Below are 101,444 nucleotides of genomic sequence, written 5' to 3'. Positions count from 1 at the left end.
ATATGTGAGACACTTAAGATTAACATTTCACTACGCTTTTGAGTCTAATGCTCACATGCCACAACGGTACCACTCTATCAACATTGACTTTGTGATAACTTTTTTTTTTTAGCAGTTTTTTTATTGACTTATTATTATGTGCTCTTACATGATATTAAGGCATCTTAATTCACCCTATACGTCGTTTCTATTGTGTTTTGAGCCCATAACATAGTTTTTGCTCTTATTTTAATTATAACAAATCTTAGGTGGAACTTATATTTAAAAACCGACTTGCAAATAGAAGATGCCCAACAACTCGCATACACATGCGGTCAAAAGTTTGCCCTTAACCAATTTAGCACACTTTAAACCGTAACAAGAAAACATAAAACATACATTAAACAAGTAATATCCTAAAGGCCATTGCCAGTAGAGGCGTTTGATGCAACTCTTCTGGCATGAATTTGGACATAGCACAAGAACTTGAAACATTTTCTGTTCTTGGCCAGAAAAAAAGAAAAGAAAAAGAAAAAAGCACATCCACTTGTTAACCCCATTTGATCTTGTACCAACTACCAACCCTCTATTATTTGAGCCGAAATGACCAAAAATTGGCTGCACATTACCATATTTGATCCATTTTGGACAAGTTTTATCCACATGGCAGAGATAGATAGTCCACAGGCATCACACACGCGCGCCGTAGGAGCCAAAAACATCACATCAAGAAGAAGCTGGATGCCAATCGATCAAACACGGAGAATTCTAGAAACAAAAAAGTATGAGAGCGAAAGAGAAGGACGAACACAGTAGTCCAATCCAATACAATTCCAACGGCTAACGATATTATCCACACGACACCAATATTTTTTCATTATCCCAACAATCAAACAGTATTTGTACTATTCATACAAACCACGATATTTAAAAAACGAACAAAAAAAAGGAGAGTAATTTGATTCACCCATATGGTGGCATGTTGCTTCTTGTGCCAAGTGGCCGACGCCGTCGTCGAGATGAGCAGCTCCTCTCCGGTCACCCGAATATCATCGTCATCAGCATCTATAGCTTCCCAGTTTTGCCCCTCTAAGCCATCCCAGTTCTTGGGTGGTACTACCAAGCTCTACGGGTTCGGGTTCGAGTTACAGAGGAAGAAGAACTGGTTGAAGAGGCGGCTTAAGTTCGTTGTCAGTGCGGAGCTCTCGAAGGCGTTCTCCATCAGCTTTGGGTTGGACTCTCAGGTCAAGTGTTCTCACTGCCACTCATCCAGATTTTCTTTTTGGATATTTTTAATTTCTTTTTTCTTCGAGCTCGTTTTTTTTTTTTTTTTTTGTTTTGTTTTGTTGAGGTAATGGGTGTTTGATGAATTGACTGAGAGAGGTGAGGATAGTATTGAGTAAAACAAGTTGGTTGAAGATCAGAGTTTTGTGAAATTGTAATCGGTTTGATCAAGCTTCATTGTGGGCGGAGAAACCGTAGGCCAATAGGTCTGATCAGTTTTCGACATCGTTTTCCGCAAGAAATGCTAGAGTTCTGGTTGTTTTCACATATTGGTTTGAATGAGAAAGACCCATTTGTTAGTTGGGGACTTATGCAGTAGGGGTTCTTTGATTGATTGTCTTTACATTGTGAATTGTGGTAGTACATCAGCTAATTTTCTGAATTTAAATGTTTGACAGCCTAATACGAGCTCATCACAAACTAGCAATTTTGTTATCCATTCATTGCAATCAATAGTACGGAACCTTCTAAATTCTAATGGGTCCTCTACTTCTGATATAAATACAATCTCCATTTGGACTTGCAAGGTTGTTTGATATGCCACATCCCTGCCTTATAATGCTGTTGTTGCTCATTTTATCTAGGTTTTAGCACTTATTTCCTGCCCTTCCTGGATAGTATATTGTTTTCCTAATTTTCCTGGTTTTATAATTGATCACTGCTTTGTTGAATGGATTTAATGAAGTTTTCAATGAATTTATGGCCCTAAGATAAGTTTCATGTCATAGACTGACAGTGCTTTATTTGGATGTGAAGACCTTCCACTCTCATGACCTCTCACAGGTGCCTTGGTTTGGTCCAGTTCCTGGGGATATTGCAGAGGTTGAGGCTTATTGTAGAATCTTCAGAACTGCTGAGCGGCTTCATGGTGCACTAATGGACACATTGTGCAATCCGTTGACTGGCGAATGTAGCGTGTCATATGATTTCTCATCTGAGGAAAAACCAGTATTGGAAGATAAAATAGTCTCTGTGCTTGGTTGCATGCTCTCCCTCCTTAACAAAGGGAGAGAGGATGTCCTTTCTGGAAGATCTACGAATGAAAATTTCTTTCAGATTGGAGATGTAAGCTCAGTGGAAGATAAGGTTCCTCCACTTGCCATTTTCAGGAGTGAGATGAAGAGGTGTTGTGAGAGCTTGCACATTGCTCTTGAAAACTATTTGACGCCCAATGATGATCGAAGCCTGAATGTATGGAGGAAACTTCAGAGAATGAAGAATGTCTGCTATGATTCTGGCTTTCCTCGTGGGGAGGATTACCCATGCCATACACTGCTTGCAAATTGGAATGCTGTTTATTTTTCCACTTCTAAAGAAGAGATAGGGTCCAAAGATTCTGAGGTAGCTTTTTGGAGGGGTGGCCAAGTAACAGAAGAAGGTCTGAAGTGGCTGGTGAAGAAAGGATATAAAACTATTGTAGATCTTAGAGCAGAGACTGTAAAGGATAACTTTTATCTAGCAGCCATAAATGATGCTGTTTTGTCTGAGAAAATTGAACTGGTCAAAATTCCTGTTGAAGTTGGCACTGCACCTTCAATGGAGCAGGTTGAGAAGTTTGCATCTCTAGTTTCAGATGGCAGCAAAAAGCCCATATATCTTCACAGTAAGGAAGGAGTATGGAGAACTTCTGCCATGGTCTCTAGATGGAGGCAGTATATGACTCGCTGTGTCTCTAGTCAATCAGGTGCTCCCAATGACAGGTTCTTACGAGATGCAAATGAAATGGGAAAAATGAAGGAGTCTTCCATTATTGAAGAAAGCTCCCTCCTGGAAAAGGAGAATGAGTCACTACAAGAGTCTTTGGGTACGTTTCATAGTTTAAATGGAGTATCCCATGAAAAGCTCTCTCCATACAAGGGTAAGAAAAATCAAAGCAGTAATGGGGCCCACAACAACTTTGTTTCTGCCCAAGGTATGACATCAGTAGAATTAGTTGATAATGGAGTAGGATCTCTGGCAAACTTCAGCATGGAAACTGACCCTCTGAAGGCCCAGGTTCCTTCATGCGATGTTTTCTCAAAAAAAGAAATGTCTAGGTTTCTCAAGAGTAGAAAGATCTCACCTTCTATTTATTTCAATTATCAATTGAAAAGGTTGGAAATATTGCCAGTTTCTAGAGACATGCATACTAGGACAATGCGTAAAGCTGATGGAGTTGGTACTGATGCTGTACCACTGCCTCTGGAGTCAGGAAGTTCCGGTGGGTTACTTAATGGGAAAAATCTATCCCCAGAGATCCAGAAATCACCTGCTGAATATGGGAAGTATTTGAATAGTGATATTTTGGATTCTGTTGGTCCAGTTGTGAATGGACTGGGCCAAGGGGAAAGGTCTTCTGTGATGACAGAAACGAATGCATCTACGATTTTGACTAATGAGTTCAATGGGCATATGCAATCCAAATCTGTTCTGGAGGATCATAAGAGCAGTGGTGGAGCTGCCTTAGTTTCTGCTAAAGATGACGTGGAGCCCATTGACGGTAATATGTGTGCTTCTGCCACTGGTGTTGTAAGGGTGCAGTCAAGAAGGAAAGCAGAGATGTTTTTAGTTCGGACTGATGGATTCTCTTGTACCAGAGAAAAGGTGACAGAATCCTCCTTGGCCTTCACTCATCCTAGTACACAGCAGCAGATGCTTATGTGGAAATCGACACCAAAGACTGTATTGTTGTTGAAGAAACTAGGGCAAGAGCTCATGGAACAAGCTAAAGAGGTATCATTATAAATCCCTAAATATTGATTGTTGGACATCAGTCGGTTTAGTGACAAAACTTGGTTTCTGCTTTTTTCTTTTTCTTTTCTGTTTATGTTTGTAGCTTGTTGATGTTTTTCCCTGTACAAAAATTTCTATTCTCTGCATAGTAAGTTTTTCTTTATGTATATATTTGTAGCTCTAGTGCTAGCTAAAATATAATCCCTTCATTATTGATGGGAGTTTGCCAAAGCCACTCATTTTAGTGAAATAAACAAATAAATATAACAATTTTCCTAAAATAGGTGGGCCAATAAAGGTATGTTTAAACCCAAGCACATATGAAGTATACAAGAGAAATCCCTATTAGGGAGAAAAAGAACAAAAGTCCAAAAATTCAAAAAAACTAGAAAAATGTGGACTATCTTACGTTGTTGTCCATGTATAAATGGATTTAAACATAATGTTCTTTAGCTCGACCATCGGAATCTCATGACCTTCAAATCTCTTTGCATTTTGCTTTCTCCAAATGCACCACATTAAGCACAAATGTGCTATCCTCCAAACTTCTAAGATGTTATGACCTTCTAGTTGACATTTCCAACTTGCCAAACCCAATTACCTTTCTAGACATGACCTATTCTAGACCAAAAACACGGAAAATTGAAACCCATAATTCTCTTGCCAATTCACAATGAAGAAGAAGACGATCTATAAACTCCCCACTCTTCTTGCACAAACAATACGAATTTACCACTAACATTCCTCTTCCTCAGATTATCCAATGTCAAGATCTTCTCAAGTGCCGCTGTACGCCCGAAGAATGCCACTCTTGAAGGGACCATCACTCTCCAAATACTCTTCCAAGGAAATGAGGAACCACCAATAACGGATAACGCATAATAAAAGGACCTTACTTCAAACTTCCACTTCTTGGGTGAGATCCAACATATTTTATCCCCGCCACCTTATCTCAATCTGATAGAGTACAAAAGATCAAAGTAAGAAGTAACCAAGTCCACCTTCCAATCATGTATTGGTTTGGTAAAAGATATATTCTGCTGATTATTTCCATTAAAGGATTGTATATGATTTGCCACCCACACCTCACATCATGCAATACTAAACAGTTCCAGAAAAATTGTCTTCAGGGGCTGGTCCCCACACCACAAATCATGCCAAAACTTTATCTTGGATCCATTTCGCACCTCATATTTAACTGAACTCGAAAAACTCCCCAAACCCTCCTTATGCATATTTTCACACTCCCACTCTAAAAGGCCCCACTACCTCCTTAGTACACCAATCTCCCATCTTGCTATTATAATTGGTTTCCACCACCAGGCTTCACAAAGCTTCTCTCTCTTTCTCCGTAGCATAACACCATAACCACTTCCTCAGGAGAGCTCAGTTAAACTGAATCAAATTTCTTACCCCCAAATTGTCTTATGAGATTGGGGAACAAATCTTTCGACCAGTTGCCTAAATGTAACTTAAACTCGTCACCAATTCCACCCCACAAAAGGTTCTTCTAAAGTTTTTCAATCCTTTAGTCACTCCTACGAATGGACAAGTAATAAGTAGGAAAATTGGAAATGGTGCTTTTAATTAAAGTCAACCTACCTTCCTTCGACAGATAAAGCCTCTTCCAACCAGCCAAATGAGTTCCATTTTTCAACAATGCTATTCCATATAGATGTAGTCTTATATGAAGCTTCCAAAGGAAGACCCAAATACTTCATTGGTAAGGATGCCACCCTACAACAAAGATACTAGCCAAACCTTCTACGTCAACCACATCTCCAACGGGAACTAACTGATTTAGATAAATTAACCTTCAACCCCAAAACCGTTTCATAACATAAGAATAGACAACACAGATAACGAAGCTGTTCATGACTTGCCTCACAAAAAATCAAAGTGTCATCCGCAAACAAGAGATGGACACCAGAAGCTCGTCATTATCCTACCTAAAGCCTCCATGATAACCACAAACAATCGAGGAGATAAAGGATTACTAAATAATCAAAAGGGAGAATCAATAACAATAATGGAGAAACGCCCGGTAGTAGAAATGAGCTATCCAAGTTCTCCATTTCTCCCCAAATCCACATCTATTCAACAAATCAAAAACTCCCAAAATACAATGAGCTATCCAAGCTCTCCATTTCTCCTCAAATCCACATCTCTTTAGTAAATACAACAAAAAATCCCAATTAACATGATTGTATGCCTTTTCTAAGTCCAATTTACACAGCACACCACACTAGGTTCCCATGATCTAATTCAACTATCAAGACATTTATTAGCTACCATAACTGAATCCAAAATCTATCTCCCCTGATGAATGCATTTTGAAAACTAAAAATAATCTTCTCCAACACTGTTTTTAGCCTGTTTGCTAGAACATTAGAGATGATCTTATAAACACCACCCACTAGACTAATAGGATGAAAGTCCTTAATATTCACAGCTCCGACTTTCTTGGGGATAAGGGAAGTGGAAGTTGCATTGAAACTCTTTTCAAACTTTCCTCGGGAATGAAAATCCTTGACAACTTCCATGGTATCCTCTTTAATGACCGCTTTATGATGTTATTGAGAATAGATTGTGATGTAATTTTATTTGTGAACTTGAAATTAGAGACTAAATTAATCAACACATGTTCTTAATTGAACTTCTCTCAGGTAAGGGTTGTCTTGCCTAGCAATTTGGTATTCAATAGGATACCCTATTATCCTATACCATGGGTATACTGAAGGAGATCTGTATTAAATAGGAGTGGTTACATGTATCTCAGTAGTCACTCATTTAATCTTTGCATGGCTATTTTTAACTGCATTTGTTGCATCTGATTTTCAGGTGGCCTCTTTCTTGTATTACCAAGAGCAAATGAACGTTCTTGTGGAACCTGATGTGCATGACATATTTGCTAGAATCCCAGGGTTTGGATTTGTTCAGACCTTTTATATTCAGGACACCAGGTGTGGAAATCCTTATTTTAAGAACAACATTGATGTAATTGTTAATATTACATTACTTCGGGGGGTTTGCTGACCTGTTGGATGTCCTTAATGCAGTGATCTGCATGAGAGGGTTGATTTAGTGGCATGCTTGGGGGGAGATGGGGTTATACTCCATGCATCGAATTTATTTAGAGGTGCTGTGCCCCCTGTTGTGTCATTTAATCTTGGATCTCTTGGGTTTCTGACTTCCCATACTGTAAGCTTCTTAACACAACTTTTATGTTTGGTTACTGCCCCAATCCCTCCTACCCCCCCCCCCCCCCCCCCCCCCCCCCTTTTTTTTTCTTTCTTCCAAAATAGCTATTTGTTTGACTCCTGTTATTTCATTTGATATAGTTTGAAGGCTATAAGCAAGACTTAAGACAGGTCATCCATGGAAACAACACTCTGGATGGTGTCTATATAACTCTTAGAATGCGTCTTCGATGTGAGATTTTTCGAAATGGTAAAGCAGTGCCTGGGAAAGTATTTGATGTTTTAAATGAGGTTGTTGTTGATCGGGGTTCTAATCCATACCTTTCTAAAATTGAATGCTACGAACATGACCGGCTCATAACCAAGGTGAGGTTAGTGTATTCATTTCTTAAATAGAAAAAAACATACTACTCTAAATTTAGATGTTCATGCCCTTAAGTCTTCTATGAGCTGAGTTGTTACTTGCTCTCTTCAATCACAAGAAGTCCAACATTTAATTAATCTAAAGCAGTGGCCACCATTTATGCTAGATCCCTTGTTTGAAACTTTGATCTTTTTAGAAAAGATAAGTTCATGATATTGCCATGCTTTTAATGACAAAGTACCGTTTCTTTAGGTGCAAGGTGATGGAGTCATTGTAGCCACACCTACAGGAAGCACTGCTTACTCCACAGCTGCGGGAGGTTCCATGGTAAGCTGTGCTTCGTATTCAAGTCATAGTTATATAATTTTTGGTAGCTGGATATTATATGATTCTAGGGCATGGTTATTTCGTTTCCACTAGACTTGAGCTCTCGTAGAATTGATTTCTTAGTTTTATTTATTTTTTATTTGTTTTATATCTCTACAAGATCCTTCTTTTTCTTTTTGGCCTGAAGAGGATCAGAATAGCCATTTGTGGTAGAAGAAGCTATCACAAGTTTGGTGTCTAATTTGAAGACAAAGTGCACACCCTTTCATCTGGGAGCCATCTGTTTAGTTTGGCCAGTAGTAATCAACACTCAATTGATAATGAGACTGATGTGGCGATTGGTGAATGGAACGACTGTTTTGGCTTAAGCTTGCTTTGAGTCTCATTTGGCGTCAATGAATTACTGCAGTCACATTTCCTTGATGGCATCAAAGATATCTGACCATTATCAGAACTCCAATCACGTCTCTGAAAAAAATGCTTAGTAGATAAATTTCTCTTCTAGGGCAATTGCAATATGCTAAGTGTACCAGGAATAAGAAAAATCACTTTAAAAACTGAATTCTCATGACATCGTGACAATACTAGAAACATATATCAGAATATTAGATATTTTAAAAAACTATGTTGTAAAAGATATTAGGTACAATGTCCTCTACTGACTCATAAAATGTTATGTTTTCTGAGTTTCCATGTTGGACACTTCCACTTGTTTATTTTTTAACGTATTGAATCACCTTTTTCTTAAAATCCTTCATCTGAAGTACTTATATTCGATTCAAAGTAGAAGGAAGAAAAGATTTCCCTTCAGCAAACAGCATATTTACTCTATTAAGTAGTCTCTGGCTCTAATTGCAATATATGAAATTGTCAGAATGATTTAGGTAATTCGGTAAATGAAATTCAAATTGTTATGTGTCTATTAATTTAGCGCTCTAATTTTACAAACTCATTGCAGTGTTAAAAAAAGACTTATTAAAAAATATGAAAATTCAATTCTTTCAATCACAAAGATGATAGCCGGTTCTTGATGTTTGCTGTTGCTCTTTATTACTACTATTAAAGCCATTATGCAAATTCAATGCAGGTGCATCCAAATGTTCCTTGCATGCTGTTCACACCAATCTGCCCACACTCCCTTTCATTTAGACCAGTTATACTTCCGGATTCTGCAAGGCTGGAATTGAAGGTGATGTTGTTAATGTATCTAGCCTCGAGTTACTATTAATTTGGATCTTTAGCTCACACTTTGGTAGATATGTTATCAGTTTTGCTTGCCTAAAAATTTTGGTTTTGAGGCGTGTGCCAGCTGCTCTATTTCTCCTAAAAGAGAATTGCCAAATGTTAGAAGAAGCCAGAAGGAATATACATATTTTACTTTCTTAACTTCTAGGGTATATTGCTATTTCTTTTGGCATGTTTACAGAGCTATGTCAAGTGCTTGGGTGTGGGTGTTAGCAATTGTCTGTTGGAGTCGCACTTTCCATGTCCACTCAACATTCAATCATGTGTTTAAAGGACCTGATATTGTCCAATCTCTGGAGCAATAGGATTCTAATTTTCCTTTAATTCCATATTCAATGGCATATCGGGAATCTGTTAAATGTTGGAGTACTGTTTTCCGCCATCCAATCTCTAAGTTTAAATTTCTGTATCGGCATAATCATACATAATAATATAACAATAACAAATGCAATCTCAAAAGCTCAGCTTGCAAGGTGGTGAGCTTTGTGAGTTAGCTAGATAGTAGGTGTGGATTTTCTGGCTACTTCAAAATAAAATATATCCTACTGTTAAGTCGTTTATCAGATTTGGTTTTCCCTTTATTCTAATTTTGGGAATTTCATGAAAATATGGTCTTATTAGTTACTTTCATTGTCTGTTTAGATATTCAGTAGCCAAATTGGAACATATTCAGTGATTTGAGGTTTTTTCTTATTTTGCTGCTGTGTGGTAAAAAGTTTACATTGAGAATGGGAAAAGCAGTTGTGACTTGTTAGGTTCTTTTTCTCCCCGAGAACTGGGGGGTGGGGGGATATTGTATTTTGTGAATTCCTGTTATATTACTTCAAAATAGTATCTCGGAAAAGTACTATTTTTTTATGTCAAATTCTCTTTCTACTATATTAATCTAGTATAAAACCGTTTCTTCATCACATGAAGCTGCTTTAAATATGATACCAAAATTCTGTTTTATTGATCATAGTTCTTGTCAGCTGTGTTCTTTGTTAGGAGGACTAATACGTTGTAGTTGACAGATTCCAGAGGATGCTAGAAGCAATGCATGGGTTTCTTTTGATGGGAAGAGAAGGCAGCAACTCTCAAGAGGAGATTCTGTACGAATATATATGAGCCAACACCCACTTCCAACAGTCAACAAGTCTGACCAGACAGGTGATTGGTTTCGCAGCTTGATTCGCTGTCTAAATTGGAATGAGAGGCTAGATCAAAAGGCCCTTTGAAGCCTTTGAAACTTCCATCCAAGATTGAGGTTCATGAAAATTACTGTACATATTATAAATTGAATTACAGAAAATTTTAAGACACAAATTGTAAATACGGTTCATTTGCATATTGGCTCCTACATGAAGATAAGAGCTTGCCAATTTTCCCCCATTTTATTTCTTCTTCTCAATATGACAAGATATAATTGTATACTGTCGTCTATTACACAGCAATAAAGATATAATCTTATAGCTCACTATACATCTGAAAGTCGAGCGACTTCCTGTTGTCTTTCATACTAGTTCTGTTTCTTTTTCATATATTAGTTGAATTTCAGGTGAGAATGTCGCATTAAAACAATATTACTTTAAGAATCTGTGGTGTACTACACGCCAGGGAAACTGATTTTCACATTGATTTTTTTATTTTTATTTTTTTGGTTGCGAATTTCATTTTGATCAGTGCTGCCATTATTATTTCTGTGTCACACTTTCTATTTGCACCTTAGAGAATTTTGTTGACTGCTGAATATATACAGTGGAATCTTGTCCCTTTAAATTTCCTTCAATTCAAGCAGTTTTCATTAGATTATCATATCCAGTTTTTATGCAAACTGAACAGCTGATTTATTTTGTATTCATGTACCTTTTTCTATTTCACTAGAAATTTTGCTTAGGCACAAGCTGAGCTACTTGGATGAAACCTCAATTGGTTCAAAAAGTGGTAGGTCTGGTATCAGATTTTGACAATGTCTTCCTTTAGAGAGAATCAATTAACTTTATAAGAACATATTATGGAATCGTTCAAGATTAACATACTGGAAAGAAGTATATCTTTTAGGGACACCCTTTACATATTATTGCTGCTAATGAAAGAAAAAACGACCTTAAGATGATCATCTGAGCATTTCATCTTCTCATACAATTCGGAGGTGCAATTTATATAATTATATTGTATAGCAGGTGCATTTAAGCATCCCCCACCTTTTATTTATTTTTTTTCCTGATCAGTACGAAGGTAAAGGCTAAAGGTGGGGAAGGGGGGGAGCATTTAGGCACCCTTGATTAAATATATAAAAAAAGGAAAACGGCAATCTAAGACAAAACACACTAATACCCACGTTAGCTTTCTTTCTTCCCCTATATATAGTTAAGAGAAGAGACAAGCCAGTGGTATCCTTTGCCAGTGGCAAATCCTTATCACTAAAGCCATAATAAAGAAAGAAAAAAGAAAAGGAAACACCATGCATGTGCATGTGCATGTCATATTCTTTCTGCTTCTTACACTGCCTTCACAGCTCGGAACCTGGGTTCCTTGGGGAGGAACTTCTGCTCAGCATAAATAGACATGTAATCACCAAACACAAACTTAGGGTAAGCTTGATCCTCCTCTGGCTTAAAATTCTCCACCAGCTGAGGTGCCGGGGATATGGTGGCCTTCATTGAGGGGTTGTAGAATGAAGCAATTGATCTCCTGTTCCCATCAGGAGTGGCCAAAACCTGGTGCCAAACGCTCTTGTATCGGCCATTGCTTAAGACCTCAATCTGATCGCCAGTGTTGATGACAATGGCGTTTGGCAACGGCTGGACATCGATCCACTGGCCGTCTTTCAGGATTTGAAGGCCACCAACACTGTCGTCTTGGTAGAGTAAGATGACACCGCCAGCATCTGTGTGAGCTCGGAGACCATTCACGAGCTCTGGATGTGGACAAGGGGGGTAGTGGCTCACTTTAGTACCAAAAAAGGCACTGTCTTTTGATTCTCCACCATCAAATGCCTTCTTGATGTATCCCTTTGGTAAACCCAAGTTTTCGTCCATTACTTCCATGACCTTCACGGCCAATTTCTTCAGTTCTGCTCGGTATTCAGCCATGGTTTCCCTGTCATCAGCAATATCATAAGTTCATTGAGTATTGAGTTTCATAAATTTACAGGTTTAAATGGTAGGCATAATAAAGCATGGATTTTACGCAAAGATGAGACCCACATGGTGCCAGGAGATGGAATCCGGCCAGGAAGCCATTAATGAGTACTGTGTTAGATTTGTATATTGCTTATACAAATCTAAAGCTTCTTAAATATAATTTTCTATTGCTTATAAAAATCTAAGCATAGATTTGTATATTGCTTGGTTCGAGCATAACTGGATTATGATTGTTAATTTGAATATCTTACTTGAATCCTGGGGTTTGAGATGGCCACTCGTTGTCGTCTAGGAGAGTAATGACATCTTCCCAGTCCACATTCTCCAACTTGTCTCCCTTCTTCTTCTCCACTAACTCATTCAACAGCTTCTCTGGTGTTGACCTCTGGAAATTTTCTTCTCTTTCCAGCCTATAGTACTCGGAGCAGACCTTCTTCACCCTCTCAAGGAGCTCCTCCGAAATTCCATGGTTCACCAGCTGCAGCAATATAATCAAACATTATAAAAACTGTGGACATAATTTTATATATATATATATATGCTCATTTCTTCTATCATACAATCAGAATGATCATTATAGGTTAACTAGAGTTAACCTATATAGTCTTATGCTTTGAAACGATTCGAATCCGGGAAACGACAATATTCATGATGATCAGTACCAACCCAAACCCACCATTCTTCCTAGACACACTTTCTTTACGTCACCAAGTTAAAGAATATTGCTAAGGAAGTGATAAAATTGTACCTGGAAGAATCCCCATTCCTCACATCCATTAGTGATCTGAGCCATTGTCCTGGCCCTCTCCTCCCCATTGAGCTTGGAAAAATCAATCACTGGGATCGCCATTGAAGAGGGAATAGAAGATCAACAAAGTATATGAGAGAGAGAGATCGAGAGAGAGAGAGAGAGAGTATAGTAGTGTATATATGTGGTGAGCTTAGGTTGGTCCTTAAGCCTATTTATAGTAAAGAAGCCTTCCCGCCATGTTGGATGTCAAACCACATAAGTTTTTTGAAAGATGGTCGTTAGGTTAAGGTGTGGGACGGTGACACATAATATTATATTATAAATAAATGATATATAAAAAGATTAGAAGGTCAATGCTTTTAGAGGTACTACTGGTAATCCACAACAGAAGCATTCTGTTTTCGGTGGGTGCAGCTCATTTTCTATATTATTTACTCATAGATTACATTAATTTATAAGCCACTTTGGTTTAACTTCCACATGGAGATATCATGGGGGGAGAGCAAAATTCATGCAAGGTGGCCGGCACTCCTCTAAATTCTAATGGAGTTGTTACATCAATTCGATTTTGGGCTTTCCTTTTTGGTCATTAATATAATTGGGTATTATCTATATATATATATATATATACAGATTTCACAATTAAGGTGATTATTCTCTTATTCATGGTGACATGCATATATACCATATAGTTAAAGAATTTCATAATTTTAATTAAATTCATTCTTTATTGTTAATCTAAGTTTTGGAGAGAAGTATTAATTAATAATCTAACACATAAAACAAACGGCTCAATGTACTTATCTGTCCACTAAAAATAAAGAGTCTGAATCTATGGAAAGTGACAAGGTACCCATCATTTCTTTTGTGTCTCGTTATCATTAACATATGTTTTTAAAAGAGTAGCATTAGAAATTATATTTTTATCTCACAATGTTGCCATAATAGTCCTGACCAATCATAGGATAAGTTCTAGTTAAAAAAAAAATTCAAGAGTTGATTGGGATTGTCATGTCAATATTTTGGAATAAAAAAAATGGTTTCTAGCATTACATTTTTTTAAAATGTCATTAATTTTACTAATAAAAATGCTATATTCTATATTTTTATCGCACTTTACTTGTAACACTTGATCCAAGTGGTATGATATTGTCTGCTTTGGGCCAAGCCCATATAAGTTTTATTATTGGGTTTACCCTCAAAAAGCCCCATACCATATAGAGAAAGTATATTCCATATAAACACATGGATCAGTACCCCCTCTTAGGACCCAGCGTCCTCGTTGACGACTCTCATGTGGGCTTGTGCACGCTCCCTCTATCTCAGGCTGGGCTATGTCTCTGATATCATATGTAACACTCCTGCTCAAAGCGGTATGATATTGTCCGCTTTGGGCCAAGCTCACACAGTTTTATTATTAGGTTTACCCCAAAAAGGCCTCATATCATTTAGAGAAAGTATATTTCATATAAACACATCATCTTTTTCATGTCCAAATAATGTGGAATGTCACATTACTGAAGTGACATTGTCAATCAACTCTTGAATCAACTCTAATTTAAAAAAAAGAAAAAGAAAAAAGTAGTGTATAGCACTAATCTTTTACTTACATTTCAAATCTCTGCCGACAAGTATTAATGGGATTGACTAGTTACATTATCTTGTAAGGTAATCCCACTCTTTGACTTTTACACATGTACATGCTTTTGATGACAAGTGGTTGCATCCCATTAAACTAATCTACCCCTTTGCAGCCATAGTTTGAGGGTTAAGCCAAATGTGAAGACTTTTATAAACAAAGCTATCCTCATGCCCTCATCTAATACTTTGTCAACTTCATCATTGCATTATATATATATAAAGATTTTTTTTAATCTTTTTTTTTTTTTTTTTTTGGTGGGATAGAATGAAATAATTTACTAGAAAATGATCTGTAATTGAACCATATATGTATGGTTGGCCATCTGATTTTATTCGGGTTTGTCCGAATGTAAGGGTACAAGTCTGAGAAAACAGACAATACTGGCCGTCCGATCAAGAACCAGTTCAGAAAATTAACAAATTGTTGATGTACTTGCAGTACTTCAAAACCCTAGTTCAAAGTTGCATTAGTGGTGAGGCATTATGGATCCTATTATTTGCATTGATTGGTGTAGCTTGCGCCACGTTGCATGCATATGCTGAGATTGGAATAACACAACGAATTACTCCAATTAATTTATGTAGTAGTGCTCTGGCTGTATTTTGGTCTGTGCATGACTTCAATCATTGTAATTTATATTCATGGATGAACTCAATCAGAAGTTCATAGGCTCATCTATACAACCCCACAAAAATTAACCAATTTGGAGGTCTCACACGCTCACTGCTCACACGTGCCACTACAAATTTTTTCCAGTTATGCAATGACCCTATTTTTTGCCAAATTTGACACAATATTTTGGCGCATTCGGCCCAAAGTTGTCCCGATTATTTGGACATTTTCTGCCTATTTATTGGCTCAATTCTTTAACCTATAGTTGGCACTCTATTTCAACTTTTGGCCCATAGTTGGCCCATCTCCAGCCACCGTCCGACCGCCACCATATTTAGCCACCACTGTCTATGACTACTAATCTACTACTGTCTCTATCACCCATCGGCACCATCTCTGACAACAATTTGCCACTGCCGTACACAACGATGACTCGCATGATCTCCTGCCGGCTTCACTAGATCGAGCTCACACTCAAATTTGGATGTGTGTCACACCTAATTAATTAGTACACTTGCCGAGCTCATGCACATTCCACCATTTTGTTGCTGCCGCATATGACTATTATCACCTTCATCTAGGAATTAAGGATTCATCAACGGCTTTGAAGGTCGAACTCATGTTCATAATGTAGTCCTTGCCGCACTAGATCCGTGCATGAAACAAATGACAAATGGATTAATGGGGATGGATGGTCAAAAGAAGAAAGCCAAAAAGATTAAAAAAAGAAAAGAAAAGATGTGATATCACTCTGAAAAAAAAATACACTCATTATGTTCTTTGAATGGAAGAGTTATCTACTTACACCATAAGCTTTTCTTTTCTTTCAAACGTGTTCTGCCATCAATGATTGAGTCTCCTTGTTCAATGTATGGGTTTTCGTTATAACATTGACTAATTGATGACGATGGATCCCAAACAATATTCAAGCAATGAAATTTTTAGAGTAGAAAGTCAAGAGAAGCAACTTCTTTCCTTATTCTTTTTTTTTAAAGGAAAATTAAGATAATATTTCAACGACCTGATTCAAATAACTAATCGTCATACCATCACCATTTTTTGCCTGCTGGTTTAACACACATCTCATTGAAGTGCCAAGAACTATATTCTAGAAATGGATAGTATTTAATTATTTCATTTATAGAAATGGAACTTTTTCATATGTATTTTAGTTTCAATTTGGTAATGTTTTATCATAATTATATTTATAAAATAATTTAATCCTCTATACCACACGACCAAGACAGCAACCTAGCAACAAAGTTTTTACCAAAATTTCTCAACTTTTCATTTTATTAAACTTTTAGTTTCAATGAAATTATGCATTGTTTTTGTAAGTTTATATATTATATATGCTGTGTTGCATGAACTCATGATTATATGATTATCGTCCCCAAGGCTTAAGGGGTAGCTCAATTGGTTAGAAACCACGCCTTATAAAACGAAGGTCATTAGATCGAATTCTCATTCTTCATTTCCCTCACCTTGTGCAGACACGTTAAAAAAAAAAAAAAAAAAAAAATTATATGATTATCATGTACATGAAATATATAACTCATTATGAAGTTATGTTTAGACCTTTAGGTTTCCACAACTATTATCAATAAAGGTTTTTTATACATTTTAATATCATGCATTTAATGTTAATTGATAGTCTATGTTATGACCTTTAATTTGTGCCTCTAAAATGCTTTACTATACATCTTAGAGGATTAATCTTTGAATAATATATTAGATATTATATTTGTATCTTACAATTATCCAGCAATATTGATGTGGTATTCTAAATCAACCACATTAGATCTTTTTTTTTTTTTAATTTTTTTTTATATAACAAAGATTAATCTAAGGGCCGGGGTAGTTGAGAGTCCAACGTTAGCCTTATTGAATAAATGTTTGATACAATTATATCTAGCATTTCTCATAATGTTTTAGTACTTACCACTTGTGCATGACTAAGTTGCTATCTTGGGAAAGGACAAATTAAGTTTTCCTCCAAACTGGGTTGGAGGAATTTTCTTCAACCTAGTCTATAAAAGTGACATGTGTCTCATAAATATGTAAGATGCACATGTTTTTTTAATAGTAAGGACACAGTTGGAATAAATTTTATTAAAAACTCATGTGCATCTCATATATTAATAAAATGGACACATGTCACTTTTATAGACTAGGTTGAAGGAAATTCCTATAACCCAATTTGAAGAAAAACTAAGTGTTCTCCTGATCCTAATTAAGTAGATATTATTTTATAAAAATCAAGTGAGAAATAAGGACAATTTTTTTTTTTAGAAAATAATATCCACTTAGGACCATAAGAACATCAAAACACAAGGAGAACATTTAACATTCCCTTGTATGATTGTTTATTTTATTTATTTATTTATTTTTTTGACATGTCTACACAAGGAGAGAGAAATGAGAGAGGGGGATTCGATCTAGAAAGTACTCCAGCCGATTAAGATACCTGCTGTGGGCGTATGATTGTTTTCAAACTAATGACAAGTTGATGCGTATATACCAAGTTCTCATGAGGTCTAGAACAGTGATTGATCAATTGTTTCAAAAAAACACTTTGAACCGTGCCATAGTCTATAATAATATGTTCTGCATATCGTCACAATTTTTTTCTTAGTATATATGTACTGTCCCAATTGACTAATAGTTGGAGCATCTATTTCATTGAACCAATTGTGTGAACACTAGCTAAAGGTACAGATAACATATCCATAAGGTTGATTCTGACCGTTAATAATAATAAAAAAATTAACCTAAATACTGTTGAGTAATATCATCATGGGTCATATATATATATATATATATATGACCCTTTAGTGTTCACTTAACAATATTACCCTTTAGCACCCTTTAGCGTTCACTTAACAATATAAATTTATATATATATATATCAAGGCAACTAAATTAATTGATCAATCCCAATAATGAAACGTAATTTAAACAAAAGAAAAGAGATCAAAGAGAAGAGAGCATAATCCAGTTTATGTTACTATCTAATATATATATAGTTTCATGTATAATTATGCATTCCAAGGTTGAATCCCACAATGAAAAGCAGTTGGAGTTATTGGCTTGTACATTGGCCTAGGTGTTGTTAGGATCTTTGATAGAGTTGATGTTAAGCTATATATATATATATGATCCTTTCAGTTGTGAGAGAGTGTCTGCACATGGTTTCCACTATTTAGGCCTTTTCTGAACGTTGCCTAAGAGACATGCATGCATGTACCAATACCATGCATGATCACGTATGCATAGGTAGAGTAGTCACTTTGATTACCCGTCCTACCGTTTTAATTAAAAAAAAAAAAAAAGAATTATGCATAGTAGGGCCTGTTTATCAAGACACGTGCTCGATCAACATCAACAACGAAAATGCAGGGTGGTCTTATGCGCAAAATTTTTGGCGCAAATGCAGTAGTGGCATGAACAAACTCACGATGGAGTGAACATCTAGAGTTTTTTAATGAAAATTTTAACCTTACATGGTGCGCTTTATCTTGACAGAGTCTGTGCTGATCATGTGTATTTAATGATATGTAGCCAGACCAAAACAATAATTATTTATATAGTGTAAGCTACGTATAAATTTGGAAACCCTAGGCTATATAAACGGTAACTTCTTTTAACTAACAACATAAAATATATGTAGGTTTTGCAATCACGTTTCCTATGGAAAATAGTAAAAATTATTCTTAATTTCTTGTTGAAAGGCCGTGGACCACGCTATATTTTCAAGGAAACACGCTTCCTTCTTATAATCGCGATACATTCCCCCAAGACATTGTCCCTAAAATACCCAGGTGATGCCTTTGGAAGAAGTGAGAGATTGACTAATATATATATGCATAAACATATATGTATGTATGTATATGATATGCATGGTAGTTTATATTTTAATATATAGTGATTCCCTCCCTTACATCCAAAGGACACTCTCTCTCTCTCTCTCTCTCACATACACGTACACAGATACATACACATGGTGCTGAGTAATTGTGTCTCTCAGAAGGATCCATGGGCAAGACAGAATTTGGTCTAGGGTGCCTGTACATAGATTTGGTTGATGGTCTTTGTCATTCACTATTTTTTTATTTTTTTATTTAATAATGATTGTTAATATTTTAACAAAAGATTAACCTGTAGATTAACTAAAAATAGTATATTAAGCTGGCAAAGTCATGGCCATGGTCGGTGTGTTTTTAATTTCTATATATATATATATATATATATATATATTTGCTCAATTTCATTGGGAAGTCAAAGAATGTGAAGGGCTTGCCATTGGGTAAATTATTAAGCAAAAAAGAAAAGAAATAAGAAATAAGATATATAGTACATTAATTATTGTTTGAAAATTAATAAATTCAACACCTAATTAGAAAAAATAAATAAAAATAAACACCAGACAGTTTTAAATGATTAAAAAGGAAGCTCCCTATAACAATCTATGAAATGACTCAATCTTAATAGTTTGACAATTTCTTAATTTGATTAAAAAATTAATTTGAAGCATCATATCGTTGTTTACTTACATTAATTATAACTACCTGATATAACCGTAAACCATATTTGGTTATAATTAATTAATTGAATTTAATACTACTCTCTAGCTTCCTGCAAGCAGGACTTTTCTAGAATCTCTTTTCCATTAATTTTTCCTATTAGGATGGATTTTCATCAACCATTAGAGAGAAGAAAATTGTCCCCAAGAGATAGCTCAATCAGCTGAGACCACGCTTAATAAAACGGAGGTCACTAGTTCGAATCTCCTTCCCCCTTTCTTGTGTGAACATGTCAAAAGAGACACAGAGAGAGAGAGAGAGAGAGAGAGAGAGAGAGAGGAAAAAAAGTCTGAATTGTCTGATTATCATTCAACAAAACCTAATAAAAACTCATAATGGTTCGATCGACATTATCATGATATGTATTAAGACATTTTATAAAGACAACCTAACAAAACGCATCAAAATTAATCTGCATATTATTGCATGCTGATCTTGCAATATATATATATGCATATAACAAAACACACATAATTATTTTTTTCAAAATAAAAAATTCTATCCACCTTATGGAACTTAAATACTTTGTCTTGACATTGATAGTAATCTATTCAAAAAGACTTGCAAAGACAAACGAAAAACAGATACAAGTGACTTGTTGAAGGCTACTATCGGGGGACACTCTTATGTCTAAGTCAGTAGAATAATTTTTACACGAGGTAAAAGATTAATAGAGAAAAGGATGAATAGTATATATACCTTAAACTTAGGTCTTTGATTTTTTTTATACGATTGCCCCAAATAAGACCAGTATGCAAGATGTGAAAATTAATATTGGAGGTCAAGAGTGTCATATAGAAAGTTGTGGATCATCATAGAGATATTCATATGTTCCCTTCGTTAATCCCCATTGTTATTGGGCTGATCTTTCCTTCAAGGATGCCATATCTAAAATAGGCAAGGTTGTTAAAGGGAAAAATGCTTTCCTTTATAAAGTCAGCAATCAGCATCCCATGTGTTTACTATGTCGGTCAGGCCGTCAGGGTGACTGTCGGTTACAACACCTTGGGTTATGACACCTTCAGATAGGAGTATAGGACACCCTCAGATAGGGCCTTCAATTAGTGAGGCTATCCAAGGGGTGGCTCCTCGGTCCGAGGGCCATCATCTTTGGGGCTCATATTGATGGGCCGTAGGGTCCCTACTGAGGGCAAGGGGGCGTCCACAGGCCTTGGGCTTGAGGGCTAGCGGGCCTTGGTTGACTTGTGGTATTTTATATCACCAGAATTCTCCAATTTTAACTGTGAATTGGGCTGAAACCCATTTTAAGATTCAAAATTAATGCGCATGTGTGCAAAAGTAAGGTATTGAAGACCCAACATAGTCGTAGGCCCAAAAAATCTGCTGCAGGTGGGCTTCTCATCAAGCTACTTTACTGTTGAACGAAGAGGGAATCCTATTTTTAGGGGCTATTTCGCTCACTCTTTTCACAAACCCTACCTAATTCATACAATCAGCACACATTAATTAATGAGAACAATTTGACTTCATAGAGTCATAGAGATAAAAAAATAGTCATTATGGAATTAATGTCATGTTGTTATTATTATTTTCCATTTTGATCTGAAAAGTCTTGTATCCAGATCCTATCTTTTCAAAAAAGCAAAAAGTGAAATAAGGGAAGATAAAGAGGAGGCCACTCATTGCATATGCTTTCACTTGAATATGTATAAAGCCATTAGAAACTTAAGTAAAATCATATCAATTATCCACAATCTTATGTCATTGCGATTTGAAGATCCTAGTTTTCAATTTTATAATTTTTAGAGTTATTTAAAAGCTCAATGACCCAACATCCGACCCCTCATTGACTGGCTTTTGACTCATTTAGGTTCGCTTCCGACGGTGGGCAGGCCGAATGTCAGAATAATTTTTATTTCCAGCCAAACTTAGGTTGGAGGTCACACCATAAGTAGGATTTCCGATCTACTTTTGACATAACCTAACAATCATATAAACGTACATATAGATAACCTCCGGCCACGCAGAGGAATAGGATTCTTCATTTCATTTGAAATGGAGAAGAGCCGGTTAGGCAAAAAATTGGGACATTATTTCATTTCCAATTCAAATTATATTGATTAGAAAATAATTTAGATAGATAAAGCCCAAACATCCGAAAAAACATTTCACTTCGAAATAAATATTGAAACGTCATTGGTAGTATTTGGACCAGTTGAAATTCAACGCTACAATGGCCTTAATTTTCTTCATGGCGACCAAGAGAGTTCTGGTAGAACAAGTAAAGACAAAGTGATTTCCAAAGTTTGAAGTATAGATCAGAGTCTACACGATATTCCTAGTAAAAGTCTTCATCTTACGCTTGCTAGCTATACATGACTAATTCATCTACTTTCTTAGTCAAATAAGCTACAAACATTATTTTATCCTAATATATGCAAGAGAAAAGGAAAAAAAAAAAAAAAGGCTAGAAAAATAAATAAATATGCTTTGAGAGAGAAAAATTAAAGTCGCCACTAATGACCCCTCAATAGTAGTGACTTTGGGGTCGCCGCTATTTTTTTTCATCGCTAAAGATCGACCATATTGCTTATAGTGAAACTGTTGTTTATATATATAGATGTGTGTGTGGGCGTGAGCGCGTGTGTGTGCGCGTGTTTGATCATGCAAGCGCATGCTTAATGCATTAGTATTAACCAGATTTATAGCTAAAAGTAAGTTTGATTTTATTTATGTCCAGATCCAATCTAGTTGACTTTGATTACACTTCGTTGAATTGTCGGCTCCAATTTGTTTTTTTCTATAGATTTCTTCTACAATATATTTAGTGGGTTTATTAAAATGCAAACAATGAAAAAGGGTAGCGAGCTACCACTAAATTCTGACGAAATAACAATAATCTGAATAAAAAAATAAAAAAAGAACAAATTACTCTAAGAAAAACGGCCGGCATACCTCAATAATAGATAATTTAACAATAATATATAAGAAAAACGGCCGGCGTAGAATTGAGAAACTTTTTAGTATCTTTTTCTATGTCCCTGTCCAAGTTAATGCAAGATTAAGGTTGTAATAGAAAATTAGTCTCACCATGTGACTTACTATAAATTTGGAGAAATAATCGGAAAAGAATTATATGCTTCACAGACTACTTCTCCCTTCTTGGCATGCAGTTTAGTTACACTATTTACTATTGATCATACACATATGGCTTCCAGAGAGGTTCATCCAATCGCCATGGAAATGGATTCTGGAGAAAAGCGTCTCAATGAGCTTGGATACAAGCAAGAACTCAGAAGAGAAATGGTATATATATGTATTTAATTGTGTTCATCTTTGATATGTTTTAAGGATTACTATATATATCTATATATATCCAGATCGAACTTGTTGATTTGTTTACAGTTTTGTTGGCTTTCTCAATGACATCTGGGAATTAAATTGCAGAGTTTGTTTAAGACATTCGCAATAACTTTCTCGACCATGGCATTTTTTGTTGGAACTCCACTGTACGGCCCTAGCCTACTTTATGCTGGCCCTGCAAGCTTGATATGGGGTTATGTCGCCGTTACATTCTTCACCTGGTTTGTTGGGTGCGCCATGGCTGAGATATGCTCCTCGTTTCCAGTATGCTTTCTTCTTCCTCTTCTTCTTCTTCTTCTTCTTCTTCATGTTTTTGCTTTTTGTTTTTTCCTCTAATTAATGATACCCAGAGAATTAATTCACTTTTTTGGATATGCACTCTTTAATTTATATATAACATGTTTTCTCTTACAAAAATGAAAGTAATATAGTGTGGTGAAAGAATTGTATTAGTTTTTAGTTTTTAGAAAGTGGACAGTTTCACTGAAAGAAAGATATTTGGGATGAGATCGAAGAACACTTGTGTAATTATGCTAATATCTAGGGTGGGAATTGAAAACTTCTTTTGACTTTGTAAACACACACACACACACACACACACATATATATATATATATATATATATATATATATATATATATTGCATAGTACTCTTCTTCCCATGCATGACAACAATATAAAATTTTCTTAATTTCCTTTACTTATGTAATTAACACGCTTGACTTGGCTGTGGAAACATTACAATACAGACTACTGGCTCCCTTTATTTTTGGGCTGCCCATTTGGCTGGACCCCGGTGGGGGCCATTTGCATCCTGGTGCTGTGCTTGGCTAGAAATCATTGGTCTCGTTTCTGGAATTGGCATACAAGTACTGCAACTATTTTTTCTTTCTTTTTTCCCAGAGAATGTTTGCACCATTAGCCACTAAACTTGTCTAATTAATGATGATGTTATGATAACTACTTCTTATTAATTAAAAAGTTTGTATTTTTTTTTTTTTTTAATTACTGTTATTAGGCATACTCAGGAGCACAAGCATTGCAGATGATAATTCTTTTGTCCACTGGGACAAACAAGGGTGGAGGCTACTTTGCCCCACAGAGTGTATTTTTGTTGATATATATTTGCCTAACCATCATATGGGCAGTGCTCAACTCCTTTGCATTACAAGTCGTAGCATTCCTCAACATAATTTCTGTATGGTGGCAGGTGTGTTTTTTAATAACTGCTTCTCTGAATTTATATACTGTATATGTTAGACTAAGAAATCTTATGCTCAATCTAATGCCCTGCATGCAACTCAAAGTAATTGCAAGCTGATTATATATATATTTCCAAGAGTAACTTATCCTGTTTTAGAGAGCTTCACCTCCTTAATCTATTGTGCCATATATGTCTTAATTCTCAAGTGAAAAGTGGAAAATTTTGGTTTAAGTACTAGCTTACATGATTGATTATTGCTTTCCAAAAACTAATTATGTTCCCTAAAATAGAAACATAGTGAATTAAAACATCTTCATCTTTGTGCACACTCTCTACTTGTTTGGGATTACGTTGAAAAATAGACGTTTTTTGTATAGAAAAAGTATCATTTTCAAGTTTGTTGTGTTTTTGGCTTGTTTGGAGCAAAAAATTATAGACCCAATTTTGCTTGGTATTTGTATACCAAAAATATTTTTTAAACTCCTTAACACAATCCCAAACAATTTATAAATTTGAAAAATAAAAACATTAATGACTAATTAATGACCAATAATTCATCACTTGAACTAGCTAGCTTCTCAGCCAGGGATGAAACTACCCCTTGGCTTGGGGGGTCCCGACTCCCAACCCCTCCAAGCCATAGGGTGGTCCCCAAATTTATATATATATATATATATATATATAATTTTAAAAATTAACTTTTGGCCCCTAAGAATTTTTTTTCTTCAAATTTTGCCCCCTCCAAACTAAATGTTCTAGTTCCGCCCTGTTGTCAGCTGATATGTCATGAAAAGCATGCAGGTGATCGGCGGACTCATTGTAATTATAGGTCTTCCTCTGATAGCAAGCCCGACGCAATCAGCATCCTATGTGTTCACTCACTTTGAAACATCTCCCGAGTCAACTGGCATACACAGTAAACCTTATGCAGTAATTCTGTCAGTACTTCTAAGCCAATACTGTTTGTATGGCTACGACACTGCAGCCCATCTAACTGAGGAAACGAAAGGCGCAGACAGAACTGGTCCGCTGGCAATTCTTTCCAGTATAGGAATCATTTCAGCCTTTGGATGGGCTTATCTTTTAGCTCTTACGTTCAGCATCCAGGTATATATGCTTGATTTTGAAGTATTTGGTTCATTTTTGTTTCAGAATTTCTTTCAATAGAGCATTGAGTTTGGTGTTAAGCAATAATTGATAATGTAGGATCCAGCATATTTATATGACCCAAACAATGAGACAGCCGGTGCACTCGTGCCAGCACAGATAATTTATGATGCATTTTATCGAAGGTATCACAGTGGCACTGGAGCCATCATTTTCCTCTGCATCATTTGGGGAACCTTCTTTTTTTGTGGACTCGCAGTCGTAACTAGTGCTGCCAGAGTGGTAAGCAAACTAAATCTCTTGCTCTCTCCCCATGTGGAGTTCGAACTTTGTCTCTATCGACAAAGATGAGGGAGAAGTCCTTAAATGATTAAATTTATCATTTCCTATAATTTTAAGTTTATAGAATAAATGGTGATATATGTAACAGTTTTTAGTGCATGTCAACTATAATTGTATACAATATATAACAATGTTATACATAGTGATCCAATTACAATCAAATCTCTTAAATCAATATATACAATCAAATCCCATAACATCGGATAATCAAATATACTCTAAAATGCATTATTTCCGCAACCTATATATGACAGTAGATATCAATAATAATGCATGTTTGTTTTCCACTCCATAGGTTTATGCTCTGTCAAGGGATGGGGGAGTTCCATTTTCACGTATCTGGATAAAAATACATCCAAAGCACAAGGTTCCAATAAATGCAGTGTGGTTGTGTGCTGTCATTACCATTATCATGGGACTTCCCATCTTGAAACTCAATGTGGTTTACACCGCCATCATTTCAATTAGCACCATTGGATGGGTGGGGGGCTATGCTGTCCCAATTTTCGCAAGGCTGGTGATGGATGAGAAGAAATTTAAGCCAGGTCCCTTCTATTTGGGTAGAGCAAGCAGGCCAGTTTGCTTGATAGCTTTCCTGTATATATGTTATACATGCTCTGTCTTCTTATTGCCAACTTTTTATCCTCTCAAATGGGATACTTTCAACTATGCACCTGTAGCCGTTTCTGCAGCATTGACACTGATAATGCTCTGGTGGGTCTTGGATGCAAGGAAATGGTTCAAGGGACCAGTAAAGAATATTGACGTTTAGAATTGTTCTATCTTTGTCTCTTCAAAGCATATAAAGACAAAGAAAAAACAAGAAAGTTGTAATAAAAGAGAAGCATATTCATCATCTTAAATAACTTTCTTACAATTAGTTTGCTCTTTGCAATATATGTTGAATAGAGCAATAAAAGTGAGCTTTATACTCAGCTGCATGTACATATGATTTGTGTCAAGACTCGAGATGTAGAAGTTGCAGGATAGGAAGAAGACTCAAGATCTAACTCACTTAGAGACAAATGTAATGTCAGCTTAACATCATTCATGCTGCCTTTTTTGTGTTGTTTGGGTTACCTTCTCCTAGCCTTTTTGTACATGGACGGATCTGAAAGCAGAGACTTTTGTAACCGGTGTTTGTTCCTTGTCAATAGATCTCGTTCGGTTTTTGGCAATGCTTCCCCCTGCGACAACTACTTAACAGTGGCAATTGCCTGTACTGTATATATAGGGCTTTTAATGAAGTCATTTTGTCCTTGTATAACGCTTCATGTGGCCCATAGAAAGGCCTAGATCCTTTTTTGTTCTATTGCCTACTGTTTGTTTCTATTACCACTTTTGTATTGCCTTTCCCGTTTGAATTTTGTTGTTGAGGAGTCTATCTCGTTTCTTTTGTGTTCTTCCCTGAAAAAAAAAAAAAAAAAAAAATCATGTAGTGATAAGGCTAGAGAGTAGTGTTTGCAATTAATCGAAATCAACATCAACTAAAGTATACGTACATATTAATACATGTTTGATATCTAAGTCTCCAAACATATCCTAATTTATACATAAAAACATACAAAATATTAAAGTCTGGGGCCTCTCCAAACATATTCTAATTCAAACATAAGAACATACACAATATCAAAGTCAACCCCCTTTTTTCTGTGTAAAAGAAAAAAAAAGGGTTGACTTTTCATGGAACTTAGCTCTTTCCCATATATATATATATATATATAGTGCATTAACCAAGTCTAGTACGTACTAGCTAAAATCAAGTTTTATGTCCAGACAAAATCTAGTTGACTTTGCATACCCTTCTTTGGCTCCAATTTGTTTTTCCAAATAAGTAAATTTGGACAAGTAATTGGCACTTCTACTTCTACTTCTCCCTCCCTTCTCAACATATATATTTTGGTAGTTAACACCATCTACTATTGATCTACACATATGGCTTTTAGACAGGTGTATCCAACAGCCATGGAAATGGATTCTGGAGAAAAGCGTCTCAATGAGCTTGGATACAAGCAAGAACTCAGAAGAGAAATGGTATATATATATATATATATAATTGTGTCAATCTTTGATATGTTTTAAGGATTAGTACTATATATATATATCCAGAACTTGTTCATTTGTTTACACATTTGTTTCCTCTCGCTTTCTGGGAATTAAATTGCAGAGTTTGTTTAAGACATTCGCAATAACTTTTTCGACCATGTCATTTTTTTCTGGAACTCCACTGTACGGCCCTAGCCTACTTTATGCTGGCCCTGCAAGCTTGATATGGGGTTATATTGCCGTTACATTCTTCACCTGGTTTGTTGGTTTCGCCATGGCTGAGATATGCTCCTCGTTTCCAGTATGCTTTCTTCTTCATCTTCATGTTCTTGTTCTTGTTCTTGTTCTTCTTAATGTTTTTGCTTTCTCCTTTAATGTTTTGTATAATTGTATATACACTCTTTATCCTAACTTAGATGTTTTGTTTGAAAATATCATGTCCATTTATAAATAACAACTAATAATGTTCTTAAATACCCTTAATTTTTATTGAACATGGACAAACGAAGTCAATATGAAAGGTTTTTAGGATGTTTATGGGACAGTACATATGTAGAACAATGTTTCAAGAAAAAAAAAAATAGAAACTTGAGTACTACTTCAGGTAAGATGATATCTGACTAAAAGATATTTTAGAATGCTTTGGAATCTGATAATTTGGCAAATGATAAAAGAAATTTAGGTTGCTTTTGGGAAAGGCTATAGTTGGAACCAATATTAGCCTGTTCATATTATAGTAGGTTTGTTTCGATGTAAAATATTTTGGACAAAGTTTTCCTATAAACTCGGTTGGAGGAATTTCTTTCAACCTAGTTTATAAAAGTGACACGTGTTCATTTTTTTTAATAACATGTGAGATGCACATAAGTTTTTAATAAAATTTATTCCAACTTTGTCTCTGCTATTAAAAGAACATATGCATCTCACATGTTCAAGACACATGTCATTTTTATAGACTAGGTTGAAGGAAAACATAATGAACCAACATTAAACATAACCATTTTTTTTTTTTTTTGTAGAGTTATTATTTATGTTAACGGCTAATTGCTTTTGAATGCAGTTAGAAAAAACCGCTAGCTGCTTAGGCGGTTTTTTAGGTTTTAAAAAAAAAATCGTTAACCGCCTTTTATCTATATTATATAATATATTATATTTATATATAAAAATACATTTTTAAATTTTTTATTTAAAAAAAGGGTTAGCGGTTAATAACCTATTAACTGGTTAACCGTCTAAACGATTAGTAGATTTTACTAACCGCTTTTTCAACCCTATTTTATGTAACACTCTTGATTTGACTGTGGAAACATTTACAATACAGACTACTGGCTCCCTTTATTTTTGGGCTGCCCATTTGGCTGGACCCCAGTGGGGGCCATTTGCATCGTGGTGCTGCGCTTGGTTAGAAACCATTGGCGTCGTTTCTGGAATTGGCACACAGGTACTGCAACTATTTTCGAGCCCATTTTTTCTTTCTTGTTTCCAGAAAATGTTTGCTTCACCAGAAAGTTTCATTTTCTTTGTTTCATTTTGATTGTTATTAGCTAGGCATACGCAGGAGCACAGGCATTGCAGATGATAATTCTTTTGTCCACTGGGACAAACAAGGGTGGAGGCTACTTCGTACCACGGAGTGTATTTGTTTCTATATATATTTGCCTAACCCTCATATGGGCAGTGCTCAATTCCTTTGCATTACAAGTCGTAGCATTTCTCGACGTAATTTCTGTATGGTGGCAGGTGTGTTTTTTTAACCAAGTACATAAATTAAATTGTTAAAAATGAAAAACCATTTGTTTGTAAATAGGACCTCTCTGGAATTTATGTCTAGACACATCTTCTGGGTGTCTAGACATGTCGTCTGAAATGAAGTCTCTTAAAATCCTGTCCAGACAGATCCTCTGGCTGTTTGGACATGTCTTCTGAAATGAAGTCCTTGGAAACGGTGTCCAGACATGCTCACACCCTATCCAGACACATCAGTCATTGTGGATTGCTCCTAGAATTACTGTCCGGACCTGTCTTCTGGGTGTTCGGACACACTAGACTGAAACTTCAATTCTTCATGTGAAACCTCATTTTCAAATGATTACAAACATAACACCAAATGAGCCAAGCTAAACTAACAAAAAAAAAAAAAAAAAAAACATCCTTCATCTTTGTGAACACTCTAAAATGTGTTTTTTTCCTTATAAATTTGGAAAAAATAAATAAATAAATGATCAAGATTTCATCAGCTGACATGTCATGAAAAGCATGCAGGTGATGGGTGGATTCGTTGTAATTATAGGTCTTCCTCTGATAGCAAGCTCGACACAATCAGCATCCTATGTGTTCACTCATTTTGAAACGTCTCCCGAGTCAACTGGAATACACAGTAAACCTTATGCAATGATCCTGTCAGTACTTCTAAGCCAATACTGTTTGTATGGCTATGACTCTGCAGCCCATCTAACTGAGGAAACAAAAGGTGCAGACCGAACTGGTCCACTGGCCATTCTTTCTAGTATAGGAATCACTTCAGCCTTTGGATGGGCCTATCTTTTAGCTCTTACTTTCAGCATCCAGGTATATATATATATATATATAAAAGTATTTGGTTTTTGTTTCAATAGAGCATTAAGTTTGATGCTAAGCAATAATTGATAATGCAGGATCCAGCCTATTTATATGACCCAAACAATGAGACAGCCGGTGCATTCGTGCCAGCACAGATAATTTATGACGCATTTTATCGAAGGTATCACAGTGGCACTGGAGCCATCATTTTCCTCTGCATCATTTGGGGAGCTTTCTTCTTTTGTGGTCTCTCCAACCTAACTAGTGCTGCTAGAGTAGTAAGCAAACTGAAAAATCTGTCTCTCCCTCTCTATGACATTATATTAACAATAATAATGCAAATATATTTTCCACCCCATAGGTTTATGCTCTGTCAAGGGATGGAGGAGTTCCATTTTCACGTATCTGGATAAAAATACATCCAAAGCACAAGGTTCCAACAAATGCAGTGTGGTTGTGTGCGGCCATTACCATTATCATTGGACTTCCCATTTTGAAACTCAATGTGGTTTACACCGCCATCATTTCAATTAGCACCATTGGATGGGTGGGAGGCTATGCTGTCCCAATTTTCGCAAGGCTGGTGATGGATGAGAAGAATTTTAAGCCAGGTCCCTTCTATTTGGGTAGAGCAAGCAGGCCAGTTTGCTTGATAGCTTTCCTATATATATGTTATACATGCTCTGTCTTTTTGTTGCCAAATCTTTATCCTCTCCGATGGGATACTTTCAACTATGCACCTGTAGCCGTTTCTGCAGTATTGACACTGATAATGCTCTGGTGGGTCTTGGATGCAAGGAAATGGTTCAAGGGACCAGTAAAGAATATTGACGTACAGAATGGAGACATTTAAAACTGCTCTATCTTTGTCTCTTCAATGCATATAAGAAACAAGAAAGTTGTGATAGAAGAGCAATATATCCATCATCAATACATATGATTTATGTCAAGACTCAAGATGTAGAAGCTGCACCAGTCAACAACTCTTCGAAGGATAGGAGGAAGACTCAAGATCCTACTCAAATCATGTAGTGATAAGGCTAAAGAGTAGTGTTATAATTAAACAGTAGTTGTACAACTCAGTCTATAAAACAATGATCAAATGTATCAACCAAAGCAAGTAAAAACAATTATGCAGAATTATGTGTTACTTATTATGGTATCAGAGCCCCCAATCTCTGTCTAAATCTCCTATGGCCTCTCAAATCTCTCACGACAGTGGCAGTGAAACTACTGCCTCTGGTTCTTCCTGATCGGATCGGATTCCAAGTCCGAGCACAAAACACACAATTATGAGATCAAATATGGAAGATAAAATCAATGAATATCAAAACGCATGCACATCCCATATTCATTGTAAAAAAAAAAATAGTGTCATCACATGGGTGTAAATGTATCAATATTACATCCCCAAGAAAATAGATGTCAATATCCAATCTAATAAAGAACCTAAGATAGTACAATTTAATTAAAAGAAATTGTATGTTAAGCAAGGCAAGTCATTCTTGGGGGTGTGGGGGGTTTGTTCTGAACATCAACTTCTAGTCAACAAACAAGATCAATTCTGTACAGGCAATTGGTAGAAGCTGATCAAATTTCAAAGATAATAAAATGTATATACAAGAAAAACTATGACAGTCATCAATGGCAGTCCACCTACGTGAGACAGTGGCTTTTGTCATAAAAGTCTGACACCCAAATCTGTAGTATGCCAACGGAAAAGGGATCTTACATGCATTTGATTTTTACACCTGTTTTTGGCCGAAACATAATTACATAGGCAAAGAATGTATCAAGGAGATGATGTGGTCTATTTGTTGGTTCAATGTGGAGCCAGTCATGCACTGCTGCTGCTAAACGTCTTTATAGCGAGACCCTTATGGAATCCCCATTTCTCTGAATTAACTAAGTTATTTGGCCCAAATCTCTGATCATCTGGATCAACATTATCCTGAACTCCCTTAGGTTCCTGCCGGCTGCCAGCCAAAAAAAAGAGTAATTCTCACTGCAATGTCCTAACTCTAAATCCACAAAAGGGTTTAAAGGAACAAAAACAAAAAAAGAGACAAGTTTTATTACCCCAATATCCGGGAGCAACAAAATTCCCCAAGAGTGTGGGATAAAACTTGGTTTGAACATTAGTTCAAAAGACAGACAAGCAACTGCAAGCACAAACAATGTTATCTTGTAAGTGAACTTTAACCAATACAATGTAGAAGTTACGTGACCATAGAACAACATCATCTGAACTCCCCATAATATCCTGCCAAGTCACACCACTGCAGGAAGAAGATCATCCTGAACTCCCCAAATCATCCTGCCGACCAATAAAGAATACTTCTTAATCTAGATCACGATATGAAACATTAATATGACCAATTCCACAGAGAAAAAGAAAATGAAGAAGGGTTGCCACTGTTTAGTTCATACTTCGTTTAATAAGGAAACCAACTGATACTATTTTGAGACACCCTAACAGAAATAGTGAGTTCACAAGATCTTATGATAATTGCTATTTGAAAAAAGAACGGAAACTAGGACAAAAGCAGAAGCTCATACATACAGCGTGAAATTTATTCTGCTTTTATGATACAAATAGTTCTTGGGACTCCATTGGGGATGACCAATAGCGCAAGAGCGACTCTACAGTTAGCCTTCGAGTTGCACCGAGCATCGAAATAAAAAATCGACACCCATCAATTTTGTATTCTTCAAGAGGATTCCTGTGCCCAAAACTCCTTATATTTACCTGGCAGAAAACTTACGTAAGCCCATGCTTACAGGAAAGTCAAAGAGATCAAATGAACAAGAACATATACATTACCGCTGAGCTAAGCCTGTTCATGTTTACAAGATGATCCCTCCAAAAAAGATCTAGAGTCTTAACAAGAACGGCTCTCTGTGATTCAAATTTAAAAAATAAAAATAAGGAAATGAAAAAGAAGAATAAATTTATAAACTTTCTTGAAGCAGGTAAAACAACAATCAGCAGCACTTTCAAGGACCTTGTTGGTTTGGATCAATTTTCACTAAGTAAACCAAGCTTTTATTCCATCAGAAAGAGAGCATTAAAAAAAGAAAGGACCTACCTCAATTTCTTTTACATATGCATCAGTATAACCTGATTCTTGAACAGCAGTTAAATATGAAGCAATTAGAACATCTCCAAGGTACTTGCGAAGAAGATTTATAATGGGCCGGTACCCTCCATTCCTACATTATACATACCGGTGAGACCTTGAACTTGAGAAATTTTAAGAACAACAAAAACGAAAAGAAAAGTTTCAATTATATATAGACTATCAAAACTACTCACGTAGTCAAATCATCAGAGGATATAGCGAGCCAACGTTTTAATGAAGAGCTCTTCCTGCGTACTCCTCTAAAGGAATTTGGAGGTTTTGGCAATTTTGGAAGGTAAAAGTTGTCAATATCAATTGAACTGAAGTCATGCAGTTGTCCAATAGAATCAAGCAATGCCTCCTCAGTGATCCCTGAAAATGAGTCTTCAAAAGTTCCATCTGCTGCGGATATATTTTAACAAAGCATACCATCATTTTAATTTGAAAATTGAAAAAGAAGTGCAAAGAAATCCAAGACCAAGTAATTGTTACATATCAGCTCACCATCCAACAGCGGCCCCGCAATTGAGATGAACTCCCTCAAGAGCTTACCCAAGCTCCAGCTCCTGGGATGCTATCAAACAGAGGAAAACAAAAAAGGCTATGTAAGCGCATGCAGTACATCCAACATCCTACAGGGAGATCTCAATTACCTTCAGCGGATCAACATTCCCACAAACAATTTCATCCACCACAGCTTGCATGTACCTATAAGCAACTTTTTCAGAGAACTCAAAGGAGCAAAAATAATGGAAACAAAAATTCAACGTTTTAAATTCAGTACTGAGAACTAAAAGGCACTCACTGGAGAATGTGTTGGGAACAACTTTCACTATCACCCGTTAAAATTAATTGCCTAAGGTCGTAGACATGCTTTCGTTGCACCTGATATGAGAAAACCAAACAATTTAGTGAGCTACTGATAGATAACTAAAAGATTTTTCTAGTTCAATTTAATAAGTCGATTAAAGATCATAATATCTGTTTTTTTTTTTTTTTTTTTTAATTTAGAAAGATATTTACATGAAATAAACTATTCACACTTTTGCAATGCAAAAGTAATTGATAAAAAAGAGATGTGCAAATATCGAGAAAAGGCATTGCCATGCAGACCTCTAATACTTCATCAAACTCAACCAGGCTCTTTCTTATGCCAAAGAAGAACTTCTCCACGTTGATTTGCAAGGCCAAGAGCTATAAGATTTTGATAATTCATGTTAAGAGCAAAAGGATGATAAATCAACCAGAAAACATACTGAAAAATAAATAGAGAAATTTCCCCGAAAGTCCCCGAGAACAAATAAGCGGCTACGTTTCTAATTTGAAAATTAAATTAAGTTTTTAGCCTTGTGACAAATAAGTCCTTCCATCATATTTTCCATCTAGCCTTTAACAAGCCTCGTTCTCATCTTCTCTTCATCAATTATGCCCAATTTTTTTTTTTTTTCTTTTTAAAGGTGGAGATGGCTTTGGGGGGGGGGGGGGGTTGGGGTTGTTGTTGGTTTAAAGGTGGAGATGGCTTTGGGTGCAGGGGGGGGTTTAAAGGTGGACATGGCTTTGGGGGGGGCTCCACCCCTACTGCCCATCTCCACCCTCCCATCCTTGTGGAGGGGGGCAGTAGAGGTTGGGATCTATACCCCCTGTGTGGGGGAGCAGATCTCCATCCCCACCTCTGCAGGGCAGGAGATCCAACCCCGTAAAAAGGGCAGTTGTGGGTGGCTTCACCTTCACCCACATTTGTGGGCAGAGGGGCGGGGATAGATCTCCACCCCCACAAAGAGGCGGGGGACGAGCCACCCCTCACCCTTTATGGGGTGATCTACCACTGCCTCCTTGTGGAGATGGATCTCCACTCCTATAGAGGTGGGCAGAGGTGGAGCCACCCCCACTGCTCCCTTTATAGTGGTGGATCTCCACCCCCACAAAGGTGCGGGAGTGGAGATATCTTTGCATCACCACAGAGGCGTGGAGATCTGCCCCCATCTGCAGGGTGGAGTTCCAGCCTCCACCACCCACCACTATAGGGGTGCAGGGTGTAAAGAGTGGTGGTGACAGCAGAACTCCATCCGCTACCACCCATCTCAACTCTTTGTTTTCTTTTTTTTTCAGTTCCTTTTTTTTTTCTTTGTGCATAACTGCATACGTGTTATGATGACGTGGATCTGGATACACATGGCACGTTTTTATTGGTCTAGCATGGAGAAAAAAACAGCTGGCAATTCTTCCATTCACAAAGTCAAAATTCGAACCTATAATTGTTAAAATTAGAAACTCGAGCTACTTGTCACACGGGAAAAACTGAGAAACTTTTGGAACAATTTCCCAAATAAATAAGCAAATAATTCAAGGAAAAAGTATTCAAGAATGAGTGAGTGAAAATATCATCAGGGACAAGTTGAACCATGACCTGCTTTACAATTGCTTGGCCCTCAATTGGTATATCCTCGTCATTTGTAATCTTAGATATAATCCTCACTGCCCATTCAGTATCAAAATTAAACTTCTGAAACATTTCATCCTGCAAGCTGTCATATGAATACAATTGTATGAAACTTTAGCTAAGGCACCTTTGTAAAAATAAGAATAACAAAAAGTAGATTATCAAACTTACATATCTCTCTCTCTCTCTCTCTCTCTCTCTCTCTCTCTATATATATATATATATATATATATATATAAATGCACGTGCACACAGAAAAAAGTGTAGAAAGATGAAAAGGTCCATTTATAGTTCTACATTCTTTGGGAATCTATGCCGTACACAGAGTCACAAATTCAAATGTTAGAAGTCCACCCTTCTTGAACAACATTACAATAAAATATCACATATTGAAGGGTCAGCGTCTTTCCTGGTTCACCCTCGGGTCCTTCACCAGCACAGGCTGAATATCACTCAATCCCTTCAATGTTGAACCACCATACACCTGCCGGGAGACCATACCGCTACTCCCAACGTCTACAATCGAATTAAACAGGTTACCACCTTTCTAAACTAGGCAGCAAATATGCTCTACCCTCTGCCTTCTTGGCCCTCCGGAAGAACGATGAAGCCACACCATCCTCCTCCATATTCTGCCAATGCCATGTACCAGCCATGGCTATTCGTGTGCCTCTGCACAAAGTAAGCCCTGCTTCCAACCCTTACAGTCCTATAAAAATCCCTTAACTTCGGGTTTATCACCTCCTCCAACCGTAGCCAACAACCATACCACACTACTCTTGCGGCCTTGCCAGAGCCACCGGTCGGGTAACCCCTCTACCTCTCTCAATAATACGTAAACTCAATGACCCCTCTTTTATCGACAACTCGAAAGTTTTCATATCAGCATAGATATCACTCACATAACTCATTGCAATCGAACGAAACTTAAAGCTGAACTAATACCTAAATTGGATCACCCCACAGACGTCGCGATGCTCTTACACGCGCTGACAATATGGACTCATAAAACATACCTGTTGACTACACTAACCTAAGAACTTGATGATTTCATCATAGAACTGAGCAGACCAAAATTTAGCCACCTTTTCAGCTATGTGTTAGTAGTGTATATTAGGAACCTCAGTTCATTATTATGGCTAACCATAGTCATTTATATTTACAGATAGATAAAGACCATTACCTCACCATAAACCGTGTTGATCCAGGATCCCCTTGCCTTCCTGCTCTTCCACGAAGCTGTAAAAAAATCCTATCATTAATGGATCAAAACCATGTCTAAAAGAAATACATAGCAAAAACCAGAAAATTCTCTTCTTTTTTTTTAATGAGTGGATAATTCATTGAAAAACAGCTAAGGGGGCACAACAGAAGCGCATGGGGAGTAGCCTTAGATCTATAATATTTGTTTTCACTGAAACCTCAGTGCAGTTAAGGACTTACCTGGTTATCTATTCTCCGAGATTCATGCAAGGATGTCCCGATCACATGAAGCCCCCCTAGTTTTTTCACCTCAGACCCTTCGTGGGAACAGTGTACTTCACAATCCTTCAGAACTGACAGATAAGCTAGGGCTATAGTAGGGCCCAGAGGGTACATCTCAGACTCTTCATCAGCAAGCTTTTCTATTTCTTTCAAATTAATTGATTGACTCATTTCCACAGCCTCTGAGATCAAAGATTTTGCCTTCTGGTAGGTCCAGCTCTTACCCTCACTTTTACATACATATTTAGCTGGGTGATTCAATTGAAATGAACAGAATACATCAAATTATAGAGACACGCATATCAAAGAGTAATATGAAAACAAATTTCATCCAAAATGAGTTTGGAGTAATATATATTTCAAGTGTAGAGTCACCAACCCATTAGGGCTGTCTTAGCTAGCAGTGCAGCTGATGATGATCCAACCTTTATCTTTGACAATACCTACACTAAAAGATTGATTAGATACGGAATTTATTGTTTAGCACCACTTAGAGACAACAATGAATCACCTTTTGTGAAATTGTCTCGCCATCAACTTCAATGTTAGGAGGTTCTCGTGTCAAAGATGAAAGTAAGCTATCCTCTATAACTTCTTTTGCAAGCATCTTTATAAATCACAACCAGAAAGACAGCAAAGTTAATTCCTGCTCATTGTCAAAGTTACACTCCAAACAACAAAATATCAAACTAAAATAGATATATAAGCATAAAATGTTCATCATATTTAACCAAGACATTGGCCATAATTTATCTAACAAGCACACCTACTTTTGGATTTCCTCCTAGGATTATATCAGTGCCTCTACCAGCCATATTTGTGGAGATGGTGATGGCATATTTTCGCCCTGCCTGGGCAACAATTTCAGCCTCCTTTCCAGCATACTGACGAAAAGCAAAGAAACAGAAGGGTAATGAGAGTGTACATAAAGATAAAAGAAATGCCATCTAATGAGCACTGGAGCCAAAAATGAAAAGTGTGCATTCAACAAACCTTGGGTCGTGCATTCAAGACATTGTGAGGGATATTCCATTCCTTCAGCAGATCAGACAAATGTTCAGAATTCTCGACACTGCATCAAGAAGATGAGAATTCTAAGTCATAAATCAGCTGCCTTCTATAGTATTCCAAAGATGATAATTAACCAACAATTCCAACCTTATCAACATTGTAGCTTACATGTAGGGAAGAGACATCCTTATTCAAACTAAACCCAAGTAGCATCTAACAGCAAAACGCATCACCTATGTTGCTTGATGGGAATAAAGGAAAGAACTAATAGCATTAAATTACTATACATGACAAGTAGGATCAACAATTCGAATTCACATGTTGGGTTTGGGTTGTTTTGAGTCATGATATAAGATTATATAGGTCAATCCTAACTCAAGTCATTTAATTAAACGGGTCATACCCATCAACCTTACCCCACTAATTGCGTGTTGGGTTCACAGGTCATGTCAAAAATTGTCAGCCTTAAATGTCGTATATTAAGTTCAGGTTGTGTTGAAGCATGAATAGAAGACTATATAGGTCAACCTTAAGCCAACTTATTTAATTAAACGGGCTAGTTCCTTCAATAGCTTTTAAGCTGAAAATGAAGAACATGAATCTAAGAATTCAGCAAGCGTTGAAGCTTGCGATGAATGCCACATTACTCTCCATGAGTAAAGTGTTTGGAGCACCCTTTTCTTCAACTTTATGAGTCCAAATTCACGGTCCTCAAAACTCCGTGCATTCCTTTCTGTCCATAGACACCACATTACACACAAAGGAGCCATTCTCCAAATTTGCCGAACTGTACGCTTACCCCTTTGTCCTTTCCAACTTCCCAAGCATTCCTTCATCCTACCCGGCATTACCCACGTAACCCTCTAATGTTGTGTTGGGTTAATATCAGATTGGCAGATCATATCAAAAATTGTCAGTCCTAATGACAAGGGCATATTATTTCCTTCAAAAATCATAGTTCAAAAACCAATAATCTGGAAAGGAATGCATTCATATTCCAGAACATGTTTATCATGTCAAAATACGGCATGGAATGCCATGCTTTTCCTTCCTCCTTTCCCTTCAGTCAATTCTATCTTAACGAACAGAAGATAAATTCCTGAAAGAAATAAGTTCTACTACAGGGGAAGGATCCACTCATGTACTTTTTCTTTCTCTTGATCAGTTTATTATTTAAAACAAACCCTTTCAAGATTAAACTTCATAGGATCACATGAATATCAACCTTATCCTACTTGGGATTGGTGGAAGACCTCATGAGGATATGGATAATCTTATTGTTTCGACCAAGTTTTTATGTCATTGAATGTTGACTCCCATTATGTGTAGAAGGGCTGCCTTTCCACAAAGTTAAGGTTCTTGTTTAAGGGGCAGAGGCCATCAATATATCTTAGAACTTCTTTAGCCCCCTCCCACTTTGTTCAGCACATATAGTGCAGGCAGCATGAAACATCCAATATATTGTACCAAAGTCAAGATATAAACATTGAAATACTAGGATATAAATCATGGAGGCAGATTAAACTAGCCATACAAAGCCTAGTGACAGCTTGTTAAATAGGACATATTGACAGGCAAACCAGAGATTCACCTAGTGGTTCCAACTAAAACAGGACGGCCCAATCTAAACATGTATGCAACCTCTTGACGAACATGTTCCCATTTTCCACGAGCAGTCTAAAATAGCATACAACCCAGAGCATTAGTCAAGTTGAAATAAAGCAAACATAAAAAAAAATAAAGTATAAAAGTTAAATGCCCTACAGCAAAAGCTTGGATGGGTAAATCTTTACGAATATTTGGAAGGTTTGTGGGCACTTCAATAACAGGAATCTGGAACATTTTCAAGAACTCTTTCTCCTGGAATGATTAAAATGGAAATCTTTTCAGGAGAACAGCATTAGAAAAAACTAGCAAAGAAATAATTCACAATAATGGTCAAATACAAGGTTAGAATCCATATTAACGTCCATACTTCCGTTTTTGCAGTCCCAGTCATCCCTGACAGCTTTGGGTAAAGCTTAAAGAGTGACTGATACGTGATTTGTGCCACAATAACTGAATCGGCCTAACAAGTGCACAAATATTACACTTAGAATCACATAAGGTCAATATAAATCATGATAGTGTGCAGAAAAAACTTCGTAATCAAACATTATAGATCAAGATATACCTGAATCTTCAGACCTTCTTTAGCCTCAACAGCCTGATGAATCCCATCAGACCATCTCCTCTTGTCTTCAACTCTGCCTGTCAGCTGCAGATATTTTTTGAAAATTTCAATTTAATTGAACAATGAGATTCCTTCAAAACCTATTTGCCAATGAAATATGCCATCAACATCATCATGATCACCATTTTGTCAAAGCTTTTAAGCCAGCAAACTAGGTAAGAACATGATTTATACCCACAAAGTATATGTATACACATACATACATACATACATACATAATGCATTTGATGTTTCTATTTTCCTGTTTCAGATACTTGTCACCTAATTGTTCATTAAATATTAGTAAGCTTATTGATTGTAGTGTAGTTAATTTGGATATTTTCCTTGCCCTAATGTAAATTTCTAAGGACAATAGAATATACTATGTAGATTTCAGTTAGGGGGCATTTAGGCGTGGATTTGGATTCTCAATCATTCTTCTTTGTAATTTTCTTCCTACTGCTGTAAAATCGTCTCAGATCAGTATGTGCCAGAGCAAAATCCAGCATAATCTGAGAATAAAATTTGTGATCTTTTATTGTAGAAGAGTGACAACAACCAAAAGCTAAACACAAAGGACAAAAACAAATAAGAAAAGTTAGAACAAAAACAATACAAGCTGATTATCTGATAAATGAACATACTCAGAGAATTAAAATGCATAAAATGCCAAGCAATACCTCATTGATTATGAGAGCCTTCCCATCTCTGACAATGTATTGGACATCTCGCCGGTAGAATTCTTTAGCCTTCAAAGCATTCATCACAAACCTGTGATAATTCAATGTTAACTACAAAGTTGAAATTTAAAAGAAAACAACTCATAATTGCTAATGGATAAAGCAGCTGACGTGCTATACGCATCAAGTTCACTTCAATCACTGAAGGATTCTGAATCAAACAAAATAAGAGTTGTTTGAAACTTCCCAGGAAAAACAGAAAAAGGTGGTTTGTAATTACTTGAAAGAGCTAGTTAAAAAGGGAACAATAAAGAATGGTATGAGAAAAAGACAGCAGGTAATATTGATATTTCACACACTATTTGTCAAACACAGTAATAACATTACAGTGACGATACTTATCAAAAAAACATTACAGTGACGACAAAACCAAAAGAAATCCATGTTCACCTAGCCCAGGGATCATTTTCATCCCATAGGTCATTTGTTTCGAGAGCCGTCTCAGCAAGCGCAATCCCTTCCTCAGTCAACTCCACTGAATTATCTTTAAGCTCCACGTTGTAATGCTATCAAGAAAATTGTATTAGAGGGCAGTTTAGTTTACATATAACATGATGGAACCAAACCATAAGTCTGCTGAACTGCTCAAGAACAATAATATAGTGGTTTAACCAAACATAAGAAAAGAAAAAGACTAGACTCACAAGGCCCTGCACAAGCAGCTCGGCTACTTTAGCAGCAACTGGATATCTTGCAGCATCTTTACTAGCCTGAAATAAAGAAAAGGAAGGATAGTCTGTTAATAACATACTTCTATATATTGTTGTAAAATTTTACCATGCAAGACTATACTTCTTAATTTTTAAAGAGCTGCCACTTATAAAAGCAGGCCAGCATTACCTGCCCACTGATTAACAAAGGATTTCTTCCTTCATCTATAAGGACTGAATCGACTTCGTCAACTATTGCAAAATGAAATGGCTTCGGCCTGCTTTGCAGTGAATACTCCTAGTAGTCCAATAACAAAAATAAAGATGAACTTCAATTAATTATGAAATATACCATCTCATCACAAGTTGTCCACTATTTCCAGCAAGATTATCTCGCAGATAATCAAACCCAAGCTCCTGACAACATTCAGAAAAACAACAAATCAGAAACGAGGAAAATAAATAAAGGGTGTACAGGTCAATAATCAACTGCATGAAAAAAAAATTCAACAAGATTGTTAATAAACTACTGTAAAGCCATAAAACACCTGCAATAAGCATCAGAGCACTACATAAACATGGAAACTACTTACTGAATTATTGGTGTATGTTATATCACATCCATAGTTGGATCTTCGCTGTTCGGCTGTCATCCCCCTCTATATATGCAAGCAACAAAGATCAAAGCTATATAAGTTGCAATATAGATGTCCATTTTAATAGTGATTTATAGAAGTCTTTATCGTATACAAAATAGCTTTACTGGTAGTCTGGGCCAGCCCTTATGTCCCAAACAGTATATCAGTAGGACCCAGGTTGTAGCCTAGCTTACCCCTGCACTTGCTTGAAAAGTTTGCATTTACTTATGGTCAATCACCTTTTCTTTCTTTTTTATATCTTTTTCCTTCTTCTTTTTGCTGGATTCACGGGAAATTACCTGAATTAGACCCACAGAAAGACCTAGGAAACGATGAACACGACCCATCCACTCAGCATCACGTTGAGCTAAATAATCATTAACGGTTACCACTGTTGAGAGAGAGAGAGAGAGAGAAAACATCATTAGCATGACCTCAAGGCAACCGACACCCTCATCAGCTTTAACAAAAGAATCCAATGCATTATCTGTCCTTTTAAAACCTTGAAGCAATCATAAGTGCAAACAAATCATTTCAGCAATACTTTAGTAGAAATAATTTCAAACAATCTACCAACAAGTTTAGTTCCTATAGAGAAAGAGACATTGATGTAATGACCCAAAGAAAAGTGCTAGCTATATCTGCAATAACATACCAAAATGACTAGTCAATTTAGAGTTTTCCTAGAATTCCTTATAAAGCCTAGTTTCACCTAGTAACTAGACAATGTGGAACTTAACACTCATAACTATCTTTATAAACCACCCACTTTATATGGGCTACTTCTCATCTCCCCAATATAGGACAAAGGTGTTAGAACCTCACCCTCTTAAACTCCGACGTCCTTGTTAGGGGCACGTCATATAGTGTTCTAGTATCACATGGCCTAGCATTACTAGATAGCTCTAATACTATTTATAATGGCCTAGAAAAAAGCGCTAGTCACATCTACGCTATCACCCCAAAATAACTAGTCAATTTGAAGCTTCCTTAAAATTCATTATAAAGTTCAGTTTCACCTAGTAACTAGGCAATGTGGCACTTAGCACTCATGACTATTTTTATAAATTACCCATTCTATGTGGGGTACTCCCCATCTTCCATGTATGGGACCGAGATGTTACAACTGACCACCTATTCTGTCATTGGATGTTGTTCGCTTTCATATTATATGCATTTGATTATTATATTCATACATGTTTAAAAAAATAAATAAAATAAAATAAAATTTGAACTCACATGCACATGTTTTTATTGGTCTCGACTTAAAATATACCGATATATAGGACTTCAAGTATTTCTCACAGATTCTCCTATCTTCCCAAATCTACCTATAAATTATATACAATGGTCATTCAGGAGCCTGATATCAGTGAGGTTAGGAATGCCAATACAATCAACTGTCTGCATATGCCAAAGTGAAGTTCTTATAAATTATATTGGGCTGGCAACTTTCAATTTTTTCTGTGAAAATAAAATAAAAGTTAATTCAGACAAGATACATGATCTTACATTAAATATTTGGCAAAAATAAAGGCTACAAAAGAGGTCTATCTAGTGCTTCTAGTGGAAACATATTATATGATATTACATACCTACAAACTAAATGCTCACCCTGATACTTAGGCTTTTGTGTTTAAAATATTATTCTTAAAGAAAAAAAATATATGATAGCAGCTTCAAACAATGGCAAGAAGGGAAAATGCACGTTTCTCTTCTCATTGAACAGCATGGAAGGAACAAGTCCATCCGACTTCTTAAAAAATTTCTTTCAAAACAAAAAATTCTTTAGGTGGATTTTTATTACTATAGTGATGAAAGGTATTTCCTGGCAGACAAACTCATGCTTTTATGTGGTAGCACTTGGAAAAGCTAATGTTAAGTTACCTAATAACAAATACTTGTTAAAAGGAAGCTTATCTAAATTCAACTACTCCACATTAACATTGAAAAGAAAAATCCCATAAAATTGATTTGACGTCATTTTTACCATATTTTTCCGGCATGAGAAGGACCACATGAATCATTACAACCACAGTTATTTAAAGCTACTCTGGTGTTATCTTGTTTTTTAGGAAAGTGTTTCTATTGCAAGAAACAAAGCATGTGAAATAATCTTCAGATGCAGTTAGGCAGAAACATATGACCAATTGGTTTAAAGAGAAACAAACTTAATCATGAGTTCTTATCTGGAAATAGCTTCTTGCAAAACAAATGGAGCCTCAAAAGGTAGATGACTGAGAGTAGAAACTCTTCCCATATTGAATTGTTTTCCCCATTATCATTATTATTATTGTTGCCAGTCGTTGTTGTTTTTGTTATACCAATATCCCTTTGGCTTTCCCAAGCACATAAATTCAAAAATTTGCACAAAAAAGTATATCAACCTAGTTCTAAAATTATGCTTTATTACCAGCATGTAGTAACTTCCCGTAACATACTCTAATTTCTCAAAGAAAGTTAAACAATCGAACAAACAGGTTATAATAAACCACGTACCATGAACACCCTCACCAGTCAGGGCATTAAGATATGCTGCTAATGTGGACACCAGTGTCTTTCCTTCTCCCGTTTTCATCTCGGCAATAGACCCATCATGAAGCACCGCTCCACCAATCACCTATCATTGAAATTGGAAACATATATAAGCTTATTGACACGTTTAAGAGAATAAAAACGTGGCAAAATGTGTCTCTGGGTGGTTGTGTGAGTATAAGACAGAGACCTGCACATCAAAATGCCGCATTCCAAGTTTCCTTATTGCTGCTTCACGAACAACAGCAAATGCCTCTGCAAAGATTACAATTAAACAAACATTGTCCATATTAATAAATTCATTTGTCCGCAATTTGAAACTCAAATAGAAAAGCAGGTTATTTAACCAGCTTGAATATCGGCAAGCGTCTCCCCATGCCTTATTCGACGACGAAACTCAACGGTTTTCGCAGCAAGCTATAACAACAAACACAAACCCGTAATACAAAAATACACCAACAAAAGAAAATGCAGCTAAGCGAAAACCAATTTGAACCCAGAAACCTGCTCATCCGAGAGCCTCTGAATCTGCGGCTCGAAGGCGTTCACGGAGTTCACTAGACGGTAATAGTCGCGCACAACCCATTGGTTTAAGCTCGTGTAATCACTCCACGTCTTACTCAGAAGACCCAAATGGTCCTAAACGGGAGGAAAAAAAAAAGTAGTTGTGAAAGATATAACATAAACATATTGTCAAACATATGGTGGTCGTCGAGCAGAGTAGAACCTTCACGGACGCTGCAACGGGTGAATGGGCCACACGACGTCGTCGCAGCCGATACAAAGAAGAAGCGGAAGGAGGAGGAGGAGGTAGAGTGATAAAAGGTTTCGTAAGAGATAAAGAGGTTGTTCGTTTGGGAGGATTTGCGGGGAGGAAAGAGGGGTTTAGGAGAGCAGGCACAGTGGCCATGAGTGTGGAGTTGCTTTCTTGTTTGTGTGCGTGTGTTTCTCTTCTTTCCTTCAGAGGGTTTAAAGAAAGAAAATTTGAAGTTTAGGCTACCAAGTAATGAGACATATTAGACTATAAGTCATTTAAAAAAAATTAAAAAAAAACCACTTAAAATTATATCACAGGTGTGAGTGTGAAATGAAATTAATAAATGAGCATTTCTCTATAATAAATAAGTGTAAGTATTACTTTGAAAAATATATTCTAATTCGAGAACTCAAAGTAGATAGAAAGCACCTTAAGTTTCAGCTCGACTCATTTTATTAAGCAAGCTTTTGAGTTTGACCTTGAGCTTAAGCTTCAGCTAGATTTCTAATTTACTTATACTAGGCAAATTAACATGATATACAGTTATTAAGCTAAACAAATAATGGTCTCTCATGTCAATTTTCATGTCATTCCAATTGTGGTTAAGCTTTAACTGCTCATATGGTTATGTCTTTGGCTTTTTTCTTTGACATAAATTCGTTTATTCTTGAATGCGACTCTCTGGTTGTTATTCTAGCTATTAAGCATCCTAGAATATCACAAGACGCGCATCGATTATGTTATTTATGATACTCTCGACTCTATCACAACTTCTTCTATTTGGAAAATTAAAAAAGTCAACAGAAGTGCAAACTTTTGCGCCCATTCTATGGCAAATTGGGCCGCAACCATAGATTTTTATGCCATCATTCTCATTTCTCCTCTCCCTTCTCTTTATTTCCCTCGTTAGAGGAAATGATCCACTTCCCTCTGCTTGGCCTAGTTAGGGTTTTTATGTTACTTTTCTATTTGTTGTTGTAATGTACATAAAATAAAATAAAAAAATCATCCCAAGTGTGAAAAGAACATAATGGACGTAGGGAGAAAGATCACAAGCGAACTCTACCACTTTCAGGTGAATGCTGGCCTGAACAGAAGGCATGGCACTAATAATATTATTTGGAAAGATTTTACGATTCATTGTTTTACTTATTTATTTATTTATTTTTCATTTCCCCCCAATTAATTTGTAGAGGAGTGGATAAATCCCATTAAATTCAAAGTTTAATTTCATTGTCTCATTGATCATATTCAAGGTTGTCTTTTTAAACCCTCTCACACAACTAACCGAGCAATTTGACCATAAATGGGATGTAGAGTGTTTTCCATGTGTTCTTTGTGCTTGTCATGTTATCTTTTGTCCGTGGTTGCACAACAATGTCTAATGGAAAAGCAGGATAGAGAAAGAAAAGAACTACAAAGATGCCCAAACATTTGTAATTGCAATTTAGTATGATTTATATCAGTTTATATATACACGCACCAGGATCTTCACTACCACTTGTTACATTGAACAGTAATTTGTGTTGTATAAACAGTAATTTTCAATCTATCTCCTATTTGCAATATGAGATTTTGTTCATGAATGTATCTTGTTGTGGAATTTCAACATCTGGTACTATGCCAAAACTACCAGATCTATCAATCAGCTTTCAGGAACATCTTTGAAGTGAGACTTTGATCACAAAAAGCAAAGCAACAACAGCATACCAGGTGACACTAGCATCACTTCCCATAATAATACACCTGGTGCAATCAAATCAAGATCCACTGATTGAGCATTTAATATATTATGAAAACAAAAATGCAAGGACAATAGAGAATGGCTATGGATGCTTACCGTTCAACAAATTATTGAAATTAAATGGTTCAAACAAATTAAATGCCAGCTAGAATGAAGAATGCCTTAAAGAAAACAAAATCTAGGCTTCATTTTCATGCAAATGTCAAAGCATCAACCTACAAAATGATTGAAAAACAAAGACTATAGTGTGAGTCTCTCGTGAACTTTATAGCATAAAATGTGTCATACCTTGATAGACCTATCAGCAAATCCGACTATAAGCTTTCCTTGCCAGCATAACAAAGCTGTTATGACAGAACCACAAGGGATGGATCCAGTTGGTATGACGTCTATTTGAAACTCATCACCTGATAATTCCTACAAGTCAATAGCAATGTTAATCAGTCGGCAAAAACTGAAAAAGAACTCAAGTGCAGGGAAAAAAAAATCAACCGAAAACAATAGATCATCTATTCACCAATTTAAATTAGATTCAGAGCTGAAAGAAATTCCAGATGCCACCAAGTATTACAGAATGAACTCTCAAATGGGTTAACATGGCAAATTTGCTAAATTTCATTATATACATAGAAACATATTCTGTATTTTGCATGTGTACCTGTACTTTGACAATTTTGTCCCAACCTCCCGTAAATAGCCATTTACCCTCCAAACCAGTAGTAAAAATGGAACCACTGTGTAATTGTGTAGATTTCATTAATACATCGTTCCTCCAGACCTGAAGGAAGCAGCAAAAGCATATGATTACTTAGCAATGAAGTCCATAGGTTAAAAAACAACAAACAGCAAATCCTTATTGGCTTTGAAACTTGATGGTGCAGGGAATGCTTAGTGCTTTATCGTTATGACCAGTCAACAAAAATGCCAGTTTTTGTTTGTTGTGTGCTAGAAAGTTCATATCCGCTCATTCCAAGTTCATAGAAGAAGAAAGTTTCCACTTTGTCTCACAAGTCAGCCGACATGAGTTTGAGGATCTTATAGCACTGCGAGTCTGCCTTTCTTTGAATATATGCAAGGAAACTTTAAGATGTGATAAATGGAATGTTTTCTGCTTTTCATTCTCATTATGATAATATACTCAACCTACCATGACAAAATCATTTCAGGCAGGCTATTGAATTAATAACTTGAGAGTTTAATAAAATCATTTCATATCCAAGTGGTGTCAAAATACCCCTCAACTAATATAACCCAGCTCAAGCAAGTGGAGAATATAAAACCTTGATACATCCATTTTCATGAGCTGCAATGAGCATATGCTTGTCAGCAGCAAGGGACAAGACAGAGGCCACATTTCCACGCGTGTCTTCCCCCAATACTGCCAATGGACTATGATCATCAAGACTCCATAATCGGATCGTTCCATCCCAACTGCCACTGTAAAGAACCCCATCACATGCAGCAAGTGATGAAACAGTTGATTTATGTCCATTCATTGTGCATGACAGAATGCCATCCTGGAAAAGAAAATCTAGCTCATGTATCTTCACATAACACTGGAAATATATTCGTAAAAATAACACAGCACATGATAATACAATAAATTACCTGCAATGACCATGCTTTTATTGATTTATCTCCACTGCCAGAATAGAGATAGCCATTTCCCGAAATGGTTAGGGCATGAATACCACTATAGCGCCAATCTTTCTCCTCGTACCATTTCTTTAAAGGATCTTGCACAAGCGGGACACTACTGCCCCAGACAAATATGCCACCACCACTATCACCACTTATGCAAAGTTGTTCTTCATCCACATAAAGTAGAGCCATGACTCTATGCTCATGACCTCTAAATGTGTGTACATGAGAGAAGTCCTACATTATATATGCACCAAAGGAACTTATTAGAATTGAAGAGAAATAATACAATCCCCAAAACTAAGAAAATAAAAATAAAAAAGCTAAATAAATCAAATGATAGTAAATCCCTATTCCTTCACATTTATCTCCAAGGACAACTTTACGACATCATACAATCAGTTTCTATCTTATATCTTCCAAGGGTTCTAATCATGCTGATGCAGAATTACAAATACAGTAGTGAAACAATGTGTACTATAGAAGAGCAAACAGGTAGACTAGACAAGACTTGCTAATACATTTCAGGGAAGATAATTAAGAATGTATGAAAATCAGGAATACGAATCGTTGTTTTAATTTATCACTACTAGCAACCTTTCAAATGTCTTAAGGCATTTGAAAATTTTACTTGATAGAAATGTAACTGGAAACTACTAATATTACTGCACTTCAGCTTTTTGAAACTATCATCACCAATGATGGAAGCAATATATTTGTCAAAAAACAATTAAATTAATTAACATGATTCTCTACATATTGAACTAGTAGTAAAACTTGGAACTTCAAAAATTGTGCCTTTAGAGTCTGTACCTGCAAAGACCATACGTGAATAGTTTTATCAAATGAGGAGCTAAACAGAAAACCCCCTACAAGATAAAAGAAAAGTTGTCATTTGAAAGCAATATACTCGGACAGAATAAAATTTGCCAAGGCACCAGGGTGCCCCAACAACATCTTATTTTATTCATTTTCGTTTTTCTTGGAGAGCATAAAAGTTTAGCAAACTGTTAAGTCACAGTTTGTACACTTTAATCAAAATGATTGTATGGGTTTGAAGAAGAATATGCTGACTATGCTTAAACATCAAGTTCACAGCTTGCATTTGCAACCATTGAAGTTTCAAAGCTCTGAATGCACACTAAAGAATGGAGGTAATCCCCAACTTGCAAGCCTCAGGTTCATCATGTTCCAATTAACGGGAGCCATCACAGTAAGGCCTACCTAGCTTTCCCCGCTCTTTCACCGTAATTACAGACATGCCACTATGTTCCACCACTTGGCACATATAGACATAGTACTGGGAACTAAATAAACCTCAGACTCACGACCCCTTGCCCTTTGGGAGATATCTTAATTCTCAAGTTTCAGCATTCTGACAGCAGTCTTAATACCCAAATAACTGAATCCCTGTCCATGGATTACTATGTACTATGTAGTATAAAAATTAACTTTTGAGATACCATTATACTTGGAATTAAAAAAAAAAAAAAAAAAAAAAAAAAAAAAAACCCGTATATAATTCATACCTCCAACTGCTAACCCTGTAATACAATCAAGATGACCCTGAAGATCTTTAAATTTGATAACTCCCTCAGAGAGGCCATCAACGAAGTTTTTGTCGACCCTCTCGTCAACTTGATCAAGTTCTGCTCCACCATCTTCTTCCCGTATTCCTGCTTTTTCGGTGGTCAAATGACACAGTTTCCCAAAAATCAAGCAATGCCATTTGTTGTCCTCGTTAATTGCACACTCAAAACCACCCAAGACATCAAATTGAGGTTTGATTAGCAATTCCCTTAAGCATTTTCTTACATCAGTTGTAAGTGGGCGACTATCTGGATCAAAATTCAAACATTTACAGAGAATCTGACTCAATGAAGCATATGCTGAACCTAAATTGGTTTCCAACAAAGAACTAACTTTCTCCACCCAACTCACGTACAGAGTAGAATAATCAGAGCCTTCTACGCTTATTTCCGAAATCTCGTCAGTGAATGATTGTCCAATAATAAGCCTGATTAGCACACAGGCTAATGACCAAACATCTGAACTACAGCTAACTGAAAATCTTGAGCTTCCACATTCTACTGCAACGCCCTCTTTCTGCAACAACTCAAGCAACAGCTCGGGGCTCAAAAAAGCCCCTTTTTTCAATAAACCACTGAAAATCACTCCCAACTCGTCGTTATCAATTCTTGACCTACCAGAAACAGCTTCCACAACACTCTTACGAACCTTCCTTCCCGCCACCAACACCTCACTCAAATCCACATAAACATGACCAAAATCATCGAAAGTAAAGCATGAAAGACCCAAACAACCGATTACTAAACTTTCCAAATGCAGAGCAATCACTGCCTCACAAGTTCCCACACCGATCATTGCAAAACCAGACATATCATCTTTATTTGAACCCTCCTCATCTCCATCACCCCCACCCCCACCAAACCCACTTCTCAAATCACCCAACTTCTCCAAGAAACTTCCTCTTAGTCTCTCACACACTAAATCTAAAAACCCACTTTCCAAATCACCCCACAAGCCATAAACTTTACACATCCCACTCTGTTGCGCCAAAGAAGCTCTCAGAACCAAACCCAGTTCATCTCTCTCCTCCTCTTCCATTACACTCAAGCATCTCATAATCCGCGCAACGTAGCTATAATCAAACACAGAAGAGTCACTCACGGTAGACAACGAAACAAGCCGCACAAGGCTCAACCTTTGGTTCTCCCTGAACCCCCCACGAAGTGGCAACGAAGAAACAGAACCCGTTCTTCCACCTAACACAGCACACAGACCTTCTCCTCCTCCTCCTTCTTCTTCTTCAGCTTTTGGTTCAACGAAAACAGCGTCGTTCTGGAGGACCCAGTCCTTCCAGAGAGAATAGAACTCGTCAGACCAAAATCGAGGCAAGAATCGATGGCGATCGTCGTAATTTGGGGAATGTTCACGGGGTTTTTGGGATACATGGGGATTAGGATCAGGGTTTTGAGAAAGACAGAGGCGGAGGAGGTCGATGTTCTTGGGCAGAGCGGAGGGACCTTGGGCAGGGCACTTCACCAATTGGGTACACTCCGGGCAGCGAACGGTCCCTGGGTACCGCTCGGGCAGGTTACCAAGGCAGGCCTCACAGACAGTGTGCCCACAAGCAAGCACCCGCGGGATCGCGCACGCTCCGTCGTAGTTCTGGAGACACACCGGGCACTCCGGCAAATCCATCGCCACCACTTCGCCAAAAATCGCGGGGAGAGAGGCAAAAAATGGAAACTTTGTAAATACGACGCCGTTTGGTCGCGAGATTATTTAGTCATGAAACGACTTCGAGTGGAAAAACGACGCCGTCCATTTAGGTTGTATATATGGACGTCTTTGTCCCTCAACATTTACCTTAATGTCGAAACAGCCTTCTTATTGTAATGTGTAGGCATTTCAGTGATTTCACTGGAACGAAGACTTGACCTTGTCCCTTGAGGAGAAGAGTAGAGAAGGGGATCTAAATTCTACGGGAAAAGCTACGGGTCTGAGGTATGATCTCTCGCACTCTCTTAACACTCTGTTTGGTTGCCGCGAAAATCTATTCATTAGGATTAGAAAAAAAAAAATTAAAACAAGTTTGTCCAATCTCAGATCTCTTACTGCTTCAGGCCCCGAGAAAAGAGAACCAAAAAAAAAGAAAAACTCTTGCAATCAAACAGCTAGATAGGGTTTTCTCAATCGGGTGCCTTTGTCAATGCATATGAGAAAGAATTTGGGTTCGTTTGCTCTTTTTAAATGTGAAGATATGCGTACATTTTATTTGACGTTCGGACGAGGAAATGATTTGCTTTTTCTGTTTGTAGGGTTGTTTATGGGCTTGTGGATTTGAGAGTTGGCTGTCATCGTTGTTATGTTTATTGAATAATATTGCTGATTGTTCTTCTTAATTGTCTTTGCTACTTGGAAGTCCATGGCAGGGGCAGGGAGTTCCATGCTCTATTCTTTCCTTCTATTCATGGTCATTCTCTCACTTCAAGAAGTTTACAGAGGGAAGTTAGCGTCGTCTGAGCTGTTTACCATACTCGGGGGGTTCACCAGTTCTCTTGTATTTCTTGTGCTGCTGACTGTGAGTTCTAGAGCTCCTCTAAACTATAAATTTTTGCAATCAACAATTTAATTCAATTTTAATTTGCAATGTCCATTCTACTTTCAAAATCAGTGTCAAAATTAACTAATTAGTGGATTGGGGTGAGAAGGAAATTACAAATTAACGTGCACAACTATGCTAAGTCTGACAGATTAGTGCACAGCACCTCCCCACTAATCTAACACTAATTTGGAGCATCTTGTACATGCTTTCTTACTTAAGAGTTACTCTGTGAAGTTAGCAGTGTTTTTGAAATTTTGACCTTCAGCTTTTTTCTTTCATGAATAATAACAATGTCTGAAGATGGGGGAAGGAGGGGGATGGGGGGACCCCATGGACAAAAAATGTTTACCAATAGAAGCTGTTACTCTATGGGACTGTTGGTAAGAGGGATTCTGCTCCATGGTTAGACAATTTGAATGAAATATTTAAAAACAAAAGCAAATGAAGTAATCATCGCAGCACTATAGATAAGTACATGCATACGTGCATGCATAACTATACATGTTATGAAGATGTACGTGCTTCATCATGCATGCACTTCTTTGTACATGTATATGTGCATGCTTAATTGTTCATTATTTCTTTATGCTCTAGAATAAATTGGCAACTGATTTATTCAAAAGCATGCATGACCATACATGTTGTGATGTAGATGTACGTGATTGATCATGCATGCACTTCTTTGAACAAATCAAAAGCTGAGCTCGCATATGATGTAGTCATTTCTAATGTATGAACTCATACAATTGATTGAACATATCAATTTAAATTGATTGATTCTCTTCTTGCAGTTCATTGGAAATTTCCAGGAAACATGTGGCATGAGGACTGGGTGGGGTGCTGGTGAGTGTGCTTTAGCTTCATATATTGTTTGCTTAATGAGACATTATGTGTTGAAGTCCATCTGAATGATATAGATTGGATCCTTTTCAGTTTTCCTACCCATTACACTATATTTTACCCAGTCAAAGACATTTTGTCCGCATGGCATTAATCAAGTAGGATCTTACTTTACTAGTCTTTGGGCATCATAGTCTGCAAGCATGGTGCATGTATTTACCATGTCTGTCAAGTCCACTGCTTGCCCATGCCCATTTAGTGCTCATGTGTATACATCTGAGCCACCATCCATAAGCCTGGTTTTATGTGACTGTGTGTGCATATGTCTCTGCTTATCTGCCAATAGTACCAAGCTCACCCCCCATGTTTGTGCTTAACATGGGCATGGGTGTCTGCCAGTTTTGGACAACATCGTGCATGACTTGGGTTTTCCCCCCGAATCCTACTAGCTTTTGTGAGCGCTTGCATTATAGCTAAACTAGAGCCTTCGTGATAGTATAGACTTGTAGAGTATTGGAACTTTATATATCATTAATTGTCAAATTTGCATTCCCCCCCCCCCCCCCCCCCCCCCACACCCCCATTTTAAGATTGAATTACTTATAATTTTTTTATTTATTTCAAGTTTAGCCCATTTGAAAGAAAGGAAAAGCAAATAGAGGATCTTTACTTGATGAAATTTTGTCCAAAAATTCCAAAGGCCAATAATCAATTCAGGCATTGCCTTTTCGAAATTAATTTTGTAATTAATGCTCTCTTTACTAATATGGATTTCACAATTACATTCAAAGGCAGCCAGAGGTCCACCGAAAATGAACATGAAAAGTTAGGGACTCCATCATCCAAAGTGCTGTTTTTTTTCTTCCTAAGCATCATCCCAAGTGCTGTTTTTTCTTCTTAATAGCTTCTGAAACTTGTAGCACCTTGGGCTTTTAACAATTTTAATAATCACGTGAAGATTCAACAGCAAATTGGAACTCTAGGCTTCCTTTTTAAGTGTCACTGTGTACCAACAATCATTACTTGCAGGCTTCTGATAAGTTGCTATATCATTCTTACAATAATAACTGAAGCAATTCTGTTTACCTCTCTTTTGCAGTCATAATAGCAGAAGCAGTTGCTCTGATTGCTGCTAGCACAGTCCATCGAGTTTGTATCACAACATGGTATGCATTAATTATGAAATAGGGTTCACTACTTTTTCTTGGGATATTCATATGAATGTATACATCAGGGAATATATTTGAAAGCATTCTCAACACTAGTTCGTTTGATATGATTTATGTATTTATCAGGGTTTTGCCTCTCTACCCTTTTTTTGAAATTTATTTACTTATAAAAAAAAAAAAAAAGGTGTATTTTTGATAGAATGCAACTAAATAAAGGAAAAATAATTAATCTAAGTGGGAGAGACATTATTTTGAGTTAAAGGGGCAATGTCTTTTTATTCATGTAAAATATATTTTTTGAGGAGCCAGGGTGGGCAATTCCCCCCACCCTTGGCTCTGCCAGGGAAAAGAAAGATTCATTTTGTCTTGCTGGTCTGTGAAAAGAAAAAAGAAAGGCTCATTTTGGATGCCTTGGCTTCAGAGATAATACAGATAATTGTAGATCCTAGGATCCTCATTGAATTGAATTTAGAACAATTGCAATGGATATCTAGAAATGTTTAGACTGGCAGATTAAGTAGAATTTCAACAATAGGAAAGTGATAATTTTTTACCCAATCAATATTATAGATTGCCATTCTGTTTCAAATATCTTGAGAATTTCATATTGACGACATTTTTTATGTCTCATATTTCCGTGCAGTTTCTTGTTCTCAGCTGGATTTCTGTATGAGGTCAACAAGCTTTCTGGGATGGTGCTCACCAAAAGTGAATCAAAATCAAAAAGGATCTGAGATTGGAAATGAGTTTATGATGATCTGCCATTTTGATTTTTTTTTACTGTTTCTCATGGTTTTCAAGTATCATATGGACATTTTATCTAAGAAGACGGAAGCGTATCATTTAAGATGTATCAGGTATTTTGACAACACTGGCCATTTTTGCCCATAGGTGCCTATTTATTGGACAAAACTCTATCCAGTCCTGCTACAAGGTTGCCGTTTGGTAGCATTGTGAGAACTTGTACTCAAGAAGGGTTATTCTTCTACTTTTAATCAGGACTTATACATGAGAAAGAGAAATGTTAGGAATACTAACTTTTTTACTGACAAATAGATACTAATATGATGTGGAACTTATTTCTTGATATTCGTAGCATTTTTCTGTGATTGTTTTGATCATCAACAATAAATAAACTCCACATCATGTTAGTACTCATTTGTTAGTAAAAAGGTTAGTACCTCTAGCATTTCTTCACGAGAAAACATGATAATGCTCTGTTAGTATTAAATGTGCCTTTTTAGACTAGTATTAATATATGATCATGAACTAGAAATTCGCATATTTATATTTCACTATGTAATTTTCTCAAAAAAAATCAAAGAGTAAGCAACATAAATTAGTGGTAACAACATCAAGCCTAGAAACCAACAACTAGCATTTGCAGCGAAGAAATGTCTATAAATGTTTGGTGGGGTTTCAACCTTTGGTGGGTTTGGCACCGATGATGGAGGTAGTTTAGCTGTTGGCATTGACAGCACATTGGCACTAATACTAGATGCTATGCTCTGGCTTCGGCTCTAGCAGGGTAGACTTAGGCGGCAATGGATTTTTGGTGTTTACGCCTTAGGGCCTGTTTGAGTATGTGTTTGACAGGCTTAAAAATCCGTTTTAACATTCAATAAGTTTGTTTGAAAAAAGAAAAGAAAAGAGTATCCGTTTGGTAAAAAAAGAAAAAACGCTTCTAATGATCCAAAAAACTTTAAAATTATCAAAACGTACTTTTGACAAAAGTTTAAAAATGAAATTTATGCCGAAAAACGTTTTTTTGACTTAAAAGCTCTATTTTTCAAATATAATCCTAAAAATCTAGTACAAATATTTATGTGCGATTTGCCTCATTGCTACAAGTTCATTTTCCTCATATTAACACGTTCCTTGTTGAAGGACAGTTCCCTCATTCATATGTATTAGGCAACTAATATCAATTGGCAATGTAGGCGGCAAATATGAAAAATCAATTACATTTGTTTGATCACATATGGTTAATAATACTTAAAAGACAAATCTATATAGTTCATACAAACACATTCCGAGTTTGTGCGAGTTACCGGTCACTTTTTTCCTTTTAATCTGGAAACTTGGAAATCATTTTTACTCTTTCCCACTTCGTTATCTTTCATCAAGTCACCTCATCAAATGTATAACTTCCTGATCCTTTCAATTGATTTACATACTCTGTAATGTCCTCTATGGTGCCATCAACAATGATCTGCTAGAGGAAGAATCAATTGTCAGTAAGGATGATTTCACTAGTAAAAACATATTGATTGCTCAAAAACGAATTTTAAATCAGGTTTTGAATGGAAAACATTAAACTAGGCAATCCAATCAAATGCTAAAAAAATCCAGAGTGATGGAGGGAAGAGCACAGACCTGCAAACCACTTGCACGCTGGATCAACAATATAAGCAGCTCTAGTTTTAATATGTTGCTAGCCATGGCTTCTCAATCACATAAAGGCTCCTTGACCAGAAGGTTCATTTTCTCCTGAAGAAATTTGAGTACATCTTCTCTTCCTTCCTTTATAAGCAATTGTCTCAACCTCCCAAATGTCCCACCTGCTGGTCGGATTCCCTTCTCTGTCATCCCTTCCAATAACACAAAAGACTTAGTAACATCCCCCTTCTTGCACAATCCATTTATAAGAACCGAAAATGTATGCATGCTTGGGACAAATCGCTTCAACTTCATGTACTTCCACACTTTAAGAGCCATATCCAGCTCATCGCTTTCACAAGACAGCTTTGTCATCATTGTATATGTGTCTGCATCTGGTTCACATACCTTGATCATCCGGCGAAAGATTCTAGATGCCTCATCAGCCTCTCCCCGGACTATCAAACTACGTATAATAATGTTGAAAGTCCTTGAATTGGGAGTAACTCCCTTGCATTTCATATCATTTAAGACCCTATACACTTTCTTTAACTTGTTTACTTTACAGAAAGCACTAATCAAGGCATTGTACGCTGCCACATCAGGCTGAATTCCATGTCTTTTCATCTCTAAGAACATACCTACAGCATCTTCAATCCGGTTTTCTATCCCATATGTATGAACCAAAACACTATAAATGAAAGATGTTGGCTTGCAAGTCCCAGTAGCCATCTTCTTAACGATTTCAATGGCTTCATCAACTCTTCCTGCCTTGCAAAGAACGTCAACCATGATGCCAAAGGTCACTATATCAGGGTCGCAACCCATGTCAACCATTTCCTGGAAAATCTCCCTTGCCTTGGGCAGATTTGGAGACCTTCCCCACCCCTCAAGCAATATACTGTAAGTCTTTGAGTCAGGAACAAATCGATCTTTCATACTGTCAAAGATCTCCTGAGCCTTCCTCACATTCTTGGACTTGCACAAGGCACTTAGAAGGCCATTGAATGCTGCAAGATTTGGGGGGATATCATATTTCTCCATGACATTGAATGTGTAAACTACCTCCTCCACCTTCTGAGCGGAGGCATACTTTCTCATTATAATGCAAAATGTCTCAACATTTAGCATGCTCTTGTTCCTCATAGAATTCACAAGATCCCACATGATCTGATACTGCCTTATCTTGGCCAGGGACTGGATCATGGTGTGGTAAGCCCTGACACTGTGCACATAATTTCGTTGTCTCTCAGCCCATTCAAAGAACCGATATGCCAACATACCAGCATTCTCGAATCTCTTGAGGACATCCTCAACTATATCTGGAGAAACTCTAATTCCACTTTGATTAAGTGCAGTATCAAGAGCTAATGCCGGGCAAGACATCATAGTTTCACAAATTCTTTTCATTGGATCTGAAACCTCTCTTGTTAGTTCACTTGAACTGAACATTCTACCTAACATCATCCCTCTCAAAAATAGATTCTTGCGGCAGTTGCAAATTTTAATCATATTGTCGAACAGAACTGAGAATCACAGTTCACCTGAAGCACTGAAAATAAAATGAGTGACATTAATATCATGGTTGAATATTCAAAGAAAATTACCCTCACCCTCTTGGGCGGTTTCTTCCTGATCATCTGCACCACAAGGGGAGTGTGGAAATATCTTAACATTAGTCATTACAAACTGACACATTGATATTTGATATCGCAGCGTATTTGTAGAAAAAAGACTGACAACATTAGTCATTACAAATTAATATATTGACTACTCTACAGACGGATAGGTTCATTTAAACTCTGAAGAGGCAACTGCACTCTATCATTATCGAACTGAATAAAGAACAAGGTAGCATCCATTCGCTAGGCCATTTGAACATGCTAGCAAACGATCCAGAGACGTCCGTTCGCTAGTCTGTCCGAATGGGCTTTCAAACTGAGAATAAAAGTCACGTTTTCTTTAAGAGCGGGTAAAGAAAACGCTTTTTCGGGTGGGTTCATGTTAAAAACAAAAAAATTCACTGAGGTAACATTTATCAACAAGAACCTATGCACATTTTAGATGGTTACAAATATGATCATCTTCTATCTAACATTACAGTCGGTGTGATTTCAGAGTTGAATTAATTCCATAAAATTGGAAAAACTAAATTCCAGACTTTCCAGTACATATCAATAGCCATGCACCTTTGAAGATCTGGGTTTTCCAGTCTACTCTGTTATCGTACTGGAGCTCATAAACTCTAGTGCAGAGAAGATCTAAATGACTCGTGACTAGGCGGCAATGGCCTGTCTGTTAATCTAGGAATCTCAATGTCACCCTCCAACATCTTAAGCGCCACAGCAATGGTAGGCCTAAAAGCCATCATAACATGAGCACAAAGCATCCCCACAAGAACAAACCTCTCCATCACAGCTTTTGGCCCTTCTTTTCTTATCCCCTCATCGAATATTTCTTCCACTTTTCCTGATTTTGCAAGCATCCAAGCCCAGTCCGTGATCAACAGCACTGCAGAATTTGATGTGTCCAGCACTTTCCTCCCACTCATAATCTCCAGAATCACAACCCCAAAGCTGTAAACATCGCTCTTCTCTGTTAGTTGCCCGTACAGAGCATACTCTGGCGCCAAGTAACCGTGCGTGCCGGCAACTCTGGTGGTGAGATGAGACTCGCCTTCGTTGCTTTGCTTGGCCAGGCCGAAATCTGCCAGTTTGGCCTTCATTTCCGAGTCAAGAAGTATGTTGGTGGGCTTTATGTCTCGGTGATAAATCGCCGGTTTTATTCCATAATGCAAGTAAGCAAGCCCTTTGGCGACATCAAGAACTATGTTCTTGCGCTGAGGCCATGTCAATTGCTTTCTGCTCTGTTCATACAATTGATCACCAAGGCTGCCGTTTGACATGAAATTGTAGACCAAAAACCTCCTCTTTCCTTTCAGATTGTCGCTCGTAACGCAGCAGCCTCGTAGGGAGAGAAGGCTTCTGTGTCTTATTTTGCTAATGATCTCAATCTCATTGCAAAAATCTTCGTCCCCTTTGGAATCCAAATCAAGAAGTTGTTTCACCGCAACCAAATTCCCATCTGCAAGAGTTCCTCTGTAAACAACCCCATGTGCGCCTTGACCGATCAAATTCCTCTGACAAAACCTGTTCGTGGCTCGCTCCAGCTCCGACACGTGAAACCATTTTGCGCCCGTGTTGGGTAATACGCTGGCTCTGAAATTGCTCACATATTCTTCATGCAAAGCCTGTTGCATTTCTTTCTTGCGCCGTTTTCTATACAGGATGATCACTCCGACAGCAAGCAGAACGCCGACAAGAGAACCCGACAATCCAATAATCATGTTCCTGCTCAAATGGTTCGATGACTTGTCTGTCGCTGAGGCTGACAATGGCAAGCCTAGAACGCAGGAAGCAGTGCTGGCGTTCTTCGGGCCGTACTCGTTAACAATTCCTGCAGCGTATAAGATTGTGAAGTAGAAGCATTTTGTGCCGTTCCGGTCTAAACTGGTCAGCTGGGAAGCCACCTTCACGCGAGCTTCCAAGCAGGAGCTACACCGAATGAAACCTGTCAGAAATATAAATTAAACTTTTTAATCAAAAATTTTGAGTTCTTCTCTGTTTAGATTCTGAATTATCATGCGATTTGAGAAGACTTTCTAATATTCAAATTCTTTTAATTTGGACACCGAATTTTCAATTTCTGTTAATTTGAATCATTTTGTCAAATTTAAGACGTTAAAAATAAGACAATGACATTAATACCCCTATTTTTTTTATAAATTCCAGTTAAAAGTTAACAAACCCTGCATTATATGTAAATGGGCTCACCGGTTAACTCTCCCTTGCAGAAATCTTCCAATGGAGTCATTGAACCGATCTTTTGATTCCAATCTTGGGCTGTTATGATTCCAGCACAACTAGAACGGTTAGCGACGAACTGGGTTGAGTTTTGGAAGCAGCGAGGGACGACAGAGGGCTGGATCGACAAGGCGGCGAGCTTGGTTTGGAGATCGGCGAGGCAAGAAGATGAAGAAGCTGCGTCTGGGAGTTGGAACATGGAGGTTTCTTTGAGGTGTTGAGCAAGCCCCATGTCGATGAGGCTGAGAAGGGTCTGGCAGCAGTATTTCCCGTTGGGGTCCAGGCAGGATGAAGTGTCCCATGGGAATGTTTCCACATAGCTGAGATCTATGGGGCACGATGGAGCAGCTGAATCAATTGATAAAATGATGAAGAACAAGAAGAACAAGAGAAGGAAAGAGGAGGAGGAGGACATCCCCATGTTCTCTTGACTTGGTGTGATTCAAAAACATTCAACCACTAAATGTGACTTTGAACATTAAACTATTTAATGGCGGCTGAAGTCAAAAAGGTTTGTGGGTCAAACTCCAGTACTATAAACTAAAGGTATATATATATATATATGGGGATTAAGATCCCTTGCGATTTAAAAAATCAATAAATAAATAAATTATGTAATTTTGCTTATTTTTATGTATGAAAACGCTCATCTATTAAAAATGTGATATGTTACCGTTGAGAATTTAATATATTTTCATCAGCTTCTTATTTATCGTTGAGAACTTAGTGTATATATATATATATATATATATATATATATATATATGTTGCAAATGAAGTAATCATCGCAGCACTATAGATAAGTACATGCATGCATACGTGCATCCATAACTATACATGTTATGAAGATGTACGTGCTTCATCATGCATGCACTTCTTTGTACATGTATGCGTGCATGCTTAATTGTTCATTATTTCTTTATGCTCTAGAAGAAATTGGCAACTGCTTTATTCAAAAGCATGCATAACCATACATGTTGTGATGTAGATGTACGTGCTTGATCATGCATGCACTTCTTTGAACAAATCAAAAGCTGAGCTCGCATATGATGTAGTCATTTCTAATGTATGAACTCATACAATTGATTGAACAAATCAATTTAAATTGATTGATTCTAATCTTGCAGTTCATTGGAAATTTCCAGGAAACATGTGGCATGAGGACTGGGTGTGGTGCTGGTGAGTGTGCTTTAGCTTCATATATTGTTTGCTTAATGAGACATTATGTGTTGAAGTCCATCTGAATGATATAGATTGGGTTGAATTGCATTTATACTACAGATTCATTACAATACATATACATAGACTATAGAGATTTTTCGAAGCATGGAAGGCCTTGATATTTAACATCATCAAGCATATATACAAGTTAGTTTATATTTTCTTCTTCTCCCTAATTGGGTGTCGTTCTTCTATACTCACCGTGTACTTGAATTGTGTTCCTTTGCGCTTTCTAATAAGATTGAATTATATATATATATATATATATATATATATATATATATATATATTTCAAGTTTCGCCCATTTGAAAGAAAGGGAAAACCAAATAGAGGATCTTTACTTGATGAAATTTTGTCCAAAAATTCCAAAGGCCGATAATCAATTTCGCATTGCCTTTTCGAAATTAATTTTGTAATTAATGCTCTCCTTACTAATATGGATTTCACAATTACATTCAAAGGCAGCCAGAGGTCCACCGAAAATGAACATGAAAAGTTAGGGACTCCATCATCCAAACTGCTGTTTTTTTTTTCCTAAGCATCATCCCAAGTGCTGTTTTTTCTTCTTAATAGCTTCTGAAACTTGTAGCACCTTGGGCTTTTAACAATTTTAATAATCACGTGAAGATTCAACAGCAAATTGGAACTCTAGGCTTCCTTTTTAAGTGTCACTGTGTGCCAACAATCATTACTTGCAGGCTTCTGATAAGTTGCTGTATCATTCTTACAATAATAACTGAAGCAATTCTGTTTACCTCTCTTTTGCAGTCATAATAGAAGAAGCAGTTGCTCTGATTGCTGCTAGCACAGTCCATCGAGTTTGTATCACAACATGGTATGCAATAATTATGAAATAGGGTTCACTACTTTTTCCTGGGATATTCATATGAATGTATACATCAGGGAATATATTTGAAAGCATTCTCAACACTAGAAAGATTCATTTTTATTCATCTAAAATATATTTTTTTGAGGAGCCAGGGTGGGCAATTCCCCCAACCCTTGGCTCTGCCAGGGAAAAGAAAGATTCATTTTGTCTTGCTGGTCTGTGAAAAGAAAAAAGAAAGGCTCATTTTGGATGCCTTAGCTTTAGAGATAATACAGATACTTGTAGATCCTAGGATCCTCATTGAATTGAATTTAGAACAGTTGCAATGGATATCTAGAAATGTTTAGACTGGCAGATTAAGACGAATTTCAACAATAGGAAAGTGATAATTTTCTGCCCAATCAATATTATAGATTGCAATTCTGTTTCAAATATCTTGAGAATTTCATATTGACGACATTTTTTATGTTCTCATATTCCGGTGCAGTTTCTTGTTCTCAGCTGGATTTCTGTATGAGGTCAACAAGCTTTCTGGGATGGTGCTCACCAAAAGTGAATCAAAATCAAAAAGGATCTGAGATTGGAAATAAGTTTATGATGATCTGCCGTTTTGAATTTTTTTAGCTGTTTCTCATTGTTTTTAAGTATTATATGGACATTTTACCTAAGAAGACGGAAGAGTATCATTTAAGATGTATCAGGTATTTGACAACAATGGCCATTTTCGCCCATAGGTGCCTATACATTATTGGACAAAACTCTTATCAGTCTTACTACAAGGTTGTCGTTTGGTAGCATTGTGAGAACTTGTACTCAAGAAGGGTTATTCTTCTGCTTTTAATCAGGACGTATACACGAGAAAGAGAAATGTTAGGGGTACTAATTTTTTTACTAACAAATGGATACTACCATGATGTGAAGTTTATTTATTGGTATTCGTAGCATTTTTCTTTATTAATTGTTTTGATCATCACCAATAAATAAGCTTCACATAATGTTAGTATTCATTTGTTAGTAAAAAAGTTAGTACTCTTAACTTTTCTCCCTAAGAAAACATGATAATGCTTTGTTAGTATTAAATGTGCTTTTTCATACTAGTATTAATATATGATCATGAACTAGAAATTCGCATACTTATATTTCATTATGAAAATAAAAAAATCAAAGAGTAACCAACATAAATCAGTGGTAACAACATCAAGCCTAGAAACCAACAACTAGCATTTGCAGAGAAGAAATGTCCATAAACGTTTGGTGGGTTTGGCACTGGTTAGGGAGGTAGTTTAGCCTTTCATTGACGGCATGTTGGCACTTATTCTGGATGCTATGCTCTGGCTTCGGCTCTACCAGGGTAGACCTAGGCAGCAATGGATGTTTTGGTGTTTACGCCTTAGGGCTTGTTTGGGTGTGTCTATGAAAGGCCTAAAAATGTGTTTAACACTCGAAAAATTCATTTGAAGAAAAAAGTACCTGTTTGATTAAAAAAAAAAACATTTTTAATAGTCCAAAAAACTTTAAAATTACCAAAATGCACTTTTGACAAAAGCTTAAAAATGAAGCTTATGCCAAAAAGACGTTTTTTTGACTTAAAAGCTCCATTTTTCAAACACAATCCCAAAAATATAGTACAAATATTTATGTGCGATTTGCCTCATTGCTATAAGTTCATTTTCCTCATATTAACACGTTCCTTGTTTAACGACAGTTCCCCCCTCATTCGTATGGAGATTAGGCACCTAATATCAATTGGCAATGTAGGCGGCAAATATGAAAAACCAATTACATTTGTTTGATCACATATGGTTAATAATACTTGAAAGACAAATCTACATGGTTCATACAAACACATTCCGAGTTTGTGCGAGTTACCGGTCACTTTTTTCCTTCTAGTCTTGAAACTTTGAAATCATTTTTACTCTTTCCCACTTCGTTATCTTTCGTCAAGTCACCTCATCAAATGTATAACTTCCTGATCATTTACATACTCTGTAATGTCCTATATGGTGCCATCAACAATGATCTGCTAGAAGAAGAATCAATTGTCAGTAAGGATGATTTCATTAGTCAAAACATATTGATTGCTCAAAAACGAATTTTAAATCCGGTTTTGAATGAAAAGCATTAAACTAGGCAAACCAATCAAATGGTAAAAAAATCCAGAGTGAAGGAGGGAAGAGCACAGACCTGCAAACCACTTGCACGCTGGATCAACAATATAAGCAGCTCTTGTTTTAATATGTTGCTAGCCATCGCTTCTCAATCACATAAAGGCTCCTTGACCAGAAGGTTCATTTTCTCCTGAAGAAATTTGAGTACATCTTCTCTTCCTTCCTTTATAAGCAATTGTCTCAACCTTCCAAATGTCCCACCTGCTGGTCGGATTCCCTTCTCTATCATCTCTTCCAATAACACACAAGCCTTAGTAACATCCCCCTTCTTGCACAATCCATTTATAAGAACCGAAAATGTATGCATGCTTGGGACAAATCGCTTCAACTTCATGTACTTCCACACTTTAAGAGCCATATCCAGCTCATCGCTTTCACAAGACAGCTTTATCATCATTGTATATGTGTCTGCATCTGGTTCACATACCTTGATCATCCGGCGAAAGATTCTAGATGCCTCATCAGCCTCTCCGCGGACTATCAAACTACGTATAATAATGTTGAAAGTCCTTGAATTGGGAGTAACTCCCTTGCATTTCATATCATTTAAGACCCTATACACATTCTTTAACTTGTTTACTTTACAGAAAGCACTAATCAAGGAATTGTACGCTGCCACATCAGGCTGAATTCCATGTCTTTTCATCTCTAAGAACATACCTACAGCATCTTCAATCCGGTTTTCTATCCCATATGTATGAACCAAAACACTATAAATGAAAGATGTTGGCTTGCAAGTCCCAGTATCCATCTTCTTAACTATTTCAATGGCTTCATCAACTCTTCCTGCCTTGCAAAGAACGTCAACCATGATGCCAAAGGTCACTATATCAGGGTCGCAACCCATGTCAACCATTTCCTGGAAAATCTCCCTTGCCTTGGGCAGATTTGGAGACCTTCCCCACCCCTCAAGCAATATACTGTAAGTCTTTGAGTCAGGAACAAATCGATCTTTCATACTGTCAAAGATCTCCTGAGCCTTCCTCACATTCTTGGACTTGCACAAGGCACTTAGAAGGCCATTGAATGCTGCAAGATTTGGGGGGATATCATATTTCTCCATGACATTGAATGTGTAAACTACCTCCTCCACCTTCTGAGCGGAGGCATACTTTCTCATTATAATGCAAAATGTCTCAACATTTAGCATGCTCTTGTTCCTCATAGAATTCACAAGATCCCACATGATCTGATACTGCCTTATCTTGGCCAGAGACTGGATCATGGTGTGGTAAGCCCTGACACTGTGCACATAATTTCGTTGTCTCTCAGCCCATTCAAAGAACCGATATGCCAACATACCAGCATTCTCGAATCTCTTGAGGACATCCTCAACTATATCTGGAGAAACTCTAATTCCACTTTGATTAAGTGCAGTATCAAGAGCTAATGCCGGGCAAGACATCATAGTTTCACAAATTCTTTTCATTGGATCTGAAACCTCTCTTGTTAGTTCACTTGAACTGAACATTCTACCTAACATCATCCCTTTCAAAAATAGATTCTTGCGGCAGTTGCAAATTTTAATCATATTGTCGAACAGAACTGAGAATCACAGTTCACCTGAAGCACTGAAAATAAAATGAGTGACATTAATATCATGGTTGAATATTCAAAGAAAATTACCCTCACCCTCTTGGGCGGTTTCTTCCTGATCATCTGCACCACAAGGGGAGTGTGGAAATATCTTAACATTAGTCATTACAAACTGACACATTGATATTTGATATCGCAGCGTATTTGTAGAAAAAAGACTGACAACATTAGTTATTACAAATTAATATATTGACTACTCTACAGACGGATAGGGTTCATTTAAACTCTGAAGAGGCAATTGCACTCTATCATTATCGAACTGAATAAAGAACAAGGTATACTTAGGAAATATGAAAGCTACTTCTTAGCATTATATTCTGGACCTTTAAAAGAGGCAAGAAAGTTATTCTGAAAATTCATAAACCAAACAAAATTCTGACAAAAGAGGCAACCGTGCTTCATTGTGATTTTCATAAAATCAACAGAACAACAAAAACAGAAAGTGTTCAATGGAAATCAAAGCTACCCTTTTCATTTCTTGTAAACTTGATTCCCAATGGGATGGGATACAGGGTAATGACCCAGAATGCGCAATCCCATCGTTTGAATTGGACGTCTATGAGATTGAAGATGCGCTGGTGTTACTGAGACGCATTTCAGTGACAAAGAGAAATTTCATCAAACACCTGGTCTACCACACTCGTATGCGTACAAAATAAAGCCCATATGCAATTATTCCAAGCTGGTAAAGCTTGGAGACATACTACAAATGACGAAGAATAAATTGAACATTTGCTGACCCGCTGATCCGATAATACCAAGTTTCAAAAGAAAGCAGTGGAATTACCGATTAGCTTCGGACCTTCGGTGGAGCTCAGAGATGTGGTGGACTTCCAGAGAGACGTTGCGGACCTGCGGTCATCAAATAATCGCATCCTTCTCTACAAGTTGCAAATCTGCAGGTGTCGGCCCAAGCTTTCCAAATTGTTTGGATCGGGGTCCGAGTTTAGTTTGAAGAAAGCCCAAATCAAGCCCAAGAAACCAGGCCTGCTTTTCTTTTCTTGTTCTAAGCAATTCACAGGTTGCAGCCACAGGCCCACAAGCCCTCATCATTTTATGAGACGGAGAGATATCATTTTATAATCGAGATCTAAGATTGTATTTAACGGTGTAAATGATACAATGTGATAAATATGTTGGCACATTATTTAAAAATATTAAATGGAGTGAAATTATTTACACCGATAAATACATCAATATTAAATCTTGGGGTAATGCTAAGACGGAGAAATGTCATTCACTTGCACTCCTTGAAGTATAAATAGTTTTGCAATCATAACTTTAAAGTTTAAAAATTAGGAGTTAAAACAGGAAGACATTTTATTAAATCATGGGTCATCAGAATTTTATTAAATCATGTTTTAACTCCTATATATATAGGAGTTAAAACATGAGATATTGACATTGTAAAATTTTAAACTCCAAAATTATGATTATAAAACCGCTTATACTGGGAGTGAAGTTTTTCCTTTTTTTTTTTTTTTTTTGTGTTCTTACGAATGCTAATCCAAAAATTACTTTTCACAATTACATCACCAAATTATACATAAATAGAATAACATTATGTTAAATAGCATCACTAACCTTAAACTATGAAATAGCTTGTCCTCACAAGCGACAAGGCAAAAGGTTGGTCAATAAGGTCGGCTGGCCGTGAAGAGGATGCATTGGCTTTGACTGGGACTAGGTGAATAAATTATAAAAACCAAAACATGTTTTTATCAACCCGTTTAACTTATCTGACTTATAAATATCCAACTACTTATCTTTAAGGGTGGGCAAATTAACCGTTACCGTTTAACCGGCCGTCTACCGGCTTCGACCGAACCGATATAAACCGTAGCCGATATGCCGATATCCTTATCGGTTAAAAAAAGTATACCGGAATTCGGTCCGGTCCGGTCCGGTCCGGTTAAGCGGTTCTTATCGGTTAACCGGTTAACCGATAAGAAACCGGATTTTTTTTTTTTTTTTTTTTTTTTAATATGGTGTTGCCCATGACTTATTTTCCTTTTGCTAAGTGACTTTAATTAGTTAATACTTTGTTTATTATTCATTAATGAATTTTATTTTAATTTGGGTTTGGGTAGGTTTGATGTTTTTTTTTTAAGTGATGGCATTTGATGAGATTTCTTTGTCTTTGGTAAAAGCATTTTTCATTAACTAGTTTTGCTAGTCTAATTAGCATTCATTGTGTTAATTAGTCCATTTGCTTTGGAAAAATGTATTTTATAATATAAAAAAAAAAAAAAAAAAAAAAAAAAAAAAAAAAAGTTGAAGTGGATCAATATAAAAAAGCTTCAATTTTTAGCTCAAAAAACAAATATTTGGGTCCTAACAAAAAGTATTTGGTCCCTAAAACAACTCATTTTTAATAAATTATTTTAGCCAAACAAAAAGTATTTGGGCTCTCAAAAGTCAAAAAAACTCATTTTTTGTTTTTGACCCAACAAAATAAATCAATATAAAGCTATCGGTTAAATCGATTAACCGGTTTAACCAGACCGTTTAACCGTGTACCGTTTTAACCGAAATTATCGGTTAAAATTCTTATTGGTTCGGTATCGGTTAATAAACCGTTTAACCAAAAATTATCGGTTAATAACCGATAAGGTCCTTAACCGGACCGTTTTGACCGATACCCAGGCCTACTTATCTTGCACATTTTACATGAACTCGTAAGGAGTACTTTATAACGAACTTTCTAGTAGCATTCTTAATTTCTTCTGCTTTTTCTTTGTTAAATATCTTCATTTGGTGGCAAATTGATTGCTTGACCATCTTTACTAAAGAGGTTGTGTCTTGAATTTCATCGGATTGGAGCAAGCTTCCTGTGACGTGGGATTGTTAATTCCAATGCTTACCAGGTCAAATGAGTTATTAAGAAATAGTCATAGAAGCCTCCGTTTGCTAGCCCATTCAAATGGGATTGCAAACGGAGCATTCTAGCGGAGTTACAGTAGTATCTGTTCGCTAGGCCATTCAAACATGCTAGCAAACGAGATATTCCAGAGACGTCTGTTCGCTAGTCCGTCCGAATGGGCTTGCAAACTGAGAATAAAAGTCACGTATTCTTTAGTTATGTTTTATTCCCGGATTCGGAGTTTATCCTTTTAAGAGTGGGTAAAGGAAAAGCTTTTGTTAAGAACAAAAAATTCACTGAGGTAACATTTACCAACAAGAAACCTATGCACATTTTGATGGTTACAAATATGATCATCTTCTATCTAACATTACATTCAGTGTGATTTCAGAGTTGAATTAATTCTATAAAATTGGATAACTAAATTAATAGCCATGTACCTTTGAAGATCTGGGTTTTCCCGCCTACACTGTATTCGTACTGGGCAGCTCAACAACTCCAGTGCAGAGAAGATCTAAATGACTCGTGACTAAGCGGTATTGGCCTGTCTGGTAATCTAGGAATCTCAATGTCACCCTCCAACATCTTAAGCGCCACATCAATGGTGGGCCTAAAAGCCACCATAACATGAGCACAAAGCATCCCCACGAGAACAAACCTCTCCATCACAGGTTTTGGCCCTTCTTTTCTTATCCCCTCATCGAATATTTCTTCCACTTTTCCTGATTTTGCAAGCATCCAAGCCCAGTCCGTGATCAACAGCACTGCAGAATTTGATGTGTCCAGCACTTTCCTCCCACTCATAATCTCCAGAATCACAACCCCAAAGCTGTAAACATCGCTCTTCTCTGTTAGTTGCCCGTACAGAGCATACTCTGGCGCCAAGTAACCATGCGTGCCGGCAACCCTGGTGGTGAGATGAGACTCGCCTTCGTTGCTTTGCTTGGCCAGGCCGAAATCCGCCACTCTGGCCTTCATTTCCGAGTCAAGAAGTATGTTGTTGGCCTTTATGTCTCGGTGATAAATCGCCGGTTTTATTCCATAATGCAAGTAAGCGAGCCCTTTGGCGACATCAAGAATTATGCTCTTGCGCTGAGGCCATGTCATCAATTGCTTTCTGCTCTGTTCATACAATTGATCACCAAGGCTGCCGTTCGACATGAAATCGTAGACCAAAAACCTCCTCTTTCCTTCCAGATTGTCGCTCGTAACGCAGCAGCCTCGCAGGGAGAGAAGATTTCTGTGTCTAATTTTGCTAATGATCTCAACCTCATTGCAAAAGTCTTCGTCCCCTTCGGAATCCAAATCAAGAAGTTGTTTCACGGCAACCAAAGTTCCATCCGCAAGAGCTCCTCTGTAAACAACCCCATGTGCGCCTTGACCGATCAAATTCCTCTGACAAAACCTGTTCGTGGCTCGCTCCAGCTCCGACACGTGAAACCATTTTGCGCCCGTGTTGGGTAATACGCTGGCTCTGAAACTGCTCACATATTCTTCATGCAAAGCCTGTTGCATATCTTTCTTGCGCCGTTTTCTGTACAGGATGATCACTCCGACAGCAAGCAGAACGCCGACAAGAGCACCCGACAATCCAATAATCATGTTCCTGCTCAAATGGTTCGATGACTTGTCTGTCGTCGCTGAGGCTGACAATGGCAAGCCTAGAATGCAGGAAGCAGTGCTGGCGTTCTTCGGGCCGTACTCGTTAACAATTCCTGCAGCGTATAAGACTGTGAAGTAGAAGCATTTTGTGCCATTCGGGTCTAAACTGGTCAGCTGGGAATCCACCATCATGCCAGCTTCAAGGCAGGAGCTACAACGAATTAAACCTGTCAGAAATATAAATTAAATGATTAAACCTTTTAATCAAGAATTTTGAGTTCAATCTATGCATCAATTGTTTAATGATTAAATTCAGAAGTTCTGAAATTCAAACTCAGTCCCGGTTTAGACTTCTGAATTATCATGTAATGTTCAAAACCTCTCCTGAACTTTTAATTGCAGTTAAATTTAAAAGTAAAGAAAATCACTCAATTGCAGTTAATTTAAAAGTAAAGAAAATTAAGAATATTTCGATATTTTTAAGTATTGCAGTTAAAAATTAACGGCTAAATAACCCTGCATTATATTTAAATGGGCTCACTGGTTAAGTCTCCCTTGCAGAATTCTTCCAATGAAGTCATTGAAAGCATCTTTTCATTCCAATCTTGGGTTGTTATGATTCCAGCACATCTAGAACGATTAGCGACGAACTGGGTTGAGTTTTGGAAGCAGCGAGGGACGACAGAGGGCTGGATCGACAAGGCGGCGAGCTTGGATTGGAGATCGGAGAGGCAAGAAGAGGAAGAAGCTTCGTCTGGGAGTTGGAACATGGAGGTTTCTTTGAGGTGTTGCGCAAGCCCGATGCCGATGAGGCTGAGAAGGGTCTGGCAGCAGTGTTTCCCGTTGGGGTCCAGGCAGGATGAAGTGTCCCATGGGAATGTTTCCACATAGCTGAGATCTATGGGGCACGATGGAGCAGCTGAATCAATTGATAAAATGATGAAGAAGAAGAAGAAGAAGAAGAAGAAGAGAAGGAAAGATGAGGAGGAGGACATCCCCATGTTTTCTTGTCTTGGTGTGATTCAAAAACATGTAACATTAAATGTGTGGTTTTGATTAAAACTATCAACAATGTCGGCTGGCTGGAAGTCAAAAAGGTTTGTGGTAAACTAAATGTGTATATATATATATATATATATATATATGGGAATAGGATCCTTATGATTTTATAAAAAAAAAATAGTAGATTTTTAAATTGCTTAATTTTGCTTATTTTTATGCATGGAAACGCTCATCTATTAAAAATATGATATGTTACCGTTAATAATTTAGTATATTTTCATCAGTTTCTTGTTTTCTATATGGTAAAAAACCTTTGAACAAAATATTGTCTTTTTTATTTTATAAAGAAAATGTGTCTCTACAAAAGTTAAAAAGAAACATTTTGATTTTTGAGAGAAAAATTATTTTTGGTTACTTGTTCAATTTGACCTCTGTTTAGGACCACGTTCGTGTCAAGAAAAGACGAAAGCGTTTAAAAATTGGCTAAGAAAGATTGAATTTTCCAATTAGAGATTCAAATAGTTTACGGTGATCCGTGAAAATCAAGCAAAAAAATAAAAATAAAAATTGAAAGCTTTTTAATGAGTTATATCCTGCCACCTGTTTCCAAAAACAAAAGGGTAAAGTCTACTTAACCCTCTTAAACTATCACTTCAATTACAATCTGCCCCCCAAATAATACAATTTACTACCCAAACTGTCAAAACAATGATAATGTACCCCTAATTTTAACAAAATGACAAAATTACCCTTACTAAAATAGAAACAAAAATACTAAAATTTAATTTTTTTTTTTTCAAAATTATAAGGGTATTTTTGTCTTATTTAAAATTTTATAGGGGCAATTTCATCATTTTGCAATTTCATCATTTTGCTAGTATTTGGGGGTACATTATCATTGTTTTGGTAGTTTGGAGGGTAAATTATCGCAATTGATAGTTTGGGGGGTAGATTGTCATTGAGGTGGTAGTTTGAGAAGATTAAGTAAACTTTACCAAAAACAAAACAAAAAAAACAAATTTAGTCCTAACATTTTCGTATCATTTCAATTTAATCTTATGGCCTGTGTACGATTGTGTTTGAGGAGTCTAAAAGTGCTTTTAACACTTAAAAAGTCCGTTTGAAGAAAAAAAATACTCATTTGGTAAAAAAATTAAAAACGTTTTTAATGGTTCAAAAAGTCTAAAAATAGCCAAAAAAAAAATGCACTTTTGGCAAAAGCTTGAAAATGTAACTTTTGCTCAAAATCTCTTTTAGACTTAAAATCTCTATTTCTTAAACGCAATCCCAAACAAACTCTTAAATTTTCAATTTAAACTATTTATATTTTGGGGAAAGTCCACATATCTTTCTCAAACTACCATTCAATTAACAACGTTGTCCATAAACTTTCAATTGTGACAATGTCTCCTACAAACTACTAAAATTTGTCAATGTTTCCCCATTGACGAAACTACCTTAGTAAAATAAAAACAAAAAATACGAAAACTTCTAGAAAAAAACTTAAAACTAAAAAAATAAAATAAAATCAGAGGGTAGCAGATTAAAATTTTTTTTTAAAAAAAAAAAATCTTTTTATTTGAAAAAAAATTAAAAATTTTCGATTTTTTTTGTTATAAAAATTGATTTTTTTTTTTATAACTTTTTAAAATAAAAATTTCCATTTAAAAAAAATTAACAATTTCCATTTAAGAAAATAAAAATTTTCGTTTTCTAAAACAATTTTTTTTTTTAAATAAACATTTCCATTTTTTTTTTTAAAAAAAAAAATCGTTTTTTTTTTAAAATTAAAAATTAAAAATTTTCATTTAAAAAATATTTCTTTTTAAATTAGTTTTTTTTTAAAATAATTTTTTTTTTTTTTTTTTCAATTTATAGGAGTATTTTTGTCTTATTGAGAAATATATAGGGGTATTTTTATCTTTTTTCTAACCTTAAGGGGACATTGACAATGTTTTGGTAAATTTAGGATAGACATTATCACAATTGAAAATTTAAAGAATATTGTTAATTGGGTGATAATTTGAGGGGTATAACTTTACCCTTATATTTTTCTCATATTCCAAATAAGACAATAATCGTCATGCATTTATATATATCTCCCTCTTTTTCTTTTTGTTGTCTCTTTTAATCTAATTGTACATGTTACTAGTCTTAAAAATAGACCACGTAACTCATCCTTGAAGTAGAAAGTTGGCAGGATTGGTCATCCGTAACTTTCCTATGGTTACCATAAAGAACAAAGATAAAGGCTTTAGAGAAACCTCAAGCCTCACAACACAGAAGGTTATTTGTTTGCAATGTATTTTCTCTGCCAGTTTCATTCATGACTCGTTACAACAACACTTACGAGATGAGACTCTTCCACACGAGTAAGGCTAAAAGAAATATTCATGTTCTTTTTGTATCATTTCAAAATTGATGTAGTTTTTAAAATCACACCAATTTTAAAAAAACACAAAGAAGACACGAGTCTTCCTTCTAACATTACACCTGAGATATCTTTCTAACATTAGACATTTCTTATTATAAAACTTTGAAATAATGCTAATTGACTCAACAACAAAGGACTCAACAAATAAGGACCATACACGACACTCAATGAGAATTTCTTACATAGAAGATTCCAAATTAAACTGACACACAACAAGCAGAGATGGTCTTCAAGCCTTTAGGGTTTCTGACTTTTCGAGAATACGCAGTAGCAGTCCAAAAAGATGCATACTCCAGTTTCCGCGCTTTCCGATTTACAATCAGTTGTACACTCGTCCACCTTCTCCTGCGTCGCACATATTCCCTTGAATGTTTTGCTTTTTTCAGTACGTGCAACGCCATCGTCTACAGTAAGAGAGAGTTTTGAAGCCAATTAAGTCGAGAAAGAGCGGATGCTATTTGCTCAAAATATTAATATTCTCTTGGCTATCAAACTGACATATATTGTGAGTTATTAAATCATGTTAATTTTATAAATAGAATTTCTAAAAACATCGATACATATAGTAGGGCGAGGCTTACATGCAGTACTTTAAAAGTACTGCAATCTGCGGTAATATGGGTTGGAAGGCTGAGATCTTCCAAGGGGATTTTAACCCCAAAACGGTAGTAGGAAAGGCTTTTTTTTTAAAAAAAAAATTGACGGAAGGGATGTCCGTTAACTCTCCCATCCAAACGTCCTCTCTCTCTCTGTTGTCTTTTTCAACTTTGTTCTCTCTGCCCCTCTGGTGCGCTATGGGTAGAAAAACCCAAAATTGACAAAATCTTAGACTCTTGGTGCTTGTCGACGCCGGCAGTCCTAAAACGACGGTGACCTCAGACCTCATCTAAAAGCCATTGAAAAAAAAAAAGGATTTTCCTTTCTAGCTTTTCCTATTTCCCTCTGGGAATATCCGACGACACCCACCAGCCCCGCCGATGACAGGAGCGGCACCGGCACAGGCACCGGTTTGGCTAGAACAGAATTATAGAAACATAAATCTATCACGATGTGCAGTTTTCATTGGTAAACTGAGGCCATTACAAAACATAGCAAAAATCATGTGCAAAATTTGACCAATTCCCATCACTAGCTTCCCAATTCAGTTCACGCCTGATCTTTAATAAATCTTGATGCTGACTAGTGACTCCTGTAGCCTTCTTACATTCCTCCACAAACTCCTCCACAGATCTACCTAAAAAGCGATCCAAGGAGAAGCCTCAGATTTCTGTTGGGAGTACTAAATCCCCCATGACAATAGAATATGCTGGAGAAAAAAACTCATACCTAAGAAGACTCAGAAAGGGAGTCGATTACAAAATCTCCAAGCAACAACAATGGTTTCTCCGGAGATGTGGAGGAGAGAGAAAGCGGAGGAGAGAGAAGGAGGTGGGGTTGAGGCCGGGAGGATGGAGGAGAGTGATTGAATGGCTGATTGGGGCTTTGGAGAGGGAATTAGACGGTGGAGATGTGGAGGGTGTGGGTTCTGAAGTGTCGGTGCCCGTGCCGATGGACGCGGGAGAGGTAGATGCCAGCGATGATGGGGAGGAAGCGAAGAGCGACGAGCTGGAGGAATTAGTTGTCGGATTGGAAGGTGCCGTAGAACCAGCGGCAGAGGTTGTAGACGCCGGCGCTGGAGTTGGGGTGGCAGACGAGGGAGGAGATTTGGACGGCGGATGAGAGAAAATGAGGTGGAGAGATGTGAAAGGAAAAGATTCTACCCATAAAACAGAGTTGAAAAAGAGTTAAAAGGCATCCAAATTTTTTTTTTAAAAAAAAACCTTTCCTACTGCCGTTTTGGGGTTAAAATCCCCTTGAAAGATCTCAGTCTTCCAACCCAAATTACCGCAGATTGCGGTACTTCTAAAGTACCACATGTAAGCCTCACCCCATATAGTATTATTTTTTTTGTATAATAACTTTTAGAGAAAGTTTTCTTGATCGATCTTACAGTGGTTTGAGCAAAATTTGCCTCGAAATCACTAAAGGTTTAAAGTTGCTCAAATTTCGATGTTGTAGGTGAAATATCAAAGAGTGAAAATTTAAGAACGAGAAGGATTGAAATAGGAATTATCTAGATTTTTAAATTATAAGTAAAACCCAACACGTGGAATATTTAATTAAAATTGGTGAAACTCTATTATGATACCATGTTGAATCATCAGCTATCTCAGAAGGATTAAGTTGATAAGAAAAAGCTAATTTAATAATTTAATTTGTATTATAAGTTTATAATGTACACTGTCCAACAAGAGGAATAATTAATTTAAATTGAATATAAATCACCATTTATCCCTTCTGCTTTTATATCGTATTAAATTACCATTTATCCCTAAAGTTTAATCTTAAAAAAAAATTTTATTTTATTATTTAGTTCTAAAAATAATTAGAAAAAAAAAAAAACAACAACAACATGCCTGATAATGATACGAACTACTTTTGGCTCCACAAATTTGAAGCTAAAGGCTATATTAGATGCTAAATACGAGCATAATAAAGAAAATTAAAATACTTGCCTCCGTTCATAGGAAAGACAGAGATGAGGAGGATAAGAAAGATAAAATCGAATATTCTAATTTTAGCCATATGTCTTCTCCCTTGTTTCAAATACAATGGGGAAAATGGGTATTTATAGCAAAAGTCACTGCGTTTCAAACTTGAATTATAGTAATGCTACGTCAAGCTGTAAATGGGGGGCCATGATCAATGGTTAGATATTTCAAAGGGTTGTTAGATTTGAACCAAAATAAATAAATAATTAAATAATTAAATAAACAACAACAAATGCCTTATTAACCTTTAGTACTACCACATCGACAATTAGAGATTTTAAAATATTTATTCCTTTTAGCTTTTGAAATTAAAAATTAGTCTATGTCCACCAAAGGCAGATTTAAACACGAACTGGGGTAGGCCATGGCCACCCCAGTTTTGAAATTTTTTATTAATTCTAGTTTAAATTGTGGGAAAAGTATATATATGGGCAATATCGCCCTTAAAATATCATACCATAGTTAATGTCCCCCTTAAACTATCAATTACGTCAGTGTGCCATCTAAACTACCAACAAAGGTCAATGTTCTCCTCACGCCCTAAGGATAGCAAAAAGATAAAAGCGATCATAAAAAAATTTTAATAAGAAAAAATATCCTTATAAATTAAAAAAATAATAATAAATTAAATTAAATTAAATTTAAAAAAATTAATTTTTAAAAAATATTGTTATAAATTGATTTTTTTTTGTTTCAAAAATATATATATATATATTTTTAAAAATTAAAAAAATTTCTAAAAATTTTTTTAAAAAATTATCCTTATAAATTGATTTTTGTTTTTTTCTTTCGTTCTTTTTAGTTTTTTTCTATATTTTTATAAAAAAAATTTAAAATTAATTTTTTTAAAAATATCCTTACAAATTAGATTTTCTTTCGTTTTTAATTTTTTTTTTTATATTTTCTATTTTTTTTTAAACATATCCCTATAAATTGGTTTTTATATATTTTTTCGTTTTTTTTTTTTTTTTTATCTATTTCTTTGTAAAAAAAATTAATTTTTGAAAAAATTTTTTAAAAAATATATCCTTATAAATTAGATTTTTTTTTTTCATTTTTTTTATCTTTTCTATATTTTTTTTTCTAAAAAATTAATATCCTTATAAATTGGATTTTTTTTCGTCTTTTTTTTTAAAAAAAATAAATAAATAAATAATAATAATAATAATAATAATTTGAGGATTTTTTTAATTTTATGAAGCGTATTTTTTGTCAATATCAGAGGGAATATTGACATTTTGTTGGTGGTTTAGAGGAGACATTGACACTATTTGTAGTTTATGTGAGATACTAACAATAAAATGGTAGTTTGAGGAGGTATCTATAATTTTCTCATAAATTTTTTTATTTAAACAAAACTTTTTAGTTTGGCCAATTGGCCCCGGCCTGTAAGAGAGCAGTCCGTGGGCAGTCCAATAGTTTTTTTCACCAAAAATAAAAAATAAAAAAAAGTTGAAAAATTTTAAGTTTATATTATTTTAACTTTTAGTCCAACTTATTTAATATGTGATGTGTTTCACCGATCACATTTATTCATTGAATAAAAAATTTGTTTATTAGTCAATAGCCATTAAACATGAAATAATGTTGAAATAATGTGGTGCTTTAGTTGGGTTAAGTATAAGATCAATTATAAAATATATTATTTCTTCATTATTAAATATAATAATTTTATTTATTTTTTGCTAAATTTTTGTTATGGAAAACACTTTTTCAGTTATGAATATTGTCAAAATTAAGTTTCACAACAAAATTGAAGATGAATTTCTCACTGATTATTTGATGTTGTACATCGAATGATAAATTACTGGGAACTTTAGTACAAATTTTATCATAACTGATTTTCAAGATATAAGAGAACCCCGAGTTCCGTTTTAATAGGTGATTGAGTTGAAATTTGAAATATTTTTTGTTACACATAAACCCATCACTTGAACACATGGGTCAAAGGCCCAACGTCTCGGGAAAGCCCGATACATTCGAATAGGCTTTATGAATGTGACCCAGCATAAAACAACAGATGCGGCGTCGTTTCTTACGCTCATGGTCGACTTGTGTTAAACCGAAGACCGGCTACATGGACAGCTCACATATGGCAAGATCATCGGAACAATTATGATCTGCTCTTAAAAGATTCTTGACAGTTATGCGCCATCCTCGAAATCCTATTAATGTCAATAACGGCCTCTTACTGATCATAATGACAGGAGACACGAATGTTAACTTTGCCGGCCATTACACCCAAATCCTAGATCCACCGCTCGATCATCATAGCTACATCCGTATGATCAACTATAAAAGACCTCACTTCAGAGGTACGCAGGGAGACAATATGAAGCTCTATACTGAATTTGCACAAACACTGACTTAAGCATCGGAGGAGGAACTGCAGGGCACCACACCGCGCATCCTCTTAATGTGTGCTCTGGTTTTTGTAGGTTTGAAAGGAAGCGCGAAAAAGAAATGAGTGGTTTGGATTTCCCTCGAGTCCACCGTACCGGAAACTGTAACAACATTTTTAAAAGCAATTATTTTGCTTATATTTTCCAAACATTGAATGCATACTAATTTTATTTTGTATACATTGATTTAATCTTTAATTTTAATATATTTTGCATCCATTCTATGGCCCCCTCTTGTAATATTTCTTTCATTTATACTTTGACCCATGTCGATACAAATTTCTAGTTCCGTCCCTGATATCAACCTTAGTCTATTGTACCATAAAATGGACGTAACCAAAAACATACCTTTATAAGTACATCATAATACATTTTCAAAAAAAAAAAAAAACCTCCAAAATACATTAACAAACAAACTCGCACCATTTTGCCTTCAAGGATTAAGTGTTTGCATTGTTGGATTGGTTAGTTAGTTCCTCAAGGGCAAAGGTTCAAGTATTGGTGGGTACAACGAATTAAAAAAGTAGAGTAGTAAAATGCTACATAAGATTTCTAGATTTCTAAGAAGCATCGCCACCTATTATATTAATGAGTAATTCTCACAAGCTATTGTTACAAATCAAAACCCAACTCCGTGTACTATTTATTTTAATATAAGACAATAATCTTTTTTTTTTTTTTTTTTTTTCAATCTCATTCTATCTTTTACGAGCCTTATAAATGATTAATTTTAGAAGTCTTTTTTTTGTGTCACTAAAAAAATGAGGTGACTTTTAAAATTACTATTTGATCAAAATCTAATAGTAATTGATTACAAAGCTAATGGTGATTTTAAAAGCAACATCATCGATCTTTAGAGGGACACAAGAGCAATACAAAAAAGACTTATAACATTACTACTTAGAAATAGACCACGTCATTGGTCCTTAGATGGGAAAGTTGGCGTTTTATTGATGACTCGATTTAAATAGGGTTTACAGCAAGACTTACATATTAAGGCTCCGCAACACACCTCAGACATCTCTTACTATAAAAACTTGACCCAAACTTGGACTTTTCCTATGTGAGTTATCTTATGGAGCAGATATCGAGTAATAATATAATTAAGGAAGATTAAAGTTTTTCCAAATGTGATGTGACATTTAAAATTACCAATAGATCAAAATTTAATAATGATCATTTTAAATTTAATTATGATTTTAAAAGTCACAATACATTTATAAAGACTCTAGAATGATTTTAATTCTTCTTATATCATAACTCATAGATATCTCTTTGATAATTATTGACTCAGTCACAACAATGAATCAACAAAATAAGGAGTCTAACACAACACTCAAGGAAAGAATGCTCTCTTTATGAGAATTTATTACATAGAAGACTCCAAATTAAACTGTTCAAACACAGCAGGCAAAGATGAGGATCTCTCTCTACCAGACTTAATCCCTTGGCCTTTGGGGTTTGTGGCGTTGCAGGTATATGCAGTAGCAGTTGAAGCTCATGCATACTCCGCTATGTGCGCCCTCCAATATGCAGTCACCTCTACACCTGGCCGTCTCCGGCGTGCCCGTCTTACACCGTCCCTTGAATCTTTTGCTCAGTTCAATGCGTGCATGTCCACCTTCTACAATGGGAGAAAATTCAGATAAGAGAAAAGAAAACAAATGTCATTTGCTCAATATTCTCGTGGCTATTAAAGTGATCGACATCGTGAGTTATTAAATCATTTTACTTTTTGTTGTTTGGTGCCTTGAACATTTCAAGTCCTTCACGTGGGGGCCATCAAGTTTTGTCTTGTTTGTTTTGGCCTTTTGAAGTTGTGGCCGACTCTTTCTTTTTTCCTTCTTTGAGTTGGTTTTGGATTTGCAATACTTCTCATTTTAGGAGAAGTAAACCAACTTTGCTAACTATGCATAGTGACTTGGGAGAAAAATTTAGAAGCCGCATCTCATTAGGGTTTTTTCATTTTGTTGTGCCCTATGGCACTTAGAGAATAAGAGTTTTCAATGTCAATCTTCTCTCTTTTGTATTTTTCTCTTTTATGTGAGAGTGAGATTTTAGTGTATTGGAGCTTTGAATTTGGAGTGATTTTCTCCCTATTATCTTTGTACTCCATCTTTTGTTAATGATTTTCCTTCGGGTCGTCTCCGCCAGTGGATGTAGGCTTGTTAAGCCGAACCACTTAAATCTTGGTGTTGTGTGTGATTGATTTATTTTCTATTCCGTTCTTTTCTACTTCGTTGAGATCCTGTATTTTAATTTTGTGCACAACAAGTGGTATCAGAGTCTAGGTTCTTTATTTTGCAAGATGGCTTCTGCAAAATTTGAAGTAGAAAAGTTTGATGGTCAGAATAGTTTCAGTTTTTAGCGTATCAAGATGCGTTCTTTAATGGGACAACAAGGTTTGACGAAGATTTTGGATGGCAAGGTGTCATCATCAAGGGAGGAGTGTTTCATGTCGCATCTATATTATTTTAGTGCGTTTAGGAGCATCATGTATGCTATGGAGTGCATTCGTCCAAATATTTTACATGCAGTCAGTGTTGTTAATCCTAGCATGGTTTACTGGCCGGTAGTGAATTTGATATTCCGTTATTTACGGGGTGTTACAGATGTTGGCTCAGTCTTTGACAGAGATAGTAGTATTGGTTCCAGTGTCATTGGGTATGTCGATTCAGATTATGCTGCTAATCTGGTTGTGACACAAGGAGATATCATATTGAAGAAAATTGCCTCTGAGGAAAATCCAGTGAATATGTTAACTAAGCCAATTTCGGTTCTCAAGTTCAAGAGTTGCTTGGACTTGATTGTTGTTTGTAACTTGTGATTGCTCGTGTGGGTGTTGGAGGAGACGTCATGTGGAGATTTGCATTGGAGACTTGATGGAATTCAAGTCAAGGTGGAGTTTGTTGTTTGGTGCCTTGAATATCTCAAGTCCTTCATGTGGGGCCCATCAAGTTTTGTCTTGTTTGTTTTGGCCTTTTGAAGTTGTAGCCGACTCTTTCTTTTTTCCTTCTTTGAGTTGGTTTTGGATGTGCAATACTTCTCCTTTTAGGAGAAGTAAACCAACTTTGCTAACTATAAAAGAGAGGCTTTCCAACAGAGTGACTTGGGAGAAAAATTTAGAAACCGCATCTCATTAGGGATTTCTCATTTTGTTGTGCCTTATGGCACTTAGAGAAGAATAGAGTTTTCTTTGTCAATTTTCTCTCTTTTGTGTGAGAGTGAGATTTTGGTGTATTGGGGCTTTGAGTTTTGAGTGATTTTCTCTCCATTATCTTTGTACTTCATCTTTTGTTAGTGAATTTCTTCCGGGTCGTCTCTACCAGTGGATGTAGGCTTGTTAAGCCGAACCACTGAAATCTTGGTGTAGTGTGTGACCGATTTATTTTTTATTCTGTTCTTTTCTGCTTCTTTGGGATCCTGTATTTTAATTCCGTGCACAACAGTTTTATAAATAAAAATTCTAAAACATAGATACATATGGCGTTATTTTCTTGCGTATAACAGTTTTTAGAGAAAATTTTTATAATCTTACTACAGTTTATGCAAAATCCACCTCGACATAGCCGAAGCTTTAAAGTTGCCCAAAATTCGATGTTGTGAGTGAAAGATTTAAGAATGAGCAGGATTGAAAGAGAAATCATCTAGATTTTTAAATCACAAGTAAGACCCAATACATTAAATATTTAATTGAAATGGAATGTAAATTATATAATTAAGTTTGAAATCAAAAACTCTACTTTAATACCATGTTACATGCCAAATGATCATACAAACTACTTTTGGCTCCACAGATTCGAAGGTAAAGGCTCTATTGGATACTAAATATATATATATGGGCACAATAATGAAAATTAAAACTACTTGCCTCCGTTCGTAGGAAAGGTGGAGATGGAGAGGATAATAAAGATAAAAACGAATATTCTAATTTTAGCCATATGTGTTCTCCCTTGTGCCAAATACAATGGGGGAAGAAAGGTATTTATAGCAAAAGTTACTTTTTTTAAAGTTTGGATTATGCTAATATTGCATCAAGTTGTGAATGGGCCATCAACCGTTAGATATTTCAAAAGGTTGTTAGACTTGAGCAAAGGAAAAAAAATTAAGAACATTATTAACCTTTTGTGCTACTACATCGACAATATATATATATATTGTCGATGTAGTAGCACAAAAGTTACTTTTTTTAAAGTTTGGATTATGCTAATATTGCATCAAGTTGTGAATGGGCCATCAACCGTTAGACATTTCAAAGGGTTGTTAGACTTGAGCAAAGGAAAAAAAATTAAGAACATTATTAACCTTTTGTGCTACTACATCGACAATATATATATATATCAACCGTTGGAAATTTCAAAGAGTAGTTTGATTAGCTAAGGAAAAAAAAATATAATAATAACAAACGCCTTATTAACCTTTTGTGGTACTACATCAACAATTAGAGATTTTAAAATCTATTGTACCCATTGGCGGAGCCACGTTAACCTTTAGGGGTGCCGTGATTTAAATTTATTTTTCCCCTACCTACGACACCCCCAAAATAATAAAAAATAATAATAATAATTAAAAATTCTTTTTACCTACTCAGCACCCCAAAAGTTACTCTCTCTCTCTCTTTCGTTCATTCTATCTCACTATCTTAGAGACTCAGACAGAGACGCTCCATAGTCCATCCTCCAATCTCCATTACTCCATACCCCGTCTCTAGGAGCTTCTGGAGGGGTAGTGGGATCAGCAAGTTCGCCATTACGCATCGCCTTGTGAGGGGGCACAGCCTTGCTAGTCTTGCCGTCAAGTACTTTGTTCAGGTATGGATTTGACTACTTTTTTTTGCCGAGAAATGACAACAAAATTAACCTTTTTATTTTATTTTCTGTTTTGTTGTCTCTCTAGTGTTCTAGTTATGGTGGTTAAATATGATTATGCTTCAAAATTGTCAGCAAGTAAATAAGAAGAAAAAAAAAATGTTTACACACTTTGTTTGGTTTCTTAGAAGATTGAGGAAATACAAAGAAATTATAGAATTGTATTGTTGTCTGATTGTCTCCTTTTCATAGTCCTCTCGAGAGACATGTTCTAAGTAAGCGAAATTATCTGATAGACAGGTAGCGTGTGATTTTTTTTTTTTTTTTTCGTAAAGCCACAAAATGAAGAGAAATTCAAGGACCAAAGTCGATATTTGGTCTGAGAATTCTGGGATAAAATATATATAATCACCAATTGTTTGGTTGACATTTTTGGCACTAGGTGCTGTAAAGCCATGTGATCACCTTTTTTTTGTAGTGAAGTTTCCCACTTTCTTTTCCTGTTGTTTAATTGCTGAAAGGGCTTGTTGTTTCTGTTTGGGTGTTGGAAAGCTTGGTATGGTTTAAATTAGATCTTTTGGTGTATATTGATTTATTCTTGGAGAAACTTGAATTAGATCTTTTGGTGTATATTGCCTTATTCTTACATAAACTTGTGGTGAAATTTCCTCCGAATGATGTTAATGTCAAAAGGGTGGCCTCTAGTGTTTCTAATCTAAAATCAAATTATTATTTCATTATATATATATATATATATTATTTTTATTTATGTCTTTTTGATATATATAGTGCCGACATGTTACATTTATCATATATTAATTTGAACAAATATTTATGAACTTTTATAGAATTTTTTTTTTTGTGATATATATATACTGTGTGAATTACCAAATTTTTAGGCTGGAGAAAATTTTTAGGATGCCAAAAAAATTTTAGCGATACCCCCAATATAAATTGTCTGGCTCCGCCACGGATTGTACCCTAAGCTAAATGTAACCAAAAACAATACATTGAATAAAATCAAGTTGAGAGCAAACTGATCACTTGAACCACGTATGCAATTAATTATTACTGTTTGTGAATTTAATTTATGGTTTTTGTAAATTGTTCCTCTTGCTCTGGTCAATATGAATGCAATGAATTTTGAAATTGTTACTGCATGTGAAACTTACTCCAACATGGAAGATGATTTTAAACATTTACAAATTTTACATATATATATTTTTACAACATTTGTGGTGATGGTACTCGTATCTTCATTTATTTAACCTTCGTTTAATGTAAAAGATATGCAGAGATAATTCAATGAAGAGATAATTTGTTAAAAAAAAAAAAAATTGTAAAAGATATGCAAGCATTCAAATGAAATGAACTATATATACTTAAGTAATTTTTTATCTTCTCTTCTCAAAAAGAAAGTGAAGGGAAGTGGACTAGGGGTGGCAAAATGGGTTAACAGGTCATAGGGTGGCAAAAAGGGGAGTGGACATAGGGTAAACCCAAACCCTATAACTTTGTGTTATGTTCGTGTTGGATTCGCAGGTCGTGTCAAAATTGCGAGCCCTAAGTGGACACCAAGTTAAAGGACAAACACCACAAAATATGTTGAGTTCCGATCAATCTAGTATATTCTCTAATTGAAGCAAATTGGCAAGCTAAATAATAGGCCATGATGCTTGTGATTTCTTTTGAGTTTAATAATCGAGTTTAGTTTTGTATTCACAAATGACACACTTAGTAAGTGACTCGAGCTTAATCGAGTAGCTTTATTCATTTACAACTTTGGATATGACGACTGTGCCAACCAACCTGATCAATCCTTATTAAAAATAAAAGAACTCAAGAGTTAGTTGGTACTATCATTTCGAAATTAATGTTGAATAGTTGCGCCAAAAAAAAAAAAAAGAAGTCATTTTTAACATTACTCTTTAGCAAAACCGTTATCCCATATTTCCTATGAAAATTTTATTATTATTATTTAAAGATAAAATAAATTATATCATACCTATTTTAATTTTAATTTTTTTTGAACAAATGAAAAAAGGGTTATCTTGAAGCAAAAAACTGTGGACCCATCAACAACAAAGTCAAAAAGAAAATACAATGTAGAAAATACAAACTATAAATTGGAAATGAGCACCACAATATATACGATGTTTAAAAGGTAAGAATGTTAAGAAGTAACCTCAGCGCTCAACATGCTCCAATTACACTCCTCACTACATTTGATATAAATATAGCAAATAAATATAAAACAATGGTGAAAGCTTTTAAGAAGACTGAAAAAAAATTATAGAAAATAATTTGGATGGTGAATACAAATTCAAGGACTTGATTGCAGTTCTGGAATTTGCAATGGAGGTGGGCCAGGTGGCAATGGAAAGTTCCAGGGAAGTTCGCTATCTCTTTTTATAATTGTGAAAATAATTGCACCCATTTGATCTGCTGTCCACTCCCTGCTGTCTGATTATCATTATTAAGATGAGCTGTCACAACTATGATGGCCTTTGATTTTTGAACAACATTTTTTTTTTCTTTTTTAATAAGATGGCCAAGTATTGTATTAATCCTCCAATCCCAAGGGCCAAAGTAATTATTGGGCCAAATCTACGGAATGGCCACAAAAATAACTTCTTACCAAAAAAAATCCTATATTTTATTAGATTTTTTTTTTCTTAATTGGATTAGAGAAAATTCTTTTAATTTATGGTCCATTTAAGATTGCAATTTTAATAAGTACGATTTTAAAAATTGTGTTTTTAAAATCGCTACGGCGTTTGGTAAAACATGTTAAAAAATATTTTCTTATTAAATATTTGTTATGAGAAATTGTAATTTTGGTTTAAATTCACGTTTTTTCAAACAGTTTGCTTATAGAAATTATAGATTTTTTTCTTATTTTAAATTAAGTGCTTTTTAAATCGCAATGCCAAACGTCTGATGTTTTGCGATATCTTTTAAAAACGCAGATTATTCTTGCGAAATCGCATTTTCAAACGTATCATAATCAATTAAAATAATGATACGTGTTCAAAGTACATGTGAGAATCACATATATTTTGAATACATGCTAACTTAATAGATTGAATTTGAGAAATTTATTATTTTCTTTAGAGGAAAACTTTGTCCAATTTGAAAGAAAAATTTGTCTCACCTTCTTTCTATTTTCTTTAAATTGATTCAGCTAACAAAATCATGGATTGAGGATTCAAATTATTTTACTACTAAAAACTCTTTTTCTTTTTCTTTTTCTGGGCTACCAAAAACCAAATGTTGATGTGTATAGAATTCAAAACTCCAACTTTTCATTTGCCAAAAAGCCTCAAAATTGTGGGGATTGTAATAATTGTGAAGAGTTTGCTTGATGCTTCAAAGAGCCTCATGCACATATTCTGTTTTGCTTTGTGCTTGCTTGGATTAATGATTCAATTCTTATCCTCAATGAAAAGGAAGAAACATTTTCCTGCTCATTCTTCATATATATATATATATATATATATAAGAAAATGTTTCTTCCTTTTCATTGAGGATAAGAATTGAATATATATATATATATATATATATATATATATATATTAACACCCAAATAAAAGAATACAACACCCTCTACCAGGAAACCTCCTAGAACTCTAGATTCCACCAGAGTCCAATACAGACACCAAAAGTACAACAAACAACTGACAATCAGCCTACAAAAAAGCAAACTCCAGCATGATACAACTGTACACCCAATTTTCAAAGCATACAACTGAGAGTAAACCAACTGCCAACAAAACCAAAGACAGCAACTAATCTGCCCATCAACCAACCAAACTGCACAAAAGCACAAACTGCTGCAACTGCACAACTTAGCCAAGCTGCAATTCTGTACAATCTTCTGCAGCCACTTGAATCTCCAGACAGAGACCAACAAGAAGGATCTAACAATCAGAACAGGAAAGGTAGCTTATTAAAAGAAAGCAGCAGCAGCATGCAAGTTCAAGAAACCAGCTCAAGTACTACAATGACAATTGATTCTGGATTGAAAAGGAATAGTTTGCCATGTGCTAGAAGAAATAATGGATGAAAGAGTGCCCATCTTCATCAATGTACCATATTCCACTCACATAGCCTCTTAACCCCCATATTGCAGCTTATGAGACTCCCACTCTCCAACCTGCCCAAACCCGAACCCAATTCACGTATAATTCAAAGCATAAAACACTTAAAATTATTTTTATCTTCATGTCACCTAAAAATGCTTATTTAAACAAAAAGTAAAAAATTAAAAAAAAAAACACTCTAAAAAAACATTAACAAACATAAAAATGAAAATTTTATGCTGTTTTTGTTTGGACTATTACTTACACAATCAATCAATCATCTCTGACAGCACATAATTCACCTCATTGAGTTGCATTCGTAGCTTTCCATTACCTTTTCTTCAAGATGTGGATTTCTTTAGCTTCACAATTGACATTTTCTTTAAATGCAATCTCACTATAATCCCACCCAACCCCACCCCTTTCCACTTTGTGTTCACCCATTCATTATAGAATCAACAACGTGCCACCCTTTACATTTTGGGGTATGACTAGGCATTTTATCACTGACCAATGATTTGTAAATAGTTTTTAGATATGAGGGTCCCTTCTATCATATCCATTCTGATAACACTCATTTTATAGCTTTCAATTACCATGTGACACATCATCAATTTAAAAAAAATACAAAAAATAAAAGTAAGAATAATCACACTAAATTAGAGAAAAAAAATCTCGAAACCCGTTTTTAATGCCTCAAAATCCGTGTTTGAATTTAAAACTAAAACTTAAAGGTGGAAGGTTAACCTTTAGGGATTTTATCATCCTAAAATCTAGTGTATTTTGGTTCAAGTTATTTTTGTGCACTTTTTATGTTTTTGCTTATATGTCAATTATTAATTGAAGGCTGTAAAACGGGTGTTACGAGGACGGTCATGATTAAAGGTTTTTTCTTTAGATATATTTATTTATTTATTTTATGGAGTTTTTATTTTTTGTGTTTTAGTCTTTTGGAATATCAGAAAAAGGGAAAGGGAGAAGATTCTCAGGACCGACAAGGAAAATAATGGGAAAAAATATAGAGATGCAAGAAAAAGAAAACGAAGCGAACTGAAGGCGTGCCACATATTGTGGCGAACCACCCATCGTTGTAGAGTAGGCTCCACGTTTCCCACCTTTGCCTTCCCTCTCACAGATCCATTTTTCTCCTGAAACTCTTCTCTCTGTCTCTGTCTTTCTTCCTCACCCAAATCTTTTCTCTTTGGAAATTCATCGAAAAAATTACGAAATTCGGTCAGATTCTCTGCGCTTTAGATCACTCACACCCATAATTCAACTTCTTTTCGTAGTTCAATCCAACTTTCAAATTTCTCTTTTATACATGCGTATAGGTACGCATACACGACCCGTTTGTCAAACGTTTGTAAATACACCTCCGTCTGTCGGAGTTTAGCCTCAATTTACAATCCAATTCTCGAGAATTTGATTCCCAGAAACAAAAATGGACGAGTTTGGCGTCCTAACCGAGCGGTTCGGCTTGAAGCCACAAGGGAAAGCTGCTCCAATGGGCGCGTCGAAACGACCCACCAGCTCAAGCAATGCCCAACCCCTCAATTCCGGATTCGATTCGAGTCTAAACTCCAAACCGTCCTCCTACTCGTCCAGATCTCTTCCGCATTCAAATACAAGAACCCAGAATTTTGGAGGTTTTGATGATTACAGTGATTTATTATTTGGGGGACCCAATAAGCCCACGAAGCAATCCGATAGTTCATTCGATTACGATTCGATATTCTCGAATAGTTCGAGTAAGAAGCCTTCGTCGTTGCCTATTTATGATGACGATGATGTATTTGGTGGATTGCCCGGGCTGAAAAGCTATGCGACTGCGAACAATGACGATGTGTTTGCCTCTTTTGCTTCGCCGCCGAAACAGAGTGCTCCAATTGATGATCTTTTGGGTAATTTGGGTGGAGTGGAGGCAAAACCGAAGAGTCCGAGCCGGAATGGATCGGTGAAGAGTGGGAGTGATTTCGATGATTTGATACCTGGGTTTGGTGGAAGCGGTCCACCGAATAATGGGTATGTAGATATTAGAAAAGAATTTGGATTGCTTAGCTTTTTCAATTTTGTTAGTAGAATCCCAATGCTCTAAGCAATAGTTAAGCTCTTTATCTTAAAGGAAAAATAAAATTAAAATAAAAACAGAGTTAGTAGTAGTTTTAGTATGAGGCCATGAAGTGATTTTGGTTCTTCGAAAAGTTGTTGAATTTACCATATATGTTGGGAAAATGTGGCCCTGTCTGTTATTTTTCCAAAACGTTGGAGATAGTTTGCAATGGGTTTGAAATGTTTATGTTTAGTGAATGTGTTGTTTACTGAGTGCCCAACATTCCATGTCATAAAGCAGGGATAGTTTCATAACTGTAATAAAAGTTCCCTCTATTTTGGTAGATAGATATTAATCATGTAGAAGTCAATCAGCAGTCATCACTTCATTTTCCCTGCTTTAATTCTGTTTAGTGGATATTAGGATAATAATAGGAACTCTTTAACTCATTCGAATGCATATAGTAATTTTTTGTTTATCAAGCATTGATATATGGAGTTACGCACTGACTTGAATCTGAACATCTACATGCTTAGGCCTTTTTTTTTTTTTTTTTTTTATTTTTTTTTATTTTATTTTATTTTATTTTCCTATAGATTGGTGCATATAAACCCTCCATTCAATTTGATTACTTCGCAGAGTGTGGAAGATAGCAGTGTACACAAGTGAGGTGACTTGACTTATAGAATAATTGTTAGCGAATAGGTAACAATAATCTAACACAATTATTTTTGGGTCGTGTTTGTCTTGCTAATCACGTGGTAATAAAAACCAATTATTGCTTTGTGTTTGTCACCAACAGATGCTAGATGTTTACCTTGTTTGCTTCTTTTCTTCCTGATGAAATATATTTTCTTTAAACATCGAAAAGAAAATCAGGGTTTCTGTACAGCGTACTAAGTGGTGATAGCTGAATACTGGAAGCAATAGATGATGAGGTTATGGCATTAGCAGATTTTGGAGGTGACAGTAGACAGCCAAAGTTGCTGGAATTGGATTTGAATTCAGACTATTTTTGTTTCTCTGGTTTTTGATGTTTTTGTCGGATCAAGTTCAATTCTACGAGATTGACAAAACAGTAACTAATCATTTGTATAAAAAAGTGTTTAAAAAATTAAGAGTACTATGATCAAGAGAAGTTTTAATAACTGAAAAATTCAGTTGAAGCATCTTGTCTTAAAGTGATGTATTTTTGTGGTTGAAACTAGAAAGGCAGAGCACTCGCTTTCAAGTTTTACTTGTCACATTCGCATGAGTTATGTTAAATGGTTAGTTAATTGTCTGAAACTTGAATTTGGTGTTCTTGCTTTCTACGTGACTTCATGAGTGGTTTGTTATTATTGTTACTACTGTAACCATTGCTGTTACTATTTTATTTACTTAAACCAGTTAACTAGGTCTCAATCTTTTTATGAAGCTTATTTGTGAGTTGGTTCCTCACCTTGCATCTCATTAGAAAGATGCATACTTTATGTGACCATATTCTGGTATAAACTTTTATTACATAGCTGACCTATTTGCATTGCTAATTATTAGACAAATCTCTTTATTCTCATTTTCATAATTCTTTCACTGGACAAATGCTAGGAGTCGGACTAGTCAGCCTTGGGAATCACCTTTTCATTCAACTAAAGTGGCCTTCACTTCTTCAGATGACCCATTTGTGGTATTAGAATCAACTTCAAACCCTGCATATACCTCCTCAGAACTTTTCTCAGATCCACTGGAACAAATCGGTAAGCTGAATAATTCTGGAGGCACAAGACCTGGCATTTCATCAAATGCTATTCCATCTTTGAGGCCCCCTCCAAAGCCAACACAAGTTTCAAATGCATATAAAGGTTCTTATTGTTTCCTCAAACTTATCAAAAAAAAAAAATCCCCCTTCTGTCCTCTCATAACCTTAATAGTTGGGATATTGTTTGTGTGATGCAGTTAAGAGTTCGCATGTGTCTTCAATTGACGAACTTGAGGACTTTGCCATGGGAAGGGTGCGAAATAATTCTGCGGAACGATCAGATGTACGCACTAGTAAAAAAGAGGTAAAGACCTCAGCCACGAAATCTAGTAGGTATAAAGAAGCTGAAGATGCTTCACGCCGCAATATGCAAAAGGGTGGAGATGATCTAGAGTCCTTTTTCAGTATAGGTTCTAGATCAAGCAGTGTACCAAGATCAAGGGCTACAAATTTGGTGAGAACATAGATGTGATAATTATGACCACTTTCTTAGCATCAATTAGATTATCTTATTGACTTTCTCATGCACTTTTTAGGACCCTGTATTTGATGCACCAGTTCACAAGAGAGGTCCTGAAGTGCTCCAGAGGACGCCTTCTGAGACCTCAGCTGGCATAAAGAAGTCTCCTTCCACTTCATTCATAGTTGATGACCTTTCTTCGATTTTTGGTGGTAATATTTTGTTGAAATGTGATTCTCATTTCCAGTGTGGCAATTATTCTTTTGTTATGTCTTCTAAAGCTAGTTTCTTTAATGATGTTTCTTTGCAAAAGCTGCTCCATTATTTGGAGAATTTCAGGAAGTTGAAGGGGAAAGTGAAGAAAGACGAAGAGCCAGATTGGGACGTCAACAAAGGACTCAGGAGCGTGCGGTGTGTTTTCACCCCCTAGTGTAACTATATTTATATTCTTGGATGGATGAATTTAATCTCTCTCTCTACTCTTTATTTTTCATGAATGCTGAAAGTTTGTTTGATATAAAGGTCAAGGGGAGTTTGCAAGTGAAATGACAGAGGACAGTCACAAGGAAGTAATAAGACCCAAAGTGAACAATTATGATAATCTCTTATACCCTATATATTTAGTAACCATTATTTCCACAAGTTAGTCTGAAAAAAATAAAGTGAAACTTTGTGGGGCTTTGTTACCATTCTATCCCCTCTTATCACTTTGGCCTTCAAATCTTGAAAAATTCACCAGCATCTGTTAATTTATAGGCAGTCCAATTAACTAGCCTTTGAGCTTCCAGACTAAGCTGCATTGCCTTGATGTTAGATTTATGGCACATAGCCAATTTTCCTTGCAGATTGACTGTGACTCTATCTAATATTGAGTTTAGGTTATATTTGTAAACACCTTTGTTGGGGTGGTTTGACAGTTTGCGGTGGTTGTATTTTCAGGCACAAGCAGTGGCTGATATGAACCAGCGTGATCTCCTAACTCAGCGGGAGCAAGAAGAAAGGCGTGTGAGTGATTACTGTATTGGGTCATACTTCTGATGCATTGATTTAGAACCTATTATACAATGGTTTTCTAAATTATTCATTTATATCTTTTGTCATCCATCTTAGATATATATGCTTTTCTTCATGTCTTTACATTTTTCTTTATGGCTTAGGGTGGGGTGGCTTATAATTTACAAACAATTCTGATCTATTTTGGTACTTTTTCCGCTGTTAATATCATTATTTTTATTCTCTGATATAGCTACTTAGTATTTTTAATCATTATGTGGGCAGAGGATTGCTGACACCGTGGATATTGAAATAAAGCGCTGGGCAGCGGGGAAGGAAGGCAATATGCGTGCACTGTTATCATCATTGCAATATGTGCGTTCTAATTTATTAACATTGGTTTTCTTACTTGTCAAATAAGTAAATAGATAAATCAATAAAGTTTGATTTCTCCTCTTCACTTTTCATAATTTAGCGTAGATCGTGTTAACTACTTACATAGTTGGTTTTCCACATCCTAGTGATTTTCTAGGGAAAGAAAGTAAGAATTAGAACTTATGAAAGTGAAGTCATGATATCAATTTTCATTAGTGGAATTGAATTTCAGAAGGCTAGGTTAAAAACCATCATATTAATCAAAGCTCAGAAAAGAGGTCTCTCAGAGTTCCTGCATAGAACGTATCTATTCTCTTCGGAGAAAACCAGTAGTTATTTTTGTTAGAATGATGGTGACCTCTTTAATTCCGGAATCCTGACTAGTTTAGTATTCCATGCTTCGACTACAATTGCCAAAAAAAAAAAAAAACACTATTTTCTGTAGATAACTGAATCCTTCGCCTTTGTAATGATAAACAGGTGCTTTGGCCTGAATGTGGTTGGCAGCCAGTGTTACTGACAGATATAATTACGTCTACCTCCGTTAAAAAGGTTTATAGAAAGGCAACATTATGCATCCATCCTGATAAGGTTCAACAGAAAGGTGCCAGTCTCAAGCATAAATATACTGCAGAGAAGGTTTTCGATATCCTAAAGGTACCTTACTATTTCGTATATATTTAAAAGACATATCAGGCCTTTGCAATTAATTCATTCATCAAAGAGGCATTTGTCTTAATGCTTAATGTAGTTTAGAAAAAATAAAAATTAAAGGAGAAATCTCAGTGAAACTAATGTTTGGTAAAGCAGTGTACATATATGAGGTGGACTTTTTACCCCGAATATGTGTGTGTTTCCTTTTTTAAGCATATGGTGGTCTTCTTATTCTGGCTTAGAACTTGCAACCAATATTGTTCACACTAATCACCTAAATGTGTTATTTAACAACTAAAAATTATTCAACAATTGTGGTTCCTTTTAGATGTTCCTAATTCATCATTATAGTGGAAACTAATTTCATTCATCATTTCTAATGGAAACCAATTATGTTAATTATTCTTAAAGTAATAATATTCTTCACACCGGCTGACGTAGCGTGTTTTAAGTGACTTCCCATGTTAGACACTTAAATAAAAAAAAAAAAAAAAACTTCTTATACGTGAGCCGATGTGAAATAGATGTGAAGAGTAGCACTACTCTTATTCTTAATGATCATTAACATTTCCATGTCCATCCTAGTCCTAGCAAAATAGGTACCTGCTAAGTACCTGTTTATTCTATACATACTTTTTTATAATAAGATTTTAAATTAGATGCATGAATTATCTAAAACTTTATTATAAAAAAATATGCATATAATAAACGGGTACCTAAGTTAGGCTAACGCAATCATGTGTCCATTACTTTTGTTTCAAACTTTGTTGTATAGAGTGGGTATAATCTCATGAGTAAGGGCTAGCAGTAGGTTTTACTGTTGCTTGCTGGTTATTACCAATTTCAGTTATATCTTTGTTTTATCTTTTTTATGTCAATTTGGCAAGTTGATCTGTGGTAATTAAATATTATGAGAAACTAGTACAGAATGCTTTTTTTGACTGGCAATATTGATGCTTATGTTCCACATACCACAGCCAAAAACTCGAAAAATATTTCTTAATTGGTTCTTAATTAGTCAGTCACAGGATCTGAATATCATTCTCTTGTTGCTGTGTGTTCACTGTTGCATTATTTCTCATCTGATCTAAAAATTATTCATCTGATCTAAAAATTATAAGATATAATTCTTTTTTATGTTAGTGTCAAATTTGACAACTATTGCTCACTCTTCAAAAACAGGAAGCTTGGAACAAGTTCAATGTGGAGGAACTTTCTTAGATACCTCGGGTGATTTGTTCCATTTCTGTTTTTGGGCTACATTTGTCAGCAAAATTACAAGCATCTCTTTTGGGGAGGAAAATGCATGTGCTTTACCAGTACAACTGTTATTCTGCAAGTTTTAAAATACTGTGGCCTGAGTTCTGCTTACTCTCATTTGTTTAGAAACATTCTTTTTATGCCTGCAGGATTTTCGACAAGGTAATACTTACAATATCATGTAAAGTAATGTGTTTTTTTCTAAGTCATGTAAATTGTAAAGAGATGTTGACTCAGGAAATTTGTAGGATATTCAAGGTTTACTGGTTTCACCCCCACTAAAATTCGTTCAGCCATCCACCCATCCCAATGATTTTGATAGTGGGACCTTTTGTTCTCTCCCTCTGTGGGTTGGTCGGTAATCACTACAATTATAAGAACAGATCTATGTCGATGATTTTGTGTAATAGTATGAGTATCATTTATTGAAGATTTTTAAACTGCCAACTAACCGTTGGGCTTATGTTTCATTTTGCATATGAGGATCTTTATAACGGTCAAAAAGTTCTGTTACCTACCAAAAGAAAACAAAAACAAAAATCAGTTCTGTTACAACTTTTAAGTGGGAAACAGAGTCCTGCTATGCGGCAGCCTAGCGTCGGACATATATTAAACAAAAATAATAATAAAAAAAAATTGTTATTTATTTTTTGGTTAGTTAAATTTCTATGAGTTAATATTTAGTTTTTAATGTCACAAAACTTGATTTTGGATTCAAAACTAAAATTTAGGGGTGGAATAGGGATTGTATCACCCAAAAAGGATTTGATCATTCTAAATTTGGTGCTAATGCCTCAAATTTGGTGCTAATACCTCAAATTTAGTGCTAATACTTCAAATTTGAATTTCCTTTTAATATCTCTTTTCTTCAATTTTTTTTTTTTTGTAAAAAAAAAGCAAAATATTTGACGCTTGGCTGCTTCAATTTTGCAGCTGGAAATCTTTACTAAGATTTTTGACCTAATTTTTTTTTTTTAACATTCTTTTGGATGCCTGAAAATAGGACAGAAATTTGCTACAAACTAATATAATAAAGTGACATGTGTTCTATAGTTATTAAAAAAGCATGTGGGAGAAGCACATGTTATTAAAAAAATACGCGTTTCTTAGATGTTAAGGGACCTATGTCACATTATTAGATTGGTTGTTAGTAAATTTTTGTCTAATTTCTCTTTTAAAAATTTTGATGAGTAAATTGAAACAACTGATACTTTAGGAATGAAATTGAAACTTTACATATAATTTGGAAATCAAAATCACATTTTAACCTTTTCTTTAATATAGCAATTTGGGATGCATTCCCATTCATGGCACAACCACAAATGTTATGGACAAAACTATGGGCCACTAGAAGTCTAGAAGGCATACTTTTAGCTCCATTTGGTCCAAGAACGTGTTAAGTAACCATCCAAGCTTTTCCTTTAGTGTGGGAGCAGCCAAAAATGTCATGAACTGTGGAATAAATAAGAATCTTTGAACATAGAATTTGACTCCAATTATATGTTACAATTCAAAAAGAAAAAGAAAAAGAAAAAAAAGAAACTTCTATATTTAGAGGTAAATGAGATGGGCAAATCACAAAATGAAATGGAAGTTTTTTCTGATGAATTGGCTATGGTTTAAGTTAAATTACACATTGATTAACAATGTCATCATTTTTTAAGTTATAGTATCACATGCTTACACCACTCATTCTCTATAAATGTAACATGCATCATAGGGTGTGCAGATTTTCGAGGTTCTAACCCTTGACCTGCCATAAACACAATTTCGATTCGTGCAGGTCAGCTTCCGATGGTAGGCAAAAGGCGCAAGCGGATTCCTGTTTTGGTTTCCAACGAAAGTTAAAGGTTTTCGTTTTCGACAAAATTTTTTGTTTTTTAAAAAAGATACATAACTAATAAAACAACACCATTTTATGTTAACGACATTTTTTTAAGGGAAAACGACATTGTTTTGAACACTACGCAAACCTTAAATCACTTCTTCCCTTCTCTCTCTCTCTCTCTCTCTCCATCCTGGCCTCCTAGATAGTTATTTATGTTATTCTTCCCTACTATGCCTTCGTCCACATTCTTCACATCAACACCTCGGGTTTCTCTTCTTTATTTTTATTTTTTTCAATTTTGTCGCCCCTCCCTCCCTCCCTCTTGGGTTGTTATTTTTCTCTACTATGCCTTCGCCCACATTCTTCACATCAACGCCTCAGTTTTCACTTCTTTAATTTTTATTTATTTTATTTTATTATTATTATTATTATTATTATTATTTTTTTGAATTTTGTTGTCGTCGTCATCATCTTCTTCTAGGCTTTGCTCAATCTCTTTGCGATTCGGTGTATGGAAGTCGGTTTTCCTGTGTCTTCTTCATTCATTGAAGGTGAGAGCCATGGCGGAGATGGTTCAGGACAAGGTCAAACGATATTTCTTCGTCATATCTCTTCCGACACTTTCGCCCAACTATGCCTCCAACGTTTTGGTACTAGAGGTGGGGCAAAAATGGCTTCTGTTAGAAGAAGAGTCGGAGGTTTTCCAACTCTTTTGACCCTGGCAGAGGTGAAATGCGAAAACCCCATTTTCGACTCCGGCCACAACCTCTTATGCACATGTACCCCTAACGAAACAAAGGTAATAAGTGAGTGTTGTAGTTTACAATTTAACCCTACCACATATGATATTAATTGTAATAAATTCTATAAACGCCTAGCAATTAACCAAGTATTTTATCTATATGCTGGTACGCATCCAAACATGTCACTATATTGCATCACCATGTGGTCACATGTGGGTAAGATGGCAACTTCATTTGAAATGGGATTATCAATTGATTCAAGCAAATACTCGATTTAGTTTCACTCCATTCAAACTAAACATGTACCTCCATTGAATAAATAATAATAAAGAAAGACAAGCATCATCACGATCTTTGCTGTGTCTTTGCTCTAGCATTAACATGTCTAAATTAAGTGAAACTCTACAGTAATTTGTGAATGAATCTTTGCTTTCCCTTGAATCTTGGAGATTCTTCTTTCCTTTTCCACTAATAATATGTAATTATGGTAAAAGGAAAACACTTTTCTCCATCTTTATTGGCAAAGAGGGAGGTATCTCCCAGAAAGCCCACTCCCACCACCAAAGGCAACAACAACCCATTAGTGGTCACGCCGTCACAGGCTTGGACCTTAAGAAAAGCACTAAGAGATATTCTTTGGCAAAAGTCCGATGACTGCGACTGAAGGCCCACCACTTGCACTCCATTTGCCCTCCCGTGGCGGCGGGGGTTGGCCGCCTTTCCCCACTACCGCCTCTTCAACCACAATCAATGCAAGTTACATGAATATGCACCACTTCAGGCTATTTTTTTCTTTGTTTTGGCTGAAATGGGGAGCCCCATGACCAGCACATGCATATATATATCATTACGAAAATCTATGTTTGGTGGGCGGGCGATCTCAAGTGCTAAACTTGATGATTGTAATTTTCCTTTATATATCCATCAGCTTGTTCGTATTTGTTTAAGGGAAAGTGGCGTATCACAATATCATGCATATCTGATATCTCTATGCACATATCTGTCCTTTGCAGTGCATGGGAAACGTGCAGAAAGTAGTACTATTTCAACTACCAAGAGTACTGGAGCACTTTGTGCTGCGGCCAGAGGGATGTTAACACTCTCTGCTCATTCAATTGATGTTGTTTTAGAAACTATCACGATTCACATGTAGATTATACATCATGAGTGTAAAACTCAGTATCAAATTAATCACTTAGTTTTTATTTTTGCAATCAACTCCATGCATTATGCTTGAGTTTTCAAATGTATTCTTCAATCCACTCTTCGTCAATTTTTCTTATACAAAAGTACAATGTACGTATGAAACAAATTTTGCTAAAAAAGCAAAAAACATACCCAAAAAAAAAAAAAAAAAAAATTAACTTTTACTGACTACCCATTAGTGACGTTTTAAGTGCAAAAAATGTCACTAATGGTTGGTGACATGTCAATAGCGATGTAGGTGGCAGGTCAAAAATTATGGTGTCACTACTAGGATTTTAATGACGTGTTGATTTACCACACATCCCCGTGACATGTGAAATTCCACACGTCAACCGGTTGAGAGTGGAGAGAGCCACACCCTTCCTCTATGGGTGCGTAGGGTTGGGTACGTATCGGTTAAATCGATGATGGTACGTAGAAGTATTTTTGCCTACTAAACCGAAAAAGTCGGGTAAGTCAATTAATTAACCGACATCATACTGACAATAATAAATTTCGACCATTTCGGTTAAGTTGCTTAACTTGGTGAAGTTGATTAAATGTTGGTCGATTAAGTCGGTTAGTCATGGGCTTTTATATTGGTCCAAGCTTTTTTTATGGGCTAACATGGATTTTTTGGGCCCAAATGTTTTTTTTTTTGGCTAAACAAGTGATGCAAAAAACTGTTGAGAGCCAAGTCAATTAAGTCGGTTCAGTTAACCGATGAAATAAAAAAGCTACTGCCTACCAAACCAAATCTAACCAACATTGAAACAACCTCTTTTTTTTTTTTTT

At 36.0% G+C, this 101,444-nt stretch overlaps 10 protein-coding genes, 1 long non-coding RNA gene and 1 pseudogene across 21 annotated transcripts; 6 read left to right on the top strand and 6 right to left on the bottom strand.

Annotated features, from left to right (window-relative positions):
- Positions 1-729: 729 nt before the first annotated feature.
- NADK2 (NAD kinase 2) lies at positions 730-10,572 on the top strand. 2 transcript variants are annotated; one of them, XM_088518671.1, is made up of 8 exons: positions 747-1,223; positions 2,020-3,975; positions 6,817-6,938; positions 7,035-7,176; positions 7,317-7,541; positions 7,792-7,866; positions 8,954-9,055; positions 10,125-10,572. In XM_088518671.1, exons 1-8 carry the CDS (start codon positions 951-953, stop codon positions 10,326-10,328), a joined length of 3,099 nt encoding a protein of 1,032 aa, XP_088374797.1. In that variant the 5' UTR covers positions 747-950; the 3' UTR covers positions 10,329-10,572. The 2 variants fall into 2 exon arrangements, 1 of the variants encoding a protein (XP_088374797.1); XR_015912911.1 differs by lacking the exon at positions 10,125-10,572 and having other exon boundaries at positions 730-1,223; positions 7,317-7,546; positions 8,954-9,044.
- A 1,019-nt stretch (positions 10,573-11,591) lies between these two features.
- Positions 11,592-13,086, bottom strand: LOC132185680 (2-oxoglutarate (2OG) and Fe(II)-dependent oxygenase superfamily protein). Its single transcript, XM_059599451.1, has 3 exons — positions 12,985-13,086; positions 12,488-12,714; positions 11,592-12,192 (listed from the first exon to the last, which is right to left on the bottom strand). Exons 1-3 carry the CDS (start codon positions 13,084-13,086, stop codon positions 11,592-11,594), a joined length of 930 nt encoding a protein of 309 aa, XP_059455434.1.
- Positions 13,087-22,942: 9,856 nt separating this feature from the next.
- On the top strand, positions 22,943-27,032 carry LOC132185604 (amino-acid permease BAT1 homolog). Its single transcript, XM_059599360.2, has 7 exons — positions 22,943-23,091; positions 23,233-23,412; positions 23,898-24,017; positions 24,167-24,358; positions 25,154-25,459; positions 25,559-25,741; positions 26,097-27,032. Exons 1-7 carry the CDS (start codon positions 22,993-22,995, stop codon positions 26,571-26,573), a joined length of 1,557 nt encoding a protein of 518 aa, XP_059455343.2. The 5' UTR covers positions 22,943-22,992; the 3' UTR covers positions 26,574-27,032.
- Positions 27,033-27,736: 704 nt separating this feature from the next.
- Positions 27,737-31,477, top strand: LOC132185915 (amino-acid permease BAT1 homolog). Its single transcript, XM_059599728.2, has 7 exons — positions 27,737-27,835; positions 27,969-28,148; positions 29,169-29,288; positions 29,396-29,587; positions 30,110-30,415; positions 30,502-30,684; positions 30,768-31,477. The coding sequence occupies exons 1-7, from the start codon at positions 27,737-27,739 to the stop codon at positions 31,257-31,259; spliced, it is 1,572 nt and encodes a 523-aa protein (XP_059455711.2). The 3' UTR covers positions 31,260-31,477.
- Positions 31,478-31,727: 250 nt separating this feature from the next.
- Positions 31,728-52,680, bottom strand: SECA2 (Preprotein translocase SecA family protein). 8 transcript variants are annotated; one of them, XM_059597318.2, is made up of 38 exons: positions 50,911-52,680; positions 50,195-50,250; positions 49,349-49,618; positions 49,021-49,257; positions 48,399-48,518; positions 48,029-48,157; positions 45,744-45,878; positions 45,587-45,656; positions 45,430-45,494; positions 45,204-45,324; positions 43,004-43,095; positions 42,660-42,725; positions 42,419-42,483; positions 42,257-42,344; positions 42,061-42,126; positions 41,807-41,922; positions 41,357-41,447; positions 40,638-40,721; positions 40,440-40,532; positions 40,229-40,324; positions 40,056-40,141; positions 38,447-38,525; positions 38,224-38,337; positions 37,965-38,060; positions 37,833-37,896; positions 37,412-37,701; positions 37,152-37,207; positions 35,936-36,053; positions 34,642-34,722; positions 34,334-34,413; positions 34,182-34,236; positions 34,033-34,102; positions 33,723-33,930; positions 33,496-33,619; positions 33,231-33,305; positions 32,970-33,155; positions 32,486-32,723; positions 31,728-32,382 (listed from the first exon to the last, which is right to left on the bottom strand). In XM_059597318.2, the coding sequence occupies exons 1-36, from the start codon at positions 52,604-52,606 to the stop codon at positions 32,991-32,993; spliced, it is 5,517 nt and encodes a 1,838-aa protein (XP_059453301.2). In that variant the 5' UTR covers positions 52,607-52,680; the 3' UTR covers positions 31,728-32,382; positions 32,486-32,723; positions 32,970-32,990. The 8 variants fall into 8 exon arrangements, with proteins under 8 accessions (XP_059453301.2, XP_088374783.1, XP_088374782.1 ...); XM_088518657.1 differs by lacking the exons at positions 48,029-48,157; positions 48,399-48,518; positions 49,021-49,257; ... (1 more) ...; positions 50,195-50,250; positions 50,911-52,680 and adding an exon at positions 45,967-46,230 and having other exon boundaries at positions 31,728-31,970; positions 32,067-32,382; XM_088518656.1 differs by lacking the exons at positions 48,029-48,157; positions 48,399-48,518; positions 49,021-49,257; ... (1 more) ...; positions 50,195-50,250; positions 50,911-52,680 and adding an exon at positions 45,967-46,230 and having other exon boundaries at positions 32,966-33,155.
- A 123-nt stretch (positions 52,681-52,803) lies between these two features.
- LOC132183860 (keratinocyte-associated-like protein) lies at positions 52,804-56,466 on the top strand. The gene is made up of 5 exons (XM_059597317.2): positions 52,804-52,912; positions 53,331-53,489; positions 54,305-54,356; positions 55,453-55,519; positions 56,166-56,466. Exons 2-5 carry the CDS (start codon positions 53,334-53,336, stop codon positions 56,254-56,256), a joined length of 366 nt encoding a protein of 121 aa, XP_059453300.1. The 5' UTR covers positions 52,804-52,912; positions 53,331-53,333; the 3' UTR covers positions 56,257-56,466.
- A 1,029-nt stretch (positions 56,467-57,495) lies between these two features.
- Positions 57,496-59,602, bottom strand: LOC132184964 (pentatricopeptide repeat-containing protein At1g77360, mitochondrial pseudogene; annotated as a pseudogene). Its single transcript, XR_015912903.1, has 2 exons — positions 57,899-59,602; positions 57,496-57,734 (listed from the first exon to the last, which is right to left on the bottom strand). The product of XR_015912903.1 is annotated as a pentatricopeptide repeat-containing protein At1g77360, mitochondrial pseudogene (transcript).
- Positions 59,603-59,996: 394 nt separating this feature from the next.
- On the bottom strand, positions 59,997-62,208 carry LOC132184982 (putative receptor-like protein kinase At1g11050). The gene is made up of 2 exons (XM_059598789.2): positions 61,735-62,208; positions 59,997-61,471 (listed from the first exon to the last, which is right to left on the bottom strand). The coding sequence occupies exons 1-2, from the start codon at positions 62,183-62,185 to the stop codon at positions 60,147-60,149; spliced, it is 1,776 nt and encodes a 591-aa protein (XP_059454772.2). The 5' UTR covers positions 62,186-62,208; the 3' UTR covers positions 59,997-60,146.
- Positions 62,209-63,749: 1,541 nt separating this feature from the next.
- On the top strand, positions 63,750-64,556 carry LOC148584683 (uncharacterized). Its single transcript, XR_015912915.1, has 2 exons — positions 63,750-63,821; positions 64,303-64,556. It is a non-coding gene; the product is annotated as an uncharacterized LOC148584683 (long non-coding RNA).
- A 1,025-nt stretch (positions 64,557-65,581) lies between these two features.
- Positions 65,582-68,429, bottom strand: LOC132184668 (pentatricopeptide repeat-containing protein At1g77360, mitochondrial). Its single transcript, XM_059598387.2, has 3 exons — positions 68,367-68,429; positions 66,000-67,554; positions 65,582-65,835 (listed from the first exon to the last, which is right to left on the bottom strand). Exon 2 carries the CDS (start codon positions 67,512-67,514, stop codon positions 66,072-66,074), a length of 1,443 nt encoding a protein of 480 aa, XP_059454370.2. The 5' UTR covers positions 67,515-67,554; positions 68,367-68,429; the 3' UTR covers positions 65,582-65,835; positions 66,000-66,071.
- A 2,315-nt stretch (positions 68,430-70,744) lies between these two features.
- On the bottom strand, positions 70,745-73,045 carry LOC132184669 (putative receptor-like protein kinase At1g11050). Its single transcript, XM_088518309.1, has 2 exons — positions 72,586-73,045; positions 70,745-72,271 (listed from the first exon to the last, which is right to left on the bottom strand). Exons 1-2 carry the CDS (start codon positions 73,043-73,045, stop codon positions 70,932-70,934), a joined length of 1,800 nt encoding a protein of 599 aa, XP_088374435.1. The 3' UTR covers positions 70,745-70,931.
- A 17,328-nt stretch (positions 73,046-90,373) lies between these two features.
- LOC132184284 (Chaperone DnaJ-domain superfamily protein) lies at positions 90,374-97,285 on the top strand. 2 transcript variants are annotated; one of them, XM_059597854.2, is made up of 9 exons: positions 90,381-91,385; positions 93,001-93,254; positions 93,349-93,605; positions 93,688-93,823; positions 93,925-94,022; positions 94,551-94,616; positions 94,890-94,979; positions 95,460-95,636; positions 96,816-97,285. In XM_059597854.2, the coding sequence occupies exons 1-9, from the start codon at positions 90,805-90,807 to the stop codon at positions 96,852-96,854; spliced, it is 1,698 nt and encodes a 565-aa protein (XP_059453837.2). In that variant the 5' UTR covers positions 90,381-90,804; the 3' UTR covers positions 96,855-97,285. The 2 variants fall into 2 exon arrangements, with proteins under 2 accessions (XP_059453840.2, XP_059453837.2); XM_059597857.2 differs by lacking the exons at positions 95,460-95,636; positions 96,816-97,285 and having other exon boundaries at positions 90,374-91,385; positions 93,925-94,042.
- The last annotated feature ends 4,159 nt before the right edge of the window (positions 97,286-101,444 follow it).

Source organism: Corylus avellana, chromosome 7 (genome assembly GCF_965113065.1).
Source record: "Corylus avellana chromosome 7, dhCorAvel1.hap1.2, whole genome shotgun sequence".
Classification (NCBI taxonomy): domain Eukaryota; kingdom Viridiplantae; phylum Streptophyta; class Magnoliopsida; order Fagales; family Betulaceae; genus Corylus; species Corylus avellana.
This window is presented reverse-complemented; position numbering and strand designations above follow the sequence as displayed.

What these genes read in the sequence shown, in the direction of transcription:
- LOC132185680 (XM_059599451.1), bottom strand. Translation starts at nt 13,086, where the DNA reads ATGGCGATCCCAGTGATTGATTTTTCCAAGCTCAATGGGGAGGAGAGG. An exon ending in AGGAATGGGGATTCTTCCAG is followed by an intron (nt 12,715 to 12,984) that starts GTACAATTTTAT and finishes ATATTGCTGCAG; the next exon opens with CTGGTGAACCATGGAATTTC. An exon ending in TCTCAAACCCCAGGATTCAA is followed by an intron (nt 12,193 to 12,487) that starts GTAAGATATTCA and finishes TGCTGATGACAG; the next exon opens with GGAAACCATGGCTGAATACC.
- LOC132185915 (XM_059599728.2), top strand. Translation starts at nt 27,737, where the DNA reads ATGGCTTTTAGACAGGTGTATCCAACAGCCATGGAAATGGATTCTGGA. An exon ending in AAGAACTCAGAAGAGAAATG is followed by an intron (nt 27,836 to 27,968) that starts GTATATATATAT and finishes ATTAAATTGCAG; the next exon opens with AGTTTGTTTAAGACATTCGC. An exon ending in TTTCTGGAATTGGCACACAG is followed by an intron (nt 29,289 to 29,395) that starts GTACTGCAACTA and finishes GTTATTAGCTAG; the next exon opens with GCATACGCAGGAGCACAGGC.
- SECA2 (XM_059597318.2), bottom strand. Translation starts at nt 52,606, where the DNA reads ATGGATTTGCCGGAGTGCCCGGTGTGTCTCCAGAACTACGACGGAGCG. An exon ending in AAGAAGGTCTGAAGATTCAG is followed by an intron (nt 40,533 to 40,637) that starts GTATATCTTGAT and finishes TGCACTTGTTAG; the next exon opens with GCCGATTCAGTTATTGTGGC. An exon ending in AGTTTGATGAAGTATTAGAG is followed by an intron (nt 34,414 to 34,641) that starts GTCTGCATGGCA and finishes TTCTCATATCAG; the next exon opens with GTGCAACGAAAGCATGTCTA.
- LOC132183860 (XM_059597317.2), top strand. Translation starts at nt 53,334, where the DNA reads ATGGCAGGGGCAGGGAGTTCCATGCTCTATTCTTTCCTTCTATTCATG. An exon ending in GAGGACTGGGTGGGGTGCTG is followed by an intron (nt 54,357 to 55,452) that starts GTGAGTGTGCTT and finishes TCTCTTTTGCAG; the next exon opens with TCATAATAGCAGAAGCAGTT. An exon ending in CGAGTTTGTATCACAACATG is followed by an intron (nt 55,520 to 56,165) that starts GTATGCATTAAT and finishes ATTTCCGTGCAG; the next exon opens with TTTCTTGTTCTCAGCTGGAT.
- LOC132184668 (XM_059598387.2), bottom strand. Translation starts at nt 67,514, where the DNA reads ATGATTAAAATTTGCAACTGCCGCAAGAATCTATTTTTGAAAGGGATG.
- NADK2 (XM_088518671.1), top strand. Translation starts at nt 951, where the DNA reads ATGGTGGCATGTTGCTTCTTGTGCCAAGTGGCCGACGCCGTCGTCGAG. An exon ending in TTTTATATTCAGGACACCAG is followed by an intron (nt 6,939 to 7,034) that starts GTGTGGAAATCC and finishes TCCTTAATGCAG; the next exon opens with TGATCTGCATGAGAGGGTTG. An exon ending in CTGCAAGGCTGGAATTGAAG is followed by an intron (nt 9,056 to 10,124) that starts GTGATGTTGTTA and finishes TGTAGTTGACAG; the next exon opens with ATTCCAGAGGATGCTAGAAG.
- LOC132184982 (XM_059598789.2), bottom strand. Translation starts at nt 62,185, where the DNA reads ATGGGGATGTCCTCCTCCTCCTCTTTCCTTCTCTTGTTCTTCTTGTTC. An exon ending in CTGCAAGGGAGAGTTAACCG is followed by an intron (nt 61,472 to 61,734) that starts GTGAGCCCATTT and finishes TATTTCTGACAG; the next exon opens with GTTTCATTCGGTGTAGCTCC.
- LOC132184284 (XM_059597854.2), top strand. Translation starts at nt 90,805, where the DNA reads ATGGACGAGTTTGGCGTCCTAACCGAGCGGTTCGGCTTGAAGCCACAA. An exon ending in CCTTTCTTCGATTTTTGGTG is followed by an intron (nt 93,824 to 93,924) that starts GTAATATTTTGT and finishes TCTTTGCAAAAG; the next exon opens with CTGCTCCATTATTTGGAGAA. An exon ending in AGGTTTTCGATATCCTAAAG is followed by an intron (nt 95,637 to 96,815) that starts GTACCTTACTAT and finishes CTTCAAAAACAG; the next exon opens with GAAGCTTGGAACAAGTTCAA.
- LOC132184669 (XM_088518309.1), bottom strand. Translation starts at nt 73,045, where the DNA reads ATGGGGATGTCCTCCTCCTCATCTTTCCTTCTCTTCTTCTTCTTCTTC. An exon ending in CTGCAAGGGAGACTTAACCA is followed by an intron (nt 72,272 to 72,585) that starts GTGAGCCCATTT and finishes TATTTCTGACAG; the next exon opens with GTTTAATTCGTTGTAGCTCC.
- LOC132185604 (XM_059599360.2), top strand. Translation starts at nt 22,993, where the DNA reads ATGGCTTCCAGAGAGGTTCATCCAATCGCCATGGAAATGGATTCTGGA. An exon ending in TTTCTGGAATTGGCATACAA is followed by an intron (nt 24,018 to 24,166) that starts GTACTGCAACTA and finishes TACTGTTATTAG; the next exon opens with GCATACTCAGGAGCACAAGC. An exon ending in TAATTTCTGTATGGTGGCAG is followed by an intron (nt 24,359 to 25,153) that starts GTGTGTTTTTTA and finishes AAAAGCATGCAG; the next exon opens with GTGATCGGCGGACTCATTGT.